The sequence below is a fragment of the Triticum urartu genome, chromosome 6, assembly GCF_003073215.2.
Source record: "Triticum urartu cultivar G1812 chromosome 6, Tu2.1, whole genome shotgun sequence".
Taxonomy (NCBI): Eukaryota; Viridiplantae; Streptophyta; class Magnoliopsida; order Poales; family Poaceae; genus Triticum; species Triticum urartu.
The window spans coordinates 302,083,645-302,227,823 of NC_053027.1; positions in this window are offsets into that span (position 1 = coordinate 302,083,645).

Here is a 144,179-nt window from a genome sequence, read left to right on the forward strand (position 1 = left end):
AGTTGGGACACCCCTGCAGGGTATAAACATTAAAGAGTCGTGCCCGCGGTAATGTGGTAGATGGGAATTTGTTAATATTCGATTGTAGAGAAATTGACACTTGAGTTAATTAAAATGCATCAACCGCGTGTGTAGCCGTGATGGTCTCTTTTCGGCATAGTCTGGGAAGTGAACACGGTTCTTGTGTTATGGTTGTGCGTAAGTAGTTTCAGGATCACTTCTTGATCACTTCTAGCTTCACGACCGTTGCGTTGCTTCTCTTCTCGCTCTTATTTGCGTATGTTAGCCACCATATTTGCTTAGTGGTTGCTGCAGCTCCACCTCATTACCCTATCCTACCCATAAGCTTAAATAGTCTTGATCTCATGGGTGTGAGATTGTTGAGTCCTCGTAACTCACAGATACTTCCAAACAGTTGCAGGTGCCGATGATACCAGTGAAGGTGACGCAACCGAGCTCAAGTGGGAGCTCAATGAAGATCTTGATAGCTGTTATGCGTCTTTTCCGATTGATCAGTAGTGGAGCCCAGTTGGGACGATCGGGGATCTAGCATTTGGGGTTGTCTTCTTGTAGCATCAAAAGTATGTCTAGAGGGGGGGTTATTAGACTACTTGACCAAATAAAAATCTAGCCTTTTCCCAATTTTAGTTCTTGGCAGATTTTAGCTATCTTAGCACAAGTCAAGCAATCTCCACACAATTCAAGCAAGCATGCAAAAGAGTATATGAGCAGCAGAAAGTAAAGCATGCAACTTGCAAGAATGTAAAGGGAAGGGTTTGGAGGATTCAAACGCAATTGGAGACACGGATGTTTTGTCGTGGTTCTGATAGGTTGTGCTATCATACATCCACGTTGATGGAGACTTCAACCCACGGAGGGTAACAGTTGCGCGAGTCCACGGAGGGCTCCACCCACGAAGGATCCATGAAGAAGCAACCTTGTCTATTCCATCATGGCCATCGCCCATGAAGGACTTGCCTCACTAGCGGTAGATCTTCACGAAGTAGGCGATCTCCTTGCCCTTACAAACTCCTTGGTTCAACTCCAAAATCTTGTCGGAGGCTCCCAAGTGACACCTAGCCAATCTAGGAGACACCACTCTCCAAGAAGTAACAAATGGTGTGTTGATGATGAACTCCTTGCTCTTGTGCTTCAAATGATAGTCTCCCCAACACTCAACTCTCTCTCACAGGATTTGGATTTGGTGGAAAGAAGATTTGAGTGGAAAGAAACTTGGGGAAGGCTAGAGATCAAGATTCATATGGTTGGAATGGAATATCTTGACCTCAACACAAGTGTTGGTGGTTCTCTCTCAGAAAATATGTATTGGAAGTGTAGGTACGTTCTGTTGGATCTCTCCATGAATGAAGAGTGGGTGGAGGGGTATATATAGGCTCCACACAAAATCTAACCATTACACACAATTTGCCAAACTCGGTGGGACCGAATGGTTAAACTCGGTCGGACCGATTCAACAAACCTAGTGACCGTTAGGATTTTCGGTGGGACTGAGATGCAACTCGGTAGGACCGATATGGTTAGGGTTAGGGCATAACGTAATCTCGGTGTGACCGATTACACAAACTCGGTGGGACCGATTTTGGTAATAAGCTAACCAGAGAGTTGGTCAGGTAAACTCGGTGGGACCAATTCGCTCATCTCGGTGAGACCGAAATGTTACAAAAGGGAAACAGAGAGTTTGCATTGCAATCTCGGTGGGACCGATCGCTTGTCACATCCCTAGCTTATGGCACTGCCTGGTGTTTTGCATCTTGTTGCATCATGTTTAAATTCTGTTTAAGTTGAAATGGGGATGTTCAAACCCTAGCACCAAATGGAACTCAACTAGGTTCAATCCAAAATATTTTTCAAAGAACCCAAAATGCCCTTTGAAAATGTTCATGATTTCTGATAAAGGTGAAAACCTCTGCCAAAAATGATGAATATATTTCTAGGACATTCTGGATCTTTGACTTAACTCATATCGTATTTGAATTGGAGCATTTAAACCCTATAAATACTTTTAAATGCTCTAATAATTGTGATACTAGTTTTGGGTTGTTGGAAATAATCCAAACACTGCCCACCATTATTTTTAGGATTTTACAAAATGGATTAGTATTTTTACTAATTCAAAACAGAATAAAAGAAAATAGAAAACAAAAAGAGAAGATGGAGAGGGAACTAACCTCGGCCACCTACCTGTGTTACCTGCAGGCCCAGCCCACCTGGCAGCCCAGCCCACCTGGCCGGCCCACCGAGGGCAGGGGCATCTTCTTCCTCCTGCCAGAAGGCAGAGGAGAAGACAGCCACGGCGCCGCGGCATGCCACGCCGGCAGCTGCCTGCTTGGCTGCCCCCTCGTCGCCCTGGACTCCCTCCGCGATGCCACGCACTCCCTCTCGACCCCCTCGCTCTCTCCCTAGACCCCCTCCCCCTCTTCTGCTCTCTCCCGCAGCACCACCGAGCGGAGCTCGCCGCCGCGCTCACTACCACCGCGGCCACAACCATCCTCGAACCTCTCCGACACAACCCTGAGCTCCGAAACGATGTCGTAGTCCTCCCCAACGAGCCACACGATGCCGGACGACCTGGAGCGCCCTCACCGACACCATCTCTGTCCTCTGCACCGACGGTCGCTGTCGACCGATTCGTCGTCACCAAGCCATCCCCGAGCACGCTGGGATCACCGGCGACCTCGCCGTGAGCTCCTCTACCGAACCCCCCCTTCCCCGTGCTCGATAACCTAGCGTAGCCCCCATCTCCGTCGATGCCGAGACCTCGTCGGCGCTGGTCATGTCGCCGCCGTCGTTTTAGCTCGCCTCCGTCCAAGATGAGCACGTCACCGCGCTCAGGAAGCGACTAGGAGCCTAACGCACATGCTAACTTGCCCTCCCATGCCCCACAACGCCAACCCCGCACTCACCCAAACTCCGGCGCCGCCGCGAGCTCACTTCCGGCGAGCTCCGACCACCCCGCGACCTCCCACCTGCTCCATTGGATGCGCGGGTGCACGGGCTACCTCCTGGTGCCTTTCTCCGCCGCTCCCGTGGCCTCCCGGTGTGTTTCCGCCGTGGCCAGAGGTCACCGGTGTAGGATCTAGAAGTAGATGTGTCTAGAGGGGGGTGATTAGACACTTAGTGCTAAAGTTGCAATTTTTTAATCTCTTTCGGTTTAAGTGGAGTTTAGGCACAAATTCAACATGCACAATACATATCAAGCAAGCATGCAAAGAGTATATGAGCAGCGGAATGTAAAGCATGCAACTTGCAAGAATGTAAAGGGAAGGGTTTGGAGACTTCAAACGCAATTGGAGACACGGATTTTTTTCCCGTGGTTCGGATAGGTGGTGCTATCCTACATCCACGTTGATGGAGACTTCAACCCACGAAGGGTAACGGTTGCGCGAGTCCACACAGGGCTCCACCCAAGGGCAACGGTTGCGCGAGTCCACGAAGGGCTCCACCCACGAAGGGTCCACGAAGAAGCAACCACCCACAAAGGGTCCACGAAGTAGCAACCTTGTCTATCCCACCATGGCCATCGCCCACGAAGGACTTGCCTCACTAGCGGTAGATCTTCATGAAGTAGGCGATCTCCTTGCCCTTAGAAACTCCTTGGTTCACTCCACAATCTTGTCGGAGGCTCCCAAGTGACACCTAGCCAATCTAGGAGACACCACTCTCCAAGAAGTAACAAATGGTGTGTAGGTAATGAACTCCTTGCTCTTGTGCTTCAAATGATAGTCTCCCCAACACTCAACTCTCTCTCTTAGGATTTGGATTTGGTGGAAAGAAGATTTGAGTGGAAAGCAACTTGGGAAGGCTAGAGATCAAGATTCATATGGTAGGAATGGAATGTCTTGATCTCAACACATGAGTAGGTGGTTCTCTCTCAGAACAAATGAGTTGGAACGATGTGTGTGTTCTGATGGCTCTCTCTTGGAATGAGAAAGAGGTGGAGGGGTATATATAGCCTCCACACAAAATCCAACCGTTACACAGTTTTCCAATCTCGGTGGGACCGAATCATAAAACTCGGTCGGACCGAAAATGTAAACCTAGTGACCGTTAGGAATTTCGGTGGGACTGACATGCAACTCGGTGGGACCGATTCGGTTAGGGTTTGGGCATAACGTAATCTCGGTGAGACCGATTACACAAACTCGGTGGGACCGAGTTTGGTAATTAGCTAACCAGAGAGTTGGTCAGGCAAACTCGGTGGGACCGATTTGCCCTTTCGGTGGGACCGAGTGGAACTCGGTGAGACCGAAAAGTTACAAAGGGGAAACACTGAGTTTACATTGCAATCTTGGTGGGACCGATTGCATATCTCGGTGGGACCGAGAATATTGCAATAGGTAACAGAGAGTTTGCAATCCCATCTCGGTGAGACCGAGATCCCTATCGGTAGAACCGAATTGCTAGGGTTTGGCAGTGGCTTATGACAAGTGAAACTCGGTGGCGCCGGATAGGAAAAATCGGTAGGATCAAGTTTGGCTTAGGGTTTAGGTCATATGTGGATATGGGAAAGTAGTTGAGGGTTTTGGAGCATATCATTAAGCACATGAAGCAAGAGGCTCATTAAGCAACACCTCATCCCTCCTTAATAGTATTGGCTTTTCCTATGGACTCAATGTGATCTTGGATCACTAAAATATAAAAGTGAAGAGTCTTGAGCTTGAAGCTTTAGCCAATCCATTGTCCTTAGCATTTTTGAGGGTTCCATTTTCATATCCATGCCATGCCATTGTTGAACTTATCTGAAACATGCTAGATAGAAGTGTTAGTCCAACAAGAGATATGTTGTCATCAATTATCAAAACCACCTAGGGAGCACTTGTGCTTTCAATCTCCCCCTTTTTGGTAATTGATGGCAACATACATCAAAGCTTTAGATAAAGATATACAGAACAACAAGTAAAGCTTTGGAAGAACATGTAGCAAGCATAGGCTCCCCCTACATGTATGCACTCATGTAAATATGAAATATAGAGGCATGTGAGAGCATAGTCATGACAGAGTAGGCAATGTGTTACATGTATCTTGGCCATATGCATCAGAGCAAAAGATTATTAAGGAAAATACCTTCATGCTCATGAGTTCTTCTTGCAAACAGTATGTACATAAGCAAGAACTCCTCATACTCATGATTTTGATGCATATACTTACCTTGTGGTCTCGAGTTGTCTTAGGAATGAAATGATTTATATATAGCTTAGAATGAAATAATTTATATATGAAAAATGATCAGAAAAATTCAATCTATCCATCCATACCATTTTCATGCATGTTTGAACAACTTAACCTCACTGTTTAGTCCAAAACATGATAATGCACTATTTGAATTCATTGTTTGAATTTGAATTAGAACCTTGAGTTCAAATCAACCCAAACCTTTATGTTACTAGTTGCATTAGCTCAAATCACAACATATTGTCATGTCATGATCATGCATCATATTGTGCATTGCATTGATTCTGCTCTTCCTTGTTTGCCGGTAATTGTCCCCTCTCGGTAGACGCTACTCCGACGTTGTGATCGTTGACACTGATGAAGACTCAATGTTATATTTAGAAGTGCTAGGCAAGCAAAACCCCCTTGTTCATTCCAATACAATCCCACTCTCTCGCTCCTCCTCTCTTTTACTGCATTAGGACAACAACGTTTCAACTGTTACATGTTGCGGTAGCTAAACCCCTTTCCTATGCATGACCTGTCATTGCCACAGTAAATAGATGAAACCCACTAGCATGAGTAGGAGTTGTTTGAGCCCTAATGTGCCTACTCATTCATGTTTGTTTGTCATGCCTGCTACTGCTTAGAGTTGAGTTAGGTCTGATTCACCGGGGATGAATTGGAATGTGGTGAACATGTCCTACTATTGAGAGCTAAGTGTGTGAATACGATTTGGTAAAGGTAGCGGTGAGAGTCCATGTAGGAGTACATGGTGGGTTGTCTCATTGCAGCCGTTCTTAGGAACTGAGTTCTGTGTTTGTGATCCATGAACAGTTACTACCACGCATTGGGTTCCGGTAACTCGGCCCCTCTCGGCTTATTAATCAACTCAATCTCTGTCCAGGAGTTGCAACTAGTTTCTGGTGTTTGTAGGTAGTGTTAGTAGTCTACCAAGTGGCATCCGGTACAGGTGTGCTTGGGATAGACTAGGCACAGTGGCACGGTGTACCAAGTGGCACCCGGATGGTGGGCTTGGGAACCCTGCACACATCGTTTGGGGCCGTGAGCGACACCCCGACCGGATCTCCTTGCGGATGGAACCCGAATAGGCGATAAACCTGGACTAGAGACTTGTTGGTTAGTCAGGTCGTGGCCAACACCCTCAACCGGCTTCCGCTTGAAGATTGCCGAGGTACATGACGTGTACAGGACGATAAGTGGCGAGAGCGTGTGTGAATAAGTACACCCCTGCAGGGTTATCATTATCTATTCAAATAGTCGGATTCCTCGGATATTGAAACTTGGACCCCTTGCATAGTTCATAGACAAGTGAAAGTGGATACTCTAAAATGCGCAAGATAAGCGTGAGTGCTATGGATGGCATTCTCGTAGGGAGACGGGAGCGGATCCATAGTGGTGTATTGATATGGTGAATATGTGGACTCATGTGCACCACCTCAAAAGAGTTACTTGCAGTCATAGTTCAGGATAGCCACCGAGTCAAAGCTGGCTTGCTGCAGTTAAATTGCACCATCCCTTCGTTGATAATGATGCATATGTAGTTAGTTCTGATGTAAGTCTTGCTGAGTACATTTGTACTCACGTTTGCTTAATTTATGTTTTGGCAGAGAGACTTCAGTCTCGCTAGTAGTTCCACGTGGATTTCAATGTTTAGCTTGTTACCTCAGCTACGATCTTGTACCCTTGGGAGGGTCTGGTAGATAGTCAGGCTCCTCAGCCTTCTTCATTTTTAGTTGTCTGTACTCACAAAAGTTAAGCTTCCGCATGTGCTTTGACTTGTATGCTCTGAATGTTGGGTCATGAGACCCATGTTTGTAATATCTCGCTCCTCGGAGCCTAATGAATAAATACTTGAGTCGTAGAGTTATGTTGTGATGCCATGTTGTATTTACACATATTGAGCATATTGTGTGTATGATTGAAATGCTTGGTATGTGTGGGATCCGACAACCTAGTTGTTTATCCTTGGTAGCCTCTCTTATGGGGAAATGTAGTCTTGTGCTTCCATGAGCCATAGTAGTCCGCTATAGCCCGGTTCACCGGAGTCCTGCTAGCCCAGCACTACTGCTCTGGAGCACTTGACTGGCCGGCATGTGATTCACTTCGTTCCTGTGTCTGCCCCTTCGGGGAAATGTCACGCGGTGTCATCCGGAGTCCTGCCTAGCCTGCTACAGCCCGGGTTCCCGGAGTCCTGTTAGCCCAGTGCTACAGCCCAAATTCACACGTTGCTGACCGACATGCTCGATGTTGATTCATGTATGCCTGTCCCCGTAAGTTAGTGCCACTTTGGGTTCACGACTAGTCATGTCGGCCCGTGTTCTTTGTCATATGGATGCTAGCGACACTATCATATACGTGAGCCAAAAGGCGCAAACGGTCCCGGGCCATGGTAAGGCGACACCCGTGGGAATACCGTGCGTGAGGCCGCAAAGTGATATGAGGTGTTACAGGCTAGATCGGTGTGACTTAGAATCGGGGTGCTGACAGCTTTGGTATCAGAGCCTGACTGCCTGTATGATTACCAAGCCAAGCTGGTCGAAGTCGTGTCTAGAAATGCTTTAGTTATGTAAGGGAATTGATTGTGGAAGGGAACGTAAGGCTCTTTTTACTCCTTATCCTCATGACCTTCTGATCTAAGTCATCTTATCTTTTTTACGGGGTTAAGAACTAGGCTTCTCTTCTATCTCTCAGGATGACGTGTTACTAAATCGTAGTTGCCTAGGATTGTTGAGTTCAAGCCTCAGTTCAGTTCCTACTACTTCCATATGTTCATAGCTGGCCTCAGAACCTTGTTATTGTGATGTTGAGTGGTTATGCCACCATTTTGTAGGATGTCTCAAATCATTTTGAGCATTTACAGCCGTTATGCTGTTCGAGTCATCCCATGGTTTCTAAACAGTCTGATGCATTTGCAAATCTCTTTATCTCGTTTCCGATGTCCTTTTGGGCCAGATTAAGCACACTAATCGGTCTGTTGAGGTACTCCATTTCCTTGACATATATGTTGGAGCTAGTATTATGACCCTAGGCATTCTAGCGAACCACCCACTAATCTAGCAATGCTTTATATCCCTAGTGTGAAAATTCTGGCCACCTTTCTTGAAAGCATCCTGCGATGCTACTTAGTAGTAGGTATTCTACTCCTGGGTTTCTAAACCCGAGATTCACCCTACTTACTTCATGTTGACAGTGTTGCTAGTTCCTTTAAGATATTAGTAACCTTTGCGATAGTCCTCGAGGTCCGTGGTATTTCCTTCTTCCAAATACCATGAACCATTAAGGCAGAAGTTCTTTGAACCAAAAGATCACCATTAGAGTACTCCTGAGGAGTTCTCCATCCATAATTGTGATTCTGCTAGTTCTACCTTTCTGCATGGTTATCCGGAAGAAATATGTTGAACTCATTCGACATACTAATCTATGCATCCACAACTCAGAAAAGTTATATGTTCCTTTGAGTTTCCCCCCTTCAGTTATATTCCGACCTTCATCTATCAATTGATAGTCAGGAGTAGTCGTGCACTCGTGTTATCGATGCCTATTACTCTTGTGGTTCGTCAAGCCATTCTATTCCAGAATGACTAGGAGAAACAAACTCCAGTACCTCATCCATATCCAGGATTGGGTCAAAGCAGTTGTAATCCGCAAATCAAATGCCAATCTAGCTTTTGATTCTGTTCTACCTTGGAGTATTACCATCTTTATATCAAGAATGTCATGGAAATTGCACACCATCCTATGAACTCTTGATACAGTGATACTTCTTGCCATCATTATTCATTCCTTGGTCCCCATGTTATTGTAACCGGAACGCCGACAAGTGAATTGTGATGTGTGAAATCAATACTCCTAGCAACCATGTTGCTTGGTAGTTAATGGACAACAATATCATTCTTAGTGTGTTGGTTATTCAATCATCATCCTGGGATTGATCGTGTTACCTAGTCCAGTTTTCCTGGTGCACTCTTCGGTCAACGAGTTAGGATTGTATCAATCCCTCGCTCTTCCTAATCATATCGTCTTGCCCTGAAAAGAAAGATTGTTCTCGAGCTTAGTAACATATTGGTGGTTCGTGATTTTCCGGATATCTTCACGGAAGTATCACTAGGTCGTCCCCTGACCGATATGTGGAGTTCGTGATCAAGTTGGTTTCTTGTAAACTAGCCATTCTCCAAGAATATGTGTTGGATACCCCCGATCTAGTTGGTTAAGCTAAACAACAACTTGGAGAGTTGGAAGATAAAAGCTTGTCTGACTTAGTTCATCTCTAAGGGATATCCTTGTGTTTGTGTGTGTTAATTGAAGAAAGATGATATCTTCATCAATTGGTCCTCGTGATAAGTTATTGGATCTATTGTCCTGTCCAAACTTTGATTTGAGTGTGGGCTATCCTCAAATCAAATCAGAACCGACGATGTTTGTAATGTTGTCTTACTCACGGTTGTCGAGCATACACCATTATATCTTTTGGGTCTGGCCAATGCTATTACTTTGTTCACATAGTTATGGAATACCATCTATATGGAAATCTTGATAAATTGTTGTTGAGCCCATTGATAACATTTTCATCATCTCCATGATTCATGTTGAACATCCAACTAGTGTTGGAAACCTCTAAAAAGCATTATCTTCATGTCCCGCTCATGAAGCATATGTTGGATGAAAGAAGTGACTTTCTTTGATTCACGCGCATTTGGTGCAAGTTGCCACCGTGAGTTCGAGAAAGATTATTTTTGTTTCCTCTGGTACCATCCCAAGTCAGTCATGCAGGTGCAAAGTATGCTATGGTTTGACAGGCTCGCTACCTCCATTCCATATGTATCTCCTAGTACACAAAGCCACTGATTAATTTGTTCAAGGATAAGAAGTCCAACTGCTATTCCTGAAGGGCCCAGACGGACATGCACAAGACTTCATTATTTCAATGATGGTTCCAATCTGAACCCGGTAGTGTTTTATTGTAAGACTACTATGTGATCATGCTTGTCTTGGACAACATGTTCATAGGTTTGTAGCAGAACCAGCTCATGTTTTGGAGCTTGCTATCATAGTTCATTTCCCGAGAATCTTGCAACGCCATCTCATCGACTTGTGTTGCAAACTTTCTTTTCAGACATGCTGAGTCTGAAGTATCCTATCACCAATCGGATCTGAATCTCAGGCAGATATGATGGTTGGAACATTCCCAATAGTTGCATTTTGTTCCCAGCTTGCACCGCCATTGTGCCAATTCCCCATGGGCTGCCCTTCTCGGTAGTTGCTGTCCAATATCATCTTCAAAAGTGGACTTACCATGAGTCCCATCCATTTTTGATGATAAGCAAACATCATCCATTGCGTTGTCTTCAACAAGGTAGTCCACATCATCCATTCTAGTCCGAGTATGCCATTCCTCTGAACTTCACCAAATGATTGTTGGTGAATTGCCTTAGGCTGGTATAGAGAGTTTCAATGATCTCCGTATCAAAAGTAATTCTTTTTGCCACTTAAGGGAATAACTCTATGAGTCATCTCCCCTAAGATGTCTCGTTATGGTATCATGGGCAACTTAACTCCTTGCTACCTTGAAACCCCCTCACCATCTATTTAAGCATGGAATGGTTTCCTACCAAATCAAGCCACCACCTTCTATTTCCTATCACCCCGATGAGTGTCTCGTGTCTTAGCTCAAGAGATATTCCTACATCTCATTCCGTGAGTTGATCCTGAGTTGTTCGATCTTCGAGAAGATCGTTCCTTCTAGAGTTTCCCTTTCTCCTTCGTGTCGTGTTGGACAAAGATCTCGAAGGCCAAGACATCAAGATCATGTGGTAGAACGAATCAACATCTTGGATGAGGGCACTTGGATCATGAAGATCGTGCTAGCTTTGTATCCCCTCTGTCTTCTTACCTCACATCTTGAATCTCGGGTCGAGATCCTTGTTTAGTGGGGGTGAGCTATCACATCCCTAGCTTGTGGTACTGCCTGGTGTTTTGCATCTTGTTGCATCATGTTTAAATTATGTTTAAGTTGAAATGGGGATGTTCAAACCCTAGCACCAAATGGAACTCAACTAGGTTCAATCCAAAATCTTTTTCAAAGAACCCAAAATGCCCTTTGAAAATGTTCATGATTTCTGATAAAGGTGAAAACCTCTGCCAAAAATGATGAATATATTTCTAGGACATTCTGGATCTTTGAATTAACTCATATCGTATTTGAATTGGAGCATTTAAATCCCATAAATATTTTTAAATGCTCTAATAATTCTAAAACTACTTTTGGGTTGTTGGAAATAATCCAAACACTGCCCACCATTATTTTCAGGATTTTACAAAATGGATTAGTATTTTTACTAATTCAAAACAGAATAAAAGAAAATAGAAAACAAAAAGAGAAGATGGAGAGGGAACTAACCTGGGCCACCTACCTGTGTTACCTGCAGGCCCAGCCCACCTGGCAGCCCAGCCACCTGGCCGGCCCACCGAGGGCAGGGGCGTCTTCTTCCTCCTGCCAGAAGGCAGAGGAGAAGACAGCCACGGCGCCGCGGCATGCCACGCCGGCAGCTGCCTGCTTGGCTGCCCCTCGTCGCCCTGGACTCCCTCCGCGATGCCACGCACTCCCTCTCGACCCCCTTGCTCTCTCCCTGGACCGCTCCCCCTCCTCTGCTCTCTCCCGCAGCACCACCGACCGGAGCTCGCCGCCGCGCTCGCTGCCACCGCGGCCACAACCATCCCCGAACCTCTCCGACACAACCCTGAGCTCCGAAACGACGTCGTAGTCCTCCCCAACGAGCCACATGACGCCGGACGCCCTGGAGCGCCCTCACCGACACCATCTTCGTCCTCTGCACCGACGGTCGCCGTTGACCGATTCGTCGTCACCAAGCCGTCCCCGAGCACTCTGGGATCACCGACGACCTCGCCGTGAGATCCTCTACCGAACCCCCTTCCCCGTGCTCGATAACCTAGCGTAGCCCCCATCTCTGTTGATGCCGAGACCTCGCCGGCGCTGGTCATGTCGCCGCCGTCGTTTTAGCTCGCCTCCGTCCAAGATGAGCATGTCACCGCGCTCAGGAAGCGACCAAGAGCCTAACGCACATGCTAACTTCCCCTCCCGTGCCCCACAGCGCCAACCCCGCACTCACCCGAACTCCGGCGCCGCCGCGAGCTCACTTCCGGCGAGCTCCGACCACCCCGCGACCTCCCACCTGCTCCGTTAGAAGCGCGGGCGCACCGGCTACCTCCTGGTGCCTTTCTCCGCCGCTCTCGTGGCCTCCCGATGTGTTTCCACCGTGGCCAGAGGTCACCGGCGACTAACCACCCTGTTTAGTTTAACACTAGACACTGACATGTGGGCCCTGCCACTGACAGAATTAGTTTAGGATTAATCTAATATCAAATAACCATGTTTAACCTCATGTGTCACTGACGTGCGGGTCCCAGCCGTCAGGTTTGACTTGGACCCTCTCCGTTGACCTGCTGACGTCACACCGAAGTCATGCGGACGCAGTAAGTCATTTTTTGGATTTAAAATAATCCAGAAAATTCTAGAAAATGTCTAAAACTTCTAAAAATCGTAGAAAATAATCTATAGCTCAGAATGAAATAATTTATATATGAAAAATGATCAGAAAAATTCAATCTATCCATCCGTACCATTTTTATGCATGTTTGAACAACTTAAACTCACTGTTTAGTCCAAAACATGATAATGCACTATTTGAATTCATAGTTTGAATTTGAATTTGAACCTTGAGTTCAAATCAACCCAAACCTTTATGTTACTAGTTGCATTAGCTCAAATCACAACATATTGTCATGTCATGATCATGCATCATATTGTGCATTTCATTGATTTTGCTCTTCCTTGTTTGCCGGTAATTGTCCCCTCTCGGTAGACACTGCTCTGACGTTGTGATCATTGACACTGATGAAGACTCAATGTTATCTTCAGAAGTGCCAGGCAAGCAAAAACCCCTTGTTCATTCCGATACAATCCCACTCTCTCGCTCCTGCTCTCTTTTACTGCATTAGGACAACAACGTTACAACTGTTACATGTTGCGGTAGCTGAACCCCTTTCCTATGCATGACCTGTCATTGCCACAGTAAATAGATGAAACCCACTAGCATGAGTAGGAGTTGTTTGAGCCCGGATGTGCCTACTCATTCATGTTTGTTTGTCATGCCTGCTACTGCTTAGAGTTGAGTCAGGTCTGATTCCTCGGGGATGAATTGGAATGTGGTGAACATGTCCTACTGTTGAGAGCTAAGTGTGTGAACACGATTTGGTAAAGGTAGCGGTGAGAGGCCATGTAGGAGTACATGGTGGGTTGTCTCATTTTAGCCGTTCTTAGGAACTGAGTTTTGTGTTTGTGATCCATGAACAGTTACTACCACACATTGGGTTCCGGTAACTCGGCCCCTCTCGTCTTATTAATCAACTCGATCTCTGTCCATGAGTTGCAACTAGTTTCTGGTGTTTTTAGGTAGTGTTAGTAGTCTACCAAGTGGCACCCGGTACAGGTGGGCTTGGGACAGACTAGGCACAGTGGCACGGTGTACCAAGTGGCACCCGGATGGTGGGCTTGGGAACCCTACACACATCGTTTGGGGCCATGAGCGACACCCCGGCCGGATCTCCTTGCGGATGGAACCCGAATAGGCGATAAACCTGGACTAGAGACTTGTTGGTTAGTCAGGTCATGGCCGACACCCTCGCCCGGCTTCCGCTTGAAGGTTGCCGAGGTACATGACGTGTATAGGGCGATAAGTGGCGAGAGCATGTGTGAAGAAGTACACCCCTGCAGGGTTATCATTATCTATTCGAATAGCCGGATTCCTCGGATATGGAAACTTGGACCCCTTGCTTAGTTCATAGACAAGTGAAAGTGGATACTCTAAAATGCGCAAGATAAGCGTGAGTGCTATGGATGGCGTTCTCGTAGGGAGACGGGAGCGGATCCATAGTGGTGTATTGATATGGTGAATATGTGGACTCGTGTGCGCCACCTCAAAAGAGTTACTTGCAGTCGTAGTTCAGGATAGCCACCGAGTCAAAGCTGGCTTGCTGCAGTTAAATTCCACCATCCCTTCGTTGATAATGATGCATATGTAGTTAGTTCTGATGTAAGTCTTGCTGAGTACATTTGTACTCACGTTTGCTTAATTTATGTTTTTGCGGAGAGACTTTAGTCTCGCTAGTAGTTCCACGTGGACTTCGACGTTTAGCTTGTTACCTCAGCTACGATCTTGTACCCTTGGGAGGGTCTGGTAGATAGTCAGGCTCCTCAGCCTTCTTCATTTTTAGTTGTCTGTTCTCAGAAAAGTTAAGCTTCCGCATGTGCTTTGACTTGTATGCTCTGAATGTTGGGTCATGAGACCCATGTTTGTAATATCTCGCTCCTCGGAGCCTAATGAATAAATACTTGAGTCGTAGAGTTATGTTGTGATGCCATGTTGTATTTACACATATCAAGCATATTGTGTGTATGATTGAAATGCTTGGTATGTGTGGGATCCGACAACCTAGTTGTTTATCCTTGGTAGCCTCTCTTATGGGGAAATGTAGTCTTGTGCTTCCATGAGCCATAGTAGTCCGCTACAGCCCAGTTCACCGGAGTCCTTCTAGCCCAGCACTACTGCTCCGGAACACTTAGACTGGCCGGCATGTGATTCACTTCGTTCCTGTGTCTGTCCCTTTGGGGAAATGTCACGCGGTGACATCCGGAGTCCTGCTAGCCTACTACAGCCCGGGTTCCCGGAGTCCTGTTAGCCCAGTTGCTATAGCCCGGAGTCACACGCTGCTGACCGACATGCTTGATGATGATTCATGTATGCCTTTCCCCGTAAGTTAGTGCCACTTTGGGTTCACGACTAGTCATGTCGGCCCGGGTTCTCTGTCATATGGATGCTAGCGACACTATCATATACGTGAGCCAAAAGGCGCCAACGGTCCCGGGCCATGGTAAGGCGACACCCGTGGGAATACCGTGCATGAGGACGCAAAGTGATATGAGGTGTTACAGGCTAGATCGATTGTGACTTAGAATCGGGGTCCTGACATCGCTCATCTCGGTAAGACCGAAACGTTATGAAGGGAAATAGAGGGATTACAATCCCATCTCGGTGAGACCGAGATCCCTATCGGTGAGACCGATTTGCGTAGGGTTTGTGGCAGTGGCTATGACATTTGAAACTCGGTGGCGCCGGATAGAAAGAATTGGTGGGGCCGAGTTTGACTTTTGGTTTAGGTCATATGTGGGTGTGGGAAAGTAGTTGAGGGTTTTGGAGCATATCACTAAGCATTTTGAGCAAGCAAGCCATTAAGCAACACCTCATCCCTCCTTGATAGTATTGGCTTTTCCTATAGACTTAATGTGATCTTGGATCACTAAAATATAAAATGTAGAGTCTTGAGCTTCAAGCTTGAGCCAAAGTTTTTGTCCTTAGAATTTTGAGGGATCCACTTTCCTCATCCATGCCATGCCATTCATTGAGCTTTTCCTGAAATATTAATCTTGGAATAATGTTAGCTCAATGAGCTATATGTTGTTAGGAATTACCAAAACCACCCAGGGATAGTTGCACTTTCAATCTCCCCCTTTTTGGTAATTGATGACAACATATAGATCAAAGCTTTGACAAATGATAATAAGAGTGAAAGATATTGTCGCTTTGAGAAGTATGTGAAAAGCAAGAGCTCCCCCTAAATTTGTGCATATCTTAAGATTTGCTTTGGACTGCAAATGCACAATGAGTTAGGATCATGGGTTACTCTTCCATGTCACATACATCTTGGTGGAGCGCTCAAAATGATAAGAATTAAATACATGCACTCATCACCAAGCAAAGTGAATGATCATATAAGGATAAGTAAGATAATATCATCTAACAAGCACAAGTGTAGCTTATGATCAACCACATGATCATCAATGTCTCACAGATAATAGCATAGTATCTCAAGCAATCAAAAGACAAACAAAGTTCAACCACCAAAGCAAGAGAGAATAAAAAGCAACGCTCTCTCTCGAAGCCTATGATCTATACATTTTTCTCCCCCTTTGGCAACAAGTTACCAAAAAGTTCATAGAAAATGCATAGCACTAGAACGTCTCTCAAGCTTGGTCCTTAGGTGGTGGTGTCTAGAGAACGCCAAGGACGAAGGCTTTAGTTGATGTGGATGGAGCTGATGGAGTTGGTGCTGGAGCTGGTTGCGCTGAAGCTGTAGCCAGTGCAGATGAAGTGGCTCTAGTGTCTGGAACAGGCACTGCAGCAGACCTCTGAGCTCTAGGCACTCTGGCAAATGCATTAGTGGTTGTCTTGCCCTTCCTCTCCTGCATATCATCTTGAAGTTGCTCCACAACAGACTGAACTCAGTTACCTTCACATCCAAGTCATAGAATTTTTGCTCCATGATTCTTTCCAAGCTCTCCTGGTTTTGAGTCAGGGTGGCCAGTCCCTTCTCAATCCTCAGAGTGGATGCAATCAGGTAGCCAAGCTGATCTTGCTTTCTTTTCAAAAAGTACTCAGATGCCTCCTCTTGAGTTGGCATCTTGGTAGCCTTCTCTTTCTTTGCTTTCTCCTTCTCTTGAGCTTGTACTGATGATGGTTCATTCTCATTCATCACAACTTGATTGTCCTCGAAGTCTGGGTAGATAGGCAAGTGTTCCTTATCCAACAGGCATGTGCCTGTGCCCATCTTTGAGTTTATCAACTCCTAGATTTGTGGGGCATATCCACAACTTCTTTTCTGGTCAGCTGCAGTCCTCTTGATAGTATCAACTATAAGGCTCATGACCTTGAACTTCTGTGGCACATCAAATATATGTAGCAAGTTAATTGCATGGCCTCTGATCATTCTGTGATCACCAGACTTGGGCAAGAGAGTGTGCCTAAGGATCCAATTGATTGTAGGCAGCCCTGACAGCAAGTGTTTTACTGACCCAAACTGGTGAGTCTCAAGATCATCTTCAGGAATCTCCTTGTACATGTTTGCCATAGAGTTGTGATCCATCTTCTTCTTGGCATAGACATCCAAGTCATCTTCTTCTTCCTTAGGAGCATTGATCAGATTTGCCCATTCCTCAATAGCTGAGTGGTACCTTGTACCTTCAGACATCCATACTATCCTGCCATATGGATAGAAGTGTGCTGTGGAGTAGAATTGCATTATGAGCTCCTCATTCCACTTTGTGAGCTTCTGCCCAATAAAGTCTGCAACTCCACAAGCACTGAAGCTGTCAAACACACCAGGATAGTGTTCCTCATTTTCCTTGATATACTTCTAGTCGACCCACCTCATTTCACACACTATAGGCTTCTTTTCCAACAACACGGTCTCATAGAAGTCCTGCTGTTCCTTTGTGTGGAACCTGTAATCAACAACAGTCCTTCTCCTGGTAGCATATGGATCTATCTCGCTCCATAGCCTCAACCCTGAGTCTCTCCTGATCTTCATGTTCTCAGCCACAGGATGAGCATCATTGTGGTTTGGAATCTTGGGTTTGAGCTTTCTCAGGACTTTTCCTTCATCATCTTCATCAGCAGCAACTTCAGGCACTGGGCCTTGTTCTTCTCAGCAGCTGGTATACTCCTGGTATTCCTCTTAGGTGCACTCTTGGGCTTGGAGGCTACTTTGGGTGCTTCTTTGGGCTTTGATGAAGCAGCCCCTTTCCTGATAGCATCACCCATAAGCTTCTGGGCCTTAGGTGCTGGTGCAGCAACCTCTTCTTCCTTTTCCTCTTCAGAATCTCTCATGATTGAGGATCTCCCAAGCACTCTAGCAGTGGTCTTTTTGATCCTCTCCTTCCTCTTCTTCCCTTCTGCAGCAGCCTCTTTGGGTTCAGATCCCAAAGGGACTTGAGTAGATGCTTTGGCCTTAGACATTGGAATTCTCTTTGCAGGAACCTTTTGCTTCATGCCTAGCTTGGTGGAAGCAGCAGTGCTATATTCCTTATTAACCACTTTCTTCTTGGAAGTGGCCTCATCCTCAACTGCCACATAGTCTTCATCCTCAGACTCTGAAGTTTTCTTCTTCCTTGTTCTGGTGGCAGCTTTGGGCAAGTTGCTGGGAGTGCTCCTGCTACCATCATCTGAACTGCTAGAGGGACTAGTGCCCTCACTCAGGTGAACCTGCTCCTTTGACTTGTTGTGGTTGTCATTCTGATCAGACATATTGCAAACACTGACAGTAGACCCTGTGAATAGAAATAGATGAGATAGAGTGGATGAGCATCACAAAATGCAAAGGTTTTTGCAAAAGAATGAGTCAAAAACTTAGTTTCAGTTTTCCACAGAAAGCATTTCGGATCAACCGATTTGTAAACTCGGTGATACCGAAGCAGCTGTTGGAACCTAAACTAGTGAACTCAGTCAGACCAAGTCATAGTTCGGTGGCACCGAGACTGCTAGGGTTTCACAAAGTCCTGAACTCGGTCACACCGATTTGCAATTCTCGGTCAGACCGAAAATTACATGTGCAATGGCCTGAGCCGAATCGGTGGTACCGAGTTCCACAACTCGGTGGGTCCGAGATGGTTTCGGCGGAAACCTAACCCTAAATTTTCAATTCAACTCTAATCTATGGAGTGTTTTGACTGGATAGAAGCGTTTCAATTGTGGTAAGAATCATAATGAACACAATGTGCTAGGAATCGGACGGGGATAGCAGTGTGATCGAGTCCATACCCTAGTTCAGGGATGAACTCGCTACGGCGGCAACGGCGGGGAAGAATTCCGTTGACGGCGGCAGAGACCAGCGACAGGTGGCGGCTGGCGACGAGGAGGACGATCCGGAGACCCAGGAGGAAGAGCGAGCTATGCGTGGGCGAAGGGGTTTTAGAGAAATTTCCAAAATTTTGCCCGTGAGTATATATAGCCCGACCCTGTCGGTGTGACCGAGTGGAACAACTCGGTGGCACCGAGATTCATAACTGCAAGCAGTTACTGAAACTCGGTGTGACCGAAAGGTTCAAATCGGTTGCTCCGAGATTGAAAACCTAGATCGACTTAGTGATCTCGGTATGACCGAAATGGATGAATCGGTTAGACCGAAACACACAAAGAAGTTTTTGAAGTTTAAGTCTATGACGAATCAGTGACTCCGAGTGCTCCTCACACAGAGTGGTTCGAATCTGACTTGATCAAATTTTGTGATGTAGCATGAATAGAGTTTGAGACGAGAAAAGCATAGATAGCTAGAGAGGGTTCTTAGGCATTCTTGTCCATCCACTTGGCAAAAGAAAAGAAAATCAATCAATCAAAACAACAAGTGGATGTCCTCGAATGAGTAAAATATGCAATCAATATGCTCACACAATAAAATGGCAATTGAAATATGTGGCAAAGCATGCACAATCAATTCTAGCATCTATCAAACAATCGGCGATGACTAGGTCATCTATATATGAGTATATTGACTTAGGAGTCAAATGAGAACATTTGATCATAGGTCATACTCATCGTTTAAGCACAAGTGGGGTTACCACTTTTACATAAAGCATTTGTTGTGTTCACACCATTAGAGTTGCTTTAGCTCAATTCTTAGAGTAAAGCTCCCCCTAGATGTGAGATCCCCCCTAAGAGGGATGAACTAACCTTGGGTTTTGTCGATGATGACTTCATGTAGATGTTGAAGATGTGGATGCTCAATGTTGATGTAGATCATTTGGAGCTATCCATTGGAGTGAGTTGCACTTTCAATACCTACACAGGTTAGTCCCACAAGGAACAAACAAGGATATCCATAGACATAAAGTGATGCACACACAAGATGATGTTTATGAAAGCTTTTAGGTTACCTTGTCCCTTGTCTTACCAACAATAGGGTTTGTGACTCCGTGAACTAGTGCAAGATGTGGAAGTTGATTGCACTTGTTCTTTCCAAGATGATAAGAGTGAAGTATGTTGGCGGAGTCACCCTCAAGAACTCTCTAGTTCTTCTTCTTCGGGATCCACACCATCTTGATGGGAATCCTCGGTGTTGTAGTTGTACTTGATGAAGTGGAACTTGTAGTAGTCTTGGGAACCCACTTGACCAAGGGCTTAGGGGCTTATTCAAATGCATCAATTTCCTCTTGAAGCTCGTCCTTGCCTTTTTTGCTTGTGGTGGAAGATCATCTTGAGCTTGTGTCCCTTTGAGAGAAGTAGGATCATACTTCTCTTGTTGAGGAACAAACTTCGTCTTGGGGTATTGATCTTCTTCCCACTCAACTCCATTGGCATTAAACTTCCGTTCAAAACCAACACCTTGATTCTTCCGGTGCCTTCCTTGCTTGCGTACAATTTCCTCGAATTGCTTACTTCCGGCAAGGCTCTTGTAAACACCTTTCTCTATAATTCCCTTCAATAAGCTATTTTCTTTCTCAAGTGTAACTTGTCTAAGAGAATCATTAGTGGAATCAAGAGAACTACTAGAAGCAACAATATTGAATTTAGCATGATTGTTGTTACTACTAGAGGAAGAATCTTTCTTGTTCTTGTTACTAGACTTGACTTGAGGCATGTAAGTGGATAAGAGTAAATGCTTGGCAATGTAAGAAGAACTTTTCTTACGAAGATCATCATTGATTGCTTTTAAGAACTCATGCTCTTGCTCAAGGTCGAGCTTTTCAAAGCGCAATTTCTCATGAGTCCTTAAAAGTTCTCGATGATCTCCTAAGATAGTTTCATGAGCTAACTTAAGAGTGTTTAGTTATTTAGTTAGAGACTCAATCTTCTCCTTATCATTGTCATTCGTTTTATCTTGATTAGCATGATTAATTGACGTTTCATCATAGTATTCATCACTAGAGTTGTCAACAAGTAAATCATCATCACCTAACAAGTCATCTTCATCACTATTGAAATCAACATACTCGGGGTGTGATACCTTTGGGCCTTTAGCCACGAAGCATGTTCCAACTCCTTCATTTGGTGAGTCAAATATGTCGTAGGAGTTGGTTGTCACCAGTGCTAGACCGGCAACACCTTCATCTTGAGTATATTCGGAGTCGGAGTGATAGCTTCTCTCGGAGTGGTTGTCGGAGTCGGAGCCGGATACCCATTCATCAACATGAGCTTGATGTCTTCATTTTGTGTAGCTCCTTGATGACTTGTCCTTTCTTTCCGAATCCTTGCTTCTCCGTGAGGGTCTTCGTTCATAACGATCATCTCTACTCCTTCTTTCTCTAGATGGTGATTCTTCTCTTCTACTTCTTCTCTTGGGAGAATCTTCTCTTCTCTTGTAGGGGGCCGTACACTCATTGGAATAGTGTCCGGGCCTTCCACAATTGTAGAAATTTCGCTCTCGACTAGAAGATATTTTGTCATTGTAGGACCTTGACTTGGAGCTTCTCTCTTTGCTTCTACTCTTGTAGAACTTGTTGAAGTTCTTCACCATTAAGCTCAATTCTTCATTGAAGGTTTGTTTCTCACTCGATGATGTGGGGGCTTCACATGAGGCTTTGTAAGCACCACTTGATTTGTTGTGAAGTTCCTCTTTATCCTTGAGTGACATCTCATGAGCAACAATTCTTCCGATGACTTCAGTTGGATTGAGATCTTTGTAATTGGGCATCATTTGGATCAATGTGCACATGGTATCATACTTTCCATCCAAGGCTCTTAGGATCTTCTTGATGATGAATCTATCGGTCATCTCTTCACTCCCTAAGCCGGCAATCTCATTTGTGATAAGAGCAAGCCTAGAGTACATTTCATCGACACCTTCACCATCCTTCATTTTGAACTTGTCAAGTTGACTTTGAAGCACATCCAATTTGGATTACTTGACAGAGTCGGTACCTTCGTGCATATCAATCAAAGTATCCCAAATTTCCTTTGCATTCTCAAGACGGCTGATTTTGTTGAATTCTTCGGGGCACAATCCGTTGAAGAGGATATCACAAGCTTGAGCATTGTATTGCAGCATCTTCAACTCTTCCGCGGTAGCTTCACGATTCGGTTCTTTCCCATCAAAGAATTCACCTTGCAAGCCAATACACACAATAGCCCAAACGGCGGGGTTATGTCCAAGAATATGCATTTTCATCTTATGCTTCCAATTAGCAAAATTAGTGCCATCAAAGTAAGGACCTCTATGGTGATAATTTCCCTCGCTAGACGCCATACTCTCCTAGCTTGTGAAACCAAGGCTATGATCACCAAAAGCTATGGAAATCAAAGCAAATGGAGACCAAAGCTCTGATACCACTTGTAGGATCGAAAGTATGTCTAGAGGGGGGTGATTAGACTACTTGACCAAATAAAAATCTAGCCTTTTCCCAATTTTAGTTCTGGGCAGATTTTAGCTATTTAGCACAAGTCAAGCAATCTCCACACAATTCAAGCAAGCATGCAAAAGAGTATATGAGCAGCGGAAAGTAAAGCATGCAACTTGCAAGAATGTAAAGGGAAGGGTTTGGAGGATTCAAACGCAATTGGAGACACTGATGTTTTGTCGTGGTTCCGATAGGTGGTGCTATCGTACATCCACGTTGATGGAGACTTCAACCCACGGAGGGTAACGGTTGCGCGAGTCCACGGAGGGCTCCACCCACGAAGAGTCCACGAAGAAGCAACCTTGTCTATTCCATCATGGCCGTCGCCCACGAAGGACTTGCCTCACTAGCGGTAGATCTTCGCGAAGTAGGCGATCTCCTTGCCCTTACAAACTCCTTGGTTCAACTCCACAATCTTGTCGGAGGCTCCCAAGTGACACCTAGCCAATCTAGGAGACACCACTCTCCAAGAAGTAACAAATGGTGTGTTGATGATGAACTCCTTGCTCTTGTGCTTCAAATGATAGTCTCCCCAACACTCAACTCTCTCTCACAGGATTCGGATTTGGTGGAAAGAAGATTTGAGTGGAAAGCAACTTGGGGAAGGCTAGAGATCAAGATTCATATGGTTGGAATGGAATATCTTGACCTCAACACAAGTGTAGGTGGTTCTCTCTCAGAAAATGTGTATTGGAAGTGTAGGTATGTTCTGATGGCTCTCTCCACGAATGAAGAGTGGGTGGAGGGGTATATATAGCCTCCACACAAAATCTAACTGTTACACACAATTTGCCAAACTCAGTGGGACCGAATGGTTAAACTCGGTCGGACCGATTCAGCAAACCTAGTGACCGTTAGGATTTTCGGTGGGACTGAGATGCAACTCGGTAGGACCGATATGGTTAGGGTTAGGGCATAACGTAATCTCGGTGTGACCGAAACTCGGTCGGACCGATTCAGCAAACCTAGTGACCGTTAGGATTTTCGGTGGGACTGAGATGCAACTCGGTAGGACCGATATGGTTAGGGTTAGGGCATAACGTAATCTCGGTGTGACCGATTACACAAACTCGGTGGGACCGATTTTGGTAATAAGCTAACCAGAGAGTTGGTCAGGTAAACTTGGTGGGACCAATTCGCTCATCTCGGTGAGACCGAAATGTTACAAAAGGGAAACAGAGAGTTTACATTGCAATCTCGGTGGGACCGATCGCTCATCTCGGTAAGACTGAAACGTTACGAAGGGAAACAGAGAGATTACAATCCCATCTCGGTGAGACCGAGATCCCTATCGGTGAGACCGATTTGCCTAGGGTGTGTGGCAGTGGGTATGACATTTGAAACTCGGTGGCGCCGGATAGAAAGAATCGGTGGGGCCGAGTTTGACTTTCGGTTTAGGTCATATGTGGGTGTGGGAAAGTAGTTGAGGGTTTTGGAGCATATCACTAAGCATTTTGAGCAAGCAAGCCATTAAGCAACACCTCATCCCTCCTTGATAGTATTGGCTTTTCCTATAGACTCAATGTGATCTTGGATCACTAAAATATAAAATGTAGAGTCTTGAGCTTCGAGCTTGAGCCAAACTTTTTGTCCTTAGAATTTTGAGGGATCCACTTTCCTCATCCATGCCATGCCATTCATTGAGATTTTCCTGAAATATTAATCTTGGAATAATGTTAGCTCAATGAGCTATATGTTGATAGGAATTACCAAAACCACCCAGGGATAGTTGCACTTTCACTTCTTCTATTTTGGGTTTTGTAGTCGGACCTTGATTGTACTCTGTATGATGTATGTTTAACTTATTATTTGTGTGAAGTGGCGATTGTAAGCCAACTCTTTATCCCTTTCTTATTTAGTACATGGGATTTTGTAAAGATTACCCCACTTGCAACTAAACCACCATGCGGTTATGCCTCTAAGTCGTGCCTCGACACGTGGGAGATATAGCCTTATCATGGGCGTTACAGCCAAGCCCCGACAACCGCTCCTCCTTTGTGCGCCCGTGCCCAAGGCCTCCTCTGCCCGATCATCACCTCTCTTCTGTTCCCATCACTGCTGACGACGAGCCGCAGTTCGCCGGGGCACCCAAACGTCGCCGTCGACCACCTCCAGCAGGACCTCCCCAAACGCGCCCAAGCTCCTCCCCTGCCCCGATCCGCATCTGCAGTTCTCCCCCTCGAGCAGCGCATCCCCGAGCGACGAGCGCTCGATCTGCTCGTGCTAGAGCACGTCCATGGAGCCGAGGAGCTCCTGCACCTTGCCTCCGCCGCCTTCATCGAACCTCTGCCGGCAGCCTCCGCTCCTCTCCTCCCCTGTCGCTCCCTTCCTCCTCGTGCTTCCCTCTCTTTCTCACATCTCTCTCTCTCTCACAAAGGGAACCACCATGGTCGCCGCCCGTTCATCGCCCCGCTGCCGGATCCGACTAGCTCAGGCCCGTCCCCGGCAGGTTCATGCTGACATCTCCATTCAAGGCCTGCCGCGCCGGAGTCCTACCGCTTCCATCGCCTGCTCGCCGCCGTTCTGCTTCACGTCGTGCCACCATGCCCGCTGGCCCTATCGAGCTGCTCTGCTTCGCCTGCTCGTCCCTGTTGACTTGTTCAAGCGCCAGCATGGCCAGCCTCCTGGGCCGCAAGCGCGCATCAAGCCCAGCGGCTCCTCACCTTGCGGCTGGTCCGCAGCCAGCGCAGGCCTTCTCCGCTTCAGGCCACGAGGCCCAACGCGAGTAGGCCAGATCCATCTGTTCCGGCCCGTAGTATTTTTTTCATGTGCTGCGATTTTCGCAGTTATCCAGAAAACTGCATATTTACAGCTAGGACCCCGAGCTTCATGCATATAATAACTAATTAACCATGCATCATATGTAAATAAGTTATATATGAAACATGCTTAGAATTTTATCTAGTTTCATAATATCCAACTCTCATGCATGTTTAAAATGCTTAAAATGATGTTTGCATATAATTTGCCTTTTGCCATGTTAAAATGATTTAATTCATAACTAAATAACCGCTAAATAACCGTAGCTCGGATTTAAATAAACTTTATATGCAAATGGGGTAGAAAATGCATAGAATAACATGGTTCACTTACTTTGCTTGTTTAACAACTCTAAAATATGGTTTAGGGCAGAACAGTACCAACTCTAAAATTTGCATATGAGGATTTTCCAGAATTGTTGTTTGTTATTTTCGGCCTCATTTAAACTTTCCTAAATAGTTAGTTTACTTATGCTTCACCTCTTGCCATGTTAACCAACATTTAATATTGTGGGTACATAAATGGGAGCAAACTAAATAACTTGAATGTGGTGTTTCCTCCATATGCAACTCATTGCATATTGAGCTCCACTTAACTTGTAGTGTTGTTTGTTGCACTTTGCCATGCCATGCCTCATTCAACCGGACATGCATCATCCTTGGTTGTGCATCATACCATGATTATGCTTGTTGGTTTACCATGTTGTTTGCTCCTTTCCCGTGTTGCTTCTTCTTGATAGTTCGGGTAACATCGGGTTAGTGAGGATTCGTTTGACTATGTCCGTTTTGTTGGGGAACGTAGTAATTTCAAAAAAATTCCTACGCACACGCAAGATCATGGCGATGCATAGCAACGAGAGGGGAGAGTGTGTCTACGTACCCTCATAGACCGAAAGCGGAAGTGTTATCACAACGCGGTTGATGTAGTCGTACATCTTCACGATCCGACCGATCAAGCACCGAACGCATGGCACCTCCGAGTTCTGCACACGTTCAACTCGATGACGTCCCTCGAACTCCGATCCAACCGAGCTCTGAGGGAGAGTTCCGTCAGCTCGACGGCATGGTGATGATGATGATGTTCCACCGACGCAGGGCTTTGCCTAAGCACCGCTATGATATGACCGAGGTGGATTATGGTGGAGGGGGGCACCGCACACGGCTAAAAGATCCAAGAGATCAATTGTTGTGTCTCTAAGGGGTGCCTCCCTCCCCGTATATAAAGGAGTAGAGGAGGGGGAGGGGGCCGGCCACCCTTGGCGCGCACCATGAGGAGTCCTACTCCCACCGGGAGTAGGACTCCCCCCTTTCCATGTTGGAGTAGCAGAGGGAGGGAAGGAGAAAGAGGGAGAAAGGAAAGGGGGGGCGCCGCCCCCTTCCTAGTCCAATTCGGACTTGGGAGGTGAGGGGCGCGCGGCTGCCCCTTGGCCGCCTCTCCTCTTCCACCAGTTGGGCCCATGAGGCCCATTGACCCCCAGGGGGGGGGGGGTTCCGGTAACCCCCCGGTACTCCGGTATATATCCGATAACCCCCGGAACCATTCCGGTGTCCAAATATAGTCGTCCAATATATCAAACTTCATGTCTCGACCATTTCGAGACTCCTCGTCATGTCCGTGATCACATCCGGGACTCTGAACTACCTTTGGTACATCAAAACACATAAACTCATAATATAACCGTCATCGAACTTTAAGCGTGCGGACCCTACGGGTTCGAGAACTATGTAGACATGACCGATACATGTCTCCGGTCAATAACCAATAGCGGAACCTGGATGCTCATATTGGTTCCTACATATTCTACGAAGATCTTTATCGTTCAAACCGCATAACAACATACGTTGTTCCCTTTGTCATCGGTATGTTACTTGCCTGAAATTCGATCGTCGGTATCTCAATACCTAGTTCAATCTCATTACTGACAAGTCTCTTTACTCATTCCGTAATACATTATCCCACAACTAACTCATTAGTTGCAATTCTTGCAAGGCTTAAGTGATGTGTATTACTGAGTGGGCCCAGAGATACCTCTCTGACAATCGGAGTGACAAATCCTAATATTGAAATACGCCAACCCAACAAGTACCTTTGGTGACACCTGTATTGCACATTTATAATCACCCAGTTACGTTGTGACGTTTGGTAGCACACAAAGGGTTCCTCCAGTAAACGGGAGTTGCATAATCTCTTAGTCATAGGAACATGTATAGGTCATGAAGAAATAGCAACAAACTAAACGATCAAGTGCTAAGCTAACGGAATGGGTCAAGTCAATCACATCATTCTCCTAATGATGTGATCCCGTTAATCAAATGACAACTCATGTCTATGGCTAGGAAACATAACCATCTTTGATTAACGAGCTAGTCTAGTAGAGGCATACTAGTGACACTTTGTTTGTCTATGTATTCACACATGTATCATGTTTCCGGTTAATACAATTCTAGCATGAATAATAAACATTTATCATGATCTAAGGAAATAAATAAAAACTTTATTATTGCCTCTAGGGCATATTTCCTTCAGTCTCCCACTTGCACTAGAGTCAATAATCTAGATTACACAGTAATGATTCCAACACCCATGGAGCCTTGGTGCTGATCATGTTTTGCTCGTGGAAGAGGCTTAGTCAACGGGTCTGCAACATTCAGATCCGTATGTATCTTGCAAATCTCTTTGTGTCCCACTTGGACTTGATCCCAGATGGAGTTGAAGCGTCTCTTGATGTGCTTGGTTCTTTTGTGAAATCTGGATTCCTTTGCTAAAGCAATTGCACCAGTATTGTCACAAAAGATTTTCATTGGACCCGATGCACTAGGTATGACACCTAGATTGGATATGAACTCCTTCATCCAGACTCCTTTATTTGCTGCTTCCGAAGCAGCTATGTACTCCGCTTCACATGTAGATCCCGCTACGACGCTTTGTTTAGAACTACACCAACTGACAGCTCCACCGTTTAATAAAAACACGTATCCGGTTTGCAATTTAGAATCGTGCGGATCAGTGTCAAAGCTTGCATCGACGTAGCCATTTACGATGAGCTCTTTGTCACCTCCATAAACGAGAAACATATCCTTGTCCTTTTCAGGTATTTCAGGATGTTCCTGACCGCTGTTCAGTGATCCACTCCTGGATTACTTTGGTACCTCCCTGCTAAACTAATAGCAAGGCACACATCAGGTCTGGTACACAGCATTGCATACATGATAGAGCCTATGGCTGAAGCATAGGGAACATCTTTCATTTTCTCTCTATCTTCTGTAGTGGTTGGACATTGAGTCTTACTCAACTTCACACCTTGTAACACATGCAAGAACCTTTTCTTTGCTTGATCCATTTCGAACTTCTTCAAAATTTTGTCAAGGTATGTGCTTTGTGAAAGTCCAATTAAGCGTCTCGATCTATCTCTATAGATCTTGATGCCCAATATATAAGCAGCTTCACCGAGGTCTTTCATTGAAAAACTCTTATTCAAATATCCTTTTATGCTATCCAGAAACTCTATATCATTTCCAATTAACAATATTTCATCCACATATAATATCAGAAATGCTACAGAGCTCCCACTCACTTTCTTGTAAATACAGGTTTCTCCAAAAGTCCGTATAAAACCATATGCTTTGATCACACTATCAAACATTTATTCCAACTCCGAGAGGCTTGCACCAGTCCATAAATGGATCGCTGGAGCTTGCACACTTTGTTAGCTCCCTTTGGATCAACAAAACCTTCCGGTTGCATGATATACAACTCTTCTTCCATAAATCCATTCAGGAATGCAGTTTTGATATCCATTTGACAAATTTCATAATCATAAAATGCGGCAATTGCTAACATGATTCGGACAGACTTAAGCATCGCTATGGGTGAGAAAGTCTCATCGTAGTCAATCCCTTGAACTTGTCAAAAACCTTTTGCAACAAGTCGAGCTTTATAGACAGTAACATTACCGTCAGCGTCAGTTTTCTTCTTGAAGATCCATTTATTTTCAATGGCTTCCCAATAAACGGACAAGTCAACCAACGTCCACACTTTGTTCTCGTACATGGATCTCATCTCAGATTTCATGGCCTCAAGCCATTTTGCGGAATCTGGGTTCACCATCGCTTCTTCATAGTTCGTAGGTTCGTCATGGTCTAGCAACATAACCTCCAGAATAGGATTACCATACCACTCTGGTGCGGATCTCACTCTGGTTGACCTACGAGGCTTAGTAATAACTTGATCTGAAGTTTCATGATCATCATCATTAACTTCCTCACTAATTGGTGTAGGTGTCATAGGAACCAGTTTCTGTGATGAACTACTTTCCAATAAGGGAGCAGGTACAGTTACCTCATCAAGTTCTACTTTCCTCCCACTCACTTATTTCGAGAGAAACTCCTTCTCTAGAAAGGATCCAAATTTAGCAACAAACGTTTTTTCCTTCAGATCTATGATAGAAGGTGTACCCAACAGTTTCATTTGGGTATCCTATGAAGACACATTTCTCCGATTTGGGTTCGAGCTTATCAGGTTGAAGTTTTTTCACATAAGCATCGCAGCCCCAAACTTTAAGAAACGACAACTTTGGTTTCTTGCCAAACCACAGTTCATAAGGCGTCGTCTCAACGGATTTCGATAGTGCCCTATTTAACGTGAATGCAGCCATCTCTAAAGCATAACCCCAAAATGATAGTGGTAAATAAGTAAGAGACATCATAGATCACACCATATCTAGTAAAGTATGATTACGACGGTCAGACACACCATTATGCTGGGGTGTTCCGGGTGGCGTGAGTTGCGAAACTATTCCGCATTGTTTCAAATGAAGACCAAACTCGTAACTCAAATATTCTCCTCGACGATCAGATCGTAGAAACTTTATTTTCTTGTTACGATGATTTTCAACTTCACTCTGAAATTCTTTGAACTTTTCAAATGTTTCAGACTTATGTTTCATTAAGTAGATATACCCATATCTTCTTAAATCATCTGTGATGGTGAGAAAATAACGATACCCACCGCGAGCCTCAACATTCATCGGACCACATACATCTGTATGTATGATTTCCAACAGATCTGTTGCTCGCTCCATAGTTCCGGAGAACGACGTTTTAGTCATCTTGCCCATGAGGCATGGTTCGCAAGTACCAAGTGATTCATAATCAAGTGGTTCCAAAAGTCCATCGGTATGGAGTTTCTTCATGCGCTTTACACCAATATGACCAAAATGGCAGTGCCACAAATAAGTTGCACTATCATTATCAACTCTGCATCTTTTGGCTTCAATATTATGAATATGTGTATCACTACTATCGAGATTCAATAAGAATAGACCACTCTTCAAGGGTGCATGCCCATAAAACATATTACTCATATAAATAGAACAACCATTATTCTCCGATTTAAATGAATAACCATCTCGCATCAAACAAGATCCAGATATAATGTTCATGCTTAATGCTGGCACCAAATAACAATTATTCAGGTCTAAAACTAATCCCGAAGGTAGATGTAGAGGTAGCGTGCCGACTGCGATCACATCAACTTTGGAACCATTTCCCACGTGCATCGTCACCTCGTCCTTAGCCAATCTTTACTTAATCCGTAGTCACTATTTCGAGTTGCAAATATTAGCAACAGAACCAGTATCAAATACCCAGGTGCTACTGCGAGAATTAGTAAGGTACACATCAATAACATGTATATCACATATACCTTTGTTCATCTTGCCATCCTTCTTATCCGCCAAATACTTGGGGCAGTTCCGCTTCCAGTGACCAGTCTGTTTGTAGTAGAAGCACTCAGTTTCAGGCTTAGGTCCAGACTTGGGTTTCTTCTCTTGAGCAGCAACTTGTTTGCCGTTCTTCTTGAAGTTCCCTTTCTTCTTCCCTTTACCCTTTTTCTTTGAAACTAGTGGTCTTGTTGACCATCAACACTTGATCTCCTTTTTGATTTCTACCTCCGCAACCTTTAGCATTGCGAAGAGCTTTTATCCATCCCTTGCATATTATATTTCATCACAAAGCTTTTGTAGCTTGGTGGCAGTGATTGAAGAACTCTGTCAATGACACTATCAACAGGAAGATTAACTTCCAGTTGAGTCAAGTGATTATGATACCCAGACATTTTGTGTATATGTTCACTGACAGAACTATTCTCCTCCATCTTGCAGCTATAGAACTTATTGGGGACTTCATATCTCTCCATCCGGGCATTTGCTTGAAATATTAACTTCAACTCCTGGAACATCTCATATGCTCCATGACGCTCCATGACGTTCAAAACGTCATTGAAGTCTCGGTTCTAAGCCGTAAATCATGGCACACTGAACTATCGAGTAGTCATCAGCTTTACTCTGCCAAACATTCTTAACGTTATCAGCAGCATCTGCAGTAGGCCTGGCACCCAGTGGTGCTTCCAGGACGCAATTCTTCTATGCAGCAATGAGGATAATCCTCATGTTACGGACCCAGTCCGTGTAATTGCTACCATCATCTTTCAACTTTGCTTTCTGAAGGAACGCATTAAAATTCAACGGAACAACAACACGAGCCATCTATCTACAATCAACATAGACAAGCAAAAAACTATCAGGTACTAAGTTCATGATAAATTTAAGTTCAATTAATCACATTATTTAAGAACTCCCACTTAGATAGACATCCCTCTAATCCTCTAAGTGATCACATGATCCAAATCAACTAAACCATGTCCGATCATCATGTGAGATGGCGTAGTTTCAATTGAACATCACTATGTTGATCATATCTACTATATGATTCACGCTCGACCTTTCAGTCTCAATGTTCCGAGGCCATATCTGCATATGCTAGGCTCATCAAGTTTAACCTGAGTATTCCGCGTGTGCAACTGTTTTGCACCCATTGTATTTGAACGTAGAGCCTATCACACTCGATCATCACGTGGTGTCTCAGCGCGAAGAACTTTCGCAACGGTGCATACTCAGGGAGAACACTTATGCCTTGATAATTTAGTGAGAGATCATCTTTGTAACACCCACGATGCGGCTATATCTCCCATGTGTCGGAGCACGACTTAGAGGCACAACTGCATAGTAGGCATGTCGCAAGAGGGGTAATCTTTACACATCCCATGTACTGAATAAGAGAGGGATAAAGAGTTGGCTTACAATCGCCACTTCACACAATACATAAATATAGCATTACATCATCCAGAACACAATCAAGGTCCGACTACGGAACCAACATAAATAAAGACAACCCCAAATGCTAGATCCCCGATCGCCCCAACTGGGCTCCTCTACTGATCGTCCGGAAAGGAAACATAGTAACGTCCCGAATCCTCGTCGAACTCCCACTTGAGTTCGGTCGCGTCCCCTGCACTAGCATCATCGGCACCTACATCTGGTTTTGGAAGTAATCTATGAGTCACAGGGACTCAGCAATCTCACACCCTCGTGATCAAGACTATTTAAGCTTAAGGTAGGAAAAGGGGTAGTGAGGTGGAGCTGCAGCAAGCACTAGCATATAAGGTGGCTAACTTACGCAAATGAGAGCGAGAAGAGAAGCAAAGCTCAGTCGAGAAGCTATAATGATCAAGAAGTGATCCTGAAACTACTTACGTTCAAGCATAACACGAGACCGTGTTCTCTTCCCAGACTCCGCCGAAAAGAGACCATCACGGCTACACACGTGGTTGATTCATTTTAATTAAGTTAAGTTTCAAGTTTTCTACAACCGAATATTAACAAATTCTCATCTGCCCATAATCGCGGGCACGGCTTTCGAAAGTTCAAAACCCTGCAGGGGTGTCCCAACTTAGCCCATCACAAGCTCTCACGGTCAACGAAGGATATTCCTTCTAGCGGGAAGACCCGATCAGTCTCGGAATCCCGGTTACAAGACATTTCGACAATGGTAAAACAAGACCAGCAAAGCCACCCGATGTACCGACAAATCCCGATAGGATTCGCACGTATCTCATTCTCAGGGCAACACCGGATGAGACTAGCTACGAGTAAAACCAAACCTCAAGTTTCCCTGAGGTGGCCCCGCAGGCAGCTCGGTTTGGACCAACACTAAGAGGAGCACTGGCCAGGGGGGGGGGTTTAAAATAAAGATGACCCTTGAGTCTGCAGAACCCAAGGGAAGGTATATGGTGGTAGGTAGGCAAATGGTAAAACCAAGGTTGGGCCTTGCTGGAGGAGTTTTATTCAAAGCAAACTGTCAAGGGGTTCCCATAACACCCAATCGCGTAAGGAACGCAAAAATCAAGGAACATAACACCGGTATGACGGAAACTAGGCCGGCAAGAGTGGAACAAAACACCAGGCATAACGCCGAGCCTTCCACCCTTTACCAAGTATATAGATGCATTAATTAAACAAGATATAATAATAATATCCCAACAATGTCCATGTTCCAACATGGAATAAACTCCATCTTCACCTGCAACTAGCAATGCTATAAGAGGGGCTAAGCAAAGCGGTAACATAGCCAAACAACGGTTTGCTAGGAAAAGGTGGGTTAGTGGCTTGACATGGCAGTATATGGGAGGCATGATATAGCAAGTGGTAGGTATCGCGGCATAGCAACAGAGCGAACAACTAGCAAGCAAAGATAGAACTGATTTCGAGGGTATGGTCATCTTGCCTGCAAAGTTCTCCGAGTTGACGAAAACTTGATCCTCGTAAGCGTACTCAATGGGTTCCTCGATCACGAACTCGTCTCCCGGCTCTACCCAAGGCCAGAACACAAGCAAAGGAAACCACCATCAACCATGGTGCAATGCGCAAGCAACATGATGCAAAACATGACATGACATGCGGGATGTGATATGCAATGCATATGCGTGCTTCGGAAAGGAAAGATTAATCAAGGCCTCAACTTGGCAAACCAAGCGCGCCACTGGAAAGATGAGTTGATTTTGGTCGAAATCGATATAAAGATCACCGGAATCGGATGCACGGTTTGCAAATGGCAAGCAAAACAATAATGGCACAATTCTGCGATTAACAGCATGATGCCATCTAGAATGCAACAAGAAACTAAGCTACTACACTCCAACATAGCAACAAATCACATGGCAGTGATCTACTCAAGATGCTTGACAAAAGATGAACAGTGAGCTACGGCTAAATCACACAAGAGCAGGTTCAAACAAGCATGGCAAAAGTGCAAAAGATATCAGCTTCACAGACTTGGTGAAAATACTAACATGCCAGGAATTAACATCAAGAAGCAATGTTTAGAGTAAGATAACAACATGCTACAGGAACAGAACATAGCAATACAAGGCACAACATGAATCTACTCAAAGCATAGAACAAAAGTCCCTTACTGACCATAAGCCAAAAAGGATCAGAAGATATGATGGCACCCATGTAAACATAGCAAGTTTCATTAACAGATTCAGACTTAGCAGAAAACAGAGCATGGCATAAACAGAACTATGAAGGCATGTTTGCGAGCTATATTCACTCAACACAAGGCATTGCATGACAAGATAAGCATAGCATCAGCAAGAAGACATGTTCAAGAAGCTAACCATGGCAAGAATAAGTCTATAGCATGCTTGGATCAACTACAACATCAATGGCAAAATTGATTAACATGTAAACAATCTGCCAGGAACATTTATAGCAAAAGTAGAGCAAGATTGAGACATGCTAGGGTACTCCATAAATGCAAACAGGGGAATGAATGGATAGAGCACAACCATATGTCCAAATCATCCTTACTGAACATACTCAAAAGAAGCATGGATCTCATTGTAGCAACATGAATACATGGCATAAAAATAACAGCAGAGCAAAGACTTAGTGAAATTCTAAGTCTCTGAAATCAGCAATATTACGAGAGCTACTTTGCATGCATGTGATAGTCACCACATTGATTACAAAAATACATGGCATACACCCCTGTAAATATGGCATGGCATAGTCCAAAACACATGTAGAGCTCATGCCCATATGAAGCACACAACAATTGTAGCAAAAATGACAAATGCTCATACTCTGCTAAGCATCAGCACGTAACATTTTTATAGAACTCTTGCATCAGTCATTTGGGCATCAAGATGGACTAAAACAAGCATGGCACAATGGAACAAAATGAAGAGCACATCATGATGAACATTTTGATATATCATGCATGCAAAACGGATCTACGAATGAGGAGTTATAGCATGTTGAACAGGGCTTCAGAAGGCAAAAATAAAAATACTTAGAGGAAATTTCGGGTCAACCCTCATTTTCAGATCTGGATCTGGCGCGTTCCACGTGGTTTGCCGAAGCAGTTCGCCGGAGTTGAGAGGTCCTGTGGCCGGAGAGGTGCGAAGGAGGCGGATCCGGCACTTGGCGGAGGAGAAGGGCTGCGGGCGCGGGGAGGCCCGACCGGAGGCGACGGAGGGCGGCGCCGGGCGCCCGTCGGTGGCGACGGCGAGCAGGCGGCAGGGCGAAGCAGCGGCGGAGCTGGGCAGCGCGGGGACCGGTGGGGAGCGGGCGACGGTGGAGCGGCGGGGTCGCGAGCGAGCAGCGTCGGCGGGGAGCGGGCCCACGGGGGCCAGATCTGGGCCCGACGGGCATCAGCAGCGCGCGGGTCGGTGGCGGACAGGTGGCACGCTGCGGTTGGACGGGCGCGGCGGTGGACGCGTCTGACCGGATCCAGACATGTCTGGCGGCGCGAGGAGAGGGGGAGCTAGGGTTTGACTGCGCGAATTTTGAGAGGGGGTCACATATTTATACATAGAAGGAGGTGGGAGTGTCCAAATGGAGAGCGGTTTTCAGCCATGTGATCATGATCCGACGGCGGAGGACAATGGAGAAGGTTTGGAAGGGTTATTGGGCCGCTTTGGAGGGGTGTTGGGCTGCAACACACACAAGGCCTTTACGGTTCCCCGGTTAACCGTTGGAGTACCAAACGGACTCCAAATGGCACGAAACTTGATAGGCGGTCTACGGGTGGTGTACCAAGGCCGCTTGGCAAATCTCGGTCCATTCCGAGAAAGTTTAACACCTGCTCACGAAAAGAGACAAAAGGGGGCGCTGGAGGACGTAGGAGTGTCGGATTGCAAAACGGACAATGGGGAAAATGCTCGGATGCATGAGACGAACACGTATACAAATGCGATGCACATGATGACATGATATGATATGCATGACATGAACAAAATGTAAAACAAAGGCAAGAACCCAACCACGAAGGAATCTCATAACTTAGGACCGGAAATGGCAAGAGTGGGAGTACAAATATGGTAAGTTACATCTGGGGTGTTACAATCTTATAATACTACCGTCAATCAAAGCAAGATAAGATGTATAGAAGATAAACATCACATGTAATCAATATAAGTGATATGATATGGCCATCATCATCTTGTGCTTGTGATCTTCATCTCCGAAGCACCGTCATGATCACCATTGTCACCGGCGCGACACTTTGATCTCCATCGTAGCATCGTTGTCGTCTCGCCAACTTATGCTTCCACGACTATCGCTACCGCTTAGTGATAAAGTAAAGTATTACAGGGCGATTGCATTGCATACAATAAAGTGACAACCATATGGGTCCTGCCAGTTGCTGATAACTCGGTTACAAAACATGATCATCTCATACAATAAAGTATAGCATCATGCCTTGACCATATCACATCACAACATGCCCTGCAAAAACAAGTTAGACGTCCTCTACTTTGTTGTTGCATGTTTTACGTGGCTACTACGGGCTGAGCAAGAACCATTCTTACCTACGCATCAAAACCACAACGGTAGTTCGTCAAGTTGGTGTTGTTTTAACCTTCTCAAGGACCGGGCTTAGCCACACTCGGTTCAACTAAAGTTGGAGAAACTGACACCCGCCAGCCACCTGTGTGCAAAGCACGTCGGTAGAACCAGTCTCGCGTAAGCGTACGCATAATGTCGGTCCGGGCCGCTTCATCCAACAATACTGCCGAACCAAAGTATGACATGCTGGTAAGCAGTATGACTTGTATCACCCACAACTCACTTGTGTTCTACTTGTGCATATAACATCAACGCATAAAACCTGGCTCGGATGCCACTGTTGGGGAACGTAGTAATTTCAAAAAATTTCCTACACACACGCAAGATCATGGTGATGCATAGCAACAAGAGGGGAGAGTGTGTCTACGTACCCTCGTAGACCGAAAGCGGAAGCGTTAGCACAACGCGGTTGATGTAGTCGTACGTCTTCACGATCCTACTGATCAAGCACCGAACGCACGGCACCTCCGAGTTCTGCACACGTTCAACTCGATGACGTCCCTCGAACTCTGATCCAGCCGAGCTTTGAGGGAGAGTTCCGTCAGCACGACGGTGTGGTGACAATGATGATGTTCCACCGACGCAGGGCTTCGCCTAAGCACCGATACGATATGACCGAGGTGGATTATGGTGGAGGGGGGCACCGCACACGGCTAAAAGATCCAAGAGATCAATTGTTGTGTCTCTAGGGGGTGCCTCCCTCCTCGTATATAAAGGAGTAGAGGAGGGGGAGGGGCGTCCACCCTTGGCGCGCCCTGTGAGGAGTCCAACTCCCACCGGGAGTAGGACTCCCCCCTTTCCATGTTGGAGTAGGAGAGGAGAGGGAAGGAGAAAGAGGGAGAAAGGAAGGGGGGGCCCCTTCCTAGTCCAATTCGGACTTGGGAGGGGAGGGCGCACGGCTGCCCCTTGGCCGCCTCTCCTCTTCCACCAATTTGGCCCCTGAGGCCCATTAACCTCCGGGGGGGTTCCGGTAACCCCCCCCCCGGTACTCCAGTATATTTCCGATAACCCCCAGAACCATTCCGGTGTTCGAATATAGTCATCCAATATATCAAACTTCATGTCTCAACCATTTCGAGACTCCTCGTCATGTCTGTGATCACATCCGGGACTCCGAAATACCTTCGGTACATCAAAACAGATAAACTCATAATATAACCGTCATGGAACTTTAAGCGTGCGGACCCTACGGGTTCGAGAACTATGTAGACATGACCGAGACATGTCTCCGGTCAATAACCAAGAGCAGAACCTGGATGCTCATATTGGTTCCTACATATTCTATGAAGATCTTTATCGGTCAAACAGCATAACAACATACGTTGTTCCCTTTGTCGTCGGTATGTTACTTGCCCGAGATTCGATCGTCGGTATCTCAATACCTAGTTCAATCTCGTTACCGGCAAGTCCTTTTACTCGTTCCGTAATACATCATCCCGCAACTAACTCATTAGTTGCAATGCTTGCAAGGCTTAAGTGATGTGTATTACCGAGTGGGCCCAGAGATACCTCTCCGACAATCGGAGTGACAAATTCTAATCTCGAAATACGCCAAACCAGCAAGTACCTTTGGTGACACCTATAGAGCACCTTTATAATCACCCAGTTACGTTGTGACGTTTGGTAGCACACAAAGTGTTCCTTCGGTAAACGGGAGTTGCATAATCTCATAGTCATAGGAACATGTATAAGTCATGAAGAAAGCAAGAACAACAAACTAAACGATCAACTGCTAAGCTAACGGAATGGGTCAAGTAAATCACATCATTCTCCTAATGATGTGACCCCGTTAATCAAATGGCAACTCATGTCTATGGCTAGCAAACATAACCATCTTTGATTAACGAGCTAGTCTAGTAGATGCATACTAGTGACACTTTGTTTGTCTATTTATTCACACATGTATCATGTTTCCGGTTAATACAATTCCAGCATGAATAATAAACATATATCATGATATAAGGAAATAAATAATAACTTCATTATTGCCTCTAGGGCATATTTCCTTCACGTTTGTCTTCTTCATGGACTCGTTCTTCGTCCTTACAGGATCTCAGGCAAGATGACCATACCCTCGAAATCACTTCTATCTTTGCTTGCTAGTTGTTCGTTCTGTCGCCATGTCGTGCTGCCTACCACTTGCTATATCATGCCTCCCATATTGCCATGTCAAGCGCCTCTAACCCACCTTCCTAGCAAACCATTGTTTGGCTATGTTACCACTTTTGCTCAGCCTCTCTTATAGCGTTGTTAGTTGTAGGTGAAGTTGAAGTTTGTTCCATGTTGGAACATGGATATGTTGGGATATCACAATATATCTTATTTTAATTAATGCATCTATATACTTGGTAAAGGGTGGAAGGCTCGGCCTTATGCTTGGTGTTTTGTTCCACTCTTGCCGTCCTAGTTTCCGTCATACCGGTGTTATATTCCTTGATTTTGCGTTCCTTACGTGGTTGGGTGTTATGGGAACCCCTTGACAGTTCGCTTTGAATAAAACTCCTCCAGCAAGGCCCAACATTGGTTTTACATTTTCCTAACAACCAATACCTTTCCCTTGGGAGTAATTAACTCGTGGGTCATCTTTATTTTAACCCCCCGGGCCAGTGCTTCTCTAAGTGTTGGTCCGAACCGGGTAACCTGCGGGGCCACCTCGGGGCAACTTGAGGGCTGGTTTTACTCGTAGCTTGACCTATCTGGTGTGCCCTGAGAATGAGATACGTGCGACTCCTATCGGGATTGTCGGCACATCGGGCGGCTTTGCTGGTCTTGTTTTACCATTGTCAAAATGTCTTGTAACCGGGATTCCAAGACTGATTGGGTCTTCCCAGGGAGAAGGAATATCCTTCGTTGACCGTGCGAGCTTGTGATGGGCTAAGTTGGGACACCCCTACAGGGTATAAACTTTCGAGAGTTGTGCCCGCTGTTATGTGGCAGATGGGAATTTGTTAATGTCCGGTTGTAGAGAACTTGACACTTGACTTAATTAAAATGCATCAACCGCGTGTGTAGCCGTGATGGTCTCTTTTTGGCGGAGTCCGGGAAGTGAACACGGTTCTTGTGTTATGGTTGTGTGTAAGTAGTTTCAGGATCACTTCTTGCTTCACGACTGTGGCGTTGCTTCTCTTCTCATTCTTATTTGCGTACGTTGGCCACCATATTTGCTTAGTGCTTGCTGCAGCTCAACCTCTTTACCCTATGCTGCCCATAAGCTTAAATAGTCTTAATCTCGCGGGTGTGAGATTGCTAAGTCCTCGTGACTCATAGATACTTCCAAACAGTTGCAGGTGCCGATGATACCAGTGCAGGTGACGCAACCAAGCTCAAGTGGGAGCTCGATGAAGATCTTCGTCATTGTTATGTGTCTTTTCCGGTTGATCAGTAGTGGATCCCAGTTGGGACGATCGGGGATCTAGCATTTGGGGTTGTCTTCTTTTATTTTGGTTCCGTAGTCGGACCTTGATTGTACTCTAGATGATTTATGTTTAACTTGTTATTTGTGTGAAGTGGCGATTGTAGGCCAACTCTTTATCCCTTTCTTATTCAGTACATGGGATTGTGTGAATATTACCCCACTTGCGACTAAACCACCATGCGGTTATGCCTCGGCACGTGGGAGATATAGCCGCATCGTGGGCGTTACAGGCAGATCGCCGGAAAAGGTCCCCAGATGGGATCTCACGGGTACAGGAGGTTGCGGTGGTGGAAAAGTGGTTTCGTGGCCCCCCTTGATGTTTTCAGGGTGTAAGAGTATATATAGGTTGAAGAAGTGGGTCGGTGGAGCTGTGAGGGCCCCACGAGGGTGGGGGCGCGCCTGGCCCCCTAGGCGCGCCGCCCTACCTCCTGGCCGCATCGCTGCTTCCTTGACGTCCACTCCAAGTCTCCTGGATTGCGTTTGTTCCAAAAAAGATCCTCACGAAGGTTTCATTCCGTTTGGATTCCGTTTGATATTCTTTTTCTGCGAAACACTGAAATAGGAAAAAAAATAGCAATTTGCACTGGGCTATCGGTTAATAGGTTAGTCCCAAAAATAATATAAAAGTGCATTCTAAAGCCCATAAACATCCAAAACAGATAATATAATATCATGGAACAATCAAAAACTATAGATACGTTGGAGACGTATCAGTTGTCGCTTTACTGTATGAAATGCAATCGCCATGTAATTGCTTTACTTTATCACTAAGTAGTAGAGATAGTTGTAGAAGCAATAGTTGGCGAGACGACAATGATGCTATGATGGAGATCAAGGTGTGAAGCTGGTGACGATGGTGGTCATGACGGTGCTTTGGAGATGGAGATCAAAAGCACAAGATGATGATGGCCATATCATATCACTTATTTTGATTGCATGTGATGTCTATCCTTTATGCATCTTATTTTGCTTAGTACGACAGTAGCATTATAAGATGATCTCTCACTAAATTTCAAGGTATAAGTGTTCTCCACGAGTATGCACCGTTGCTACAGTTCGTCGTGCCGAGACACCACGTGATGATTGGGTGTGATAAGCTCTATGTTCACATACAATGGGTGCAAGCCAGTTTTGCACATGCAGAATACTCGGGTTAAACTTGACGAGCCTAGCATATGCAGATATGGCCTCAGAACATTGAGACCGTAAGGTCGAGCGTGAATCATATAGTAGATATGATCAACATAGTGATGTTCACCATTGAAAACTTCTCCATCTCACATGATGATCGGACATGGTTTAGTTGATATGGATCACGTGATCATTTAGATGACTAGAGAGATGTCTATCTAAGTGGGAGTTCTTAAGTAATATGATTAATTAAACATTAATTTATCATGAACTTAGTACCTGATAGTATTTTGCATGTCTATGTTATTGTAGATAAATGGCTCGTGTTACCATTCCTTTGAATTTTAATGCGTTCCTAGAGCAAGCTAAGTTGAAAGATGATGGTAGCAACCACACAGACTGGGTCCGTAACTTCAGGATTATCCTCATTGCTGCACATAAGAATTACGTCCTGGAAGCACCACTAGGTGCAAAGCCCGCTGCAGGAGCAACACCAGATGTTATGAATGTCTGGCAGAGCAAAGTCAATGACTACTCGATAGTTCAGTATGCCATGCTTTACGGCTTAGAATCGGGACTCCAACGACGTTTTGAATGTCATGGAGCATATGAGATGTTCCAGGAGTTGAAGTTAATATTTCAAGCAAATGCCTGAACTGGGAGATATGAAGTCTCCAATAAATTCTATAGCTGCAAGATGGAGGAGAATAGTTCTGTCAGTGAACATATACTCAGAATGTCTGGGTACCACAACCACTTGACTCAACTGGGAGTTAATCTTCCTGATGATAGTTTCATTGACAGAGTTCTTCAATCACTACCACCAAGCTACAAAAGCTTCATGATGAACTATAATATGCAAGGGATGGATAAGACAATTCCCGAGCTCTTCGTAATGCTAAAGGCTGCAGAGGTAGAAATCAAGAAGGAGCATCAAGTGTTGATGGTCAACAAGACCACTAGTTTCAAGAAGAAGGGCAAAGGGAAGAAGGGGAACTTCAAGAAGAACGGCAAGCAAGTTGCTGCTCAAGTGAAGAAGCCAAAGTTTGGACCTAAGCCTGAGACTGAGTGCTTCTACTGCAAAGGGACTGGTCACTGGAAGCGGAGCTGCCCCAAGTATTTGGCGGATAAGAAGGATGGCAAAGTGAAAGGTATATTTGATATACATGTTATTGTGTACCTTACTAATGCTCGCAGTAGCGCCTGGGTATTTGATACTGGTTCTGTTGCTCATATTTGCAACTCCAAACAGGGGCTACGGATTAAGCGAAGATTGGCTAAGGACTAGGTGACGATGCACATGGGAAATGATTCCAAAGTCGATGTGATCGCGGTCGGCACACTACCTCTACATCTACCTTCGCGATTAGTTTTATACCTGAATAATTATTATTTGGTGCCAGCGTTAAGCATGAACATTATATCTAGATCTTGTTTGATGTGAGACGGTTATTCATTTATATCAGAGAATAATGGTTGTTCTATTTATATGAGTAATATCTTTTATGGTCATGCACCCTTAATGAGTGGTCTAATTTTATTGAATCTCGATAGTAGTGATACACATATTCATAGTATTGAAGCCAAAAGATAAAAGTATTATAATGATAGTGCAACTTATTTGTGGCACTGTCGTTTAGGTCATATTGGTGTAAAGCGCATGAAGAAACTCCATGCTGATGGGCTTTTGGAATCACTTGATTATGAATCACTTGATGCTTGTGAACCATGCCTCATGGGCAAGATGACTAAGACTCCGTTCTCCGGAACAATGGAGCAAGCAACAGACTTATTGGAAATAATACATACTGATGTATACTAGGAACAATGGATGCTCGCGGTGGGTATCGTTATTTTCTAACCTTCACAGATGATTTGAGAGGATATGGATATATCTACTTGATGAAACATAAGTCTAAAACATTTGAAAAGTTCAAAGAATTTCAGAGTGAAGTGGAAAATCATCGTAACAAGAAAATTAAGTTTCTACGATCTGATCGTGGAGGTGACTATTTGAGTTATGAGTTTGGTCTTCATTTGAAACAATGTGGAATAGTTTTGCAACTCACGCCACTTGGAACACCACAGCGTAATGGTGTGTCCGAACGTCGTAACTGCACTTTATTAGATATGGTGTGATCTATGATGTCTCTTACTGATTTACCACTATCATTTTGTGGTTATGCTTTAGAGACGGCTACATTCATGTTAAATAGGGCACATTCGAAATCCGTTGAGACGACACCATATGAACTGTGGTTTGGCAACAAACCCAAGTTGCTGTTTCTCACAGTTTGGGCTGCAATGCTTATGTGAAAAAGCTTCAACCTGATAAGGTCGGTCCCAAATCGGAGAAATGTGTCTTCATAGGATACCCAAAGGAGACTGTTGGGTACACCTTCTATCACAGATCCAAAGGCAAGATATACGTTGCTAAGACTGGATCCTTTCTATAGAAGGAGTTTCTCTCTAAAGAAGTGAGTGGGAGGAAAGTAGAACTTGATGAGGTAATTGTACCTTCTCCCTTATTGGAAAGTAGTTCATCACAGGAATCAGTTCCAGTGATTCCTACACCAATTAGTGATACGTGCATTGCATTCATACGTGCCCCCTCTCTCTCACGACACACGCACTCTCACGAGTCATGACTCTCCCGAGTCCTCTCGCACCCACCGTATATCTACAGGTAGACGTCAGTACGTCACACACATATGTGCTCTTCACACCCTACCCTCAGAACTTCTAAAAAACAAAAGACATCACGTACCTTTTCTTTTAGCTGACATGTCACACACTTATACTATTACTCTTGTGGAGAACGTTCTTTGGGCATAGTATATTGTACTCTCACGTAGAGAAGCGGTGCACGCGCACTATTTCTCTCACACCCACTCGCGGGTACATGTAGGAGCGCATTTTTTTGAAGCTGGTACAACAAAATCACTCCACCATATATATAAGCAGCAGCCTTAGCACTTGCTTTACTAGGGTTCCTCTCTTTCACTCTCTCATGCTCTCCAGATCTAAGCAAGACATAGGTGGCCACACTCTATCTCTCTCTGCTCACGACTGGTCACAAATCTGGCCGGACCACCTCGATCGGGGCAGGGTTGTAGATGCATCGTTCACGCTGTCGTCGGTGGCGAGGGAGGAGACCCAACGGCTGCCCGCGCGTCCCGATCGGCGGCGGTGTTATTCTCTCCGAGAGAGCGCCAGCTCGGAGGGCCACCGACCCCTTCTTCCTCCCTGCGGTATTGTGGCCAAGATGCGGCCTCCCGACGCCGTCTTTGCCACACGCCGACGTCCCTCGGGTATATATTCCTTCAAAACCTGCCTTGCTCTACTGCCCCAGCTCCTCACATGGCTGCGTGTGGATCCTTTTCTACTTCCGTCGGCTGTTCCAAAGCCACCAACACTTATACTATTATTAGAGGTAAAGCTAGTTCATATAGTCGAATCTAAGAGTTGGTTCAAACAAGGAAGAAAGTGGGAAAGCTGTAGCATGAATCTAGGACTTGGTTCTAAGAGGAAATGGGGGAAAGTAGTAGATATTGGCTACCCAACCGGTCTCTTGGTTGAAAAGGCGAAGAAAGCATGGTGGATGGCGAAGGGTGGGGGGAAGTGGACCTGTCTCTTGGTTGAAAAAGGAAAGAAAGTGAGGGGTGTTGGGGGGAAAACGCAAATGAGAATGAGTAGGTCTAGATTTCCTGTGCTCACATAGGAAAATGTCGCCGAGGAGATACAAAATGGGACAAATGTAGACATGCTGCCTAAGTGTTTGCTGCTCTTAGCAACCACATCTGCCTCACCATTTTATGCCCCTGCTGTCCCTACGCCCATATCACTACCGTTAATGTAAAATCACATGAAGCATTAAGCAATGCCACCTAATGTCACTATAAGTAATGGTCTAGTGCCATCGATAATTTGAAGCAATGCCACCATCATTTTATGAAGTACTTTCGTCTTGCTTTATTTCCCATGAATTGTGTTTTTGCAGTTACACTTAGATCTCACACCGCTAACATTGCTTCATCCCAGTGGAGCTGCACAAATTTGATTGCACATTTACTGACCATGTGCTTCTCTCATGACATCAATACTAATGCTATTGTTTTGCATGTTAATCTAGTGGCAGTGTTGATGTGATGTGATGCTACTTACTTAAGGGCACTTTCATATTGTCAATCTAGTGCCAATTATAACACAATAGATGTTGCTGTTAATCATATGCCACTGCAAATATATGTCACTGTTTAAATAACCGTATTTCATATTTGCGCAAACAGGGATGTCTGTCTCCATATCGTTTCTATCTGCGCAATCAAAAGTACACACCTCAGTTTTAGTACAACTGCACAAAATGAGATGGCTATTCCTATCTACCGTCCTCTAACCACCAGTGTTCCAGGTATTCCTACATTGGTAGTAACTAGGTAGAATGACCAACGCAATCTAAAAGAAGCTGATTCGTACGTTTTACTTCCTAATTGCAGTGTAGGGACGAGCGAAAACAACTGCATCCTAGTTCGGAATGGACTTTCTACGAGTTCATCCATGGACCGAGGACTAGCTGGCTCGACTGAAGACAGGTTTTTGGGACAGGTGTGCGGACAAGAGGCATTGTGGTATGCTAATTTCTGCAACTAGCGGTGCTTAAATTTAGTGGAATGCATAAGAATTTTAGCTGGTCTGTACAGTAGATGGTTCAGTTCAGCATTCCAGCCGAGAACACAATTATAATTGGTTATTCTGGAATGAGAGAACCTAACCCTAGATGGTGGCAACAAGTGAAAACTAGAGTGAACACAAGGAAATTTAAGCCTGCCGGGAGGCCCTTTGCTCAGAGAAGCCTTGCATGTTTTTTCCTGATTTGTAAACCTTCTCACACCTTTGTCTTTTGTTGTGAACTAGTATATTTGTTATGTTGTATGAATAATTGAGATGTATAAAATGGCTTAACTTATCCTTCTCAAGTTTTTTATGAAGCTGAGTTTAATGTGCATGTTCCACATGAACGCTGGACTAGCGTGTGAACGTTAGGAATTTACACTGTGGCCTCAGTTAACTACATGAACCACTGTAACAAGATACATAGTTGCTTATATGTCAGACAACAAATTATTGATTGTTAGCTGGTCAATAGCCTAGTGTTGAAGCGAGCTGAGCCAATGTGCCGTGTTTTGCACAACTGCTTACAAGTGGGGTAGCACCAACAGTGTTTACAAGTACTTATGTATACGTTGGTGCACAGTTCTCGAACGAGTACTCTATTTCAGCAAACACACACTCCTTGTATGATAAACCATGACAACTTATGTCTTACCATGCCATATTCATGAAAAAACTAGTGAGGACGCATCTGTTTCGGCAAAAATTATGATGGTTCTCACATGATTCACGGGCACACAAAAGTAGCAGCAGTTCCTATAGACGGATTCAAACAGAGTACTAGCCCTAGAGGGATCAATAATAGGCAAGGTTCGGATAATTAGACACAATCCAAACTACTATTAAACACTAGCTGGGGCAACTATTTCATGCCTCGATCTAATTTGGGCTAGACACAAGACGAACCTTTCCATGAACATCATCGAGGACGTCCAGAAGAAGCTCAATCCTGTGAACCTTCATGAAGATAACCTTGTGGCCTTGCCACTCATAAACTTGTTTGTGGAGGCATGCAATGTCATCTTCCTGCGTAAGCTTGACAAGAACAGTATGCCTCACAAACGAAGAAGTAGCTTTGCACTTCTTGTGCTTCAGTACAACCTGGACAACACGCCTGACAACAGTGAGGCTGGAATACAACTCGACATTGGTATAAGCGCAAATGGTTTCCAGGATCCAACACCCTAAGAACTATATTTTCCCAGTGTGTACATTCAGGTCATACGCCTCATAGCCAGTGACATGTACAACCACACAATCCTTGTCTGCATCAGGGCTGTAATTGAAATAGAAACAAATTCTGAATTAGTTTTGAGTATAAGAAACACAAGTTATTAAAACCACTATGTATAGCATGGCATCGAAGCTAATAAAATTTTGCATTATTCATCACCACATACTTAGATGAAAAACAACAATTGAGACCGGCAAAGAAGAAAATCACCTTGTTCAGCTCAGCAGGGGGGGACACATCCTCGAAGGGGGAAAACTGCTTCTGTAGTGCCACGGGGGCTGTAACCTCAAACGGGGCATTGACCATCTCAGTAGTGGCTGTGAGCACATCTGGGGTCGGCTCGATGGCTGCCTCCATCTTCTTGGAGCTCTCTGTCTCGTGGGGATCAGCCTCCCGCGTCTCCTCCAATATCGGCAGATCTTTTCCTAGTTCTCCTTGGTCCATCATGAAACTGACGAATACTAGGAGAGCACTGAAAGGAAAACACAATTGCAATGACAATGAAACAAAAAAGAGAGTGAGGATTGGTTATTGCTTTGCAAAAGTTCTTTTTTTTTCTCTGAACGAAAATATACCAACATCATGGATCCGCTTACCTTCCCTTCGTTGGGAGAGAAGAACAGTGGTAGATGCGAGTGTTGGCTTTCTTGAAGACGGTGAGGGAGAAGGGCATTCAATGAAGAGTGAAATGATGGTTGCTTCATCCGTCAAACTTAGACTGCGGGGAGGTGGGGTTTTATGATACGGCGGCTCATTACTGTTGTGCTATGACCTGGTGACTCTCCACCTGCATACTGCCTTCTAATTTGGTGGATGGCATTTGGGCCCGCGTGCGGCATGGCCCATATGTCGGTGAACAAAAGTAAAATGATATTCAATAGTGGGAGACGTTTCGATGACCTAGGAGGAGCCAGAAGGGGTAGTGTATCCACTATACTAGTAGTAATTGTTTTTCTGGGTAGCTGTAGAGTGTCTCCATTGTACTAGTAGTAATTGTTTCTCTCGTCCCAAGACAAAACAGCCCATCCACCCTTGTAAATAATAAAATCAATTCAAAAGCCCATATATTTACTTAATGAGAGGCGCTACCCACACCCAGCACACCGCCCCCAAAAAACCTGGGTGCTCTTCTTCCTCCTCACTCCCATCCACCTCACGTTAGCTCGCTCCACTCATACCCCCAAATCCCTCACCTCACTCCTACAGAAAACCCTACCTTCCTTCTTCCTCACTACTACAGAAATACCCCAGCTCCCCTTCTACTTCACTCCCACTACAACTAGGCTTGTCATTCGTTACTCTGCTCAAATCCATGAGGGCGACGCGACACCCTCGAGGAAAATGGAGTCGGCTGACCCCAGCGCCAAGAAGATGAGGCTCCCGCCAGCGGCGACGCCTGTTGTAGATCCTGCACCTGGCAGTGCGGGGAGAAGAGGCGACCCCGCCCTCACTGGATCCCAGGAACCCGTAGAATCTCGGGTGGACCGCATCAGCGATCTTCCGGATGCCGTCCTTGGGGACATCATCTCGCTTCTCCCCACCAAGGATGCTAACGCACGCAAGTCCTCTCAATTCGGTGGCGCCCTCTATGGCGTGTTGTGCCCCTTAATATCAACTGTCGTCAGCTATCTCTCTTCAATGATTTTGAAATCCCCAGAGCCATCATCTCCTCCCACCAGGGCTCCGTTCAAAGCCTCTACATCCCGTCATGCTACCTGAGCAAGCATACCGTGCCCTGCATGGTGGGCGCCTGGCTGAAATCCCCTGAATTCACAGAACTACAGCTGCTTGAGTTCTACTATTCCCCTGGAAATCACCTACCAGATACCAAACGCCATGTACTTGTGCCCTCAGCACCGATGTTCATATCGCAGTTTTCATCCTTTCTCCACACCGCCACCTTTGCGTTATGCTACCTACCAAACAACCTGGTACTAAACCTTCGACTCGCATTTCTCAAGAAACTTTCACTTATGCGGGTTCGTATATCACAGGCCTCATTTCATAGCATCATCCACTCCATTTGCCTTGCCCTGGATGCTTGGTGCTTGTTTTCACAATTAGAATCGGTTGTCTCCAAATAAAGTCGCGTAACCTTGTAAATTTCTTTTGACAGAAGGCCCTTGATTCTAGTTATTCACCGTCACAAATAACCGTCCCCTCTACACCTAAACTGGAGACCTTGGGTGTAATACATGATCTCTGTGCTCATTTCAATATGGTGCTTGGCTCCATAGTTCTTCAGGTACTCTATATTATCATCTACACTTGTAACCATAAGCTGCATTTTAAATTTCTACGCATAAGTTATATATCATCTCGGAGTACACATTTTGTACTAATATTATGTTCTATGCTCAATGAAGAGTTTCTCCATGGATAGCCTATCAATGGTGCTAGATTCTGTCAAGATCTTATATATCCAAATGAATAGTTTTGATCTGAACAAGATTATTGGCTTGCTGTAATGCTTTCCATGCTTGGAGAAGTTGTACTTAAAGGTGATAATTTCACGCACATTGGAAGCCCGCATATAGTGTACTAGAATTAACCATTCAGCTGTTGCTCTTTCGACACTCTTTTAGAGACCTTAACTATTTTCAATCTTCATGTCTATTTAGGCAACAGGACGGGGTAAGAAAGTTATAAGCAATCGGTGGAATCGTAAGCACTGGGATTTTCACACTTCTCATGACATTCGATTGAAGACAAAATAATGCTAGAACGATATGTAGCCAACCATGCAAACACTAGATTTGTCACATTCTTCCTGCTGAATGTGAGGTTACTATGCCATCAGGCTTAAGTTTATCAGCAGCATGGTTTTGACGGATGGGTATGTCAAAGAGTAGTAAAAGGAGTTTTAGGTGGGCAAAAGAGCTTTTGAACGTGTCGGGTTCTATTTACAACATATTGTGGTCATAATCCAGTAAATTTTACGACCCAGGATGTTCATTCTATGGACCTGACCGATCCATTTGACTGTGACTGCCGAAAACAATGCTAGAGTTAGATGTTGTTGCCCTTTTCAACCTGGGTTTTGTCTAAACCTGATGAACAATTAACACTCGTGCTTTTGTATAGTTTGTAAGCTGGAGTTAGATGTTCTTACCCTTTTCAACTCGGATGTGACTGTTATATTTTCTTTGAAACAAGGCAAATGGCTTGCCATTCGTTTAATTTAGTGTATAATATTGTAACAAATCCCAACCAAGGTAAATAAATCACTCTCGCCGGCTGCTTGACCTCACTGTGCATTATAGGAGCCAAGTGATTAGCCCCCACCAACACCCACAAACTTATTTCGAACTAGCACACCAAATGGGCTATAAATTTTCATAGGGAAGGCTGCATGACCATGACAGATTTGGATTCTGACATTTGGGACCCACGAGGAAATAGCCTATCCAAGGTGGTGTCGACTTACTAGCAGTCAACAAACGGTTGTGCCTACCAGCCGTTGGATTGACATCCAACATCTCTCATGTATCTTCTATCTCTTGTCTACTTCCTCCAGCCGCCCAATCCAAACCTCCCCGTCGGCTCCGCCTGCTCTTGCCTCCCATGTGTGGCTACGCCTCCGCCGCCCTACCGTACCCTCCAACGTTGGCCAGTCCCTCCCTCTATTCCTCCACACATCCTGTTATTCTCTGGCGACATCAGCCCCAACACACACCCGCACCCGAACCAGTCAACCCTCGTACTCCCCTCCGCCTGCGACTAGACCAGCGCATCTTCTACGGCTCCTGTTTGTTCTGTCCGAGGCCTCGCCGTCGTCCTCTGCCTTGGTTCGCTCACTGTGCGCGGTGCGCCGCCCTTTTGCATTGTCAACAACCAAGAGGAACAAGGAGATGACTGTACGTGGAGAGGATGATAGTAGGGACCCACCAGCGTCATGGCAGTACGCGAGCAAGTGCCTCTTTATTACAAGACCCAAAAAATGGTTCCTCCTAATGGTTGGACATCTAGGGCTCACACCATTGTCAACATAGTCAATAAATGAGAGAATTACACAGCGAGCGGCTGACACCAGGGACCCAGTTGGTCGCGCAGTTGTTATTTTTTTGAGGAACAAGCAATTGTTATTTATACTAGTTTTAGCAATGGATCAGGGTAACAACGTGGCTGTGCGGGGGTTATGGCCCGTCTAGCCAAGGTTTTATTTATGTTCACCACATCATGAGCCCAGTTGTGTTTTTTTCTTGCTGAAAATGGCTAGCCCGGTTATATTTTTTTAAAGAAATACCCAAACGAGGCCTACTTGCTTTATCAGCCCTGCTGGGCTGCAAATCTTTCAAGATGAGGAGAGTTTCATTCGGTTTGCCCAGAAATGGGTTGTACATTTTTAAAACACATCAAACCGGGAATTAGTTTCAATTTTTTTCATTACAAGATTTTAAATTCCGTTGATTTTTATGCATGGACAATTATTTGGATTTTATATTTATATAAATTATTTTTCAAAATAGTTTGAATGTGACTTGATATTTTGGGATTAAAAATAGTACTGCACCGAAATATGCAAAATTTTGTATAATTTTTAACCGTGGCCACAATATGGGGTGTAATGCTAACAAAAGAAGATGGGCTCCAAGAAAATTCTTAAGATTTAGAAAATGGGCTGTAAATTATTAGAAATAATGGTAGATGGGCTACATGTTTTTTTCCACAGATTTGAGGCTGACTTGTGCGCCTACTACAGGTTGACGCGTATGCTTTCCTAAAAAAGGTTGACACACGCGCAACGCCGTGTCAACTTAGTCAACACACGAGAGCAGTGACTGTTGGATGTCCATCCAAGGCCATCGTGCTTCTTCAATATCTGCTCTTCCTGCTCCAGCCACTCAAACAAGCGCCGACGGGACTGCCTGCTCCCTCCTCCCGCAGCCGGCTGTGCTGCCGCGTAGGCCTCACCGCCCCACCGTACTCCCATCGATGGCTTAGCCATCCCTCTACTCACCCACACCTGCTATTATCTCTAGCGATGGTAGACGAACCAGTAAATCCTCATACTCCCCTTCACGTGGGAAACAACTAACGACTCATCCCTGGCTCCATGTCGTTTGTGACACCCCCAATTTGACCGTACACTAATCATAAACGCAAACGTGTACAACCAAGATCAGGGACTCACAGGAAGATATCACAACACAACTCTACAAATAAAATAAGTCATACAAGCATCATATTACAAGCCAGGGGCCTCGAGGGCTCGAATACAAGAGCTCGATCATAGACAAGTCAGCGGAAGCAACAATATCTGAGTACAGACATAAGTTAAACAAGTTTGCCTTAAGAAGGCTAGCATAAACTGGGATACATATCGAAAGAGGCACAGGCCTCCTGCCTGGGATCCTCCTAAACTACTCCTGGTCGTCGTCAGCGGCCTGCACGTAGTAGTAGGCACCTCCAGTGTAGTAGGAGTCATCATCGATGGTGGCGTCTGGCTCCTGGACTCCATCGTCTGGTCGCAACAATCGGGTATAGAAAGGAAAAAAGGGGGAGCAAAGCAACCGCGAGTACTCATCCAAAGTACTCGCAAGCAAGGAGCTACACTACATATGTATGCATTGGTATCAACTGGAAAGGGGGTAGCATATGTGGACTGAACTGCAGAATGCTGGAATAAGAGGGGGATAGCTAGTCCTATCGAAGACTACGCTTCTGGCAACCTCCATCTTGCAGCATGTAGAAGAGAGTAGATGGTAAGTTCACCAAGTATCATCGTATAGCATAATCCTACCCGGCGATCCTATCCTCATCGCCCTGTTAGAGAGCGATCACCGGGTTATATCTGGCACTTGGAAGGGTGTGTTTTATTAAGTATCCGGTTCTAGTTGTCATCAGGTCAAGGTACAACTCCGGGTCATCCTTTTACTGAGGGACACGGCTATTCGAATAGATAAACTTCCCTGTAGGGGTGCACCACATTTCCCAACACGCTCGATCCCCTTTGTCCGGACACACTTTCCTGGGTCATGCCCGGCCTTGGAAGATCAACACATCGCAGCCCTACCTAGGCACAATAGAGAGGTCAGCATGCCGGTCTAAATCCTATGGCACAGGGGTCTGGGCCCATCGCCCATTGCACACCTTCACGTTGCGTACGCGGCCGGCGAGCAGACCTAGCCTCCCTTATAAAAGAGCAGGCATTCCAGTCCAACCCGGCGCGCGCCGCTCAGTCGCTGATGTCATGAAGGCTTCGGCTGATACCACGACGTCGAGCGCCCATAACTGTTCCCGCGTAGTTGGTTAGTGCGTATAGGCCAATGGCCAGACTCAAATCAAATACTCAGATCTCGTTAAGCGTGTTATTTTGAAGTAACCGCGAACGCCGACCAGGGCCAAGCCCACCTCTCGCCTAGGTGGTCTCCGCCTGCCCTGTCGCTCCGCCTCAAACTAACAGTCGGGGGGCGTCGGGAATCTAGGCCCACCACTACCTGGGTGGAACCACCTGCCCCTCCAGCCCCCAACATTGGAACCACTTGCGGGTACTCAACGAGCCGACCCGACTTTAGTCATAACATGTATAGTATGTATGTATACTATATACCCGTGATCAACACCCGACGTGATCACGGCCCGATAGTATAGCATGGCAGACAGACAAGAATGTAGGGCCACGGATGATAAACTAGCATACTAAGCATTTAGGATTGCAGGTAAGGTATCAACAGCTGTAGCAACAATGATAGGCTATGCATTGGAATAGGATTAACGGAAAGCAGTAACATGCTACACTACTCTAATGCAAGCAGTATAGAGGACAGTAGGCGATATCTGGTGATTAAGGGGGGGGCTTGCCTGGTTGCTCTGGCAAGGGGTCGTCAACAGCGTAGTCGATCGGGGCACCAGCAGTGGCGTCAGTCTCGTAGTCTACCGGAGAGAAGAGGGGGAAGAAAAAATGAATACAATGCAAACAGATACATAAGGACGCATGACATGACAACGAGCAGTGTTAGGTGTGCCCTAACGCGGTAAGAGGTGATACCGGCGAAGGGGGGAAACATCCGGCAAAGTATCCCCGTTGTTTCGTGTTTTCGGTCAAATTAACCGGGGTGGAAGTTGTGTGTTCTCTATGCCAGGGATGAGTGGCGGACGAGCGGGGTGCATATTCGGATTCGTCTCGTCGTTCTGAGCAACTCATGTAGAAACCTTTTTCATCCGAGCTACGGTTTATTTTATATGATTTTTCAAAGTTTTATAACATTTTTGGAATTTATTTTAATTTGAAAATAATGTTAAGATGCTACGGGTACCCAGCTCTGTGTACACAGAATGTACACAGAGTCTGACATGTGGGCCAGGGGGGCCTAGTTGACCAGTCAAAGTTTGACTGGTCAACAGGGGGTGGGGCCCCTGTCATTGACTGATTAAACTAGTTAGTTAGTTAATTAGTTGATTAAGCAATATTAATTTAGTGAATTCATTTTTAATTATATTTAGTTATTTGAAATTCATTTTTTATTCTAACAGGGGACGGGCCCCACTAGTCATACTCATAGGGGGGTTAGCGCTAAATTACTGGGGTTATCCCCTCCAAGTCAACAAAGGAGCCAGCTGGGCTCGCACGGGCACAAGGCGCCGGCGGCCTCGCTCAGTAGTGGAAGGAGGCGGGCCCGAATGGTGGCGGCCCTGGCGAGCGCAGCCAGGCCCCGCGGGACGGAGGCGGTGGTGGCCGGGCGCAGGCGACTCCTGGGGCGGCCACGAGCGACAGCAGAAGAAGAGCGCAAGGTGGAGGCGGCTCGGCCGGCGCCGGCACGGGAGGGTGCGGCCAAGCGATGGCGCGCACAGCAGGATGTAGCCAGGGCGAGCTGGGCGGCGGCACGACAGTAGCAGAAGTAGCAGCGGGGGCGTTGAGGCAAGCATGCGAAGTAAGCAGCAGCAGAACAACGAGCAGCACGGGCGAACGGCGGCGGCCAAGCAGCAGCGTGCAGGGCGTCGCGCAAGTGCACGAGAGGCATAGGCGCGGCAAGGGGCGTGCGGGGTGAGGCGTCGCGGGCGCGACGAGCATGACATGGGCGCTACAATGGGAAGCAGTAGGAGGAAGAATGCGTGCGCGGGCGCAGCCATGGGCAGCGAGATGCTGGTGTTCGGCTTCGGCGCTTATGACAACAGATCAAGGGGAAAAGAGGGGGAACTGGTGAAGGGGCTCACCGCGAGTTCGGGGAGGTGCTCGACGTAGTAGGGGATGGTCGGGATCGAGCGAATCGACGGCGGTGGCGCGGGGCTGTGGCGGTGAAGAAGGCGATCGTTGCGTCATCTTGGGGACTCCCGATGCGACCGGAGTAGAGGGCGAGGACGAGCGTGATGTGATGGATCTCACGGATAGCCCGGAACGGCAATCGGTGGCCGATGGCCACGCGCATGTTGACGGTGCGGCCATGGATGCGTGCGTGCGAGCTCGAGAGCGAAGGTGGGAGATGATAGAGAGGGGGGGAGTGGATAGGGTTCGGCTGGAGGTCACGAACGACGTCTTTAACCCTTGGAAGGGCCGTGGGATGGCCGGCACGTCGCCCAGCCATCGGCCATGGCAGTTGGATGGCCACCACGCACTCCCTACCTCCTGTAGCAGGAGGTGGAAGGAGAGGTGCGGCTGGGCTCGGCCGGATGTGCACTGTGCACTTAGGCCCAGTGCACATTAGGCTTTATTCTTTCTCTTTTATATTGCTTTTCTGTTTATTTTTTATTGTAATTCCTTTAGCCACAAATTGGATTTTATAAAATATGTAATTAGTCCCATAAATAACATTGCGATACATAGCACTGTGGGAGGCATTTGAAAAGCGTTGGAATTTTTATAATTTTAAAAGTGGTTAAAATATTGTTTTCCCCGTGTGTTAATTGTTTTAGGTCATTTAAATATTTTATTAAATGTTGATTTCACCACCAAAATTACTTACGATTTATTTGCCACATCCAGAACATTTTAGTTTTAATATCTAAAAACTTTTATTGTTTGACTGGATATTGAATTTCAATTCGAACGGGATTTGGATTATCTCGAGATTAACAACGGTAATCATGGTGACATGGCATCATTAGCAGAGGGTTACTATAGGTTAACTATCCGGGCGTCACAATTCTCCTCCACTACAAGAAATCTCATCCCGAGATTTAAGAGGTGGAGTAAGGGGAAAAGACTAGGTTACGAAAGTCTAACAAATCTTCACGGTCTTGGTTGCTCTTCTTGAAGAAGATGATCCATTACATTGATGTCTTCATTTCTCTGCTTTCGGTCATCATGATGAAGTCGCCATCCTGTCTTCGGGAATTCCATCGTACTTACGAATAGGAAAGGGGCAGCTTGACAACTATAGAATGCTACAAGGGGTAATCATCGGGGGTTATCCCACGAATAAACACATGAGTATCTCTCGAGTTGAACGAAGAAAACACGTCGAGAGAAAAGTAATAAGGTAAAATAAGAAGTTTCAAACGGATAGACAATCGTTCGATGTCTGAAACAAAGTGTGAAAGGGGTCTAGAGAAATGAGAATAAGTATTGCGTATGATACCAGAATAGATCTCTGGGAAGGTGGCTCGTGATCCATATACAAAGCCAAGCGTGAGGAATAACTTGGGAAACAGGGGGTGTACAGGAGAGTCAGGGTTCAATCCTGTGGAACTATGGGTTATGGGCCTACCATGTGGGTTAAGAGTGGGAAGAGCAGTGACATCTTGTACGGTCATGGTAGCAAGGCCTATCAGAGGTTAGCCTGTCGATTATGTTGGCAACAACCGTTGGTACCAAGTGCGAGGGACGAAGAGAACCATTTTCCTGCTCGTTGAATGAGGCGGACTATTAGGCAAGGTTCTCATCCATCGGTGGCTACCAGAATGTCATTAACAATAGTAACAGGATCTTACTGATAGAGTTGTACACTGAGGTGTTTACCTAAGCAGTGAATTATTACTGCTTAGATCATATAGATCACAAGAAAGTTTAAACAAAACAATGAAAAGGAAAATGTGTTTAAACACATATTTCAGGGGGTATATCCTTCCCAAGGACAAGCAGAGCATGATAACCATGACGGATATAAAGTAGAAAACCCTTTAAGGCGAGCGGAGAGAAATCTCAAGACATTACCCATTCAATGGTGTTTGGATAATTGAGCAGGAAACATTTAGCATTGGGCTTCAAATGTTCTTTGTTGAAAATTGGAGTACCACAGACATGCTTCGAGATAGCGTTGGCGTGGTCTTCAAGCAAAGGTCAGACTTTGGATACACAAAGGATCCATCAGGAACAATTTGTAGAATAAGTCTTACAATTTCCTCATGGAAGAATGGATAACCGTGCAGAAAAGGAAACTATAACACTAGGTGCTCCGGCCAGGTGTGCTAGGCATGACATCACCTTACACAGTCATGCAAAGATGTTATAACTCTTTGAAATATGTTCCAACCATCATATCTGTCCGAGATTCAGATCTGATTGGTGTCAGGATACCTCAGACTCAGGATGCCTGAGAAGAGGTGCAACAAAAATCGACGATATGACATTATAAGATTCTCGGGAAATGAACTATAGAAGCAAGTTCCGAAACAAGAGTTCATCAGTAAACCATGGAGAGGATGAGGAGGTGGCGGATGGACACAATGGCAATTCCTCGAGGTTTCCAAAAATATGGATTTCCACAATTAAGTGAACAAGGTGATAGCATTGGACACACCGAAGTATATAATGAGGTATATTTGATGATAACATCCACAATTAAATATTGAATGAAAATGCACCTGGAAATATGGACCAAGTAGGACGATCAAAGTTAGAATGATGATTTGATAATGAAACTATCGGCCATTCACTTCGAAACAATAGGGTTGCTAGAAGATTTGAAGTCGCACATCGTAGATCAATTGTCGGTTTTCCGGTTAGAAATAACACGGGGAACAAGGAGTGAACGGATATGGCAAGGAGTATCACCTGTATCAAGAATTCTTAAGAGGTGGTGAAATTCTCATGACATTCTTGACATAAAAGATGGTAATACTCCAAGGTAAAGAACAAATGCTGGATAGTAAGGATCTCAAGGTATATCACGAAACACGAACAAGTTTGTGTTGAACGGAAGGCAATAAAGTGGTCGATGATAACACGAATCATCGAGGGCAAGGATGGTACTTCTCATCATGAATTCAATTGATATCCTGGAAGGAGTCAAAATGTTGACAATGATCACGACAAATTTGTCGAGAGGTTTCAAGAATATATAATCGATCAATGATGACATCAAGTCAAAGGAATGATGAAGGCGAAAGGTTATTGGAACCACGGGTAGGACACAAACTCGAAATCAGGTTTGCTATTCAAGGAGAAGTGATATGACGAGGAAGATCGATGCAAGATTAGCTCACCGTTGAAATTTGTGCTCTGGGAAGAAGGACCAGGTAGCATAGTTAAAATTAGCACGAGAATGATATAGCCAATCAGGCTAGGAATGACTTGAAGGATTATTAAACTCGCAAGCAACGAAAATTATTTAGAGTTATTGAATCGAAGTGCGGACTTGATTCACTATTCGTTGTTCTTGGTTGACGACAACCCAGAAACTAGGAACAATTGGACCCGGTGAGAAATAACAGTTGATGAAGAACCCATAAGAAGTTATGTTGATCCATGATATTCTCGTGATACTAGGGTGTAATACTCGACGAGTAGATCAAAGTAAAGGTTGGAATGGTGTATTGATCCATAGAAGACAAGTGCTTAAAATTGCCGGAGAAATGGGATCAAAGAAGAACATATGGTCGGAACCATGATTGCAAAGGATCCATTCACCAATACCAAAGGATATTATATCAAGAAAATAGTTATTATTACAAGAAGCTTGCATGATAGGATCAACATCGTGTCCATGGGCATGAACACAAAGGTTCAAGGTCGACTCCCACTTCCTCAATGCATAACCTTCCATTCACCTCTCGTATTTAGAAATTGACATTAGTTGTTGAAAGTTTTACCTGGTGCAATACCAGAGAAGTATGACACGTGAAATCTTTTGGGTTCACACAAATTAGGGAAGGCGCTGGTTCAACCCATCGGGGCATCTTAGAACATATGCCACAAACTTCGGAGTAAATAATACAAGCTTGAAAGTACAATATGGTTATCAAAGCAGAGGATGCAAATTACCAAAGGCATTATATACCCATGGAAAGGCTCACAAGGTTATTGAATAGGAAGGACACTGTAGGATAATAATCCAACAAGGGGGTCTTGTGGTCTACAATGGAGCTGATGTGAGTATCGGTGCTCTATCAGAGGAAGAAGGAATGAAAGGGCATCGGATTATAGAAACAACTGACTGATTCAAAGCTCAAATGCAAAGGAATTATCATTTCCAAATCAAGGTATCAGAAGCCAATGGTCTGATTAAGAATGGATAAGTTGAGTAGGCTTAGGGGTACAATCGACGACAATTTGATTCGTCGATAACCAGCTCATGTTCAAAATGACATCTCAGTCGGAAAGATAATTTTAAAAGGATCAACCGATGATTGCGTGCATTCGCACTCATGTTGAATCAATAGGATCAAAATGACAGTGTCAAAGGAGACTAATGAATGTTGCTAAACCTATGGGAAGCATCCGTAATGCAAGCAGACAAGCATATGCAGAGCAATAGTTTTAAAGAGGATTCTCGAAAGATCGGATAGTATTTCAAAGTATCATATGAAACATATGAACAACTGGGGATGGATGAATACTCGATAAGTGCGAGTAATTATTTGCAGGGGTATTCATGTGGTAAAGAAGTGCAAGGCAGTAGGCACAATATATTCTCGTATCAATAGAGTGAATTTCGAGGTATCTTGTAATAATAAGATCAACTGAGAATAAAAGTAAGAACAACAAATGTATGTATTTACCCATAGGGACATTTCGATGGTAGGGAATTGAAAAAGCAATGGGCACAAAGTATTATAAGAACATCATAGAGTATCTTCAGAATCTTCTAGTGTAGCAGTCGACCATCGGTAATAAGATGCTCTCCGGGTGGAAGCGATCATGAGATCCTAATGTTAGATTTAGTAAAATTCATTTAACCCGAATAGGCGAGAGTTCAGATCCCCAGAGTAAGGATCGAGGAGTAAAAGATCCTAATACCACCCAAATGGCGACATGGGCCCGTAAGACACACAACCATGTTAGTAAAAGTTTTTCAATGTCTAGACTCAACTTCGACCAAGGAGTGTGGAAGGGGGATTCCTACAGGCAGTCAGCTCTGATACCAACTTGTGACACCCCCGATTTGACCATACACTAATCATACACGCAAACTTGTACGACCAACATCAGGGACTCATGGGAAGATATCACAACACAACTCTACAAATAAAATAAGTCATACAAGCATCATATTACAAGCCAGGGGCCTCGAGGGCTCGAATACCAGAGCTCGATCATAGACGAGTCAGCGGAAGCAACAATATCTGAGTACATACATAAGTTAAACAAGTTTGCCTGAAGATGGCTAGCACAAACTGGGATACATATCGAAAGAGGCGCATGCCTCCTGCCTGGGATCCTCCTAAACTACTCCTGGTCGTCGTCAGCAGCCTGCACGTAGTAGTAGGCACCTCCAGTGTAGTAGGAGTCATCATCGATGGTGGCGTCTGGCTCCTGGACTCCATCGTCTGGTCGCAACAATCGGGTATAGAAAGGAAAAAAGGGGGAGCAAAGCAACCGTGAGTACTCATCCAAAGTACTCGCAAGCAAGGAGCTACACTACATATGTATGCATTGGTATCAACTGGAACGGGGGTAGCATATGTGGACTGAACTCCAGAATGCCAGAATAAGAGGGGGATAGCTAGTCCTATCGAATACTACGCTTCTGGCAACCTCCATCTTGCAGCATGTAGAAGAGAGTAGATGGTAAGTTCACCAAGTATCATCGTATAGCATAATCCTACCCGGCGATCCTCTCCTCGTCGCCCTATTAGAGAGCGATCACCGGGTTATATCTAGCACTTGGAAGGGTGTGTTTTATTAAGTATCCGGTTCTAGTTGTCATAAGGTCAAGGTACAACTCCGGGTCGTCCTTTTGCCAAGGGACACGGCTATTCGAATAGATAAACTTCCCTGCAGGGGTGCACCACATTTCCCAACACGCTCGATCCCCTTTGGCCGGACACACTTTCCTGGGTCATACCTTGCCTCGGAAGATCAACACGTCGCAGCCCTACCTAGGCACAACAGAGAGGTCAACACGCCGGTCTAAATCCTATGGCGCAGGGGTCTAGGCCCATCACCCATTGCACACCTGCACGTTGCGTACGCGGACGGCGAGCAGACCTAGCCTCCCTTATAAAAGAGCAGGCGTTCCAGTCCAACCCGGAACACGTCGCTCAGTCGCTGATGTCACGAAGGCTTCGGCTGATACCTCGATGTCGAGTGCCCATAACTGTTCCCGCGTAGTTGGTTAGTGCGTATAGGCCAGTGGCCAGACTCAGATCAAATACCCAGATCTCGTTAAGCGTGTTATTTTGAAGTAACCGTGAACGCCGACCAGGGCCAAGCCCACCTCTCGCCTAGGTGGTCTCCGCCTGCCCTGTCCCTCCGCCTCAAAGTAACAGTCGGGGGCCGTCGGGAACCTAGGCCCACCACTACCTGGGTGGAACCACCTGCCCCTCCAGCCCCCAACATCGGAATCACTTGCGGGTACTCAACGAGCCGACCCGACTTTAGTCATAACATGTATAGTATGTATGTATAGTATATACCCGTGATCAACACCCGACGTGATCACGGCCTGATAGTATAGCATGGCAGGAAGACAAGAATGTAGGGCCACTGATGAAAAACTAGCATCCTATACTAAGCATTTAGGATTGCAGGTAAGGTATCAACAGCTATAACAACAATGACAGGCTATGCATTGGAATAGGATTAACGGAAAGAAGTAACATGCTACACTACTCTAATGCAAGCTGTATAGAGGAGACTAGGCGATATATGCTTATCAAGGGGGTGGCTTGACTGGTTGCTCTGGCAAGAAGGGGTCGTCAACAGCGTAGTCGATCGGGGCACCAGCAGTGGCGTCAGTCTCATAGTCTACCAGAGAGAAGAGGGGGAAGAAACAATGAATACAATGCAAAAAGATACATAACGATGCATGACATGACAACGAGCGGTGTTAGGTGTGCCCTAACGCGGTAAGAGGTGATACCGGCGAAAGGGGGAAACATCCGGGAAAGTATCCCCGGTGTTTCGCGTTTTCGGTCAAATGAACCGAAGGGGAAAAGTCGTGTGTTCGCTATGTTAGGGATGAGTGGCAGATGAGCGGGCTGCGTATTCAGATTCATCTTGTTGTTCTGAGTAACTTTCATGTACAAAACTTTTTCATCCGAGCTACGGTTTATTTTATATGATTTTTCAAAGTTTTATAACATTTTTGGAATTTATTTTAATTCGAAAATAATGTTAAAATGCTACGGGTACCCAACTCCGTGTAAACAGAATGTACATAGAGGCTGACATGTGGGCCAGGGGGACCCAGTTGACCAGTCAAAGTTTGACTGGTCAACAGGGGGTGGGGCCCCCTGTCGTTGACTGATTAAACTAGTTAGTTAGTTAATTAGTTAATTAAGCAATATTAATTAAGTTAATTAATTTTTAATTATGTTTAGTTATTTGAAATTCTTTTTTTTATTCTAACAGGGGACGGGCCCCACTAGTCATACTCATAGGGGGGGTTAGCGCTAAATTACTGGGGTTATCCCCTCCAAGTCAACAAAGGGGCCAGCTGGGCTCGCGCGGGCATAAGGCACAGGCGGCCTCGCTCGATAGTGGCAGGAGGCGGCCCCGAACGGCGGCGGCCCTGGCGAGCGCGGCCAGGCGCCGCGGGACGGAGGCGGTGGTGGCCGGGTGCAGGCGACTTCTGGGGCGGCCACGAGCGACAACAGAAGAAGAGCGCAAGGTGGAGGCAGCTCGGCCGGCACCGGCGCGGGAGGCCACGACCAAGCGATGGCGCGCACAGCAGGATGTGGCCAGGGGCGAGCTGGGTGATACGTCCATTTTGCATCATGCTTTTATATCAATATTTAATGCATTATGGGATGTTATTACACATTATGTCACAACACTTATGCCTATTCTCTCTTATTTTACAAGGTTTACATAAAGAGGGAGAATGCCGATAGCTGGGATTCTAGGCTGGAAAAGGAGCAAATATTAGAGACCTATTCTGCACAGCTCCAAAAGTCCTGAAACTTTACGGATGATGTTTTCCAAATATATAAAAAATACTCGGCGGAAGAAACTCACCAGGGGGGGCACACCGTACCCACGAGGGTGGGGGGCGCGCCCTACCCCCCAGGGCGCGCCCCCTACCTCGTGGGCCCCTTGGTGGCCCTCCGGTGGCCATCTTCTGCTATATGGAGTCTCTCGATGGGAAAAAAATCATAAGCCATCTTCTCAGATGAAACTCCGCCGCCACAAGGCGGAACCTTGGCGGAACCAATCTAGGGCTCTGGCGGAGCTGTTCTGTCGGGGAAACTTCCCTTCCGGAGGGGGAAATAATCGGGAGAGGGCAATCTCCATCAACATCTTCATCAGCACCATCTCATCTCAAAACCCTAGTTCATCTCTTGTATCCAGTTCTTGTCACTAAGTCCGGGATTGGTGCTAGTAGGTTGCTAGTAGTGGTAATTACTCCTTGTACTTGATGCTAGTTGGTTTAATTGGTGGAAGATCATATGTTCAGATCCTATATGCATATTAATACCCCTCTGATTATGAACATGTTTATGCTTTGTGAGTAGTTACTTTTGTTCCTGAGGACATGGGAGAAGTCTTGCTATTAGTAGTCATGTGAATTTGGTATCCGTTCGATATTTTGATGAGATATATGTTGTCTCTCCTCTAGTGGTGTTATGTGAACGTCGACTACATGACACTTCACCATTTTTTTGGGACTAGAGGAAGGCATTGGGGAGTAATAAGTAGATGATGGGTTGCTAGAGTGACAGAAGCTTAAACCCTAGTTTATGCGTTGCTTCGTATGGGGCTGATTTGGATCCATATGTTTCATGCTATGGTTAGGTTTACCTTAATACTTTTGTTGTAGTTGCGGATGCTTGCAATAGAGGTTAATCATAAGTGGGATGCTTGTCCAAGTAAAGGCAGCACCCAAGCACCGGCCCACCCACATACCAAATTATCAAAGTACCGAACGCGAATCATATGAACGTGATGAAAACTAGCTTGACGATATTCCCATGTGTCCTCGGGAGCGCTTTACATCATATAAGAGTTTGTTCAGGCTTGTCCTTCCTACAAAAGGATTGGGCCACCTTGCTGCACTTTATTTACTTTTGTTACTTGTTGCTCGTTACAAATTATCCTATCACAAAACTATCTGTTACCACTAATTTCAGTACTTGCAGAGAATACCTTGCTGGAAACCGCTTATCATTTCCTTCTGCTCCTCGTTGGGTTCGACACTCTTACTTATCGAAAGGACTATGATAGATCCCGTATACTTGTGGGTCATCAAGACTCTTTTCTAGCGCCGTTGCCGGGGAGTGAAGCGCCTTTGGTAGGTGGAATTTGTTAAGGAAAAATTTATATAGTGTGTTGAAATTTACTGTCACTTGTTACTATGGAAAGTAATCCTCTGAGGGGCTTGTTCGGGGTATCTTCACCCAGACCAGTAGAGCAAAGAGTTGCTCCTCAACCTATTGAACCTACTGAAAATGAAAATGAAATGCTTGCTTTGAAGTTCATGCGGGTATGATAGAAAAACTACTAGCTAATCCTTTTCTAGGAGATGGAACAAAACATCCTGATGAACATCTGATATATGTGGATGAAGTTTTTGGATTATTTAAGCTTGCAGGTGTACCCGGAGATGTTGTTAAGAAGAAGGTCTTCCCTTTATCTTTGAGGGGAGATGCATCAACATGGTATAGGCTATGTGATGATATGAGGTCTTGGAATTACAAATGATTGAAATTGAATTTCATCAGAAGTTTTATCCTATGCATCTTGTTCATCATGATCGCAATTATATATATAATTTTTGGCCTCGCGAAGGAGAAAGCATCTCTCAAGCTTGGGGGAGGCTTAAGTCAATGTTATATTCATGCCCCAATCATGAGCTCTCAAGAGAAATGATTATTCAAAAAATTTATGCTTGACTTTCTGGTAACAATCGCATCATGCTTGATACTTCTTGTGCTGGCACTTTTATGCTGAAGACTATTGAATTCAAATGGAATTTATTGGAAAGAATTAAATGCAACTCTGAAGATTGGGACCTCAACAATGGTAAGGAGTCAGGTATGACACCTAGTTTTGATTGTGTTAAATCTTTTATGGATACCGATATTTTTCATAAATTTAGCACTAAATATGGACTTGACTCTGAGATAGTAGCTTATTTCTGTGAATCTTTTGCTATTTATGTTGATCTCCCCAAGGAGAAGTTGTTTAAATATCATCCTCCCATAGAAGTAAAAGTAGATGCACCTATTAAAGTTGAAGAAAAGACTATCACTTATAATGGTCCTATTGTTCCTACTTCTTATGTTGAGAAACCACCTTTTCCTGTTAGGATAAAGGATCATGCTAAAGCTTCAACTATAGTCCGTAAAAGCAATATGAAAACGTATACACCTCCTAAGCAAGTTAAAGTTGAACCTAATATTGCTATTGTTAAAGATCTCTTGTCTGATAATATTGATGGGCATGTTATTTATTTCTGTAATGAAACTACTAGAATTGCTAAACCCCGTGATGAAGATAAACCTAGACCTATGGTAGGCATGCCTATTATTTCTGTTAAAATAGGAGATCATTGTTATCATGGCTTATGTGATATGGGTGCTAGTGTTAGTGCAATACCTTATTCCTTATACCAAGAAGTTATGCATGAGATTGCACCTGCTGAAATAGAAGATATTGATGTCACAATTAAACTTGCCAATAGAGATACTATTTCACATATGGGAATTGTTAGAGATGTTGAAGTCTTGTGTGGGAAAACTAAATATCCTGCTGATTTTCTTGTTCTTGGTTCCCCACAAGATAGCTTTTGTCCCATTATATTTGGTAGACCCTTCTTAAACACTGTTAATGCTACCATAGATTGCAAAAGAGATGTTGTTACTGTCGGTTTAGATGATATGACTCATGAATTTAATTTCTCTAAATTTAGTAGACAACACCATGAAGAAGAATTACCTAGTAAGGATGAAATTATTGGTCTTGCTTCTATTGTCGTACTTCCTAGTGATCCTTTAGAACATTATTTGCTAGACCATGAAAATGATATGTTTATGAATGAAAGAAGGGAATTAGATGAAGTATTCTTTAAACAGGAACCTATTCTAAAAAACAATTTACCTGTTGAAATCCTAGGGGATCCTCCTCCACCCAAGGATGATCCCGTGTTTGAGCTTAAACCGTTACCTAATACTCTTAAATATGCTTATCTTGATGAGATAAAGATATATCCTGTTATTATTAGTGCTAACCATTCAGAGCATCAAGAAGAGAGATTATTGAAAACTCCAAAGAAGCATTGTGCTGCTATTGGGTATACTCTTGATGATCTTAAGGGAATTAGTCCCACTCTATGTAAACATAAAATTAATTTGGAAGAAGATGCTAAACCAGTTCGTGATCATCAACACCGTCTGAATCCTAAAATGAAAGAAGTGGTAAGAAAGAAGATACTAAAGCTCCTTGAGGCAGGTATAATTTATCCCGTTGCTGATAGTAAGTGGGTGAGCCCTGTCCATTGTGTCCCTAAGAAGGGAGGTATTACTGTTGTTCCTAATGATAAAGATGAATTGATTCCTCAAAGAATTATTACAGGTTATAGGATGGTAATTGATTTCCGCAAATTAAATAAGGCTACTAAAAAAGATCATTACCCCTTACCTTTTATCGATCAAATGCTAGAAATATTATCCAAGCATACACATATTTGCTTTCTAGATGGTTATTCTGGTTTCTCTCAAATACCCATGTCAGCCAAAGATCAATCAAAGACTACTTTTACATGCCTTTTTGGTACTTTTGCTTATAGACGTATGCCTTTTGGTTTATGTAATGCACCTGCTACCTTTCAAAGATGCATGATGGCTATATTCTCTGACTTTTGTGAAAAGATTTGTGAGGTTTTCATGGAAGACTTTTCCATCTATGGATCTTCTTTTGATGATTGCTTGAGCAACCTTGATCGAGTTTTGTAGAGATGCGAAGAAACTAATCTTGTCTTGAATTGGGAAAAGTGCCACTTTATGGTTAATGAAGGTATTGTCTTGGGGCATAAAGTTTCTGAAAGAGGTATTGAAGTTGATAAGGCCAAGGTTGTTGCTATTGAAAAGATGCCATGTCCCAAGGACATCAAAGGTATAAGAAGTTTCCTTGGTCATGCCGGTTTTTATAGGAAGTTCATTAAGGACTTCTCAAAATTTTCTCGGACTCTGACTAAGTTATTACAAAAAGATATACCATTTGTTTTTGATGATGATTGTGTAGAAGCATTTGAAATACTTAAGAAGGCATTGATCCCCGGGTACCGAGCTCGAATTCGCCCTATAGTGAGTCGTATTACAATTCACCCTTTGAAATTATGTGGGATGCTAGTGATTATGCTGTAGGTGCTGTTCTAGGGCAAAGAGTTGATAAGAAACTAAATGTTATTCAATATGCTAGTAAAACTCTAGACAATGCTCAAAGAAATTATGCTACTACTGAAAAAGAATTCTTAGCAGTTGTATTTGCTTGTGATAAGTTTAGACCTTATATTGTTGATTCTAAAGTAACTATTCACACTGATCATGCTGCTATTAAATATCTTATGGAAAAGAAAGATGCTAAACCTAGACTTATTAGATGGGTTCTCTTTCTACAAGAATTTGATTTGCATATTGTTGATAGAAAAGGAGCTGAGAACCCCGTTGTAGACAACTTGTCTAGGTTAGAAAATGTGCTTGATGACCCACTACCTATTGATGATAGCTTTCCTGATGAGAAATTAAATGTCATAAAATGCTTCTCATACTGCTCCATGGTATGCTGATTATGCTAATTACATTGTTGCTAAGTTTATACCACCTAGTTTCATATACCAGCAAAAGAAAAAGTTCTTCTATGATTTGATGCATTACTTTTGGGATGACCCCCATCTTTATAAAGAAGGAGTAGATGGTGTTATTAGACGTTGTGTACCTGAGCATGAACAGGAACAGATCCTACGCAAGTGTCACTCCGAAGCTTATGGAGGACACCATGCTGGAGATAGAACTGCACATAATGTATTGCAATCTGGTTTTTATTGGCCTACTCTCTTCAAGGATGCCCGTAAGTTTGTCTTATCTTGTGATGAATGTCAAAGAATTAGTAATATTATTACACATCAAGAAATGCCTATGGATTATTCACTTGTTATTGAACCATTTGATGTTTGGGGCTTTGACTATATGGGACCCTTTCCCTCCTCTAATGGATATACACATATTTTAGTTGATGTTGATTACGTTACTAAGTGGGTAGAAGCTATTCCAACTAGTAGTGCTGATCATAACACTTCTATTAAAATGCTTAAAGAATTTATTTTTCAAAGATTTGGAGTCCCTAGATATTTAATGACTGATGGTGGTTCACATTATATTCATGGTGCTTTTCGTAAAATGCTTGCTATATATGATGTTAATCATAGAATTGCATCTCCTTATCATTGTCAGTCTAGTGGTCAAGTATAATTGAGTAATAGAGAACTCAAATTAATTCTGCAGATGACTGTTAATAGGTCTAGAAAGAATTGGTCCAAGAAACTAGATGATGCATTATGGGCCTATAGAACTGCATATAAAAATCCTATGGGTATGTCTCCATATAAAATGGTCTATGGAAAAGCATGTCACTTACATCTCGAACTAAAACACAAGGCTTATTAGGCTATTAAAGAACTTAATTATGATTTTAAACTTGCCAGTGAGAAGAGGTTATTTGATATTAGCTCACTTGATGAATGGAGAACCCAAGCCTACGAAAACGCCAAGTTGTTTAAGGAAAAAGTTAAAAAGATGGCATGACAAAAGAATACAAAAGCGTGAGTTTAATGTAGGTGATTATGTATTGCTATACAACTCTCGTTTAAGATTTTTTGCAGGAAAAATTCTCTCTAAATGGGAAGGTCCTTACGTTATCGAGGAGGTCTACTGTTCCGGTGCCATAAAAATCAACAACTTTGAAGGCACAAATCTGAAGGTGGTGAACGGTCAAAGAATCAAACATTATATCTCAGGTAATCCCATAAATGTTGAAACCAATGTTATTGAAACCATAACCCCGGAGGAATACATAAGGGAAACTTTCCGAAACGTTTCAGACTCCTAAAAGGAATAGGTATGTGGTACGGTAAGTAAACCGTCTCCAAAACAGTTTTAAGGCAATATTTCTCTGTTTTGGAATATTTAGAAAAATAGAAAAATAAGTAGCAGTCCGGGAAGGACACGAGGCCTCCACGAGGGTGGAGGGCGCGCCCTACCCTACTGGGCGCGCCCCTACCTCGTGGGCACCTCGTGTGCTCTCCGGACTCTGTTTTCGTACATGACACGTATTTTGGTCGGTAAAAATTCATTATATAACCTCCTGGGGGTTTTGACTCCCGTATCATGCAAAAATCTCCTTTCTTTGTTTCGAGTTGTCCTGCTGCAGATTTGAGCAACATGTCATCCCAGGATTCAAAAGGAGAGAGCTATGTGGCTGATTACCTTGCAGATCCTAAAGTCTATGGGGATGTGGAGCATTGTGGTTGGACTACGGAAGAAGAAGAGGACTATGAACCTAAGGGAAAGGAGGAGACGAGCTCAGATGAAGATGAAGTCCCACTACCTCAACCTGGGGACATGCATGTGGAGTTCAAAAAGTCAAACCTCCCTGATAGAGTGAAGAAACGTAAGATCGAGTTCATCCCTTTTCGCCTCTTGCAGGAAAACAAACAGGAACTATGCAAAAAGATACTGTGCCTGGAGCAGGAGATCGAGGACCTAAGGGACCAAAATTTTGTCCTCAAGCATAAATTAAGGAAGAAACCTACGCCATCAACAAAGTCACCACCGTCTCCACCAACAAAGAAGAATTGAGTATTTGGTATGGGCACTCCACTTGGCAACCGCCAAGCTTGGGGGAGTGCCCTGGTATCGTATCACCATCACTTTTATCTTCACCGTTTTTCTTAGTTTGATCCTTTTGGTAATATCTTGATCTAGTAGAATAAAAGTTCTTAGTATGATCTAGTTGTGAGTTTTGCTTTATTATCCTTCTATGTAATCGAGTCCGTGAGCTATACAATAAAGATTAGTGTTGAGTCAAGGGCTTGATTATTTTGCCATGATCCTAAGTGAATAAAAGAAAAGAGAAAGAAATAAAAAGAAACAAAGAGATCATGTGAGTCTTATGGAGAGTAATGAGCTCACATAGAAAATGTATGATGAATAGAAGTTGTTGAGGGTTGACAAACACAGTTTTGGTCATCGTTGCAATTAATAGGAAGTAATAAAGAAAGAGAGGTCTTCACATATAAATATACTATCTTGGACATCTTTTATGAATGTGAGCACTCATTAAAATATGACATGCTAAAGAGTTGACATTGGACAAGGAAGACAACATAATGGGTTATGCTTTCTTACATCTGAGATGAATTATATTGTCTTGGATCTTCCAACATGATGAGATTGCCTTTCCCCCTCATGCTAGCCAAATTCATTGCACCAAGTAGAAATACTACTTATGCTTCTAAATACCCTTAAACCAGTTTTGCCATGAAAGTCCACTATACCTACCTACGGATTGAGTAAGATCCTCCAAGTAAGTTGTCATCGGTGCAAGCAATAAAAATTGCTCTCTAAATATGTATGACTTATTAGTGTGGGAGAAAATAAGCTTTATACGATCGTGTGATATGGAAGTAATAAAAGTGATAGACTGCATAATAAAGGTCCATATCACAAGTGGCAATATAAAGTGACGTTCCTTCGCATTAAGATTTTGTGCATTCAACCATAAAAGCGCATGACAACCTCTGCTTCCCTATGCGAAGGGGCCTATCTTTTACTTTTATCTCCTACATTGCATAAGAGTCATGGTGATCTTCACCTGTAAGTGCATCTAGTGCCCCTTAGTGATTTTGGTGTATTTAAGACTTATAGGTTAAGGGACTAATGCGTTTTTGAGTGTACACAGGTCTATAAGTCTATGAGGAGTTTGATATTTACAGAGAAAGTCGACCCCTAAAAATGAAGTTCTTCGACTGAAGACTTTCTGAAGAATTTGAAAGTGAAGAAATTGGTGTGACCTTGAAGACTTGGTATTCATTCGAGGAACATGAAGCGTGAAGACTTTTGTTTTCGTAGTTTCATTTTCTCTTTCTTGAGTCATAGGAAACACCGTACTGTTAAAGGGGGTCGAGGAAATACTAAGGAAAAATTTCCATGTGATGCTCAACTCAAAATCCTACACCTACCAATCCCTTCGAGTGAAGCCATTGGAAATCTCATACAGTTCAGTCATATTCTTCAGCGACAGAGATGAAGTTCTTCTGGTCTATGAGGAATTTGTTCTGACTGAGGAGTTAGGAATTCGCCAGTGCGGATTGCCTACACAGTGAGGAACATGATAGCCCTGAGGATTTTGCTACTCAAAATTCCGACCGTTGTTGTGCTATGCGCCAGCTGTCCCAAAATATCTATCCACCTAACAGAAATATCATTGAAGGGCATTTATGTCTTATCATGTCGGGCTGCTCCCTAGGCTATAAATAGCCGCCCCCTACAACCACTACCTGGTTGGCTGCTCCGAGAGAAACTGACACTTGCCATTTGAGAGCAACCCATCCTCCGAGGACTTTGAGCGAAAATCATCAATTGAGGAAAAACCCAAACCCAAACACCTACAAACCCCCAGTGATTGAGCATCACTAAAGAGATTGATCCTACGTGGATCTGACGCTTGTTACCTTTGAAGACTGTGCTTCTTCCAGACGGTTAGGCATCATGGTCTAGAGCATCCAAGAGGAATTGTGGATCACCGAGTGACCAAGTTTGTGAAGGTTCGGAAGTCACCTGAAGGCTTACCACGAGTGATTGGACGAGGTCTGTGTGACCTTAGTTCAAGGAGAATACGGTGAGGACTGGGTGTACTGAGCTGCGTGTTCAGGACTGGGTGTCCTCGAGTTTAAATACTCAGCCGCTCCAATCAGACGTACAACTGAGACAATAGTTGGAACTAGTCTACCAAATCATTGTCTTCACCAAGCTTACTGGTTCTATTCCCTCAACTCATTCATTTCCTCATAATTGTGATGTGTGTTTGTTCATATCTGTGTTTGAAGACTTTGACCGAAGACTTTCTCAATTTCCTTAGTTCAATTTCTTCAGTCTGTTTGTCTTCATCCTGTGTTATCCTGTGCTTACTCTTCCTGTACTCTGTGCCTGTCTTCATTTCATCATGATGACTATGGTTGTATTCTGTTATGTTTACTTTTGAGTACTTATTCCGCTGCTAGTAGTTCTTCGCTAAGGAATTTCCTCACCGACAAATTCCTCAGTGAAGAATTTCATAAAAATCGCCTATTCACCCCCCTCTAGTCGATATAACGCACTTTCAATTGGTATCAGAGCAAGGTACTCCCTTGTTCTGTGTGATTTTGGTTTAACCGCCTGGAGTTTAGTTATGTCGACCGCAGGTATGATCAAGGTCTCTGCTGGGTCTCCTACCTTCGATGGGACGGACTACCCCTACTGGAAGAATAAGATGCAAATGCATCTTGAGGCAATTGATAACGATCTCTAGTATGTTTTGGAAAATGGTGTTCCCTCAGTCACACCTTGCTGCTGATGTGAAGAGATTCAAGCAACTCGACTCTCAAGCGAAGAATATCATATGTGGCCATCTGAGCAAAGGACAGTGTGGCAGAGTGAGTGCTTTGGAGACAGCGAAGCTTATCTGGGACAGGTTGTCCAAAGTGAATGAAGGAGTCTCAACACAGTGTGACTCTTGAGTTGATGTTCTTCGCAATCTCTTCAATCGCTTCAAAAGACTCGACAATGAAAATGTTCAACAAACCTTCGATCGCCTCACTGACATCTCAAATGAGCTTCAAGCACTTGGTGCCACTGACATCACCGACCATGAGGTGGTGAAGAAATTGCTGAGATCACTTGATTCCTCATTTGACACTCTGGCATTGATGATACAAGAACGTGCTGTTTACAAGTCACTTGATCCTGCTGATATTCTCGAGAGGCTAAATACTCATGAGTTCCAACTTGCTGAAAAAGAGATCTCTATGGTTCGAGCTATGGCAAATCACGCGCACTGAAGGCCAAGGCGGTATCTGAGTCCGAAGATGAAGACTCAGGTAGCAGCCTTGGTGATCCTGAAGAACTAAGCCATGATCTGGCTCTGCTCGTGAAGAAGTTCCAAAAGTTCCCAAGACGTGGTCGCCTTGGAAGACCCTCAAGGAGCAATGATTCCTCATCCAGTGACTACAAGAGGAGGCTCTGTCACAAATGCAAGAAACCTGGACATTACATTCAAGATTGTCCTCAGTGGGAAAAGGAATCAAAGAATAAGAAATACAAGGATTACAGTTCTGATGATGCAAAGAAAAAGAAGAAATCCACAAAATCTTCATCGTCAAAATCCTCAAAGTCTTCATATCACAAGAAGAGTAGCTCCAAGAAGGCTAGGGCATTCATTGGCAAGGAAATGGACTCTGAGGATGAATCTGAAGAAAATGAGGAAGATGAGTCATCTGAGGAGTCTGAAGCCAGAGTGGCGAGCCTAGCTCTCACTACTGCATTCGTCAGCAAGTCTATCTTCAACACTGAAGAAAATGACCTCACCAACAAGGCTGATGAAGGCGATGATGACTATGCTCCCACCTATTGCTTCATGGCAAAGGGTGCCAAGGTACTCAAATATACCTCCTCTGAATCAAGTGAGAATGAATCTGATGAAAACCTTAAGCCCAGCTATTCTAAACTTGCTAAGATTGCTGTAAAACAACAAAGGGCTCTTCAAAAGGTTCAAAACATGCTAGACAAAAGTGATGATATGTTGGGTGAAGAAATGGATCGCACTAAAGCCTTGACTGAAAATCTTCAGAGACTTCAGACTAAGCTTGACAATCTTCAAGGTCATCATAACACTCTCTTATCCGATCATGAGAAGCTTTCTTATGAATTTCTTCAAAGAAAGCAAGACCTTGAGAAGCTAAGAGTGAGTTATGAAGATCTTCAGAAGGAGCGCGATTCATTAATTGCTCAACAAATCAACGCTTCTCAGGAAGAATTTGTTCCTCCTTGTATGAAGTGCATTGAACGTGAATCTGCTAATTCTTCACCTGAATGTTCAAATGCTGCTAATGTTTCAAATTCTTCACATGCCTCTGTTATCACTAATTCCTCATCTGAGGACATTGCTAGTATCACTGACGGTGCAGGGCTGAAGGAATTGTACATGACAGACATGTACAAAAGCCTCAAAGGGCATCAGACTCTTTGTGATGTGCTTAAAAAGCAGATCCTCAACAGGAACCCTAGGAAAGCAGATCCTCAACAACGCAATGGCATATTCATATCCCAGGAGTAATACCTCAAGGACGTACTGAGGAAATTCAGCATGCAAGATTGCAAAGGTGTCAAAATTCCTATGCCCACAAATGGCCATCTGTGCACTGATGAAAATGGTATTGACTTCGATCATAAGGTATACCGCTCCATGATTGGCTCTTGTATCTAGGCCAGACATAATGCTTAGTGTTTGCATGTGTGCCCGATTTCAAGCTACACTGAAGGAATCACACCATAAGGCTGTGAAGCATATTCTTCGATATCTAGCTCACACACCAACACTTGGATTATGGTACCCCAAGCGCTCGGCTTTTGATCTCATTGGATATTCTGACTCTAACTATGCTGGTGATCGTGTGGACCGCAAGTCAACATTTGGTACATGTCATTTCCTCGGATGATCTTTGGTCTGTTGGTCCTCAAAGAAACAGAACTGCATATCACTATCTACTGCTGAAGCTGAGTACATTGCCGCTGGTTCTTGCTGTGCTCAATTGCTACGGATGAAGCAAACTCTCAAGGACTACGGTGTCGACATGAAGAATGTGCCTCTCTTCTGTGACAATGAGAGTGCCATCAAGATTGCTCACAACCCAGTTCAGCACTCGAAGACTAAGCACATTTAGATTCGTCATCATTTTCTTCGTGATCATGTGTTGAAGGGCGACATTTCTATCGAGCATGTGAAGACTGAAGAACAGGTACAGATATCTTCACAAAGCCCTTGGATGAGAAGAGATTTAGCAAGTTGCGGTGTGAGCTAAATATCCTAGAATCTTCGAATGTTCTTTGAAAAGGACACTCATCCTAACACTTATGCAAAATTGATGACTTAGATGTGCAAAACATGAAGAAATGTTTTTCTTCAATCAATGAAGAAAAACACTCTTAGTGTGAAGAAATGAACGAAGAATTTGATTCTCAGAACCCTACGATAATTGCATGCGGTGTCTGAAATCATCATTCTTATACGGTGGGTCACGCCACCACCAAAAATTCAAATTCCTCAGTTGTTCATATTCTTCAACTTTGCATCGTCTTCACTATTTCCGTCATTTTTCTTCACTAGCTATATATATATGAGTTTATGTCCTCTATAGCATTCAATTATTGCTAATTCTTCAAGTTGATTTTTCTGCAAAGTGAATGTGATCGGACCCTTCCCCTCTATGCTATACTCAACCCAATCTGTTCACAAATTCTTCATATGCGTTCTACTTGAAACTCGTTCAAAATCTTCACTGTGTCCTTGTCAGCTGAAGAAATTGCGAACGGAACTTTAAAACCTATCCTGTCTAAATTTTCGGCTTTGCCGCTCAAACCGTTCCGCATCCCATGATACACTTATCCATTCACCCACGATCGCACATGATCTCCACCTCTCAGTACGTGGGTGACACATGTCAAGCGAATGAGAAGGGTCAGGGGCACGTTCGTCCAATTTCTTCGGGCGAACAATTTCTCACCGTGGCTATAAATACCCCTCCTTCCCTTCCTCACTTCTTTTACTCCGCTCGACCTCTCTCCAGCTCGAGCTTATCAAACCCTAGCGCCGTCACTACTTCATCTTTGCTGGTGAGGAAGAGCTTCACTGCCTCTACCTCGTCGCCGTCGTACTCGCGCCGTCCGCGGAAATCTTCACTCCGCCGCCGCCGTAGCCGTCTTCCTCCGCCGAGTTAGGGCGTGGAAGATCTACACAGACGAACTTCACCTCTCTACTTCATTGTTCGTCGTGTTCTTCATCCAGGGTAATTAAAAGTTACTTTTACTGCCTTCGTTGATTCGAATGATTATCTACAAAATCTTCAAAGGTGTTTTCTTCATATCTTCACACACTAAACACCTCACAAGTCATCTGTTCTTGATTCGTTTCTCTAAGCATCATTTTTCTTCAAGATTCCTCAATTGTGTGGATCTTCGATCTATAAAACTCTGGAACCTAAGACAAAGAACGCTTAGTGAAATTCTTCAAGACCCATCTGGTCAAATTCCTCAAACTTGTTCCTTTTTTTTGAAAAACCTTCTGAGAACGCATATGACCTCTCCAAATTCCTCGCAACTATACTATGTTCACAGGTACTCATGTCAGCTGCTGAATCACTAGGTTCTCATCAACTTAACTCATTTGCAGTGTTCCTCAAAGAAAAGTTGCATACTTCTTCAGAGAATTCAATTGTCCAAATTCCTCAACTGAAGAAAATGGCTGATGGTAAGAAGCCACAGAAAGGAGGAAAGAGGCCTGAGGTCAATACTGCGTTTGAGATCCCTGATGCAATATATGTTGGGTATTGCACACCTACTGAGGAAACCAAGAATGAGCGCAAGGTGTGCATTCAGAAGATAGAGAGAAGATGGGTTAGAGAGTGGAGGGAGTACAGATATGTCACTCCCAAGTACATGAAGAAATTCCCACTCAATCCTCCATGCCCAAGACCTCCATTGGCACCTGGCAAATAGTTGATCCCACCAGCCTCAAGCGCGGTGAGGACTATCCTGACGAATGGGCCAAGCACCAAGCCAAGTTGGCTAAGCAAGCCAGAGAAGCAGTGAGGAAATTCAATGAAGACTCTGCTACTACTACTGCCTCTGCTGAGGCCTCTGCTGTCAAGCCGAAGAATGCTATGTCAAAGAAGCCTGCGCGCAAGCCAAGTGCTTCACCAACAGTGCCCTCAAGGCCAAATTCCTCAGCAATGCCCTCACGGCCAGAATCCTCAAAGCCCTCACGGACAATTCCTCTTGCTGCTCCTGCTCCTTCAAAATCCTTAGCTCCTCCAAAGTCCTCGACTGTTCCGACAAAGTCCTCAGCACCTGTGCATCTTGCCTCGTTCCAAAGGACTGCAGGCATCTCAATTGCCTCAGGAGCTTCAGCTAGTTCCTCAGCTGCACCAACTTCCTCAATGGGACCCTCTCTACTGAAGACAAAGGCCACTGCTGGACGAGGTCCTCGCCCTAGTCCTCAGAAGAAGCAAGTCGCCTTCCAAGTGCCGTCTGATGAAGACGAAGCTGATCATGATGAACTTGCTGAAATCATCAGAGATAGGCAAGTCAGGGCCGCTAGAGCCAAGGGAACAAATGTGCCACTGCTTTTGGATCCCAAGTTGATCCTCGAATACATTGATGTTTGGCACAAGGACCCCAACACTCTCATGCCTGATTTCAAGTTGACTCCTGGCCAAAGTCACATGCTGACCCATTTCATCCAAGAAGAAAAATGGAAATATGAGAAGGCCAGGCAGATCAAGAAAGCGTAGTAAAAAAAGGAGCGCTATCTGAAGAAAAACGTTGTCTCTATGACAACTGAAGAACTTGTCACTACTCAATCTGAGATCAAGAAACTCAGTGATGAATTTGACGCATACCATGCTGATTGGCTTGGAGCCAAGGTTCGTTTTGTGAAACTTGCGGATAACTTCACTTCCAATGTTGCTGCCCCAACGCAACAGGAAGTTCCTCAGGCTGAAGCATCCGCTCAGTCGATTGAAGAACATGCCAGGACCACTGATGAAACTCAGGCTGCTGAAGAAAATGTGAGTTCCAGGGCTGATGACTGCATTCCAGCCGCTGAAGAAATTGCCAGGGCATCCACTAGTGGTGCACCTGAAGAAACTGCAGAAATCAGGGCAACTGCATCAGTTGTGCCTGAAGAAAATCAACCAGATTCCTCTGCTCCTCCTGCGCCAACACCAACTCCGATTCTTCCATCTGCATCAGATGTGAAGAAGACCAAGGCTGCAGAGCGTGCAGCAGTGAAGAAAAGGAAAGCATCAGCTACTTCAGATTCTTCAGCTCCGAAGAAGATGAAGCCTTTGACCAGTTCATTTGATAATCCCATTGATGCTGTTCCGATCTCAACCATGCCATCAAAGGACCTTGTTCCTTTTGGTGAAGAATATGAGATCCCTAGCGGATCTGATGAAGAAAATCATTCTGCTGGTTCGTCAGAGCAGATTGATGAAGAAATTGAAGTGGATACGATCCCTTCAACACATGTCATCTCCTCGCCCATGCCTCAGTTCACAGCTAAAGAGGGTGGTGTTGAAGAAATGGAAGATGAAGATGTGGACGTTGGCTGCTCCACACCAGTAATAAGTGATGAATTCTAGGAAAGTCAGCATCCAAACTCTCCAATGTTCACACCGTTGCAGCAAATACCTCAGTCCCCCGCACAAACTGTTCAAATGGGCTCTAAAGAAACTCACCCCACTTCATTTGTACATGAGGAAATTCCAGCCACTAGTGCTGAAGAAACTGCTGCTGCTGAACATCTGAAGACGCAGTCTACCACTGAAGAGGAACCAGAAATTCCTCAGCCTGAAGAACCTGAGATTGCGATTCCTGAGGTCGTGATGCAACTCACTGACACTCCTCTGCCCAAGCCAAAGGATCCATTCTCACACAAGCAAAAGTTCAAGGCTGATGATTTCTTTGGCGAGCATGTATTCTTCGAAGACTACAATCCTTATAACTCTGCTCGCATTAGGAAGAGGCGTTTATGGAGTGCGAGTCAAACCAATTTATATTCCTCAGTGCTATTCAACAAAGAGAAAATCTTCTAGCATGAGCATATTCCTCACGTGGATATGGAATCTCTGTCGTTCTTTGCACCAGTCCTTAGTGTTCTTCACGACACTGGACTGTTAAACTTTTGCTATGACATCTGCGATTGGAATGAAGAACCGATTCTTCAATTTTATGCAACGCTGCACATCACAGGAGATTCTGAAGATGTGGATTCATGGGTGCTGGACTGGATGTCTGAAAACACTCACTACACTGCACCAGCTTCTGAATTGCTTCGTGCCTTACCACTCAGTCCTCCCCTTGAAGAAGCTCGGTGCATCTACAGTGAACCTGAGCTTACAAATCACTACATGCAGGTTCTGATAAAACCTTTGAAGCCAGGTCAGGCCCCACGAACCAAATTCCTCGTGAAGGAATTACTTTATGTGCCCATAACTGCCTATCATATTCTTACGAGGACAATGAGTCCTATCAAAGGCCACGACTCATCTAATGAGGAAATTGTTGGCATCATGAAGAATCTGGTATTCAACATCGTTCATGGCATTCCTGTCAATTATCACGATTTCTTCATGAGGAATCTGGCAAATGTTGCACTGTCTCCATTTGAGATGAAGCCTTATGCACCTTGGATTATGAGATTCCTCAGGACAAGGTCCTCACTCAACTACAAAGTTGATTTTCAGAATCACGTCAGCTACTTGCCCCCGATTGAAGTCCTCAAGAAGACCTATTCCTTAGATGATGAAAAGGGCAAGGCACCAGCTATTATAGATGAAGGCATTCGTCCATTCGATGGACAGTTTCGCAAAGCTACCTCTTATTTCACCAATGATGACTCTGCCACACATGACTCTGCCAATGTACCCAAGTCTACTCCTCAAGCCACTGCTCCTCGTGTGATGACTGATCGTGAGCTTCTGCTTAGTCTTCACCAGAAGGTGGATCAAAATCATAAATGGGTTAAGCGTCAGTTTGGTTCATTTCTTCACAACATGACTGCTACACACAATACAGTGAAGAAAAACCATTACTACCTCCATGAGGTGTTCGGTCGCACCTGGGCAATTCTGTCACATCTGTATGGTGAAGACGATCTGAAGAAAATGGGTCTCAAGGAAGATTTTGACTGGTCTGCACCTCCACCGAAGAAATTCAAGAAGGTCAAGGTTCCTTCCTTAGTGGCCAGCTCATATTCTTCATCACGCGACACTGATGAAAATTAAGACTTGGACGACACTGCAGCAGGCCCTACTACGACAAACGACCCCAACAACGCTGGCGCTCCTTCATCAACTTGATATTCTTCAGGGGCGTTAGTCCTCATATTCGATCCTTTTGGTCATTTGATGACAAAGGGGGAGAATTTTGAGTTAGTCTTCAAGCGGGTCTTTCTATATGGGCGATTTTTTTTCAAGTTACAACTCTCGTTCTTCTGAGACTTTATTGGATCGAGTTGTAAACTTAAACCCGATGGTGCTCTGATACTCTTGATATGTTTTACTGCATGCTTATTCCTCATATATGCTAATGCACGCATCCTAAATTACATCAGTCACCATATTTCATCATGCATTTCAAATTCTTCACTGTTATATGTAAAATGCGCGTATGAATTACAAGATATAGGGGAGATCTCCATGATTCAACTCTTCAAGTGTGCATTGCTTCAAAAGCAAATTCCTCACTATGCACATCTTCAGGGGGAGTTCTTCTATATCTTGCAATCAAATTCCTCAATATCAGTATTTACACTGCATATGTTTATCCTCATTGAAAACTTAACCTATATTGTCATCAATCACCAAAAAGGGGGAGATTCTAAGTGCATCTAGTGCCCCTTAGTGATTTTGGTGTATTGAAGACTTATAGGTTAAGGGACTAATGCGTTTGTGAGTGTACACAGGTCTATAAGTCTATGAGGAGTTTGATATTTACAGAGAAAGTCGACCCCTAAAAATGAAGTTCTTCGACTGAAGACTTTAAATCTCTGAAGACTTTCTGAAGACTTTGAAAGTGAAGAAATTGGTGTGACCTTAAAGACTTGGTATTCATTCGAGAAACATGAAGCGTGAAGACTTTTGTTTTTGTAGTTTCATTTTCTCTTTCTTGAGTCATAGGAAACACCGTACTGTTAAAGGGGGTCGAGGAAATACTAAGGAAAATTTTCCATGTGATGCTCAACTCAAAATCCTACACCTACCAATCCCTTCGAGTGAAGCCATTGGAAATCTCATGCAGTTCAGTCATATTCTTCAGCGACAGAGACGAAGTTCCTTTGGTCTCTAAGGAATTTGTTCTGACTGAGGAGTTAGGAATTCGCCAGTGCGGATTGCCTACACAGTGAGGAACATGATAGCCCTGAGGATTTTGCTACTCAAAATTCCGACCATTGTTGTGCTATGCGCCAACTGTCCCAAAATATCTATCCACCTAACAGAAATATCATTGAAGGGCATTTATGTCTTATCATGTCGGGCTGCTCCCTAGGCTATAAATAGCCGCCCCCTACAACCACTACCTGGTTGGCTGCTCCGAGAGAAACTGACACTTGTCATTTGAGAGCAACCCATCCTTCGAGGACTTTGAGCGAAAAACATCAATTGAGGAAAAACCCAAACCCAAACACCTACAAACCCCAGTGATTGAGCATCACTAAAGAGATTGATCCTACGTGGATCCGACGCTTGTTACCTTTGAAGACTGTGCTTCTTCCAGACGGTTAGGCGTCATGGTCTAGAGCATCCAAGAGGAATTGTGGATCACCGAGTGACCAAGTCTGTGAAGGTTCGGAAGTCACCTGAAGGCTTACCACGAGTGATTGGACGAGGTCTGTGTGACCTTAGTTCAAGGAGAATATGGTGAGGACTGGGTGTCCTGAGCTGCGTGTTCAGGACTGGGTGTCCGGGACTGTGTGTCCTCAAGTTTAAATACTCAGCCGCTCCAACCAGAAGTACAACTGAGACAGCTGTTGGAACTGGTCTACCAAATCATTGTCTTCACCAAGCTTATTGATTCTATTCCCTCAACTCATTCATTTCCTCATAACTATGTTGTGTGTTTGTTCATATCTGTGTTTGAAGACTTTGACTGAAGACTTTCTCAATTTCCTCAGTTCTATTTCTTCAGTCTGTTTGTCTTCAACCTGTGTTATCCTGTGCTTACGCTTCCTGTACTCTGTGCCTGTCTTCATTTCATCATGATGACTATGCTTGTATTCTGTTCTGTTTACTTTTGAGTACTAATTCCTCTGCTAGTAGTTCTTCGCTAAGGAATTTCCTCACCAGCAAATTCCTCAGTGTAGAATTTCATAAAAAATCGCCTATTCACCCCCCCCTCTAGTCGATATAACGCACTTTCATCACCCTTCCTTTTTTACATTTTATCTTTTGGCAAGCACAATATGTTGGAAAGATCCTGGTATATATGGCTAATTGGATGTGAGTTTTCATGAACTATTAGTATTGACATTACCCTTGAGGTAAAACATTGGGAGGCAAAGCTAGAAGCCCCTATCTTTCTCTGCGTCTGATTAAAACTCCATACCCATAAGTATTGCGTGAGTGTCAGCAATTGTGAAAGATTATATGATAGTTGAGTATGTGGACTTGCTGAAAAGCTCTTATACATTGACTCTTTCCTATGTTATGATAAATTACAATTGCTTCAATGACTGAGATTATAGTTTGTTAGTTTTCAATGAAGTTTATGATTCATACTTGATATTGTGATTGAATTATTACTCTAGCATAAGAGATTATATGACAATAATTATATAAGTTGTTGTTCTAAGAAATATCATGATGCCCTCATGTCCGTATTTTATTTTTATCGACACCTCCTCTCTAAACATGTGGACATATTTTTTGATTTCGGCTTTTCGCTTGAGGACAAGCGAGGTCTAAGCTTGGGGGAGTTGATACGTCCATTTTGCATCATGCTTTTATATCGACATTTAATGCATTATGGGCCGTTATTACACATTATATCACAACACTTATGCCTATTCTCTCTTATTTTACAAGGTTTGCATAAAGAGGGAGAATGCCGGCAGCTGGGATTCTGGGCTGGAAAAGGAGCAAATATTAGAGACCTATTCTGCATAGCTCCAAAAGTCCTGAAACTTCACGGATGATGTTTTCCAAATATATAAAAAAATACTCAGTGGAAGAAACTCACCAGGGGGGCCACACCCTGCACACGAGGGTGGGGGGCACGCCCTACCCCCCAGGGCGGCGCCCCTACCTCGTGGGCCCCCTGGTGGCCCTCCGGTGGCCATCTTCTGCTACATGGAGTCTCTCGATGGGAAAAAAATCACAACCATCTTCTCGGACGAAACTCCGCCGCCATGAGGCGGAACCTTGGCAGAACCAATCTAGGGCTCTAGCGGAGCTGTTCTGCCGGGGAAACTTCCCTCCCAAAGGGGGAAATCATCACCATCGTCATCACCATCGCTCCTCTCATCGGGAGAGGGCAGTCTCCATCAACATCTTCATTAGCACCATCTCATCTCAAAACCCTAGTTCATCTCTTATATCCAATTCTTGTCTCTAAGTCCGGGATTGGTGCTAGTAGTGTTAATTACTCCTTGTAGTTGATGCTAGTTGGTTTAATTGGTGGAAGATCATCTGTTCAGATCCTATATGCATATTAATACCCCTCTGATTATGAACATGTTTATGCTTTGTGAGTAGTTACTTTTGTTCCTGAGGACATGGGAGAAGTCTTGCTATTAGGAGTCATGTGAATTTGGTATTCGTTCGATATTTTTATGAGATATATGTTGTTTCTCCTCTAGTGATTTTATGTGAACGCCGACTACATGACACTTCACCATTGTTTGGGCCTAGAGGAAGGCATTGGGGAGTAATAAGTAGATGATGGGTTGCTAGAGTGACAGAAGCTTAAACCCTAGTTTATGCGTTGCTTCGTAAGGGGCTGATTTGGATCCATATGTTTCATGCTATGGTTAGTGAGGGAGTCTTGGATTAGGGGGTATCCGGACGGCCGGACTATATCCTTTGGCCGGACTGTTGGACTATGAAGATACAAGCTTGAAGACTTCGTCCTGTGTCCAGATGGGACTCTCCTTGGCGTGGAAGACGAGCTTGGCAGTACGGATATGTAGATCTCCTTCCTTGTAACCGACTCTGTGTAACCCTAGCCCCTCCGGTGTCTATATAAACCGGAGGGTTTAGTCCGTAGGACCAAGAACAACAATCATCCATAGGCTAGCTTCTAGGGTTTAGCCTCTTCGATCTCGTGGTAGATCTACTCTTGTACTACTCATATTATCAAGAACAATCAAGCAGGACGTAGGGTATTACCTCCATCAAGAGGGCCCGAACATGGGTAAACATCGTGTCCCCCGCCTCCTATTACCATCCGCCTAGATGCACAGTTCGGGACCCCCTACCCGAGATCCGCCGGTTTTGACACCGACATTGGTGCTTTCATTGAGAATTCCTCTCTGGCGTCATCGTTAGGCTAGATGGCTCCTTCAGTCATCGATAGTGATGCAGTCCAGGATGAGACTTTTCTCCCCAGACAGATCTTCGTATTTGGCGGCTTCGCACTGCGGGCCAACTCGCTTGGCCATCTGGAGCAGATCGAGAGTTACGCCCCTGGCCACCAGGTCAGGTTTGGAAGCTTAAACTACACGACCGACATCCGCGGAGACTTGATCTTCAACACATTCGAGCCCCTGCCGAGTGTGCCGCACGGTCATGATGAGCATGATTTAGCTCTACCATCGGATAGTGTTCAGGAGACCACACCGGCAACCGCTCTGATCCTCAATTCGGAGCCAATTGCGCCATCCATGGACGGGTGGATAGACCCCGCCAAGGAGGCCGCATTCTCAGCGGCGATCGAGCCGAGTATCGACCTTACCCTTCATGAGAGACGTGACGCCAAACTGCCGGATTCTTCCCCGGCCACGGACTCCGAACCGCCTGCGCCCGTGCCTATCGAATCCGACTGGGCGCCGATCATGGAGTTCACCTCCGCAGATATCTTTCAGCACTCGCCCTTCGGCGACATACTGAACTCATTAAGGTCTCTCTCCTTGTCAGGAGAGTCCTGGACAAACAATGTCCGGCAGGATTGGGATGCGGATGACGAAGAAATTCGCCGCCCACCACCCACTTAGTAGCCACTGTCGACAATTTGACCGACATGCTCGACTTCGACTCCGAAGACATCGACAGTATGGACGATGTTGCAGGAGACGAACAAGAACCACTGCCCACAAGGTACTGGACAGCCACCTCATCATATGATATATATATATGGTGGACACACCCAAAGAAGACAATGGCGAAGGGACAGCATAGGATGACCCCTCCAAGAAGCAACCCAAGCACCGACGTCTGCGGCGCCGCTCTAAGTCTCGCCAAGGCAAAAGCGGTGATACCAGCACAGGAGATAATAGCACTCCGGACAGTGCCGAAGATGACGACAATCCCCTCCAGCAAGATTTAGAGCAGGAGGATGGAGAAGCCAGCCCTCCCGAGAGAGCGACAGATGGAGAGGCGGAGGATGATAATTACATGCCTCCCTCCGAAGATGAGGCAAGCCTCAACGATGACGAATTTGTTGTGCCTGAGGATCCCGTCGAGCAAGACACTTCAAGTGCCGGCTTATAGCCACAGCAAATAGCCTTAAGAAAAAGCAACAACAGCTTCGAGCTGATCAAGATTTGCTAGCTGACAGATGGATTGAAGTCCTTGCGGCCGAGGAATATGAACTCGAACGCCCCTCCAAGAGTTACCCAAAGCGCAGGTTGCTACCCCGACTGGAGGAGGAAGCATTAAAACCTACATCTCCAGCGTATGACGCGGCTGATCGGCCACCTCGTGGCCGCGACAGAGAGGCATTTCAGCCAAAAGCTCAGCCTGCACCCCGACTCCACTCAAATAAAAATGTCAAGGCACGGGGAAACACGCTAGACCTGCGAGACATATTGGAGGACAAAGCAAAACACGCAAGATCGATCTACGGATCACGAGGGCGCGCCACTATGCGAGACGATAACCGTCACGCCAAAAGTAAATCCGGCCGGGCCGAACACAGCGGACAAGACTCATTTAAGCTACGTCACGATATAGCCCAGTACAGAGGCGCCGCACACCCCCTCTGCTTCATAGACGAAGTAATGGATCACCAAATCCTAGAGGGTTTCAAACCCGTAAATATCGAATCATACGACGGCACAACAGATCCTGCGGTATGGATCGAGGACTTCCTCCTGCACATCCACATGGCCCGCGGCGATGATCTACACGCCATCAAATACCTCCCACTCAAACTCAAAGGACGAGCTCGGCATTGGCTCAACAGCCTGCCAGCAGAATCCATTGGCTGTTGGGAAGATCTGGAAGCCGCATTCCTCGACAACTTCCAGGGCACTTATGTGCGACCACCAGATGCCGATGACTTGAGCCACATAATTCAGCAGCCAGAGGAATCGGCCAGGCAACTCTGGACACGGTTCCTGACAAAGAAAAATCAAATCGTCGACTGTTTGGATGTAGAGGCCCTAGCTGCTTTTAAGCACAACATCCGCGACGAGTGGCTTGCCCGGCACCTTGGTCAGGAAAAAGCCGAAATCTATGGCAGCCCTCACGACACTCATGACCCGCTTTTGCGCGGGAGAGGACAGCTGGCTGGCTCGAAGCAATAACATATCAAAGAACCATGGTACCTCGGATACCAAGGATAGCAATGGCAGGTCACGTCACAACAAACACAAGCGCCGCATCAACAACGATAATACCAAGGATACGGCAGTCAATGCCGGATTCAGAGGCTCTAAACCCTGTCAGCGGAAAAAGGCATTCAAAAGAAGCACTCCGGGCCCGTCCAGTTTGGACCGTATACTCGATCGCTCGTGTCAAATACACGGCACCCCCGACAAGCTAGCCAACCACACCAACAGGGAATGTTGGGTGTTCAAGCAGGACGGCAAGTTAAATGCCGAAAACAAAGATAAGGGGTTACATAGCGATGACGAGGAGGAGCCCCGGCCGCCGAACACCGGAGGACAGAAGAGGTTCCCCCCACAAGTGCAGATGGTGAACATGATAAACGCAACCCACATCCCCAAGAGGGAGCGGAAGCATGCGCTAAGGGACGTATATGCGTTGACCACCCCACTAGTATCCGTCATGGCGGATTCGCCGCACTGGTCCTAGACCCAATCATCGAAGGATTTCACCTCACTCGAGTCCTTATGGAGGGCGGCGGCGGCCTGAACCTTCTTTATCAAGACACAGTGCGCAAAATGGGTATAAACCCCTCCAGGATCAAACCCACAAAAACGACCTTCAAAGGCGTCATACCAGGTGTAGAGGCCCATTGCACAGGCTCAGTCACACTGGAAGTGGTCTTCGGATCCCCGGATAACTTCCGAAGCGAGGAGTTAATCTTCGATTTAGTCCCGTTCCGCAGTGGCTATCATGCACTTCTCGGGCCAACCGCATTTGCGAGATTCAATGCGGTACGTCATTATGCATACCTCAAGATCAAGATGCCAGGACCTCGGGGGGTCATCACAGTCAATGGAAACACAGAGTGCTCCCTCCGCACGGAGGAGCACACTGTGGCCCTCGCAGCACAAGCACAAAGCAGCCTCTTCAGGCAATCCACCAGTTCAGTGAGTAAACACCCAGACACCATCAAGCACGCCCGAAGTAATCTGCAGCAAGACCGCCTGGCATGTTCCGAGCTCGCATAGCAATGCAGCCCCCACCCCAGTCCCAGCCAAACGGTGAAATCCATGCCACGCGTACATAATTACGCATTGAAAATACCATGGGCATAGGTGGGGTGGAACGACTACGGCACGCCCCAAAACGCGGCTCAACCGCACTAGGGGCTTCCCGCTTTGTTATTTTTCTCTCTTTCAGGACTTTACTCTCTGGAAACCCCGTCCGGCAGTACGATTGCAGGACACACGATACAACAACCAAGGAGGCAGAAAGCTACATCGCACCATGGAACTCCCAGGTGGTCTCTGATAACGAGTGAAATACCTGCTTTAAATACCATTCCTCAGCTTGCCCTTTGAGGGGACATGTCAAATAGTCCTACTTTTTGCTTATCGCGCTACTTCTTTCATTCTGCTTCGACGCACCTTTTTGAATAAACAATGCATAGCACTAGACTATTACCGCATTCTCTATTCTTTTTTATATATATGTTCATTCATGACATTCAGCACCCGTACACTCTGGTACAGCCAATACGCCAGGGGCTTAAGCGTACCCCATAATACGGCATGAGAAATCCGAACACTTTCGACAGTGCGGCACCCTGAACTTATAACATTATATGCATCAGCTCCGAATCATGTCTTGGGTCAGTAGTTGGGTTTGCCCGGCTCCCATGTTTTGGTACCTTACGTTCGGCTATATAGGCTAAGGTAGCACTGGGAGAACTACAGTGATTGTGCCCCGGTTCATCTGGGCAAGCACCTCAGTAGAGAAAGCTAAAACTGACTGTGATGATAAGGCGAGAGCTGGTCGCTGTTCGAGAGGTCTCGAGTCCCTAAAGACTTATGCCGCTTAGGGCGAGGAGTCGGCTTTGTCCGGCTTAGGCGTGTATAACGCCCTGAATTCAGCATTCCGAATACTAGGGGCTTCGCCAAAATTTAAAATTGTAGACTTCTATGGCTGAGTGAGAGTGATAAAGCATTATAGTCTGATTGCCTTGTTCGTTGTGCTGAGCACCTCCCTCGGAGGACCCAACAATGGGAAAAAGAGTGCTCAGATTTATCCCGAACACCCCAGCACTCGGGGCATGGGGGCAGAAGCTGACGACTGGCCATCTCTCAGATTTGATAAACAGCCGCACAGAAGGTAATATTTTAAATTCAAACAAGCGTTGCATAGCGCACATGAAAAAGTTTTCATAATACAGGATCACACGAGCAAGTTCATTCAAAAATTACATCCTTCGAACACTCGTCTGCCACAAGACTGTCACCCTTCAGGACACCCTCGTAATACATTTCAGGGTGGCGATGCTCCTTGCCCTGCGGCGGCCCCTCCTTCACCAGCTTCTCGGCGTCCATCTTGGCCCAGTGCACCTTCGACGGGCAAAAGCCCGGCGTGCACCTTTGATGCAGACGGACCGCTTTATGACTTCCAGCCGTGGGAAGGCATCCACAAACCGCCTCACCAGGCCGAAGTAGTTGTTGGAAGGGAGTCGCCAGGCCACATCTGGACTATAAGGCCCCTCATGGCCTGTTCAGCCGCCTTGTGCAGCTCGACCAGTTGCTTCGGCTGGCCGCTCACAGGCATCGAGTGTTCGGTCCCAGTATACTGAGACCAGAACAACTTCTCCGTCGAGCTTCCCTCCTCGGCCTGGTAGTACTTTGCGGCATCCGACACACTGCGGGGCAAATCTGTGAATGCTCCTTCAGAGCTCCGGACTCGGGTAAGCAACAAGTAATTTACTTTCACATGCTTGCTCTGCATAATGAATGCCTTACCCGCCGCTATCTTCATCATTGCCTCAATTTCCTGGAGGGCCTTTTGGGCTTCAGCCTTGGCATGCTTTGTGCTCTCAAGGGCCGCAGCAAGCTCGGACTCTCGCGTCTTCGAGTCAAGCTCCAATGTCTCGTGCTTCTTCACGATAGCCCGGAGATCTTGCTGCACCTCGCCCACCCGTGCCTCTTGTTTCTCCCGCTCGATGCGCTCCTTGGCCGCTTTGTTTTCGTCCTCGGACAGCGCTCGCTTCAGGGTCGCCACTACGGTTGTGGCCCCTGGCACATCCATGATGATCCTATCATTTTGCAACCACATCTTATATATATACAAGGTATTACTTACCTTTGTTCTCCTCGAGCTGCCTCTTGGCAAGGCCGAGTTCTTTCTATGACCGCTCGAGGTTCTGCTTCAGTGCAGCGACCTCCGCAGTAAGTGCGGCAGAGGTCAGCAGCGAAGCCTGCGTACGCATATAGACATTTGTATTAGACTCCTGCAGATATTATTTGATCCTCTATTTGGCTTTTCTTTGTGAACACCAAACAGAGCATCAGGGGCTACTGTCTATGCGGTAATATTTTCCTATATTTTAAATACTTACCTCAAAGCCTGTTAGAAGGCTGGCACAGGCTTCAGTCAGTCCGCTCTTGGCGGACTGAACCTTCTTGATCACCGCAATCATAATAGTGTGGTGCTCTTCGTCGATGGAAGCGCCGCGAAGCTCTCCCAGCAGGTTGTCCGGTGCCTCTGGATAGACAGAGGTCGCCGGCATGGGCGGCTTGCCCCTCTTGGCAGGGGGGCGCCCGCCGGAGTCCGGAACCACTGGAGGTTCCCGCGCGGTGTTCGGCTGAGGGCCGAAGTTGGAGCTCTTGGGAGTCTTGCTCACTTTGCGCCTGGAGTCTGGAAGGTCGCCTTGAGGCGCCTCCAGGACTACCTCCCCTCGGTTCGGTGCCCCTTGAGACAATACCTCGACATTCTCCGTAGGGCGAGGAGAAGAGGCGGTTGGAAGTGACTCGCTATTCATATCCGACGAGTCCAAGGAACCATCCGACGAGGATACGTCGATGCGGGCTCGGGGCGGACTGCATGATCATATTCGACGTTAGGAGAAGCAGTGCAATAAAAGTATGCTATGAGTTACTCTGGTATCCGAATACTTACGACTTCGCCAGGGGCTTGGCCCTGAGTAACCACTCGTCTTTGCTGTCGGCGGCGGTGGTGGAACAGTCCGGAAGGAGAGTCCTTCCCTTCTTGGACCCTCCGGCCTCCCCGGTTGGGGCGGCCTTCCTTTTCCTATCTCCCCCGGCTGGAGGGGGAGAACCGTCATCTTCCTCCTCCTCACGGGAGGAGTGCGTCTTGGAGTTACCGGACGATGAGTCCGATACCACCTGGTGCCGGGAACTCTTTTGGGTTCCCGTGGCCTTCTTCTTGATCTTCTTCTCCGGCACCTCATAAGGAGCCGGAGTCCGCATCTCCGTCAGGAGGGCGTTTGTAGGGTCTTCGGGTAGAGGGGTCGGACAGTCAATCTGCTCTGATGTCTCCACCTAGTCATGTCAAAGGCATGGGAGCTTAGTCCCCGCACATGGTTAAACTATGGAAAATAAATACCCTACGAGATGTACGGAACTTACCGGATTCGCAGGGCACGTCGCGCTTAGCCCGCGGTCCTTGGTAAGGGGAGGGGGACCTCGGCGCCCTTGAACAACACCTTCCAGACGTCCTTATGTGTCGTGTCGAAGAGCTCGCGTAGAGTTTGGTGCTGGGCCGGGTCGAACTCCCATAAGTTGAAAGCCCGTTGTTGACACGGGAGGATCCGGCGGAAGAGCATGACCTGGACTATGTTGACAAGCTTGAGTTTCCTGCCTATCATGTTCCGGATACACTTCTGGAGTCCGTCCAGCTCCACCGATGAGCCCCAGGACAGGTCCTTCTCCTTCCAGGAAGTGAGCCGCGTGGGGATACCGGATCGAAACTCGGGGGCCGCCACCCAGTTGGTGTCACGCTGATCGGTGATGTAGAACCACCCCGATTGCCACCCCTTTATGGTCTCCACATAGGAGCCCTCGAGCCATGTAACGTTGGGCATTTTGCCCACCATGCCTCCGCCGCATTCCGCTTGTTGGCCGCCTATTACCTTCGGTTTGACATTGAAGGTCTTCAGCCACAGGCCGAAGTGGGGTCGGATGCGGAGGAAAGCCTTGCACACGATGATGAACGCCGAGATGTTGAGGATGAAATTCGGAGCTAGATCATGGAAGTCCAGCCCATAATAGAACATAAGGCCGTGAACGAATGGATGGAGGGGAAACCCCAGTCCGCGGATGAAGTGGGTGGGGAAAACCACCCTTTCGTAAGGTTCCGGGGTAGGGACGATCTGCCCCGCGGCTAGCAGCCGGTGCGCAATATCCGCGACTGAGTATTCGGCCCCGCGCAACTTTTTGATGTCTCCCTCCGTAATGGAGGAGACCATCCACTTGCCTCCCGCTCCGGACATGTTTGGAGAGGGTTGAGGAGAAGGATGTGGACTTGGGCGCTGGAGCTCGAGTGCGCGAGAATGGATGAGCAAGGAGGAAGAAGGCGTGGGTAGAAAAAGGTGAACCCTTATCCCTTTATAAGGGCGGAAAAAACTATGTGCCCCCACCAGCCTGGTAAAACTCACTTATCCCCCAAGCGCTGTAATTGATAGCGCGGTTGGGTTACCCACGTCCGTATTGATGGGAATCCTGTAATAAGGGGACATGATCTCTGCTTCGACAAGACGTGCCAAGGAAACCGCCTCGCGAAACACGCTGAGGTTGGTTGTGAAAAACGATTCGAATGGTGACCTGGCTGTGGTATGATGTCACACTGCGGAATGCATCGGCGGATTAGATTTTTGAAAATATTATTCTCTCTACGGTTGTATGTGCAACTTGTTTTGTAGAGTCGGACACGGTCCTCGTGTTCAAAATCTTCTATGAAGTATTTGGAGGAGGAACCCGCCTTGCAATGCCGAAGACAATCTGCGCGCCGGACTCGTCGTCATTGAAGCCTGGTTCAGGGGCTACTGAGGGAGTCCTGGATTAGGGGGTATCCGGATAGCCGGACTGTTGGAATATGAAGATACAAGATTGAAGACTTCCTCCCGTGTCCGGATGGGACTCTCCTTGGCGTGGAAGGCAAGCTTGGGAGTACGGATATGTAGATCTCCTTCCTTGTAACCGACTCTGTGTAACCCTAGCCCCTCTGGTGTCTATATAAACCAGAGGGTTTAGTCCGTAGGACCAAGAACAACAATCATACCATAGGCTAGCTTCTAGGGTTTAGCCTCTTCGATCTCGTGGTAGATCAACTCTTGTACTACTCATATTATCAAGAACAATCAAGCAGGACATAGGGTATTACCTCCATCAAGAGGGCCCGAACCTGGGTAAACATCGTGTCCCCCGCCTCCTGTTACCATCCGCCTAGACGCACAGTTCGGGACCCCCTACCCGAGATCCGCTGGTTTTGACACCGACAGTTAGGTTTACCCTAATACTTTTGTTGTAGTTGCGGATGCTTGCAATAGAGGTTAATCGTAAGTGGGGTGCTTGTCCAAGTAAGGCAGCACCCAAGCACCGGTCCACCCACATACCAAATTATCAAAGTACCGAACGTGAATCATATGAATGTGATGAAAACTAGCTTGACGATATTCCCATGTGTCCTCGGGAGCGCTTTACATCATGTAAGAGTTTGTACAGGAGTGTCCTTGCTACAAAAGGATTGGGCCACCTTGCTGCACTTTATTTACTTTTGTTACTTGTTGCTCGTTACAAATTATCCTATCACAAAACTATCTGTTACCACTTATTTCAGTACTTGCAGAGAATACCTTACTGGAAACCGCTTATCATTTCCTTCTGCTCCTTGTTGGGTTCGACACTCTTACTTATCCAAAGGACTACGATAGATCCCCTATACTTGTGGGTCATCACTTGGCGGCGCCATGGCAGTACCAGAAGTAGCAGCGGGGGCGTTGCGGCGGGCGTGCGAAGCAAGCAGCAGCACCAAAGCGAGCAGCACGGGTGAATGGCGACGGCCAAGCAGCAGCATGCAGAGCGGCGCGCAAGCGCACGGGAGGCAGAGGCGCGGCAAGGGCCGTGCGTGGCGAGGCGTCGCGGGCGCGACGAGCATGATAGGGGCACGACAATGGGAAGCAGTAGGAGGAAGAATGCATGCGCGGTCGCGGCCATGGGCAGCGAGATGTGGGTGTTCAGCTTCGGCGATTACGGCAACGGATCAAGGAGGAAAAGAGGGGGAACTGGTGAAGGGGCTCACGATGAGTTTGGGGAGGTGCTCGGCGTAGTCGGGGATGGTCGGGATCGAGCGAATCGACGGCGGTGGCGCGGGGCTATGGCGGTGAAGAAGGCGATCGTTGCGTCATCTTGGGGACTCCCGATGCGACCGGAGTAGCGGGCGAGGACGAGCGCGACGTGATGGATCTCACGGATAGCCCGGAACGGCAATCGGTGGCCGATGGCCACACGCATGTTGACAGTGCGGCCATGGATGCGCACGCGCGAGCTCGAGAGCGAAGGTGGGAGATGATAGAGAGGGGGAGTGGATAGGGTTCGGCTGGAGGTCGCGGATGACGTGTTTAACCCTAGGAAGGGTCGTGGGATGGTCGGCATGTCGCCCAGCCATCGGCCATGGCGGTTGGATGGCCACCACGCACTCCCTGCCTCATGTAGCAGGAGGTGGAAGGAGAGGTGCGGTTGGGCTGGGCCGGATGTGCACTGTTCACTTAGGCCCAGTGCACATTAGGTTTTATTCTTTCTCTTTTATATTGCTTTTCTGTTTATTTTTTAGTGTATTTCCTTTAGCCACAAATTGGATTTTATAAAATATGTAATTAGTCCCATAAATAACATTGCGATATATAGCACCGTGGGAGGCATTTGAAAAGCGTTGGAATTTTTATAATTTTAAAAGTGGTTAAAATATTGTTTTGGCCCCTGTGTTAATTGTTTTAGGTCATTTAAGTATTTTATTAAATGTTTATTTCACCACGAAAATTACTTACGATTTATTTGCCACATCTAGAATATTTTAGTTTTAATATCTGAAAACTTTTATTGTTTGACTGGATATTGAATTTCAATTCGAACGGGATTTGGATTCTCTCGAGATTAACAACGGTAATCATGGTGACATGGCATCATTAGGAGAGGGTTAATGTAGGTTAACTATCCGGGTGTCACTTCGTTCCCTTCCTAGGCCTTGTCGTCGTCCACCGCCCTGGTGCTCTCGGCGCGGCGTGGTCAACGCAGTCAACGAATGACATCCATCAGAAGTGGACTGTACGTGGAGAGGCTGACAGTTGGGTCCATGGCCACACGCAAGGAAATGCCTCCTTATTACGCGCAAAATAATGATTCCTCCACCTGACAGCTGGGACCCACCAGAAGGGCCTCTATATTTCACAAAAAAATGTTCGCCCCGCTGACAGGTTAGACCCACCAGCTATATCTTTGCACGCAAAGAAGTGCCTCCTTATTACGCACAAAAAAATGAATAACCCCTGCTAGCTGGGAGCCACCATAGTGGGAGGCTGACTTGTGGGCGTACTAAGTTGATGGGGACGGAGGGCTTTGTCAACTCAGTCAATATGAACGATTCCAGCTCCAATGGCCGTATGATGTCCATCCAACGGCCGTAGTGCTTCTTCAACCTCTGGTCCTCTTGCTCCAGCCGCCCAAACCAGCGTCGGTCGTGCCGCGTGCTCCTACCTCCCGTGGCCGGATGTGATGCCGCGGAGGCCTCACCACCCCTACTACTCCCACCGCTGGCCAGGCCATCCACTCACTCACACCCCCTGTTATTCTGCGGTGACGACAGCCTCACACTGCAGCCGAACCAGTGAACCCTCGTACTCCTCTCCGCGCGGGCTTCCACTGCCACGTCTTCCCCGGCTCTGCATTGTCCCCTTCCTAGGCCTCACCGTCGTCCACCGCCCTGGTGCTCTCGGCGCGGCGTGGTCAACATGGTCAAGGAACGACTTCTATCGGAAGAGTACTCTACGTGGAGAGGCTGATAGCCGGGTCCACAGCCGCTGCAAGGAAGTGACTCCTTATTACGTAGAAAATAATGATTCCTCTACCTGACAGCAAGGACCCACTGGACAGGCCACCGTATTTCGCGAAAAAAATATTTCCCCGGACTGCTCGGACCCACCAGCTACATCTTTGCACGCAAGGAAGTGCGTCCATATTACGGGAAAAAAAATGATTCGCCCCCTGACTGCTGGGACCCACCAGCTATATCTTCGCACGCAAGGAAGTGCCTGACAGTCGAGACCCACTTGGTCGAAGCGTACGTAGTGTTGTCATTCTGGTCACGAACGTGTATGTACATACTGGTCGATCGGTCTGTCTGCAGCCTGTAGTGATGAACGGTGGCTGTGTAAGGAAGGACATGTGTCATAGTAGAGACGTGCACGTGTGGTAGTAGAGGCGCGCACATAGCATGTCACGCAGTCCCGTTAATATCGTGTACACGTACGTATAGCGGCCAGGTGCAAGAAAGTAAATACGGCCACGTACGTACATACGGGCGGAGTCTCGAATGCCTACTCACGCATACGTACGGCCAGGTCTCGTGTACATGGCTGGGTCGAAACAGAGAAACTGCGTCGTCGTGTTCATCGGGAGGCAACGAAATGCGTCATGTTCATCGTTAGGCAACGGAATACGTCGTGTTCATCGGGAGCCAACCGGCTTGGACGGAATAGCCGATCGAAATGAGGCCTGGCGTACCGCAGAATGGAGGAAACGACATTGTGTTCGACCGGCCACGGTCGAAACGGGATCTTGTTCATCGGGAGGGGTCTGGCGTACCGCAAAACGGAGGAAATGGAATCCTCTTGGACCTCCTACGGTCGAAATGGGGTCCTGTTGATCGGGAGGGGTGTGGCGTACCGCAAAACGGAGGAAACAGACTTGTGTTGGAGCCCTACGGTCGAAACGGGGGTCCCGTTCATCGGGAGGGGTGTGGTGTACTGCAAAACGGGACTCCACGGGATACTGTTCTTCTCCACCGTCAACCTCCTCCAACCTCCACGGGCTACTATTCATCCACCGTCGACCTCCTCCAGCCTCCACCTGCGACTGTCCATCCACGGCCTCATGTTCATCCAGCCTCCACCACTCCTCCACCGGCGACTGTTCAACCAGACCTCTCCACGGGGTCCTGTTCAACCACCCCTCCATGGACTACTGTTCATCCAGCCCTCCACCGTCTACTGTTCAACTAGCCCTCCACGGGGTCCTGTTCATCCAACCCTCCATGGGGTCCAGTTCATCCACCCCCAACAGGCTCGATCGGGGTCCTGTTTATCCAGCAGCAACGGCCTCTACTACCACGGGGTCTTGTTCATCCAATCCCCCACCGGGAAATGTTCATCCAACCCCCGCCCCCCGCAACAACGCTCCCTGTTCATCAAGGGAAGGAGGCAGCAGGGTTCGATCGGCTTCAGTTAGCAGCAGTAGCGAAGGAATCACTCGGGTTCAGTTAACAGCAAGGGATCGATCGCTCAGGTTCAGTAACGTAGCTAGTGCAATTGCTCGAGTTCATTCAGAGCCCAACGCCTCGCTCGGGATTAGTTAGAGCGCAAACCCTCGCACACACACGCGTACGTGTATGAGAGAAACACGCATCGCTCGGCCCCCAACCACCCACCTTAACCGGGAACTCCCCGATATTTTCCTCGCCCTCGCCTCTACCACGGTTTTTTCCGTCAGGGATGGCCCAAAAATGTCATGCAACTGCGTCTCCGGCCCACCCAGGACGAAAAGCCCATTTTCTGTCATGATTTTTTGTCATAGAAGTAGGAGCCCACCACATCTATGATGATACCGGGTTTTGTCACAATTATCGTCATAGAAGTGTCATAAGCATGACAAAAAAAAATCCGTTCGGCCCAAAATGTCACGGATGTGTCTTTTCTTTGCAGTGTTGTCAACCATTTGACATCCCCGGTGTTCCTAGGGAGGTAATCAAGCACCACCTTGTTGTCTGCCCACATGCCCGGCCCGTCAAACAGAAGGTCAGAAAGCAAGCTTTGAAGTGGTTGCAGCTTATTGTCGAAGAGATCAAGAAACTTGAGGCAGCTGGTTTGGTAAGAGGGGTATTGCATCCTACTTGGTTGGCAAATCCAGTGGTAGTGCGCAAGGCGAATGGTAAATGGAGTCTTTGCATAGATTTCACATATGTGAACAAAGCGTGCCAAAAGGACCCATTCCCCTTGCCACGCATCGACCAGATCGTGGATTCCACCCCCGGGTGCAACCTACTTTCCTTCTTGGATGCCTACTCCGGGTACCACCAGATTTTCATGTCCAAAGAAGATGAAGAGAATACCGCGTTTATAACCCCATGTGGCACATACTACTTTGTATGGATGCCCTTTGGGTTAACAAGCATTGGATGCACTTTCACAAGGGCAGTACAGATTGGCTTTGAGTCTCAGCTGCACATAAATATTGAAGCCTACATGGACGACATAGTGGTCAAAACTAATAACAAGTCAACTCTCATTCAGGACTTGGAAGATACCTTTGCCAGTCTGCGCAAGATCAACTTGAAGCTAAATCTAGAGAAGTGTGTGTTTGGCGTTCCTTCCGGCAAGCTACTTGGCTTCTTTGTGTCCCATTGGGGGATAGAGGCAAACCCTAACAAGATAAAGGTGATTGAGAAGATTCAAGGACCCAAGACAGTCAAAGACGTGAGGCGTTTGACTAGATGTGTTACCGCGCTAAGAAGGTTCATTTCCAAGTCCGCCGAGCGTGCCCAACCATTATTCAAAGTCTTGAAGAAGGCAGGGCCCATGGAGTGGACCCCGGAGGCAGACGCTGCGCTACAAGATTTGAAGACCTACCTTTCCTATATTCCCACCTTAGTCGCTCCTAAACCACAAGAGCCGTTGTTGCTATATTTAGCGGTGACCAATCAAGTGGTTAGTGTAGTGCTGGTGGCACAGTGGGAGGTGGATGGAGCAGCAGCCGCAACCACCACCCCCTATAGCGAGGAAAGAGGATTCATCCCGGCAAGGTCAGTTGCAGATCAAAACAAGGAAGAGCGGGGCGATAGAGACAGTTGCAAGATCGCGACAAGGAAGAAGGTGGTGCAGCGGCCAGTGTAGTTCGTCAGCTCCCTGCTGCAAGGGGCTAGATCAAGGTACCCTGCCATGCAAAAGTTGATTTTTGGCCTCATCGTGGCCTCAAGGAAACCGCGCCACTACTTCTAATCCCATAAGATCATGGTAGTCACCCGCTTCCCCTTGCAACGCATACTAAGGAATCCCGAGGCCACTAGCAGGATAGTGGAGTGGGCTTTGGAGTTGTCCAACTTTGATTTGAAGTTTGAGAGCACATCAACCATTCAAAGCAGAGCACTAGTAGAGCTCATTGCAGAGTGGACACCTACCCGTGACGAAGAAGTGTTGGAGACAATTACCCCGAGCAAGGAAGCACCCCAAGAATGGATCATGTATTTTGATGGTGCCTTCTCCCTATAGGGTGCTAGAGCTGGCATGCTTCTCGTTGCTCCCACTGGGGAGCACCTCAACATGTGGTTCAAATGCATTTCCCCCGGGAGAAGGCTACCAACAATACTACATAGTATGAAGGACTCCTTGCCAGGCTCAGGATCACAACAGAATTGGGAATCGAGAAGTTGATCATTCGTGGAGATTCATAACTAGTGGTAAGGCAAGTAAATAAGGATTATCAAAGCCCATTGATGGAGGCATACATAGAGGAAGTGACGAACTTGGAGGAGCGCTTTGATGGATTACAAACAGAGCACATACCACGTGCGGAAAATAGCATTTATGATCACATATCAAAGTGTGTTGCGCCAAAAACTCTATGTGGAACCAGTGACTTTTGTTCTCCATCTGACTCAACCCTCCGTATCCCCGACACCAATGGCCATCAAGAGGAGGAAACTGGACTTCGGAAAGCCTCTCCCGGCAGAGCTTCCCAAAGCCCCCGGTAGAGAGCTTGGCGGGAACGACTCCCCTTTGATCGGTGAGCTGCACTCTGCCACCAAACTACCATTCTTTGTGGTCGAGGCATGCGCCCCCATCAACGAGGAGGTGCCACTAGTCCTTGTTGTCAAGCCTCAGGCTCCAACTTGGGCGCGACACATAGTTCATTTCCTCCAAACAAGAGAACTCCCCGAAGAACAAGAAGAAGCTGAAAGAGTATCCTAGAGGGCCAGTATGTATTAGTTCGTGAACACACTATACAGAAGAAGGCCCAACAGTGTGAAATTGAAGTGCATTTGCTGGGAAGAAGGAAAGGAACTATTGGCCGAGATACACCAGGGTATGTGTGGCTCCCACATTGGATCGAGGGCCCTGGTTGGAATAACTTTCCAGCAAGGTTTCTACTGGCCCACATCCCTCCAAGATGCAATCGAGCTAGTCACCAAGTGTGAAGCCTGCCAGTTCCACTCCAAGAATATCCATCGGCCTGCTCAAGCTCTTCAAACGATTCCTTTGTCATGGCCATTTTCGGTCTGGGGGCTCGGCATCTTGTGCCCCTTCCCCTATGCTACCGAGGGCTTTGAATACTTGTTTGTCGCAGTCGACAAGTTTACAAAGTGGCTGGAAGTGGAGCCTATAAGGAAGGTGACCGCACAGTCAGCTATCAAGTTCTTGAAATGATTGGTCTGCCATTTTGGAGTACCAGCCAGAGTCATCACTGACAATGGCACCCAATTCACAGGCCGCGCCTTCATGCAATACGTTCATGCCCTCGAAATCAAGGTCTCATTTGCCTCTGTTGCCCATCCCAGAAGCAACGGACAAGCTAAGAGGGCAAATGCCAAAGTGTTGCGAGGACTCAAGACAAGAACATTTGATAAATTGCAGAAGTGTGGCAGGCGATGGATCGAAAAGCTATCGGTCGTTCTTTGGTACCTCTACATGACACCAGATTGAGCTACCGACCAGGCTCCCTTCTCCCTAGTCTATGGAGCAGAAGCAGTGATCCCCACAGAACTCATATTCGGATCACCTCGAGTGCTTGCCTATGATGAAGTAGCACAGGAGCAGCACCGGCATGACAACGTTGTACTACTTGAGGAGAACTGTCTCCGGGATGTTACGCGTGCTGCACGCTACCAGCAAGCCCTGCGTCGCTACCACAGCCGCAGGGTTCATGCCCGGAGCTTTGAGGAAGGCGACCATGTCCTTAGGCATGTTCAGTCCACCAAGGGTGCAAACAAGTTGACGCCTAAGTGGGAAGGTCCTTACTGGGTAGTACGAGTCACCAGACCTGGCGCAGTCCGTCTGGAGACCGGAGATGGAATTCAATTGCAAATCTCATGGAACATTGAGCATCTCCGTATGTTCTACCCTTAAGGCGTGGCTGTCAGGCCTTGCCCGGCAGCCACCCTTTTGTACAAGCCTTGCCAAAGTTGCATGTAACCCTTTGTACAAAGCCAGGCGTAGACCCTGAGCACCAGATAAATAAACGAAGCGTTGGGGGGGCCCCGAAAAACTTGCATGCATGCATAAGCATATCATGAGCATAGCATGTTCACGTAGATAAGGTCGCATGTAGCTCTGTTTTCATCTGCACTAAGCTGCAGGGTTCTTGCCGTGGAATTGGTATCGAAGAGAAGAAATGGAGATAAACCTACATAGCAGTCCCCGGCAAGCCAAACAGATAACTTCCTTCTTATCCATACATGTTCTGTAAAGTGAAAACTTGTGCATGTCAAAACCTCATCACCTTCGAGACATAGGTGCTCCCATCCTTTATCCCGAACGTTGCTTCGGGCAAGGTGGTCGCAGTGACCTTTGATGGAGAGGGTTCGACGAGGGGCTAGTCCTTCTATATAGTTTTAGGCCCGGTAGGCTTTGCCCCGTGGCAGCGAAACGAAGGCACTGACAGGATAGCTTCCGGGGGAAACTTGTTTACTTGAACGTACAGAGGAACCTCACCTCTACATGTACATTATACATGCACAAGTACCCGACAAGGCTTGTCTTTTTTCATTAATATGCTGATAAGCAAGTACAAATCTTACAGAACATAAACGTGGGTAAATAAGTTTACATTATTTAGACTAAAGTTTCGCAGATGCCTACACATTTTAGATTGAAAAGAGATAAGTGCACTGTAATCCCTTTCGCCTGAGTAGAAGCCCAGCCCAATCCTGTCAGGGCCTGCTGGGTGCAGCCTGACAAGATTGGGAGTGGCGAGGCTGCGAAGGAGAGGGGAGGAGGGAGCAGCTCGGTGGTGCCCTGGTCAACACCCCCAGGACCAGCAAGATGTCCCAGCATAAGCACTAGCGGGGAGAACCGCCGGAGCTTAGCTGGGAGACTGTTGGAGGAGGCGAAGGCACCAAGAGAGCGACCCCTTCCCCGGCTCGTCCGAGGAGGCTCCTGTCGGTGCAACAAACCCTAGGTGTGTTGCTGATACGTCCATTTTGCATCATGTTTTTATATCGATATTTATTGCATTATGGGTTGTCATTACACGTTATGTCACAATACTTATGCCTATTCTCTCTTATTTTACAATGTTTACATGAAGAGGGAGAATGCCGAAAGCTGGGATTCTCGGCTGGAAAAGCAGCAAATATTAGAGACCTATTCTGCACAGCTCCAAAAGTCCTGAAACTTCACGGAAGACGTTTTCAGAATATATAAAAAATACTCAGTGGAAGAAACTCACCAGGGGGCCACACCCTGCCCACGAGGGTGGGGGCGTGCCCCCTACCTCGTGGGCCCCCTGGTGGCCCTCCGGTGGCCATCTTCTGCTATATGAAGTCTTTCGATGGGAAAAAAATCATAGGCCTTCTTCTCGGACGAAACTCCGCCATCACGAGGCGGAACCTTGGCGGAACCAATCTAGGGCTCTGGCGGAGCTGTTCTGTCGGGGAAACTTCCCTCCCGGAGGGGGAAATCATCGCCATCGTCATCACCAACGCTCCTCTCATCAGGAGAGGGCAATCTCCATCAACATCTTCATCAACACCATCTCCTCTCAAAACCCTAGTTCATCTCTTGTATCCAATTCTTGTCTCCAAGTCCGGGATTGGTGCTAGTAGTGTTAATTACTCCTTGTAATTGATGCTAGTTGGTTTAATTGGTGGAAGATCATATGTTCAGATCCTATATGCATATTAATACCCCTCTAATTATGAACATGTTTATGCTTTGTGAGTAGTTACGTTTGTTCCTGAGGACATGGGAGAAGTCTTGCTATTAGAAGTCATGTGAATTTGGTATTCGTTCGATATTTTGATGAGATGTATGTTGTCTCTCCTCTAGTGGTGTTATGTGAACGTCGACTACATGACACTTCACCATTGCTTGTGCCTAGAGGAAGGCATTGGGGAGTAATAAGTGGATGATGGGTTGCTAGAGTGACAGAAGCTTAAACCCTAGTTTATGCATTGCTTCGTAAAGGGCTGATTTGGATCCATATGTTTCATGATATGGTTAGGTTTACCTTAATACTTTTGTTGCAGTTGCGGATGCTTTCAATAGAGGTTAATCATAAGTGGGATGCTTGTCCAAGTAAGGGCAGTACCCAAGCACCGGTCCACCCACATACCAAATTATCAAAGTACCGAATGCGAATCATATGAGTGTGATGAAAACTAGCTTGACGATATTCCCATGTGTCCTCGGGAGCGCTTTTCTCTATATAAGAGTTTGTCTAGGATTGTCCTTTGCTACAAAAGTATTGGGCCACCTTGCTGCACTTTATTTACTTTTGTTACTTGTTGCTCGTTACAAATTATATTATCACAAAACTATCTGTTACCACTTATTTCAATACTTGCAGACAATACCTTGCTGGAAGCTGCTTATCATTTCCTTCTGCTCCTCGTTGGGTTCGACACTCTTACTTATTGAAAGGACTACGATAGATCCCCTATACTTGTGGGTCATGAAGACTCTTTTCTGGCACCATTGCCGGGGAGTGAAGCGCCTTTGGTAGGTGGAATTTGGTAAGGAAAAATTTACATAGTGTGCTGAAATTTACTGTCACTTGTTACTATGGAAAGTAATCTTCTGAGGGGCTTGTTCGGGGTATCTTCACCCCGACCAGTAGAGAAAAGGGTTGCTCCTCAACCTACTGAACCTACTGTCACTTGTTACTATGAAAAGGAAAACCGCTAGCTAATCCCTTTTTAGGAGATGGAACAAAACATCCTGATGAGCATCTAATATATGTGGATGGAGTTTGTGGATTATTTAAGCTTGCAGGTGTACCCAGAGATGTTGTTAAGAAGAAGGTCTTCCCTTTATCTTTCAAGGGAGACGCATCGACATGGTATAGGCTATGTGATGATATGGGGTCTTGGAATTACAAACGATTGAAATTGGAATTTCATCAGAAGTTTTATCCTATGCATCTTGTTCATCGTGATCGCAATTATATATATAATTTTTGGCCTTGGCAAAGGAGAAAGCATCGCTCAAGCTTGGGGGAGGCTTAAATCAATGTTATATTCATGCCCCAATCATGAGCTCTCAAGAGAAATGATTATTCAAAAAATTTATGCTCGGCTTTCTGATAACAATCGCACCATGCTTGATACTTCTTGTGTTGGCTCTTTTATGATGAAGACTATTGAATTCAAATGGGATTTATTGGAAAGAATTAAATGCAACTCTGAAGATTGGGACCTCGACAAAGGTAAGGAGTCAGGTATGACACCTAGTTTTGATTGTGTTAAATCCTTTATGGATACCGATATTTTTCATAAATTTAGCACTAAATATGGACTTGACTCTGAGATAGTAGCTTCTTTCTGTGAATCTTTTGCTACTTATGTTGATCTCCCCAAGGATAAGTGGTTTAAATATCATCCTCCCATAGAAGTAAAAGTAGCTGCACCTATTAAAGTTGAAGAAAAGATTGTCACTTATAATGATCCTATTGTTCCTACTGCGTATGTTGAGAAACCACCTTTCCCTATTAGGATAAAGGATCATGCTAAAGCTTCAACTGTGGTTTGTAAAAGCAATATTAAAACATATACACCTCCTGAGCAAGTTAAAGTTGAACCTAATATTGCTATTGTTAAAGATCTCTTGTCTGATAATATTGATGGGCATGTTATTTATTTCTGTGATGAAACTGCTAGAATTGCTAAACCTTGTGCTAAAGATAAACCTAGACCTATCGTAGGCATGCCTGTTATTTCTGTTAAAATAGGAGATCGTTGTTATCATGGCTTATGTGATATGGGTGCTAGTGCTAGTGCAATACCTCATTCCTTATACAAAGAAATTATGCATGAGATTGCACCTGCTGAAATAGAAGATATTGATGTCACAATTAAACTTGCCAATAGAGATACTATTTCACCAATGGGAATTGTTAGAGATGTTGAAGTCTTGTGTGGGAAAACTAAATATCCTGCTGATTTTCTTGTTCTAGGTACCCCACAAGATAGTTTTTGTCCCATTATATTTGGTAGACCCATCTTGAACACTGTTAATGCTACCATAGATTGCGACAGGGATGTTGTTACTATCGGTTTAGATGATATGACTCATGAATTTAATTTCTCTAAATTTAGTAGACAACGCCGTGAAGAAGAATTACCTAGTAAGGCTGAAATTATTGGTCTTGCTTCTATTGCCGTACCTCCTAGTGATCCTTTAGAACATTATTTGCTAGACCATGAAAATGATATGTTTATGAATGAAAGAAGGGAAATAGATGAATTATTCTTTAAACAGGAACCTATTCTGAAACATAATTTACCTGTGGAAATCCTAGGGGATCCTCCTCCACCTAAGGGTGATCCCGTGTTTGAGCTTAAACCGTTACCTGATACTCTTAAATATGCTTATCTTGATGAGAAAAAGATATATCCTGTTATTATTAGTGCTAACCTTTCAGAGCATGAGGAAGAGAGATTATTGAAAACTCTGAAGAAGCACTGTGCTGCTATTGGGTATACTCTTGACGATCTTAAGGGCATTAGTCCCACTCTATGTCAACATAAAATTAATTTGGAAGAAGATGCTAAACCAGTTCATGATCATCAACGATGGTTGAATCCTAAAATGAAAGAAGTCATAAGAAAGGAAATAGTAAAGCTCCTTGAGGCAGTTATAATCTATCCCGTTGCTAATAGTCAGTGGGTAAGTCATGTCCATTGTGTCCCTAAGAAGGGAGGTATTACCAAGGTTGTCAGAATCGTGATTTTGAATCGGATCGGAGCTTCGATGGTAGTATCGCAAATCGTAGAATCTTCACTATCAGGATCGTAGAAACATAGATTCTAAGAACTAAAATCGTAGAATCAAAGGGCTAATCTTGGATCGTAAAGTCGTAGAATCGTATAACATAATCGCGGTTCTGATAACCTTGGGTATTACTGTTGTTCCTAATGATAAAGATGAATTGATTCCTCAAAGAATTATTACAGGTTATAGGATGGTAATTGATTTCCGCAAATTAAATAAGGCAACTAAAAAGGATCATTACCCCTTACCTTTTATCGATCAAATGTTGGAAAGATTATCCAAACATACACATTTTTGCTTTCTAGATGGTTATTCTGGTTTCTCTCAAGTACCTGTGCCAGCCAAAGATCAATCAAAGACTACTTTTACATGCCCTTTTGGTACTTTTTCATATAGACGTATGCCTTTTGGTTTATGTAATGCACCTGCTACCTTTCAAAGATGCATGATGGCTATATTCTCTGACTTTTGTGAAAAGATCTGTGAGGTTTTCTTGGACGATTTCTCCGTCTATGGATCTTATTTTGATGATTGCTTGAGCAACCTTGATCGAGTTTCGCAGAGTTGTGAAGAAACTAATCTTGTCTTAAATTGGGAAAAGTGCCACTTTATGGTTAATGAAGGTATTGTCTTGGGGCACAAAGTTTCTGAAAGAGGTATTGACGTTGATAAAGCCAAGGTTGATGCTATTGAAAAGATGCCATGTCCCAAGGACATCAAAGGTATAAGAAGTTTCATTGGTCATGCCGGATTTTATAGGAGGTTCATTAAGGACTTCTCAAAAATTTCCCGGCCTCTGACTAATTTATTACAAAAAGATATACCATTTGTTTTTGATGATGATTGTGTAGAAGCATTTGAAATACTTAAGAAAGCATTAATCTCTGCACCTATTGTTCGGCCACCTGATTGGAATTTACCCTTTGAAATTATGTGTGATGCTAGTGATTATGCTGTAGGTGCTGTTCTAGGACAAAGAGTTGATAAAAAATTGAATGTTATTCAATATGCTAGTAAAACCCTAGACAATGCACAAAGAAATTATGCTACCACTAAAAAAGAATTCTTAGCAGTAGTATTTGCTTGTGATAAGTTCAGACCTTATATTGTTGGTTCTAAAGTAACTATTCACACTGATCATGCTGCTATTAAATATCTTATGGAAAAGAAAGATGCTAAACCTAGACTTATTAGATGGGTTCTCTTGCTACAAGAATTTGATTTGCATATTGTTGATAGAAAGGGAGCTGAGAACCCCGTTGCAGACAACTTGCCTAGGTTAGAAAATGTGCTTGATGACCACTTCTTATTGATGATAGCTTTCTTCATGAGCAATTAAATGTCGTAAATTCTTCTCATAATGCTCCATGGTATGCTGATTATGCTAATTACATTGTTGCTAAGTTTATACCACCTAGTTTCACATACCAGCAAAAGAAAAAGTTCTTCTATGATTTGAGGCATTACTTTTGGGATGACCCACATCTTTATAAAGAAGTAGTAGATGGTGTTATCATACGTTGTGTACCTGAGCATGAACAGGAACATATCCTACGCAAGTGTCACTCCGAAGCTTATGGAGGACACCATGCTGGAGATAGAAATGCACATAAGGTATTGCAATCTGGTTTTTATTGGCCTACTCTCTTCAAGGATGCCCGTAAGTTTGTCTGATCTTGTGATGAATGTGAAAGAATTGGTAATATTAGTAGACGTCAAGAAATGCCTATGAACTATTCACTCGTTATTGAACCATTTGATGTTTGGGGATTTGATTATATGGGACCTTTTCCTTCCTCTAATGGATGTACACATATTTTAGTTGCTGTTGATTACGTTACTAAGTGGGTAGAAGCTATTCCAACTAGTAGTGCTGATCATAACACTTCTATTAAAATTCTTAAAGAAGTTATTTTTCCAAGATTTGGAGTCCCTATATATTTAATGACTGATGGTGGTTCACATTTTATTCATGGTGCTTTCTGTAAAATGCTAGCTAAATATGATGTTAACCATAGAATTGCATCTCCTTATCACCCTCAGTCTAGTGGTCAAGTAGAATTGAGTAATAGAGAACTCAAATTAATTTTGCAAAAGACTGTTAATAGATCTAGAAAGAATTGGTCCAAGAAACTTGATGATGCATTATGGGCCTATAGAACTGCATATAAAAATCCTATGGGTATGTCTCCGCATAAAATGGTTTATGGAAAAGCATGTCACTTACCTCTCGAACTAGAACACAAGGCATATTGGGATATTAAAGAACTCAATTATGATTTCAAACTTGTCGGTGAGAAGAGGTTATTTGATATTAGCTCACTTGATGAATGGAGAACCCAAGCCTATGAAAATGCCAAGTTGTTTGAAGAGAAAGTTAAAAGATGGCATGACAAAAGAATACAAAAGCATGAGTTTATTGTAGGTGATTATGTATTGCTATACAACTCTCGTTTAAGATTTTTTGTAGGAAAACTTCTCTCTAAAAGGGAAGGTCCTTACGTTATCGAGGAGGTCTATCGTTCCGGTGCCATAAAAATCAACAACTTCGAAGGCACAAATCCGAAGGTGGTGAACGGTCAAAGAATCAAACGTTATATCTCAGGTAATCACATAAATGTTGAAACCAATATTATTGAAACCGTAACCCCGGAGGAATACATAAGGGACACTTTCCGGAACGTTTCAGACTCCGAAAAGGAATAGGTATGTGGTACAGTAAGTAAACCGACTCCAAAACAGTTTCTAAGGCAATATTTCTCCGTTTTGGAATATTTAGAAAAATAGAAAAATAAGAAGCAGTCCGGGAAGGACACGAGGGCCCCACGAGGGTGGAGGGCGCGCCCTACCCTACTGGGCGCACCCCCTACCTCGTGGGCACCTCGTGTGCTCTCCGGACTCTGTTTTCGTACACGACACGTATTTTGGTCGGTAAAAATTCAGTATATAATCTCCCAGAGGTTTTGACTCCCGTATCACGCAATTATCCTCTGTTTTGTGTTTCAAGTTGTTGCTGCTGCAGATTAGAGCAAGATGTCTTCGCAAGAGTCAGTCGGGGAGAGCCGGGTGTCTCACCCGGCACCGAGATCAATGACAAACAACAATGTTGACCTCTTTGGGCCAGCAACGGAGGAAGAGATGGAGGCCAAATTGAAGAGGAGAGATGCCATGGAAGAGGATCAAGAAGTCACTTCCCGCCTCCAAGATGGATTCACAATGGGAGAACTGCAGAGCTTGGCTATTCCAAACTCGGTTATCCCTTCCAATGTTAGATTCCTTTCTTATGAGAATATGAAAAAGAGTGCCACTGGTTCTCCCGCAGCTATGCAGCACCCTTGGGTGCAGGGAGCTTTGGCTGTTACTGGAAAACTCTGAAAGGAAATAATGGACCTCAAGCAGCAAGTCAATAAGCTCGAGGAGGAGAATCATATCCTGAGGGGCATCATCGCCAAGAATATCACATCACAATCCCCGAAAAGAGAGACATAATCACATGAGTATGGGCACTCCCCTTGGCAACTGCCAAGCTTGGGGGAGTGCCCTGGTATCGTATCACCATCACTTTTATCTTTACCATTTTTCTTAGTTCGATCCTTTTGGTAATATCTTGATCTAGTAGAATAAAAGTTCTTAGTATGATCTAGTTGTGAGTTTTGCTTTATAATTCTTCTATGTAATCGAGTCCATGAGCTATATAATAAAGATTAGTGTTGAGTCAAGGGCTTGATTCTTTTTCCATGATCTTAAGTGAATAAAAGAAAAGAGAAAGAAATAAAAAGAAACAAAGAGATCATGTGAGTCTCATCGAGAGTAATGAGCTCACATAGAAAAAGTATGATGAATAAAAGTTGTTCAGGGTTGACAAACATAGTTTTGGTCATCGTTGCAACTAATAGGAAGTAATAAAGAAAGAGAGGTCTTCACATATAGATATACTATCTTGGACATCTTTTATAATTGTGAGCACTCATTAAAATATGACATGCTAAAGAGTTGACGTTGGACAAGGAAGACAATGTAATGGGTTACGTTTTCTTACATCTGAGATAAATTATATTGTCATGGATCATCCAACATGGTTGAGCTTGCCTTTCCCTCTCATGCTAGCCAAATTCATCGCACTAAGTAGAGATACTACTTGTGCTTCTAAAATACCCTTAAACTAGTTTTTCCATGAGAGTCCACCATACCTACCTATGGATTGAGTAAGATCCTCTAAGTAAGTTGTCATCGGTGCAAGCAATAAAAATTGCTCTCTAAATATGTATGAGTTATTAGTGTGGGAGAAATAAGCTTTATACGATCGTGTGATATGGAAGAAATAAAAGAGACAGACTGCATAATAAAGGTTCATATTACAAGTGGCATATAAAGTGATGTTCTTTCACATTAAGATTTTGTGCACCCAACTATAAAAGTGCATGACAACCTCTGCTTCCCTTTGCGAAGGGCCTATCCTTTACTTTTATCTCCTACCCTGCATAAGAGTCATGGTGATCTTCACCTTTCCTTTTTACATCTTATTCCTTTGGCAAGCACAGTATGTTGGAAAGATCCTGGTATATATGGCTAATTGGATGTGAGTTTTCATGAACTATTATTGTTGACATTACCCTTGAGGTAAAATGTTGGGAGGCAAAATTATAAGCCCCTATCTTTCTCTGTGTTCGATTAAAACTCCATACCCATAAGTATTGCATGAGTGTCAGCAATTGTAAAAGACTATATGATAGCTGAGTATGTGGACTTGCTGAAAAGCTCTTATATATTGACTCTTTCCTATGTTATGATAAATTGCAATTGCTCCAATGACTGAGATTATAGTTCGTTAGTTTTCAATGAAGTTTACGATTCATACTTGAAATTGTGATTGAATTATTACTCTAGCATAAGAAACTATATGACAAGAATTATATAAGTTGTTGTTCTAAGAATGATCATGATGCCCTCATGTCCGTATTTTATTTTTATCGACACCTCTATCTCTAAACATGTGGACATATTTTTTCAATTACGACTTTCGCTTGAGGACAAGTGAGGTCTAAGATTGGGGGAGTTGATACGTCCATTTTGCATCATGCTTTTATATCGATATTTATTGCATTATGGGCTGTTATTACACGTTATGTCAAAATAATTATGCCTATTCTCTCTTATTTTACAAGGTTTACATGAAGAGGGAGAATGCCGGCAACTGGGATTCTGGGCTGGAAAAGGAGAAAATATTAGAGACCTATTCTGCACAGCTCCAAAAGTCCTGAAACTTCATGGAAGATATTTTAAGAATATATAAAAAATACTCAGCGGAAGAAACTCACCAGGGGGGCCACACCCTGCCCACGAGGGTGGGGGCACGCCCTACCCCTCTAGGCGCGCCCTCCTACCTCGTGGGCCCCCTGGTGGCCCTCCGGTGGCCATCTTCTGCTATATGAAATCTTTCGATTGGAAAAAAATCATAGGCCTTCTTCTCGGACGAAACTCCGCCACCACGAGGCGGAACCTTGGCGGAACCAATCTAGGGCTCTGGCGGAGCTGTTCTGTCGGGGAAACTTCCCTCCCGGAGGGGGAAATCATCGCCATCGTCATCACCAACGCTCCTCTCATCGGGAGAGGGCAATCTCCATCAACATCTTCATCAGCACCATCTCCTCTCAAAACCCGAGTTCATCTCCTGTATCCAATTCTTGTCTCCAAGTCCGGGATTGGTGCTAGTAGGTTGCTAGTAGTGTTAATTACTCCTTGTAGTTGATGCTAGTTGGTTTAATTGGTGGAAGATCATATGTTCAGATCCTATATGCATATTAATACCCCTCTGATTATGAACATGTTTATGCTTTGTGAGTAGTTACGTTTGTTCCTGAGGACATGGGAGAAGTCTTGCTATTAGTAGTCATGTGAATTTGGTATTCGTTCGATATTTTGATGAGATGTATGTTGTCTCTCCTCTAGTGGTGTTATGTGAACGTCGACTACATGACACTTCACCATTGTTTGGGCCTAGAGGAAGGCATTGGGGAGTAATAAGTAGATGATGGGTTGCTAGAGTGACAGAAGCTTAAACCCTAGTTTATGCGTTGCTTCGTAAGGGGCTGATTTGGATCCATATGTTTCATGCTATGGTTAGGTTTACCTTAATACTTTTGTTGTAGTTGCCGATTCTTGCAATAGAGGTTAATCATAAGTGGGATGCTTGTCCAAGTAAGGGCAGTACCCAAGCACCGGTCCACCCACATACCAAATTATCAAAGTACCGAACGCGAATCATATGAGTGTGATGAAAACTAGCTTGACGATATTCCCATGTGTCCTCAAGAGCGCTTTTCTCTATATAAGAGTTTGTCTAGGCTTGTCCTTTTCCACAAAAGGATTGGGCCACCTTGCTGCACTTTATTTACTTTTGTTACTTGTTGCTCGTTACAAATTATCTTATCACAAAACGATCTGTTACCACTCATTTCAGTACTTGCAGAGAATACCTTGCTGGAAACTGCTTATCATTTCCTTTTGCTCCTCGTTGGGTTTGACACTCTTACTTATCGGAAGGAGTACGATAGATCCCCTATACTTGTGGGTCATCAGTTGCCTAGACTGTATACAGGCTTAAGAGCAAGGTTGCAGCATCCCAGACAAGGCCAAGAAGAAGAGATAAGCTCTTTGATAAATCAAAGGGTGGATCAAGAAGACCAAGACCAACCAAAGGAGCAAGACAACACCAAGGAAAAACTTCCCTTGCCGGGCAGGCGATCCTGGCGGGGTCGAGGTTACCCCGAAGACAAGTCTCAAGACTCCCCCGGTAGGCTTGCCGGGGACGCCAAGGGCGGCTTACCCCGCCAGGGCTCCACCTCTCCACCTCACAGCAAAGCAAGTCACCTATCGGTGCGGTGTCGAGCCCCCAAGTGATTAAGTGCCTGTTACTTGTCACGTGACAGCCATTTTCTAAGGAAATCACCTCCAAATGACATCCGTCTAGGGACGTCTAACGCAGGCAGGCGAGAAGGTGGCAGAATGGCACGACAAAGCTTGTCGGGCTGCTCCCACGATGTGACACTAGGCGGCACATTTAATGCGCCTTGTCCTCTTAGCAGAGTTAGGTTTGATAGCACTATCGCTATGTAATCATGGGATAATAACTGTTTTGCCATTGTGGTAACCCCTTGACCTATAAAAGGAGGGCCTGATACATCTCTGATATGTCTCCAACGTATCTATAATTTTGATTGTTCCATGTTGTTATATTATCAATCTTGGATGTTTTATAATCATTCTATAGTCATTTTTTATCATTTTTTGGTACTAACCTATTGACATAGTGCCAAGTGCCAGTTGCTGTTTTTTCCAAGTTTTTTACATCGCAGAAAATGAATACCAAACGGGGTCCGAACGCAAGGAAACTTTGCGGAGATTTTTTTGGACCAGAAGGAGCATAATGGGCCCTGGCTGTGCCTGGGGGTGCTCCGAGGAGAGCACAACCCACCAGGGCATGCCCTGGTGGGTTGGGCCCACCTCGGGTGCCCCCGGACCGCCTCTTTGCTCCATGAATACCCCAATATTCCCAAAACCCTAGGGGAGTCGACGAAATATTGATCCAGCCGCCGCAGAGTCCAGAACCACCGGATCCATTCTAGACACCATCTCGGATGGGGTTCACCACCTCCATTGGTGCCTCTTCGATGATGCGTGAGTAGTTCTTTGTAGACCTTCGGGTCTGTAGTTAGTAGCTAGATGGCTTCCTCTTTCTCTCTTAATTCTCAATACAATGGTCTCTTGGAGATCCATATGATGTAACTCTTTTGCGGTGTGTTTGTTGGAATCGATGAACTTTGAGTTTATGATCAGATCTATCTTTTTATATCCATGAAAGTATTTGAGTTTCTTTGATCTCTTTTATGCATGATTTCTTATAGCCTCATATTTCTTATCCGATATTTGGGGTTTGTTTGGCCAACTTGATCTATTTATCTTGCAATGGGAAGAGGTGCTTTGTAGTGGGTTCGATCTTACGATGCTTGATCCCAGTGATAGAAGGGGAACCGACACATATGTATCATTGCTACTAAGGACAAAACGATGGGGTCTATCTCTACATAGATAGATCTTGTCTACATCATGTCATCGTTCTTATTGCATTACTCTGTTTCTCCATGAACTTAATACACTATACGCATGATGGATAGCGGTCGATGTGTGGAGTAATTGTAGTAGATGTAGGCAGGAGTCGGTCTACTAATCTTGGACGTGATGCCTATGTAATGATCATTGCCTGGATATCATCATGATTAGAAGTTCTATCAATTGCTCAACATTAATTTGTTCACCCATCGTTCGCTATTTTTCTCGAGAGAAGCCACTAGTGAAACCTACGCCCCCCGGGTCTCTTTCTCATATATTTGCCTTTGCGATCTACTTTTCCTTTGCATTTATTTTCAGATCTATTAAACCAAAAATACAAAAATACCTTGCTGCAATTTATTTTATTTGGCATTCGATCTATCAATATTTACAACTCTCTCACGTCCGTTTGCCAATTTCTGGCACCGTTACCCGAAAGGGTTTGACAACCCCCTTTACACGTTGGGTTGCGAGTATTTGTTATTTGTGTGCAGGGGTTGTTTACGTTGTGTTGCTTGGTTCTCCTACTGGTTCGATAACCTTGGTTTCATATATGAGGGAAATACTTACTGCCGCTGTGCTGCATCATCCCTTCCTCTTTGGGGAAATACCAATGTAGCTTCAAGCGACATCAAAAGGAATTTCTGGCGCCGTTACCGGGGAGGATCATCAACATATACCAGGTTCCTAATCACAAATCTCATCTCCTCTCAATTTACATTATTTTCCATTTGACTCTCATTTTCATCTCCCCCACTTCACAAAATTTGTCGTTTTATTCGCCCTCTTTTTCGTTCGCCTTTTTCTTGTCAGATCTTTTGTTTGCTTGTGTTGCCATGTGCCTTCTATATGCTTGCATCTTCGCTTGCTAAAAAATCTATTGATATGGATCCCCATCCACTTGCTAAACTTTTTAAAAGATCCAATCATGATGAACGAATTTCTAGTGAGTTGAGTGCACTAGATTATCTTTATGAAGTTTTGCTTGAGATTCGTGAATCTGAAAATTGTGATGAAATATTTTATGAAGTGATTCATGATAGCTCCTTGAATGAAAATCATGATTGCAATGATTTTACTATAAATTCTATTAATGAAAATTGTGCTAATAATATGCAAAACTCCAAGCTTCGGGATGCTAATTTTGCTATGACCACTATTTGTTGCAATGATCATGATTGGGGTGATTCTTCTTATGATCTTGAAAACTTATTTAAGCCTCATGATGACTATGTTATTTGGAATAATTTTGAAAGTGGCTTTGTAAGAGTGTCAACTTTAGGTAAAAATAATCCCACATATTTGGAGAGTGTTCAATCTTATGAAACTTTTGATAAAAGTGGGTTTGGAGAGGTCATGACTTTACTTGATGTTAATCCCACTATCTTGGAAGATCATAAAACTTTTATGCATGTGGATCATGAAGAGAAATTTTTATGTGATAGCTATATTATTGAATTTGATTATGATCATACATAAAATTATTATGAGAAAGGAAAATATGGTTGTAGAAATTTTCATGTTATTAAATTTCCTCTCGTTATGTTGAGATTGTCAATATTTTATTTCTCTCCTTTGCGTATGCTAGATATTTCTTGTCTTGACAATTTGCTTTCCTATAAAATTCCTATGCATAGGAAGTGTGTTAGACTTAAATGTGTTTGCCACATGTTTCATGATGGTCTCTTTGTGTTTCGATTACTATCTTTCATGTGAGCATCCTTGAAATCTTATGCCTAGCTAGGGGCATAAAACGATAGCGCTTGTTGGGAGGCAACCCAATTAGTAAAATTTATTTTTGCTTTTTGCTTCTTGATTTTGAGTGTTAGCACAGTTATGCTACTGTTATTATTGTGTTTTTTATGTTTTAATTAGTGTTTGTGCCAAGTAAATCCTTTAGGATCTTCTTGGGTGATAGATGTTTGATCTTGCTGAAAAAACAGAAACTTTTGCGCTCACGAATATAATTCTTATTTTTTACCAGAGAGCGATAAAATACCCATTCCACTTGCAGTAGATCAATATACAAATTTCTCAGGTCATCCTAATTTCTCAGATTTTTTGGAGCTAAATAAGTATTTGAAATAGTCAGATTGCTACAGACTGTTCTGTTTTGACAGATTCTGTTTTCTTTGTGTTGTGTGCTTGTTTTGATGGCTCTATGGTTGTCTTTGATGAGTTTTTGCCATAGAAAAGTTGGAATACAGTAGATATAATGCAATAACAAAATATGAATTGGAAGAAACAACACTTATAGTAGTGATTTATTATTTTATTATACTAACGGATCTCACGAAGGTTTTGTTGAGTTTTGTGTGATTGAAGTTTTCAAGTTTTGGGTTATCTTACGATGGATGAAGGAATAAGGAGTAGAAGTGCCTAAGCTTGGGGATGCCCCAGCATCCCAAGCTATTATCCAAAAATGAGCAACCAACTAAGCTTGGGGATGCCCCCGAGTGGCATCCTCTCTTTCTTCTCATGACCATCGGTAGTTTACTCGAAGCTATATTTTTATTCTTCACATACTATGTGTTTTGCTTGGAGTGTCTTGTATGATATGAGTCTTTGCTTGTTTTATTTCGTGTTTTAAGTCTTGATTCCTTGCTGTACACACCTATTTCAAAGAGCCAAAATTATGTCATGACTTGTTAGAATTTCTCTCTATGCTTCACTTAAATTTTTTATGAGCTATGGACTTGCTCTAGTGCTTTACTTATATCTTTTTGAGCACAGTGTGCTTTAGTATTTTTGAAGAAATGCTCTCTTGCTTCACTTAGATTTATTTGAGAGTTAGTAAAATTTTCAAGAAATTCGCTCTTGCTTCACTTAAATTAATTTGAGAAAAACAAAGACATATTATGCTCACGATCTTCACTTATATTTGTTTGAGCTTATGAAAAGAAACACATGAAAATTAGTCCCAAAGTGATAGATATCCAAGAAGGATACAATAAAAACTTCCATGAAGATCGTTGGATGAAATAAACTTGATTCTTAGTAATAGTTTTGAAATATGATGATGTGATATGTGAGTCATCTTGATGAGTAATTATGCTTTAGTAAGAATATTGGTGTTAAGGTTTGTGATTCCCTATGCAAGCACGAAAGTCAATAGTCATGCAATGAAATTATATCCTACTTGTGGTGCATTATTTGGTGTTAATTATGCTTAATGCTTGCTTATGAGATTATCTGTTTCTTGGTTAGTCGCTTCTCAATCTTTTGCTAGCCTTCATTTTGCACTAAGTATGATCTCTACTTGTGCATCCAAAATCCTTTAAACCAGTTTTGCCACATGAGTCCACTATATCTACCTATATGCGGTATTCTTTTGCTGTTTTAAGTAGATTTTCATGTGCCATCTCTAATTTCAAAATAAACTTCTCTTTTGTGTGTTTGTTTCGCTCGCGGAGTGGTGAGGGGTGGCTAATATTTTCCATGCTAGATGTGTTATTCTCATCATGAGTGTTTATTCACTTGTCATTGCATGAGAGTAAGGCAAAGGTATTAGGGATGCCCAGTCCCGAAGTGAAAATGAATTTACTTTATGTTGTCAAATAATAAATTCCTTGGAAAGTGTTTGTCATGCCCAATATGCGACTCTATCCTAAAGGAACTCAAAGGTCCCACCAAGGATAGTACCGCATATTGACACGCTTCTTCAAGGTGGATATCATTACATCCTACCATTACATAATAGTTGGGGATACATACAAAGGCACACAATGCCACAAGAACATCAACATCATACAAGAGAACAACATCTGACTACGGATGAAACATAAAAGAAAACTTAAACGACATCCACCCTGCTAGCCCAGGCTAAAGATGTTGGATTTCGGGTTCCGGCAAAACCCTTGAGGTTCGAACACTGGGGTGCGCACGAAGATCTCCCCCTCCTTTAGCTCGCACTCATTATTATCTCATGGCCTAGATCGACGAACCCAAAGAACAAGAGACACAAGATTTATACTAGTTCAGGCCACCGTTGTGTTGTAATACCCTACTCTAGTGTGGTGTGGTGGATTGCCTCTTGGGCTGCGGATGAACAGTTACAAGGGAATAACAGCCTCTTGAGGAGAAGTGCTCCTGTTCTTGGTGAGTGTGGTGGATTTGGTGGAATGGATCCTGTCCAAGATGAGATGATCCCCTGCCTACGGTGGTGGCTAGTCCTATTTATAGAGGCCCTGGTCCTCTTCCCAAATATTGAGCGGGAAGGGATCCCACAACGGCCAAATTCGAAGGGAGACAACTAGTAAAAGTTATCCTGACAAAAGTAGTCTTCGCCTGCCAAAGGCTCTGGTGGTGACGCTGTCTTGGGCTCCACGGTGACCTCCGTCCTGCTGTCCTACTGGTCTTGGTCTTGTTGCACCAATATGGAAACATTTGCCTGACGCCTCGGGACTCCACGCCTACGCTTGCCTCTTTAGCACCAAAGAGGAAACGAGGACACTGCGCGCTGGCGCCCACCTGGTGCCCGCCTGGCTCCGGTCGTCATGGCTCGCGTCACAGGAACCTCGCGAGGAGTCCCTTGCCTTGACCTCTTCGCCCCTCGTGAGCCAGCCTGGTGAGGCCGCCCCTGAGGAGGTCTTGCGTCATCCGCCTTGCGAGGCTTGGCCCCTCGCGAGGGTCTTTGGTGTTTGCTGGTGAATATGGGCCATACTAGGCCGCTGGGGGAGCCGGGCCGCGGGCCGCAGGCAGGCAAGTCTGGGGACCCCCGTTCCCAAAACACCGGCAGTAGCCCTGGGCCCAAGGTGCGCTCGGTCTTGGCTTCGAGGCGAAGCCAAAGGGCAAGTGCAGAGCGCCGCGCGCCCCAACAGCCTGCGGCACCGCTTGACGCGTGGCGATCAATTGGACATGGGCGTCTCCGCTTCCCCACGCCGCCTCGGCAACTGCCCGATTTGATGAGTCCTTGCTGCATGCAGAAAAAGATCATTATTACCTTAGATCGTGGAGGCAGGTGGTTGGCCTGCTCTTGGCTATAAATGGGAAGAGGGGTGCGGAGCCCCTGTCACCCATCTCTTCCTTTGCTTCTCCCGCTCCTTCTTCTTCCTTGCTTCACTGCCGGCAGCGACACCCATGGCGCCTGCGAAGAGGCTCTCAGCTGCAGAGAAGGGGAAGGCTCGTCAGGAGGGGCTTGGCTCACCGCCGCCCAAGAGGGGGCGGGGCCCTCCCCGCAAGCACGCCATGACCCCCGCCACGGCCCCTCGTGGTCGCAGTGGCGCCTCTTCGCATGGTGGTGGTCGCCCGAGTCGTGGTCGCCCCGTCGATGAAGGGAGGCGCGCCATGGTCGCGCGGCCGCCCAGGCCGCGCTTCCACTCGGCGGAAGTGCTGCCGGAGTTCGTCGTGTGGTCGGAGAACCCAGCCGGCACTTGGCCACAGCTCCCGCGCTTCTTTGCCGGTGAGCTGCCAGCCACTAGTCCATGTGGTCTCTGGCTCCAGGCGGACGGCTGCTGCAGCAAGGCTTCGTGGGTCGTGGTTGAGGTCTCTGCCACGGGCAACGCAGCCCTAGCCCACGGCTGGAAGATGTTTGCCCACGCGCGAGGCCTGGGCCGGCGGTGCGCCCTCCACTTCAAGTACAATGGCAACATGACCCTCTACGTGAGGGTGTTCGGAGAAGATGGCCGCCGCGTCGGGTGTTGCCCTGAGGACAATGACGGCGGTGAGGTGCTCGGCCTTGGTGATGGCCGCGACGAGAGCGAGGGCGGGCTCGCCTTCGGTGCCGGCCATGGCTCGTCCAGCTACGGCGACTCTTCTTTAGACGACAGCTCCAGCAACGGCGGCTATGAACAGCCACCACGCCGCCACACCCGCTTCGAAGGTGGGAGCGGGTCGTCTCGTCACCGCGCTCCAGTGAAGCGCGAGGAGGGGTCAAGCTGAGCTCAGGGGAGCGTCATGGGCCCATCCTCATGAATTGTCGCTTTTGTTTCGTTCTTCTTTTCCTTCCTGCATTAAGAGAGAGACAAGTATGGGGCCCTACTGGGCCGTGCAACAACTATGATTTCCAAGTGGATGTGCTATGTTTATCACTCTTGTGTCGTGTTGCAGCGTCAATGTTTTGTGTATGCGTGTAGGAATAACTTAGCTTGATGCGCCCGAAGTAGTTTCCGCCTCGCGAGGCGCGCGTTCCCCAGCACCTGGCGAGGCCTCCTGTGCTCGGAAGGCGTCTAGGAACCGCAAAAATTCGTTAGGAAATTTTTATTCTTCCGAACCCTGGTCGCGGGCACCGTCGGCCATGACCCAGTGCGGTGCTTCATATCGCGGTACCCGGGGGGCACGGATTAAGAGGGGTGCGCCAGCTTGCGAGCTCGAGCAAGGGCGCCTTGCCAAAAACAGGAAAATGAAAACGCTCACGAGGGCACCTGTCCAGCCCCCTCGCGAGGCATGCGAGGGAGAGTACGGGTCAAAAACGAGGAACCGAGAGCAAAAAGGGAGGCAAAAGGGCAACGGAACCAGGCCAGCAAGGAACATCAGAAAGCAAATTCTCACAAAAAAGGGGACGAACCCACTGCGGAAAGCAAATGAAAAGCCGCATCCGGCACCTAGTCTAGTCCTCTTGTCTTCTCACCAGCGCGGAGCTAAGTGCTGCCACTAAGACGTGGGAGGGAGCCCCCGAGGCCCGAGGGCGGCACTCCTGAGACTCCGGGGCGTGTACAACCCCACTCATTATTACGTGAGAGTGTCACGGGCAGAGATCTTCATAGGCACTAGGCCTTGCTTCACAGGCACCGGGCCTTGTTTGATGGGTAGAACTTCCGGAGGTGCTGGATGTTCCAGGCGTTCTGGATGGGGATCCCGCCCTACGTCTCCAGGCGCGCGGCGCCAGGCCTGGAGATGTGGGCGACCCGAAACGGGCCCTTCCACATGGGTGAGATCTTGTGCAACCCTTCCCTGGAGAGCACCTGCCTCAGGACAAGATCACCCACCTTGAGCGTCCTGGAGCGGATGATGCGGTAGTGGTACCGCCACAGCGCCTGCTGGTACCTCGCAGCTCAGAGCGAGGATTCACAGCGGCGTTCCTCCCCCAGCACGAGGTCCATACCCCGCATGGCGTCCTGCTGTGTTTCATCAAATGCCAGGACCTGCGCAGAGCGATGCATGACCTCGTGTGGGAGAACAGCTTCTGCTCCATAGACGAGGAAGAACGGGGTCTCGCCTGTCGGCCTGGTGGCGGTGGTGCAGATGGACCACATCACGAACTGGAGCTCGTCGTGCCAGCCCCTGCCACAGGCCTCGAGCTTCTTCTTGAAGGTCCTGGTCTTGAGACCCCTCAGGACTTTTGCATTGGCGCGTTCGGCCTGGCCGTTGCTCCTGGGGTGCGCCACGGAGGCGTAGCAGATCTGCGTACCAAGGTTAGCACAATATGTTTTGAAGAGATTGCTAGTGAACTGCGAGCCGTTGTCAGTGATGATGCGATTAGGGACGCCAAATCGGCTTACGAGGCCCTTGATGAACTTGACTGCTGACCCATCTGGGATGGTGCGGACGGCTTCCACTTCCACCCACTTGGTGAATTTGTCGATGGCGACGTAGAGGTAGCGGTAACCTCCAGGCGCTCGAGGGAATGGGCCCAGGATATCCAGCCCCAGACCGCGAACGGCCATGAGAGCGGGATAGTCTGGAGGTCTTGAGCCGGCTGGTGGATCTCCTTGGCGTGGAATTGGCAGGCCTCACGGGATTTCACCAGCTCGGCCACGTCGTTCAGTGTCGTGGGCCAGTAGAACCCGCTGCGGAAAGCCTTGCCGACTAGGGTGCACGACGACGAGTGGTCTCCGCAGTCTCCGCCATGTATGTCAGCCAGTAGCTCATTCCCCTGTTCCCTGGAAATGCATCGTAGAGAGACATCATTCGACCGCTTCTTGTATATCTCACCGTCCTGAATGCAGTACGCCATAGCCTGCCGGGCCACACGCTATGTGTCTTCTTCCTTCTCTGGCAATGTGCCTTGCATCAGGTACGCCTTGAACTCGTCGATCCAGCACCCCTCCTGAGGCTCGAGCGCTAAGAGGAGGCGCACTCCTGAGGTCGGGCCGCAGGCGGGGGCTCCCGAGGCTGGTGGCTGGGGGAGTTTCTACTGAGGTGGCATCGGCTCCGCAGGCGGAGGTGCTGCCGAAGGCTTGAAGAGCCGCTCCTCGAAGACGCCAGGCTCTTGGGGCAGCCACTTGGATGCTCTTTTGGCGATGTCGTCGGCCTCTTTGTTGGTGCCACGAGGCACATGTTGTAGCTCTAGGCCCAGGAACTGCTTCCCCATTTTGTGCACCTCCGCGAGGTATGCCTCCATGTGCTCATCCTTTGGCTCGTACACCTTGTTGGAGAAGTTGAGGAGGATCTGCGAGTCTCCCTTGATGGTGAGGCGTTTCACCCCCAGGGCCACCGCGGCCTTGAGGCCGGCGATGAGACCCTCGTTCTCTGCGATGTTGTTCGAGACCTTCTCGCCCCGCTGGAAGCAGAGCTGCACGGCGTAGTAAAGCTTGTCTTGAGTGGGCGAGATGAGCACGGCTCCAGACCCCGTGCCCTGGCGCGTGAACACGCCATCGAAGTACATGAACCAGCCATATGGCACTTCACTCCCTGGCGAGAGGGATCAGTTCTCGCCTGCTTCGAGCTCCGGGGTATCGGTCCATTCTGCCACAAAGTCGGCGAGCGCAGCCCCCTTGATGACCCTGGTTGTGCTAAACTCCAGGTCAAACACTTGCAGCTCGATGTTACATTCGGCGACCCTTCCCGCAGCATTGGGGCTCCTGAGCACTCTCTCTAATGGGTAAGCTGAGACGACCTTGATGGGGTGACCCTGGAAGTAGTGGCGCAGCTTACGCGAGGCCACCAAGAGCGCGAGCAAGAGCTTCTGAGGCATGGGGTACCATGCTCTCGCATCTCGTAGCACTGTGCTGACAAAGTACACTAGGTGCTCGACAAGGGCAGGAGAGCTGACGGAGTTTTTGGCTCCCGGGGACTGAGGTGTTTCCTGTGGATCTCCAACTCCTGGGGCTTGATGACTAGTCGGGGCAGCCGCTGTCTTAGGAGCATTGCCTTGGCGTTGTGCAGCCTCATTCGGCTTGGCTTGGCTACCTGTCTGCCATACCCCACTCCGCCAGCGCGGCCCTGGTGGCCCTCGGGACTCCTCACCTGCACTTGCCTCTTTAGCACCAAAGAGGAAACGAGGACACTACACGTTGGCGCCCGCCTGGCTCTAGTCGTCATGGCTTGCGTCACAGGAACCTCACGAGGTGTCCCTTGCCTTGATCTCTCCGCCCCTCGCGAGCCAGCCTGGTGAGGTCGCCCCTGAGGAGGTCTTGCGTCGTCCGCCTCGCGACGGTCTTAAGTGTTTGCTGGTGAAGATGGGTCGTACAGGGCCGCTGGGGGAGCCACGCCGCGGGCCACAGGCAGGCAAGTCTAGGGACCCCCATTCCTAGAATGCCGACAGCCGACCCAGAACCTATCCCAAGATCGACGAAGAATAAGAAGAACTCCAAAACAAGCAAACATTGCTCTCACTCATGATCATCGCATTACCTGTACCTGCAACTATTTTTGTAGTAATTTGTGAGTCACGAGGACTTAGCAATCCCATTACCATGGGTATCAAGACTAGCAAAGCTTAATGGGAATGGAATGGATAAGTGGAGAGGTTGCAGCAAGCGACTAAGCATTGTATAGTGGCTAACTTACGAGTACAAGAGTAGGATGAGAAACTACGCAAAACGGTCGCAAACTAGTAACGATCACTAAGTGATCCTGAACTACTTATGTTCAAACATAACCCAACCATGTTCTCCTCTTGAACTTCCCCGAAAAGAGACAATCACGGTTACGCACGCGGTTGGTGTATTTTAATTCAGTTTACTTCAAGTCCTCTACAACCGGATATTAAAAAACTCCCATCTGCCACATAACCGTGGGCACGGCTCTCAAAAGTTTAAACCCCGCAGGGGTGTCCCAACTTAGCCCATGACAAGCTCACGATCCGTTGAGACAATCCTCCATCGCGGGACCCTCCGATCAGACTCAGAATACCAGTGCACAAGACATTTCAACAATGGTAAAACAAATCCAGCAAGACCTCCCAACGTGCCGACACCCTGATAGTAGCCGCGCGTATCTCATCTCAGGCCATGACGGATGAGCTAAGCATACAGGTACCAAAATACCCCAAGTTGCCAAGAGGCGGCCCCGCACGGTGCTCTAGTTTGGGACCAACACCATCAGCACTGGCCCCCTCTATGTAGAAAAGAATCCTTGAGTTCATGACGCCCTATGCCAATTAATTATTTAGTTCAAGTTTTTATTATGGCAAATGTTAAAACCAATGTTGGGCCTTGCTGGAAGAGTTTTATTCAAAGCGAACTGTCAAGAGGGGCCAATAAACCCTCACCGTGTTAGGGACGCAAAATCAAGGAACATAACATCGGTATGAGGGAAACTAGGGCGGCAAGAGTGGAACAAAATACCAGGCATAAGGCTGAGACATCCAACCTTTACCAAGTATATAGATGCATTAATTAAATAAGAGATATTGTGATATCCCATGATATCCATGTCCCAACATGGAACAACCTGCAACAGTATCCGCAACTAGCAACGCTATAAGAGAGGCTGAGGAAAGCGGTAACATAGACAAACAATAGTTTGCTAGGAAGAGTGAAAAGGATAGAGGCTATCGTGGCAATTTGGGAGGCTTGATAAACAAGTGGTAGATAACGCGACATAGTGATAGCATCGAGACAACTAGCATAGTAAAGATAGTATTGAGATCCAAGGTGACGGTCATCTTGCCTGAAATCCCGCTAGGAAGAAGAACGAGTCCATGAAGAAGACGAGCGGGCATAGTCGAACGAATCCTCACGATCACAACGAAACATGAACTATTGAGAAGGAGCACAACCGGAAAGAAGCAAACAACATGGTAAACACACAACACGTAAACATGACATGATGCTCAACCAAGTATGATGCTCCTCATGGCAAGAGATGATGCATACAAGAACAATACATCAAAGCAAGTTTAAATGAGGCCGGAAACAACACATAACAATTTCGGAAAGTCCCCATATGCAAATTTCGAAATTGGTCCAGATCTGAATAACACATTATGTTGAAGTTGTTAAACAGCAAGTTAAATTGCACCAAGATGATCTACGCGTCTTTCTAGGCAAGTTACATATAAAGTTTGTTTAATTCGGAGCTACGACATAGAAGATATGAGCAAAACAAGTTAAACATGGCATTGATGAAAAATGCATACAAACATCAAGCAAACACACTCAAATCATGGATGCAACAAGATAATATGAAACTACATGCAATTCTAAGCAGTTTTCATATAGGGCATGCTCAAAATGGAGCAACGGTTCAACACATACACTCAATACAAGTTCAAACACAATCTGCCCAAAACAGCAACTAAGCACTTGGCCATCAAGGAAACAACATGCTAAAGAAAACATATGTACACAAACTTGATATGCACTCAAAGTACAGACAACATGCTTCAAATATCATTAAGGTTCAAGTTTACAGGCATCAAGATTAATCCAAGATGATCAATGCAAAAAGCAACTTGATAACACAGATTATGACTTAGTGAATAGAGTATATGCATGAGCAGAGTTTATACGATGGCATGTTGGAGGTAAGAAGTAATTAAGCTACAGTGCAAGAACATGGCAAGTAAAAGCATGCATGCTAGTACATACCATAAAGCTCAATACACACAACATGGCATAACCATATGAGCAACAGATTCATGGGAATCATCAAGGCAAGATGCAAACATGAAAGTATGCAAAGCAATAACATTGTGATGCTGACTTTGGAGGCACATAACAACAAGCATAGCAACTGAGGGAATCCTGGATTAGGGGGTCTCCGGACAGCCGGACTATATCCTTTGGCCGGACTGTTGGACTATGAAGATACAAGATTGAAGACTTCGTCCCGTGTCCGGATGGGACTTTCCTTGGCGTGAAAGGCAAGCTAGGCAATACGGATATGTAGATCTCCTCCCTTGTAACCAACTCTGTGTAACCCTAGCCCCCTCCGGTGTCTATATAAAATGGAGGGTTTAGTCCGTAGGACAACATACAATCATACCATAGGCTAGCTTCTAGGGTTTAGCCTCTACGATCCCGTGGTAGATCAACTCTTGTAATATTCATATCATCAAGATCAATCAAGCAGGACATAGGGTATTACCTCCATTGAGAGGCCCCGAACCTGAGTAAACATCGTGTCCCCTGCCTCTTGTTACCATCTGCCTTAGATGCACAGTTCGGGACCCCCTACTCGAGATCTGCCGGTTTTGACACCAACATTGGTGCTTTCATTGAGAGTTCCACTGTGCCGTCACCGTAAGGCTTGATGGCTCCTTCGATCATCGGTAACGATGCGGTCCAGGGCGAGGTTTTCCTCCCCGGACAGATCCTCATATTCAGCGGCTTCGCACTGCGGGCCAACTCGCTTGGCCATCTAGAGCAGATCGAGAGCTACGCCCCTGGCCATCAGGTCAGGTTCGGAAACCTAAACTACAGTGCCGACATCCGCGGAGACTTGATCTTTGACAGATTTGATCCCATGTCGGGTGCGCCGCACAATCACGACAAGCATGATTTAGCTCTGCCGTCGGACAGTGTTCGAGAGATCACACCTACAACTACTCCGACCTTCAATCCGAAGCAAATTGCGCCATCCGAGGACGGAGGGATAGACCCTGCCATGGAGGTTGCACTCTGAGTGGCGATGGAGCCGGATACTGACTTCACCCCTTACGAGAGTCGTGTTGCCGAACCACTGGATTCGTCTCCAGCCACGGACTCCGAGCCGCCTGCATCCGTGCCTATCGGATCCGATTGGGCGCCGACCATGGAGTTCACCTCCACGGATATCTTTCAGCACTCGCCTTTCGGCGATGTGCTAAATTCATTAAGGTCTCTCTCCTTGTCAGGAGAACCTTGGCCGAACTATGTCCAGCTAGAATGGGATGCGGACGACGAAGAAATTCGCTGCCCACTTGGTAGCCACTGTCGACGATTTAACCGACATGCTCGACTTCAACTCTGAAGACATCGACGGTATGGACGACGATGCAGGAGACGAACAGGAACCACCGCCCACAGGGCGCTGGACTGCCACCTCATCGTATGATATATACATGGTGGATACCCCCAAAGAAGGCAATGGCGATGAAACAGCGGAGGATGACTCCTCCAAGAAGCAACCCTAGCGCCGATGTTAGCGGCGCCGCTCTAAGTCCCGCCATAGAAAAAGTAGTGATACCGGCACAAGAGGCAATAACACTCCGAATAGTGCTGAAGACGACAACAATCCCCCAGCATGATTTAGAGCGGGAGGGTGAACAAGCTAGCCCCTTAGAGCGGGCAGCAGATGGAGAATCGGAGGAGGACAATTACATGCCTCTCTCCGAAGACGAGGTGAGCCTCGGCAACGAAGAATTTATCGTGCCTGAGGATCCCATCGAGCAGGAGCGCTTCAAGCGCCGGCTTATGGCCACAGCAAATAGCTTGAATAAAAAGCAACAACAGCTTCAAGCTGATCAAGACTTGCTGTCAGACAGATGGACCGAAGTCCTTGCGGCCGAGGAATACGAACTCGAGCGCCCCTCCAAGAGTTACCCAAAGCGCAAGTTGCTACCTCACCTCGAGGAGGAAGCATTGAAACCTACATCACCAGTGTACGATGCGGCTTACCGGCCACCTCGTGGCCGAGCCAAAGAGGCATTTCAGCCTCAAGTTCAGCCTGCACCCCGCCGCCACTCGAACAAAAATACCAAGGCCCGGGGCAACACACGGGACCTGTGAGACGTATTGGAAAACAAGGCAAAGCATGCAAGATCGATCTACGGATCATGGGGGCGCGCACCAATACGCGACAATGATCGTCACGCCGGATACACAAAAAGCAAACCTAGCCGAGCCGGACACGGCAGACAAGACTCGTATGAACCGCGTCGTGATATAGCCTGGCACAGAGGTGCCGCACACCCCTTACGCTTCACTGATGAAGTAATGGATCACGAATTCCCAGAAGGGTTTAAACCCGTAAACATCAAATCATACGATGGTACTACAGACCCCGCGGTATGGATAGAAGACTTCTTACTCCACATTCATATGTCCCGCAGGGATGACCTACATGCCATCAAGTATCTCCCACTCAAACTCAAAGGGCCGGCTCGGCATTGGCTCAATAGCTTGCCGGCAAACTCCATCGGAAGTTGGGAGAACCTGGCAGAGGCATTCCTGGACAATTTCCAGGGCACTTATGTGCGACCGCCGGACGCTGACGATTTAAGTCATATAACTCAGCAGCCAGGGGAATCGGCCAGGAAATTCTGGACCCAGTTCCTAACCAAGAAGAACCAAATTGTCGACTGTCCAGATGCAGAGGCCTTAGCAGCATTTAAGCATAATATCCGTGAGGAATGGCTCGCCAGGCACCTCGGCCAAGAGAAGCCAAAATCCATGGCAGCCCTCACGACACTTATGACCCTCTTTTGTGTGGGCGAAGATAGCTGGTTGGCTCGAAGTACCAATACAGCAAGAAAACCTGGCATATCAGAAGCCAGGGATAGCAACGGCAAACCACGATGCAACAAACACAAGTGCCGCAAATATGGTGAAAACGCCAAAAATACGGCAGTTAATGCCGGGTTCAGGGGCTCAAAATCCGGTCAGCGGAAAGGGCCACCCAAAAATACAAATCCGGGTCCATCCAGTCTAGACCGCATACTCGCTCGCCAATGCCAAACTCATAGCACCCCAGAAATGCCAGCCACCCATACCAACAGAGAATGTTGGGTCTTCAAACAAGCCGGCAAGGTAGGCGCCAAAAACGAAGAGGTGTCTCAAAGCGACGATAGCGACGAAGAGCCCAGATCGCCGAACACAGGAGGGCAAAAGAAATCCCCCCCCATATTCAATCGGTGAATGTGGTAAATACCACCCAAATTGCCAACTTGGACGAGATATGCACCCTTAGGGACGGCGGCTCAACGAAACTAGCCGTCCCACAATATAAGCTAGGGCCGGTCACCTTCAACCGCACGGATCGTCCGATTAACGCCAATCGGGGCAATCCAGCCACACTAATCCTCGACCCAATAGTAGACGGGTTCCACCTCACTCGAGTCCTTATGGACGGAGGTAGCAGTTTAAATCTGCTTTACCAGGACACAGTGCGCAAGATGGGCATCGATCATTCAGCGATCAAGCCCACTAAAGCCACTTTTAGAGGCATCATACCAGGTATGGAGGTTAGCTGTACAGGCTCCATTGCCCTTGAGGTAATCTTCGGATCACCAGAAAATTACCGTATCGAAGAGTTAATCTTCGAAATCACCCCTTTCCGCAGTGACTATCAAGCACTGCTCGGGCGAACCGCGTTCGCTCGATTCAACGCGGTGCCACATTATGCCTACCGTAAGCTCAAAATGCCCGGTCCACGCGGCGTCATCACGGTTCATGGCAAGGCCGAACCTTCCTTCGGCACCAACAAATACATCACTGCCTTAGCAGCAGAAACAACGAGAAGCACCTTGTAGCCGAACCTCGAGTCGACGCCCAGGCTCCCGGACACCGTCAAGGGGCTCCGAACTACTTCGTGGAAGGATACCCCGGCTCGACCAGAGCTCAACTAAACACTCCGGCGAAGGCCATGATAGGCCAAACTCAGCGGTTCAACTGCCCTCCGGCACGCAAACATTTCTTATATTTCCTTTGCAGGTTCACCTTTGCACCGACCAGGACGAACTCCACAGAGGCAGCTCGAACACGTCAGGGGATCCTTAGACATTCCCCGCAGCGAACGTCCGGCTATAACACGGATCCGCACTCAACCTCTCCCCCCTAGTCACAGCAGGTTCTGCTATCACAACTCCTTTTGTTATCACATTACTTGTACCCATACGCATAGACGTATTATTCAAATACAACATGTGGATTTATATGATGTTTACCTGCTGATTATTTCTTATCGAAATCATTTCGTCAAGTGGTATCCGTACACAGCGATGTGCCTTAAATATGCCAGGGGTTTCATTTTTCCCGTAACATGGCAATAAAAGTCCTAACACCTTCGTGGAAGTTCGGCACCCCGAACCTATAGCATTATATGCATCAACTCCGAATCATGTCTTGGGTTAATAGTTGGGTTTTCCCGGCTCCCATGTTTTGGTACCTTACGTTCCGCTATATCGGCTAAGGTAGCACTGGGAGAACTACTGCGATTGTGTCCCGGTTCTTCCGGATGAGCACCTCAGTAGAGAAAGCCGAAAACTGACTATCATGATACGGCGAGAGTTGGTCAGCTGTTCGAGCGGTCACAAAATCTTTAAGGATTTCTCCCGCATAATGCCATAACCAATGCAGCGTGCGATGGATCGGCTTTTTCTCCGATCAGGCGCTTATAGAGCCCCTAGTACGGTCTTCCGAACACAAGGGGATGCGCCGACCATACTAAAGCTCCTATGGCTAAGTGAGAGTGATAAAGCCCTATAGTTCGATTGCCTGGTTCGTTGTGCTGAGCACCTCCTTCGGAGGACCCAAAACTGGGATAAAGAGTGCTCAGGTTTATCCCGAACACCCCCGTACTTCTTACGTGGGGATAGAAGCCGATGATGGGCCAACTCTCAGTCTTAACATAAAAACGGCCGCACAGGAGGGTAAACTTTTATATAACAGGCGACATATAAATGACCTTGTTCAAACATTACAAAGGATAACATGATCGATATTCATGGAAATATAATGTCCTTGGTGCATAGCTTCGCTGCAAGGTAGGATCCTTTCAGGACACTCTTATAATATAATTCAGGCTTGCGGTGCTCCTTCCCCTCTAGCGGTCCCTTGGTCACTAGCTTTTCGGCATCCATCTTCCCCCAGTGCACCTTTGCGAGGGCGAAGGCCATTCGCGCTCCTTCTATACAGATCGACCGCTTGATGACGTCAAGTCGAGGGCAAGCGCTTACAAGACGCCTCACGAGCCCGAAGTAGCTGCTTGGAATCGGCTCGGCAGGCCATAGCCGGATAACCATATCTTTCATGGCTAGTTCTGCCGCCTTATGCAGTTCGATCAGCTGTTTCAGTTGATCGGCAAAAGGCACCGGATAATTCGGCGCCAAATACTGCAACCAAAAAACCTTATCGGCGGTGTTCCTTCCTTCGGCTCGGTAGAATTGAGCGGCATCGGATATGCTGTGAGGTAGTTCGGCAAATACACCTTAGAAGTCCAGATTCACAATCAGAAACATAGTTTTCCCTTCAAATACTTGCTTTACATCGGAAAAGCCTTACCCGTCGCGATCTTCCTTGCCTCTTGGATCCCCTGCAGGGCGCTTGGGTTTCCCCCCGGGCGTCGCTCGTGGCTTGACGCGCCTTGGTGAGTTCGGACTCTTTCTCCGTTAAACTCTGCTCCAAGGTCTCGCATTTACTTACGGCCTCTTGCAGCTCCTACTCAGCTTTAATAACTATGGCCTCGTGTTTCTCACGAAGAGTCCGCTCCGTGGCCGCCTTTTCCTCGGCCTCGGCAACGACCCTTTTGTGGGCCTCGACTTCGGTCATAACCCCTAGCACAAATTATGCGACTTATTTCATACTGAACATTTATTTCACAATAAATGCGCGCAACGCTTGTGCATACCTTGTTTATCCCTCAACTGCATTTTCAATTGGCCAATTTTCTCCATGGCCCGCTCCAGACTTTGATTCAGTCCGGAGATCTCCGCAGTACGAGAGGCAGCAGCCGCTACAGGTATCTGCTCGAAACAGAAGAGAAATCAATATCATTCAATGAGTCTTCCTGTGATCATCAATGCGATCCCCTGTCCGGTTCTTTCTTTCACCGAACAGTGTATTAAGGGCTACTATCTATACTATGACACTCTTCGACAACTTATAAAACATACCTCAAAGCCTCTTATAAGGCTGATACAGGCTTTGTTCAGTCCACTCTCAGTTGACTGAATCTTCTCAATCACCGCACCCATAAGGGCACGGTCTTCGTCAATGATGGAGGCGTCTCGTAATGCCACCAACAAAGCATCTGACACCTCTGGATGGACAGAGGTCGCCGGCGGAACATGCATGCCCCCTCCAGCCGAAGGAGGCTGCCTTCTTGATTCTGGAGCCATATAGGCCCCTAGAATCGCATCCGGTGGGGAGCCAAACTTAGGATCGCCCCCGCCGTCAGACCCCATGGGAATATTTTCCCCCACGTGTCCGGCCCCTGCGGTTTGACCTCCAGGCTCCACCTTCACGGTTTCTTCCTTTCCTCCTTGGCTGGGGTCCTTCTGGGATGAAGCCTCGGTGTTATGCACCTGGTTGGAGGAAGGGGCCTTTGGGGGCGTCCTGCTCTCCATGGCATTTGAGCTCAGCAGGTCCTCTGATGAGGATTGTTTGGTACGGGACCTCACCTAACTACCAAAAAATATGGCTTAAGGTTAAAATACTAAACCACGATGAGTCCGGACGCTTAAACGTACTCGGATTTTATATACTTATGAGTTCACCAGGGGCTGGGCCCTGGGTTCCCAGGCCGGGCCGCTGTCGGCGGCGGCAGTGGACTCCTCTAGAAGAGAAGCCGTTCCCCTTTTGGGTAGTTCGGCCTCCAAGGGTGCGGAGGCCATCCTCTTCCTCCTTCCCCCCCATAGGGGATTCATCTTCCTCCTCCTTTTCATCCTATTCGGAGGCGGAACGGGCATCAGAGCCTTCGGTTATTGTGTCCGAAGTTCCGTGACGACGAAGGCCACCCCGGGCCTTTTTGGCCTCCTTCTCGGCTGTCTTCTTCGGCACCTTGTGTCAGCGTTTTGGGAACGGGGGTCCCCAGACTTGCCTGCCTGCGTCCTGCGGCGTGGCTCGAGTGGGGGCCTAGTGCGGCCCAGCTTCATCAGCTCAGACTCAAGACCCTCGCGAGGGGCCAAGCCCTGCGGGGCGGACGACAGGAAGCTTTCTCCGGAGCAGCCTCATCAGGCAGGCTCGCGAGGAGGCGGAGAGATCCAGGAAGGGGCACCTCGCGAGGAGCCCGTGCCGCAAGACATGACGATCGAGATCAGGCGGGCGCCAGGCAGGCACCGGCCTGTGCAGTGTCCTTGTTTCCCCTTCGGTGCAAAGGGAACAAGCACAGTCCAAGGCATCGGGCAAAGGTTACCATTCCGGTGCAACGAGACCAAGACCAGCAGAGCGGCAGGACGGAGGTCATCGTGGAGCCCAAGACGGCGTCATCACTAGTGCTTTTGGCAGCCGAAGACCACCTTTGGTCAGGATAACTTGTACTAGATGTTCCCCTCCAAAATGGCCAATTATTGGCGCCCTTCCTGCTCGAATTTTGGGAAGAGGACCAGGGCCTCTATAAGTAGGACTAGCCACCATAGAAGGAGGGGGATCCGAACCAAGTAGAACATACCACACCAGCTCAAGAACAGCTCTTGCGAGGCCGTTCTTCCCCCTGTATTGTTCATCATCACCCCCTGAGGCAATCCACCACACCACACACTGGAGTAGGGTATTACTGAAGGAAATATGCCCTAGAGGCAATAATAAAGTTATTATTTATTTCCTTATATCATGATAAATGTTTATTATTCATGCTATAATTGTATTAACCAGAAACATGATACATGTGTGAATACATAGACAAACAGAGTGTCACTAGTATGCCTCTACTTGACTAGCTCGTTGATCAAAGATGGTTATGTTTCCTAGCCATAGACAAAGAGTTGTCATTTGATTAACGGGATCACATCATTAGGAGAATGATGTGATTGACTTGACCCATTCCGTTAGCTTAGCACTTGATCGTTTAGTTTGTTGCTATTGCTTTCTTCATGACTTATACATGTTCCTATGACTATGCGATTATGTAACTCCCGTTTACCGGAGGAACACTTTGTGTGCTACCAAACGTCACAACATAACTGGGTGATTATAAAGGTGCTCTACAGGTGTCTCCAAAGGTACTTGTTGGGTTGGCGTATTTCGAGATTAGGATTTGTCACTCCGATTGTCGGAGAGGTATCTCTGGGCCCACTCGGTAATGCACATCACTATAAGCCTTGCAAGCATTGCAACTAATGAGTTAGTTGCGGGATGATGTATTACGGAATGAGTAAAGAGACTTGCCGGTAACGAGATTGAACTAGGTATTGAGATACAGACGATCGAATCTCGGACAAGTAACATACCGATGACAAAGGGAACAACGTATGTTGTTATGCGGTTTGACCGATAAAGATCTTCGTAGAATATGTAGGAGCCAATATGAGCATCCAGGTTCCGCTATTGGTTATTGACCGGAGACGTGTCTCGGTCATGTCTACATAGTTCTCGAACCCGTAGGGTCCGCACGCTTAAAGTTCCATGATGGTTATATTATGAGTTTATGTGTTTTGATGTACCGAAGGAGTTCGGAGTCCCGGATGATATCGGGGACATGAAGAGGAGTCTCGAAATGGTCGAGACGTAAATATCGATATATTGGACGACTATATTCGGACATCGGAAAGGTTCCGAGTGATTCGGGTATTTTCGGGAGTACCGGAGAGTTACGGGAATTCGTATTGGGCCTTAATGGGCCATACGGGAAAGGAGAGAAAGGCCTCAAAGGGTGGCCGCACCCCTCCCCATGTGCTGGTCCGAATTGGACTAGGGAGGGGGGCGCCCCCTTCCTTCCTTCTCCTTTTCCCTTCCCTTTCCTTCCCTCCTACTCCTACTACTTGGAAGGGCTCCTAGTTCTACTACGAAAGGGGGAATCCTACTCCCGGTGGGAGTAGGACTCCCCTAGGGCGCGCCATAGAGAGGGTCGGCCCTCCCCCTCCTCCACTCCTTTATATACAGGGGCAGGGGCACCCCAAAGACACAACAATTGATCTCTTGATCTCTTATCCATGTGCGGTGCCCCTCTCCACCATAATCCACCTCGATCATATCGTAGCGGTGCTTAGGCGAAGCCCTGCGTTGGTAGAACATTATCATCGTCACCACGCCGTCGTGCTGACGAAACTCTCCCTCAACACTCGGCTGGATCGTAGTTCGAGGGACATCATCGAGTTGAACGTGTGCAGAACTCGGAGGTGTCGTGTGTTCGGTACTTGATCGGTCGGATCATGAAGACGTACGACTACATCAACCGCGTTGTGCTAACGCTTCCGCTTTCGGTCTACGAGGGTACGTGGAAAACACTCTCCCCTCTTGTTGCTATGCATCACCATGATCTTGCGCGTGCGTAGGGAAATTTTTGAAATTACTACGTTCCCCAATAGTGGCATCCGAGCCAGGTTTTATGCGTTGATGTTATGTGCACGAGTAGAACACAAGTGAGTTGTGGGCGATATAAGTCATACTGCTTACCAGCATGTCATACTTTGGTTCGGCAGTATTGTTGGATGAAGCGGCCCGGACCGACATTATGCGTACGCTTACGTGAGACTGGTTCTACCGACGTGCTTTGCACACAGGTGGCTGGCGGGTGTCAGTTTCTCCAACTTTAGTTGAACCGAGTGTGGCTACGCCCGGTCCTTGCGAAGGTTAAAATAGCACCAACTTGACAAACTATCGTTGTGGTTTTGATGCGTAGGTAAGAATGGTTCTTGCTAAGCCCGTAGCAGCCACGTAAAACTTGCAACAACAAAGTAGAGGACGTCTAACTTGTTTTTTTAGGGCATGTTGTGATGTGATATGGTCAAGACATGATGCTAAATTTTATTGTATGAGATGATCATGTTTTGTAACCAAGTTATCGGCAACTGGCAGGAGCCATATGGTTGTCGCTTTATTGTATGCAATGCAATCGCCCTGTAATGCTTTACTTTATCACTAAGCGGTAGCGATAGTCGTAGAAGCATAAGATTGGCGAGACGACAATGATGCTACGATGGAGATCAAGGTGTCGCGCCGGTGACGAAGGTGATCATAACGGTGCTTCGGAGATAGAGATCACATGCACAAGGTGATGATGGCCATATCGTATCACTTATATTGATTGCATGTGATGTTTATCTTTTATGCATCTTATCTTGCTTTGATTGACGGTAGCATTTTAAGATGATCTCTCACTAAATTTCAAGATAAAAGTGTTCTCCCTGAATATGCACCGTTGCCAAAGTTCGTCGTGCCTAGACACCACGTGATGATCGGGTGTGATAAGCTCTACGTCCATCTACAATGGGTGCAAGCCAATTTTGCACACGCAGAATACTCAGGTTAAACTTGACGAGCATAGCATATGCAGATATGGCCTCGGAACACTGAGACCGAAAGGTCGAGCGTGAATCATATAGTAGATATGATCAACAAAATGATGTTCACCATTGAAAGCTACTCCATCTCACGTGATGATCGGTTATGGTTTAGTTGATTTGGATCACGTGATCACTTAGATGATTAGAGGGATGTCTAAGTGGGAGTTCTTACGTAATATGATTAATTGAACTTTAATTATCATGTACTTAGTCCTGGTAGTATTAGCATATCTATGTTGTAGATCAATAGCTCGCGATGTTGCTTCCTGTTTTATTTTTGATATGTTCCTAGAGAAAACTAAGTTAAGGGTGAAATGACGATGTGTGATTGGAAGTGGTTCCAAGATTGATATGATCATCATCGCACACCCTATACTTTCAGGATTAGTGTTAAACCTAAATAAATGTTATTTGGTGTTTGCGTTGAGCATCAATATGATTTGATCATGTTTATTGCAAAACGGTTATTCATTTAAGTTAGAGAATAATTTTTGTTCTGTTTACATGAATAAAACCTTCTATGGTCATACACCCAATGAAAATGGTTCGTTGGATCTCGATCGTAGTGATACACATATTCATAATATTGAAGCCAAAAGATGCAAAGTTAATAATGATAGTGCAACTTATTTGTGGCACTGCTGTTTAGGTCATATTAGTGTAAAGCGCATGAAGAAACTCCATGCTGATGGGCTTTTGGAATCACTTGATTATGAATCATTTTGATGCTTGCGAACCATGCCTCATGGGCAATATGACTAAGACTCCGTTCTCCGGAACAATGGAGCGAGCAACTGACATATTGGAAATAATACATACTAATGTATGCAGTCCGATGAGTGCTGAGGCTCGCGGCGGGTATCGTTATTTTCTGAACTTCACAGATGATTTGAGTAGATATGGGTATATCTACTTGATGAAGCATAAGTCTGAAACATTTGAAAAGTTCAAAGAATTTCAGAGTGAAGTTGAAAATCATCGTAACAAGAAAATAAAGTTTCTACGATCTGATCATGGAGGAGAATATTTGAGTTACGATTTTGGTCTACATTTGAAACAATGCGGAATAGTTTCGCAACTCACGCCACCCAGAACACCACAGCGTAATGGTGTGTCCGAACGTCATAATCGTACTTTACTAGATATGGTGCGATCTATGATGTCTCTTACAGATTTACTGCTATCGTTTTGGGGTTATGCTTTAGAGACGGCCGCATTCACGTTTAATAGGGCACCATCAAAATCCGTTGAGACGACGCCTTATGAACTGTGGTTTGGCAAGAAACCAAAGTTGTCGTTTCTTAAAGTTTGAGGTTGCAATGCTTATGTGAAAAAGTTTCAACCTGATAAGCTCAAACCCAAATCGGAGAAGTGCGTCTTCATAGGATACCCAAAAGAAAATGTTGGGTACACCTTCTATCACAGATCCGAAGGCAAGATATTCGTTACTGAGAATGGATCCTTTCTAGAGAAGGAGTTTCTCTCAAAAGAAGTGAGTGGGAGGAAAGTAGAACTTGATGAGGTAACTATACCTGCTCCCTTATTGGAAAGTAGTACATCACAGAAACCGGTTTTTCTGACACCTACACCAATTAGTGAGGAAGCTAATGATAATGATCATGAAACTTTAGATCAAATTACTATCGAACCTCGTAGATCAACCATAGTAAGATCCGCACCAGAGTGGTACGGTAATCCTGTTCTAGAATTCATGCTACTAGATCATGATGAAGCTACGAACTATGAAGAAGCGATGGTGAACCCAGATTCCGCAAAATGGCCAGAAGCCATGAAATCTGAGATGAGTTCCATGTATGAGAACAAAGTGTGGACTTTGGTTGACTTGCCCGTTCATTGGCAAGCAATTGAGAATAAATGGATCTTCAAGAAGAAGACTGACGCTGACGGTAATGTTACTGTCTACAAAGCTCGACTTGTTGCGAAAGGTTTTCGACAAGTTCAAGGGATTGACCATGATGAGACCTTCTCACCCGTAGCGATGCTTAAGTCTGTCCGAATCATGTTAGCAATTGCCGCATTTTATGATTATGAAATTTGGCAGATGGATGTCAAAACTGTATTCCTGAATGGATTTCTGGAAGAAGAGTTGTATATGATACAACTGGAAGGTTTTGTCAATCCTAAAGGTGCTAACAAAATATGCAAGCTCCAGGATCCATCTATGGACTGGTGCAAGAATCTCGGAGTTGGAATATACGCTTTGATAAGTTGATCAAAGCATATAGTTTTATACAGACTTGCGATGAAGCCTGTACTTACAAGAAAGTGAGTGGGAGCACTACATCATTTCTGATAAGTATATGTGAATGACATATTGTTGATCGGAGATAATGTAGAATTATTCTGCAAAGCATAAAGTAGTGTTTGAAAGGAGTTTTTCAAAGAAAGACCTCGCTGAAGCTGCTTATATATTGAGCATCAAGATCTATAGAGATAGATCAAGACACTTGATAAGTTTTTCAATGAGTACATACCTTGACAATATTTTGAAGTAGTTCAAAATGGAACAGTGAAAGAAAGAGTTCTTGCCTGTGTTACAAGGTGTGAAACTGAGTAAGACTCAAAGCCCGACCACGGTAGAAGATAGAAAGAGAATGAAAGTCATTCCCTATGCCTTGGCCATAGGTTCTATAAAATATGCCATGTTGTGTACCAGATCTATTATATACCCTACACTGTTTTTGGCAAGGGAGTACAATAGTGATCTAGGAGTTGTCGGTGTACAAAAAGAGGGGTACGCTTTTTGTACCCCTATAACTGTGCACGGGCAGTCTGAGCCACGGGCACCACCACACTGAGCAAGGCAAGGGAGGTGATCCAAGGTAAGGCCGAAGCCCAGGGGAAACAAAAAGACGCCAAGACCAAGACCACAAAGAGCAAAGGGGACGAAGCGGACCCCTCCCCCGGCAAGATCCTTGCCGGGAGACGGTTTTAGCAAACCCGGCAAGACCCTTGCCGTGGCAGCTCGCCCCACACCTACGGAGTGAGTCACCCTTGAGTCCACTGCCCCCATGGGGCAAGGATTCGGGAGACATCCCCGTGGTGGCATGCAGATCTTTGTGAAGACATTCAAGATCAGATACACCCTTCAGAAGATGATGATCCTTGGCGGGATCCCAGCCAAGGAGGACCACAAGACCCCCGGCAAGAGCCTTGCCGAGGATGACAGCAGGCGCCACGGCAAGACCCTTGACGAGGCCCCGGCAAGGCCCTTGCCAAGAACACCCGTTGGGCCACCTTCAGGCCCACGCCAGTCAAACCTCCACCGCCGTTCGCATGCAGCTGCCGACCCAACCAGCTGGGCAGGCACCTGCGTGGCGGCATCCAGATCTTCATGGAGACCCACCACTGCGCCACCTCAGCTGCCTGCCTGCCTACATGGCACCACGGGCGCCGCTGGCCAGGGCGCGTGTCGACGCGAGACGGAGCGGCGACGGACGAGATAGGGCTCTCCCCCGTCCCTGATAAAGCAAGGACACCTGGGCAAGACACATTAAATGTGCTTTGTCATGTAATGCGAGGGATAACCACACATCATTGCTCCCTTTCCACCTCCTAGTGCTACTGTGGCACCTCCTTTCCTATAAAAGGAGGACCGAGGCAACCAGGAGGAGGATTCGGCTTTTTGGAGCTCCTCACGCCCCATAGCTAGCTCAAGAACACTGATATACAATCCACCAAAGCAGGAGTAGGGTTTTACGCATCCCCGCGGCCCGAACCTGGATAGACGAACCGTGTGCTATCTGTTTGATCCACTCTTCTCACGACCCCGTGCCCCGCAACCGTAGTAGGGATTCTTGTGATCCCATAGGTGTCGTCCCCACCGACATCTTTGGCGTGCCAGGTAGGGGGCGCAGTTGTGAGAATCGGCTTTAGCAGTTAGTTCGACGCTTCTTCATCGTCATGGCGCCCAAGAAGAAGACGACGGTGGCGGTTGGCCCGCCGGAAGCCGGACATCCCGTCCCGACGCGGGCGAGCAGCGGACTGGTCGCAGAAAGGACCCGGGGCGCTGTTCGCAAACACCAACACCGTCCCAGCAGCCGGAGTTTGGGAGGCGGCGATGTTCATGCGCCTGGTAACGGGCCGCACGCCGCCAAATCCAAAGACGGAGCTAGGCCCTCCGCGGGTGGCGCGAGGCCTTCCAAGATCGCTACCACCCCGCCCGAAGGCGATGTGAGGGCCTCCAAGACTCCCACGCCAGCGCCGACGGCGCGCTCCTCTCAAGCGGCGCGCGATGAACGGCGCAATCACGCCGAAGACCCCGGGCGTCGCCGCGGGAAGAGCCCCGAGCGCCACTCCCAGGAGGTAGAAGACCTGCCCGCTCGCCGAGGCGCTGGTGAAGATGGCATGCGACCGCGGGGTCATGATAGAGCTCCTTCTGACATGGTCAAAAGTCGAAACGCGTCGCGATCCATGCAGGTTTCGCTGCCACCGACGCTAGCAGAAGCCCTGGCGTGCGCGCAGTTGCTCCTTGATTTTCCTCCCACTACGGGGAAACTCGACGAATGGAGAGCCACTATCCGAAGCCTTGTTGCGGTGGCCAACAAAGACGAATCGAGTCCGGTGGAGCCCCCGGGTCGATGCTCCGACGAAGTCCCACGCACCAGTGGCAGGAAAGCCGGCAGCGCCGTGACCACGGTGCACTCGCCTCCTCCTCGTCCGGTACCGCGGACGCCAGCCCGTCGCGACGTTGCGGGCGACAAAATCTCCATAGCGCCGTCTGACCCGCGGACCACTGTGACCAGCGCCAAGTCCTTCGGGAACGAGAACATGAAGACGCTCGAACCACTATCGAGCGCCGGCGCGGAGCGCCAGCGCGGAGCGCGCCACCAGTCAGAAAGGCGAGCAGGGCCTGCTGTGGACCACCCGGCACCGGAGAGCCCTGGAGGCCTACCTTACGAGGTAGGCTGTCCGGCTTTTACCCGTGAGCTGCAGCAGTTCCAGTGGCCCACTCACCACACCTTCGAACCTGACGTGGGCGAAAAGTACAGCAGCAAGACCCACCCGTCCGAGTTCCTCAGCATCTACACCATTGCGATGCAAGCTGCCGGAGCCCGCGATGATAAGGTGCTTGCGAATTACTTTCCGTTGGCTCTTAAACCCAACGCCATGTCATGGTTGATGCACTTGCCGGTAGACTCTATTTCCTCCTGGTCGGATTTGTGCCATGAGTTTGTGGGCGCCTTTACTGGAGGCCACCAAGCCCATGGCCAAGCGAGCGACCTTCACGTCATTCCCCAGAAGGGAGGCGACAGTCTCCGCAAGTATATACAGAGGTTCTGCCGGATACAGTACAATATCCCCGATGTTCACCCTGCCGCCATCATCAGCGCGTTCCATCAGAACGTGCGTAACCGCAAGATGCGCGAAGAGCTGTCAATGAACAAGGTGAAAGATGTAGCAGAACTCTATGTTCTTGCTGACGGATGTGCCCGGGATTAAGAGGGAAGGAAGTACCCCGGCGAAGATGCCGGCGTGGAAACCGACTCCTCAGATGAAGATACTGTCGCCCCGGCGAAGAAGGGTCGGCACCGCAACAGGAAGCGCAAAGGTAAAGTCGTGCTTGCTGTCAAGGGATCTGGTGACACCGGCTCCACCAAGAAAACCAAGGCAGATGACCCCGGAAAGGAAATTGTCGGATGTGTCGCCTGCCGGGCCTTGGCGGTTGCCGAGAAGCTAGGGAACTCCGACAAGCGATACTGCAAGTTCCATCGCACCAAAGGCCATGCTCTCCAAGACTGCCGACAGGTTGAGCTCCTCGCTGAGAAGCAGAGGGCTGAATATGAGAGGCGGGACAAGGAGAAGGGCCAAGACGGTGCTGAGGGGTCCGGCAAGAAGCGTGACGACCAGGCGGGCCATCGCGGCAAAGATAAACAACAGGAGAGGCCCGCCCGGGGCCATGACAAAAAGCCAGAAGACGACGATCACGAAAAGGATGACGAATCCGGCGACCAAGAGTTTCAGAAAGCTACAGAGGCCATGTGCATCGACGGCAGCGCCTCGCTGCATACTTCTCACCGCCAGCTTAAACAGTGGGCGCGAGAGATTACAGCGGCAGAGCTGTCGTTTGATGCCCAAAGGCCGCTGAAGTGGTCCAGCACACCTATCATTTTTGACACCGAGGATCACCCTGATCGCACTACTGTGGTCGGGTGCTTGCCATTGTTGGTTTCACCAACAATACGCAACCTCAAGGTGACAAAGATGCTAGTCGATGGCGGGGCCGGTCTGAACTTGATCTCGCCTGCCGTGATCGAGAAACTGCAGATTCCTGATGGAGACCTTGAGGAGACAGGCACGTTTCAGGGGGTCAACCCAGGAAGAAGCCAACCTAAGGGAAAGGTCACGCTGCCCGTGACTTTTGGAAGCGATCTGAACTACAGGACGGAGAGGATCGTGTTCAATGTTGCCAAGATCCCCTTGCCCTACAACGGGATCCTTGGCCGCCCAGCGCTGGCCAAGTTCATGGCGGCGTCACACTACGCCTACAACACCCTGAAGATGCCAGGACCGGTGACAATCATCACCATCCCCTCCGATAAGAAAGATGCGCTGATTTGCGCTGACCAACTATACCAGCAAGCAGTTGCAGCAGTTGCCACCACTACGGCACTTGCTCCTGCCGCTGGGACCCCGGGAGGGAAGAAGAAGAAGACCGGTGAGGCCTCGGACATCCACTCCGGCAAGCGCACCTCTTCGGAGTGTAGCGCTCCCGTCGAGGACGTGCCAGAGAGCTCCACCGGCAGAAACAGGAAGCCCAGGGCCATACCGCCGGGAACCAAGAAGGTTTTTGTCAATGAGGACTGCACGGGAGGGGCTTTCACCATAAGCTCCACCCTTGATGACAAATAGGAAGACGCGCTCGTCACCTTCCTGCAGGCGAATGTTGATGTGTTTGCATGGCAAGCTTCCGACATCCCCGGCGTTCCCAGGGAGGTGATTGAGCACCACCTTGCTGTCTGTCCTCATGCGCGGCCCGTCAAGCAGAAGGTCAGAAAGCAAGCTTTGGAACGACAAGAGTTCATCACAGAGGAGATCCGGAAACTGGAAGCGGCGGGTTTGGTAACAGGAGTGCTCCATCCAACGTGGTTGGCCAATCCGGTCGTAGTGCGCAAGGCTAATGGGAAGTGGAGGCTGTGTATTGATTACACAGATATCAATAAGGCTTGTCCTAAGGACCCCTTCCAGTTGTCGCGCATCGACCAGATTGTTGACTCCACAGCTGGGTGTGTTCTGTTGTCATTCCTCGATGCCTACTCCGGCTACCACCAGATCTTCATGCCAAGAGAAGAAGAAGAGAAAACAGCATTCGTCACCCCATGTGGTACGTATTGTTTCATACGGATGCCTTTCGGGCTGAAGAGTGCTGGTTCGACGTTTGGAAGGGTGGTCCAGATTGGTTTTGAACCCCAGCGCCATAGAAATATGGAAGCGTATATGGATGACATAGTGGTCAAAACCAAGGACAGGGCAACCCTCATACCGGATTTGCAAGAAACATTTGCAAACCTGCGCAAGATCAATCTC